General features: G+C 35.0%; 6 protein-coding genes and 1 pseudogene across 14 annotated transcripts; 3 read left to right on the plus strand and 4 right to left on the minus strand.

The window, feature by feature from the left end:
• The first annotated feature begins 318 nt into the window (after positions 1–318).
• Positions 319–25,433, plus strand: LOC121245909 (protein GLE1-like). 6 transcript variants are annotated; one of them, XM_041143818.1, is made up of 16 exons: positions 319–757; positions 6,290–6,485; positions 7,623–7,790; positions 7,923–8,075; positions 8,260–8,374; positions 12,629–12,777; positions 13,069–13,240; positions 19,655–19,874; positions 19,977–20,086; positions 20,764–20,834; positions 21,704–21,785; positions 22,395–22,469; positions 23,188–23,271; positions 24,699–24,830; positions 24,942–25,064; positions 25,145–25,433. In XM_041143818.1, coding segments are annotated over exons 2-16 (1,932 nt in total). In that variant the 5' UTR covers positions 319–757; positions 6,290–6,483; the 3' UTR covers positions 25,421–25,433. The 6 variants fall into 6 exon arrangements, 4 of the variants coding, with proteins under 4 accessions (XP_040999752.1, XP_040999753.1, XP_040999751.1 ...); XM_041143819.1 differs by lacking the exon at positions 6,290–6,485; XR_005937019.1 differs by lacking the exon at positions 319–757 and having other exon boundaries at positions 6,172–6,485; positions 24,925–25,064; positions 25,145–25,171.
• An 8,008-nt stretch (positions 25,434–33,441) lies between these two features.
• On the minus strand, positions 33,442–35,572 carry LOC121247681. The gene is made up of 3 exons (XM_041146086.1): positions 35,204–35,572; positions 34,299–34,427; positions 33,442–33,750 (listed from the first exon to the last, which is right to left on the minus strand). The coding sequence occupies exons 1-3, from the start codon at positions 35,522–35,524 to the stop codon at positions 33,574–33,576; spliced, it is 627 nt and encodes a 208-aa protein (XP_041002020.1). The 5' UTR covers positions 35,525–35,572; the 3' UTR covers positions 33,442–33,573.
• A 12,432-nt stretch (positions 35,573–48,004) lies between these two features.
• LOC121247176 (ATP-dependent helicase BRM-like) lies at positions 48,005–67,255 on the plus strand. Its single transcript, XM_041145522.1, is given in 16 exon segments — positions 48,005–48,582; positions 49,720–51,054; positions 51,188–52,519; positions 52,754–52,866; positions 53,067–53,154; positions 53,254–53,340; positions 53,590–53,682; positions 53,762–53,845; positions 53,937–54,140; positions 60,772–61,014; positions 61,093–62,292; positions 62,295–62,669; positions 62,761–63,306; positions 64,309–64,560; positions 66,329–66,359; positions 66,362–67,255. Coding segments are annotated over 16 exon segments (6,771 nt in total). The 5' UTR covers positions 48,005–48,420; the 3' UTR covers positions 66,988–67,255.
• A 3,462-nt stretch (positions 67,256–70,717) lies between these two features.
• On the plus strand, positions 70,718–72,244 carry LOC121246177 (annotated as a pseudogene).
• Positions 72,245–73,537: 1,293 nt separating this feature from the next.
• Positions 73,538–78,586, minus strand: LOC121246178 (ubiquitin-conjugating enzyme E2-23 kDa-like). The gene is made up of 6 exons (XM_041144224.1): positions 78,335–78,586; positions 78,141–78,220; positions 77,488–77,602; positions 77,322–77,374; positions 77,088–77,216; positions 73,538–74,002 (listed from the first exon to the last, which is right to left on the minus strand). The coding sequence occupies exons 1-6, from the start codon at positions 78,376–78,378 to the stop codon at positions 73,872–73,874; spliced, it is 552 nt and encodes a 183-aa protein (XP_041000158.1). The 5' UTR covers positions 78,379–78,586; the 3' UTR covers positions 73,538–73,871.
• A 4,885-nt stretch (positions 78,587–83,471) lies between these two features.
• On the minus strand, positions 83,472–102,660 carry LOC121246176 (AT-rich interactive domain-containing protein 1). 3 transcript variants are annotated; one of them, XM_041144223.1, is made up of 3 exons: positions 102,530–102,660; positions 100,905–102,037; positions 83,472–84,811 (listed from the first exon to the last, which is right to left on the minus strand). In XM_041144223.1, exons 2-3 carry the CDS (start codon positions 102,027–102,029, stop codon positions 83,936–83,938), a joined length of 2,001 nt encoding a protein of 666 aa, XP_041000157.1. In that variant the 5' UTR covers positions 102,030–102,037; positions 102,530–102,660; the 3' UTR covers positions 83,472–83,935. The 3 variants fall into 3 exon arrangements, with proteins under 3 accessions (XP_041000157.1, XP_041000156.1, XP_041000155.1); XM_041144222.1 differs by having other exon boundaries at positions 100,905–102,062; positions 102,530–102,650; XM_041144221.1 differs by lacking the exon at positions 102,530–102,660 and adding an exon at positions 102,217–102,516.
• Positions 102,661–126,554: 23,894 nt separating this feature from the next.
• LOC121246985 (G-type lectin S-receptor-like serine/threonine-protein kinase SD2-2) lies at positions 126,555–135,675 on the minus strand. Of its 2 annotated transcripts, none has more exons than XM_041145319.1 (5): positions 135,390–135,675; positions 135,131–135,222; positions 127,555–130,116; positions 127,194–127,213; positions 126,555–127,071 (listed from the first exon to the last, which is right to left on the minus strand). In XM_041145319.1, exons 2-5 carry the CDS (start codon positions 135,158–135,160, stop codon positions 127,014–127,016), a joined length of 2,670 nt encoding a protein of 889 aa, XP_041001253.1. In that variant the 5' UTR covers positions 135,161–135,222; positions 135,390–135,675; the 3' UTR covers positions 126,555–127,013. The 2 variants fall into 2 exon arrangements, with proteins under 2 accessions (XP_041001253.1, XP_041001252.1); XM_041145318.1 differs by having other exon boundaries at positions 135,131–135,232.
• Positions 135,676–144,179: the final 8,504 nt, after the last annotated feature.

Consider the following 144,179-nt stretch of genomic DNA (forward strand, 5'->3'; position numbering starts at 1 on the left):
TAAGCCCAACAAGTTTATTTGAAACTAGGCCCAGTACCACTTAAAGAAAACACTAGCGGATTGGGCTTAAGGCCTAAAGAAATAGAGGCTCAGGAGGTTACGCAATCAAAGGTTAAAAGGGCATATAAGTAATTTTGGAATTAGCAGAGGGCTTTTTGGGAAGGGCTAAAAACAAAAGACATAAAAGGAAACACATCTTACGACAAGACTTGGTATAGGGTATTTGTGTAAAACTAATAGTAATGCATGGGTATTTTAAACAAGGCTGAAATAGAAGAAACAAAATTGGGAAGGCATGCTTACGGCCTACGGGAGAGTGTAAGAGAGTCGTACAGCAACTCATCGAGAGAGGGGCTGAGCACGACGGCGACTCTAGGTGGCTTGGAGTGATTGGCGACGCAACTGGTGTCTCTGGGCAGTGGTACGACACAAGAGAGAGGAAAGGTTGAGAGAGTTAGAGAGAGGTTCTGTCCAGTCGAGAATTGAAAATCACGAGGAGAGAGAGAGATCCCATCGAGGACTTACCGGAAGGAAGTGGGTTCACCTAGGTTGGGTTGGTCGGTAATTTCTGGCTCCGAGAGTGGTACTTCGAAGTCTCTTGAGGTGGTTGGCGATGACAGCACAAGCACATGGCCAAATAGTCATTATCGATAAAGAGGGAGAGAGAAATCGACGAGTTGGGCTCAAACAGCGATGGCGTACTTCGAGGTGGGGGAAAAGCTCACCGTCGACGGCTTCTGTGGTGGATTCCGTCGAGGTAAATGTCTCAGTTGGATGTGAGAGTGGTTTTCTTGGTTTGCAGAAGCTGCTATGGTGGCTGTGTATAAGGTTTCTTGTGTTAATTTCTGGAGGTCTCGGGTGGTTTTATAGGCAAGGAAAATGGGTATCGTGGATCATAAGGACATTGGATAGAGTCTGGAGTTGGGAGTTAGTTTCAAACTAGGAACCTATTCTAATCTAGGAGACCAAACAGAAAATAAAAGAGACGTATAGTTGAACAGTAGAGAAATCATATTCAAAACAAATTACTATCTCAAAACATATCTAATAAAATAGTAAATATAATAATAATAAAAATTATAACATCACACTTTTGGGGTCTAGATGTTACACTTTATCACTAGCCATACCTCTGATTACTTTGCATAATTCCTCTTCTGCAAACGGCCTTTCTAACCACCATGCACTTTGTTGATCTATTGCAGAAAAAGTTAAACTATCCACTTTCAATGCCAGTTGTGCTCTTCGGATAAGAGTTGTTGATAATAATGCTCGATATGGTTCTTGATTACCATCTTATATGAAGAAATTGCCCCATCTACCATTAGCATATCAATAGCATTATTCCTCCTATAAGAATTAGCCACATTATGGAAGAATTTCGTATATTTATCTCCCTACTTGAGCTAGAGTGCCCTCGATTTTTGTCTCCATGAAATCTCCTCCATCAATGTTACTTTTTCAACTTCAGCGACTACCTAATTCTTGCGAATTTTCTCAGATTCAAGGAGTGTTTTGGCCTCCTCCTCGACCTCTAGACCTTGCAACTCCTCCAAAAGAAAGCGTCTGTGCTGAAGCACATTGCCAAAAATTTGTTCATTCCATTTGAGATGAACCCGTGAGAATAGAATCCCTTGAACCTACAATCAATTTGAAAACTCACCAAGAAAACCAAAATCCTTGGTGTCCATCACCATGCTTCAAATCCTGTCTCAACACTTTCAACTTTTTTGCCATTATGAAACTTGGAGAGTCTTGGAAATTGTAAGAAGCCCACCATTGTCTAACCTTGTCTACAAAACCGTCAATTTTAAGCCACATATTCTCAAATTTAAAATATCTTCTACCTCTATTGGATGCCTTCATAGTCTAAAATGATGGGAAAATGATTTGAGCATAAACGAGGTAATCTTATTTGCGCTACATTCGGGACATGTAACTCTCATTCTAGAGTTAACAAAAATCAATTAATCCTCAACCAAGATGGAAATTCTCGGTTGTTAGACCAAGTAAACGTGCATTCTGTTAATGGAATGTCTATAAGCTCATATTCTGAAATGAAATCGGAAAAATTCCTTATGGCAGGAGTGATGTTGGATATACTCGACCTTTCACTTGAAAAGCGAGTTATGTTAAAGTCACCCCCAATGCAACTTGGTAACTCCCACCAATTAAGAAGTCCCGCCAATTCTTCCCACATTTACCTTTTATTCGAATCAATATTTGGGCAATAAACTCCAGCAAATGCCCATTTGACGCAGTCTTCTAGATTCACAAAAGAGCACGCTACAATAAAGTCACCCACACATTCCTCTACCCTTTCCACCACACATTTATCAAACATAATTAGGATTCTCCCGGATGATCCTTTAGATTGCAAGTAAGACGACCCAACAAGTTGCCTTCTCCATAAGTTGCAGACTAGTTATCTTGTAATAGCTTCCAACTTGGTCTCCTGTAAACAAATAATATCCCATTTCCATTGGCGAAGTAAGTTTCTAACTTGGAGCCACTTATTAAGTTTATGCATCCCTCTCACGTTCCATGATATTATTTTTGGCGTTATAGAGCAACCATCTTACCCATCCCCTTGCAACGCTCCCGGTTAGAGCTCTTCTCTCCACCATCATCTTTCATTGCACACGTAAGCCTCTTAAATTATCTTTCCCTCTTTTTAACCAAATTAATGGATAGATTGGATTTGGATTGTGCATTACCGGCCTTTATGGCTGTAAGTAAGGCCATACATTCAACTTCAAAACCCTCACAAGTAATCCCTACACAATGTTTAAATTCCATCGCTTTCTAGATAACCCAATTTGACACGTTGGGATCAAAAGAGTTTAGAGGAATAGGTTCTTCCTCCCCATCCTTATTAGCCTCAAGCAAAACCAATGTACCGACCAATTCAGCTTCCCCATTTCACCAACTATCCATTAACCACAAATAGCTGTTTCTTGGCTGACATGTTTTTTTTGGGGTATCGGAACAGTAGACAGCACAGAACGGTGGTTGGAAACTAGCTCAAAAGGTTCTGTTAATGGTTTATGTGGTTTCTCGCAGTGTTCCAAGACTCTCATCACCTATGTCATCTATTTGTATGCAAAACTCGGTGTTGTAGCCTTCTCCGACGTCAGGACCACAATCTTTGCCGCCATGGTTATAGGAGGCAACCCAGATAGTGCCAACGCTAGAGTCTATGCCACCACGAGATCTGATGGCCCACCCATGTGCTCCGTAGGCACCACCATGCAAATTTGTAACATCTCTATTGGTACTGATAGAGATTGGCCAGCGTAGGTGCTGTCGGAATCGGAGACAAGAGTTATCGGTGCAAAGGTGGGTGTCTCCTCAAGTCGGTGTATCGGAAGTGGGTCCATGGGCCCAGGGACAGACTGTGATATTGGCCCAAACGCAAAAGTGGGTGTCTCCTTAGGCCTCCCACAAGGTTATGATACGGGCCTAGACGTTGAGCCATTTTCAAAACAGGACCCAGCCTATTTTACCCTCCATTTCATACCAGGAATTTGATTTGGGCCTTTCCAGCCCAACCCAATCTTAGCCTTTTCTTTGACAGGCTTGAGTGGCTTTCGCCCATCAAGTATTTTAGTATTTAGAAACTGATGGCCTTGGCTCAAGCTCAAGCCCTTGTCTACTTTGGAGATCAGCTTTTCTATCTCATTCCTTAGTGATTCCATTTCCTCCTTTACACCGATAACTTTCTCTTTCAAACTAAACAGAGCCCTCCGCACCTTACCTTCCTCTGAACAGACATATGACAGAGTCCCACTCCCCATTTCGGGTACATCATGTTTGTCGTATTTCTCTGCATTATCGCCTGTACGTTCTCCTACCATGCACTCCTTTTTTTGTTTTTTCCACCTTGCTATAACGCCAAGGGGCTGGCTTGTACCTCCATGCACTTCCGTCCTTTTCCCTACACCACCCAACGTCGCCTCTGCATATGACTTGGTCTACTTCTTCGTCTCCTTCCCTTTGTCCTCATCTTTATCCAGTCGTGGGGTCAAAACTAAAGCCTTCTTAGCCGAAGCATGCCTTGACAGAACATTCTTTAACTCCATAGACAAAATTTTCCAGCCCTTTCCTTCTATCCCTTTCGGGATCGCTAAAAGAGCTTGAACCCTGTTGCCACCACCATATTCTGTTACTTCCAAGAAACGCCCATAAGCATTAGAACGCCTATAAGCAAACATAGCTTTGGTTCCATCCCGATAAGTATTGTAAAAAGCTTTCCTTCCCCTCGAAAAAAAAAAAAATAGTCTTCTACTGTGTTCACCAGCCAACAAGCATTGGCATGGTTGAGCATCATCTCCTTGGTTACCTTCCTACCCTTCTTCGTGATACGACAATAGTTTCCACCCTCCATAGATAAAAAGAATACTTTTGTTTCTATTAAGATGTTTAAGGAAGCCCATGTCTGTCACAAGACTGTAAAATGAATGTAAAGACAAGAGGGTTGATTTCGATGAGGAGTCACTAGAACAAACTTCCCATCGTAGATGTGTACTGAGAGAAAAGTAAGATATTGTACGGAGAGAAACAATGTCTATTACAAAGCTAGACTTTTTGTTACCTTCAGGGTGAGCAACTACTGTAGAATTCTAGTCAAATCTTGTTTTCATAGTCATTGTGTACTGGTTTTTACTTGTTGGTAATGATTTTGATATTAGCCAAAATTTGACTTTACATTTTGCTAATCCAATGAATATGCTCTAATGTATTCATATTTTTGTGTGATCATTGTACAAAAGCAAAAATAAATGCAACCTTTTACAAATTCAAAAAAACTTCTTAAACTGTTCAAAAAAAAAAAAAATCTTCTTAAAAAATTATATTTCAACTCGACATATCTATTTCTCATAATAGAAAACTTATTTTTTGGGAAAAAAAAAGTTTATTCAAATTTTTGTCTTTCATTTTCCAAACCTAATAAACAATATATCTAAAAAATATTCTTAGTAATCTCAAGATTTTTAATAACCAAACAAACTCTTAGTATAATACGTTAAATTTATTTTATAATAAAAATAATTTTACAATATAATAAATCTCGTTAAACAACGACATTTGTAAACTTTTCTTAAATTTGTGTAAACTAAATATTTTTCTTAGAGAAATGCAACAACTAAAAAGATTTTATAAAAGCAAACTCACAAATTGATATAGTTTTATGTGATATATTAGATTTACTTTACAATAAAAATAAATTTACAATCTGACAGATCACATCAAACTATATCAGTTTACAAGTTTACTTTTATAAAATTCATTTATAGTTAAAGCTTTTTTTTTTTTTAAGATTGCCTCTTCGTCCCTTTGAGAAGGAAAAACCTATATGTGGTTGAAATCTGACCCTTGATTGTAAGATGCAAACGCAGCATCCTCCCATTCATAGTTTTAAATTCAATTCCGTTCCGTTTCGGTCAAATTTTCCATTTTGGTGTAATATTTAGTACACTATACCTCATTGTTTCATTTCGCTTCAAATTTCGGCCATTTCGATCAAATTCTAGCCATTTCGGAATTGACATTCCGATCCCTATTCCGTTTTAGCCTGATTTTGTAATTTTCTTATACTTGAATGACATTTTTGTACATTTTAAATCGAAATAGTATTTAATTAATTATAGAATATAAAATATATTTATATAATTTTAATTTTTTTGTAACTGTAAATATGTCTCATTAGTCTTTCTTTTTTAAATATCATTATTTTTATAATCTCTCTATTCTCTTTTTTTTTTCTTTGTTTTTGTATCTCAACTTAAGTTTGTGATTTTTTTAACGTATATTGATTTTATAAATCTTCAATTCTTCCATATATATATATATATATATATACACACACATATTCATGATAAATATATTTATTCTATTAGTTGTTAATTTATATATACATTTAAATATTTATATGTAATATATAATTAGAATAATGATATACTTACAATATTTTGTATAATATATTATATAACAATGTATTAAATAAGGGATATTTTTATAAAATATCTTATAAAAATAACATAATTTTATAAAAATATTATTTATTTAATATATTATTATATAATGTATTGTATAAAATATCGTCAGTAAATCATTTTGCATATAATTAATACGAAAAGGGTACAAAATATTCAATTTCAATACTTAAACCGAAATGATACTAACATTACTTCCATTCCTTGCACAGAAAAGATTGCCCCAATTCCTTTCGTCTCGCTCGTCTTTGCCTTCTATGTGTGTTCTGTAAAAAAAAAAAAAAAAAAACAAGAAGAAGAAGAAGAAGAAGAAAGCGGAAAATGCAACGGCCCCTCCGTTCAAAAACCTAATTCCAGGGCACCAGAAGTGAAGAGCATAATCAGAAACCTTGAAGGCCAATTGTCAGCCTCTCTCCTAGATCCATATCAGTCTTCCATTTTCGAAGCATTCTCAGCGAAAGGCTCCTCTCCTTGGAGCTTTTAGACAATGTGAGCTCACCATCTATCTCCTATTTTATTGTTTAGAATACTAACAACGTTGAATGTGTAGAATTTGGCAGCTGAAACAAGTCCAACTCAGTTAGAGATTATGATTTAGATGATTCTCTATTTTCCAAATTTCCTAAATTAAAGCAACAGAAAGTATGAAACATTCCTCCTTTTCTGTTCGAGTTCTGCTACACAGTAGCCTGATATTTTGACATAGCCGCACACCTGTGGAGGTCATGAGTTGCTTAAAGAAAGAGAAAAATAATGAAAGGCAAACACAGCCTTAAAAAGTAAAAGGGGGACGAACTTGTTTTAAACAGAAACAGAAACAGAAACGTCTGCTCAGCTATTCAACCCCCAACATTTTGCCTTCATCGAATCCCCCAATCTTTAGAACCCTGCTGCACATTGCTACCTGCCTCTAACGACGTCATCAATGCCAACTTCTGAAGGCCTCGCCACTGCCCGCAATACCAGAGCTTCCGCCACTTCATCTGCCCACAGTATTTGAGCTTTCGAGCGACTGCTTCTGCATACCCCGGATTTTCTTTACATCTCTCATGGTTTCTACATTTATGTTGAAATAGCTCCGCATACCCTGGATTTTCTTTACAAAATTTCTCTCTTAGTATGTATATTTTCTAAATTTATGTCTTTACCTGCGATAGGAGGTTTTGACGCAAGAAACTATGATAGGGAAAATGCTCGTTTTTATCCTGGTTATAGATGAAGACTATTACAACTAAAAATTCCCTGTATTTATATCATGAAAGAAAATTTAGCATTTAAGACTTCTGTTGGGAGATTTCGGATTTACATCTAACCCTGTTAATATGGCTTGCCGGAATGGACACCGCCATTGAGACCCAAAGTGGCGTTAAACTGAAGGAGAAAAATTATTGAAACCCTAACTGGTGTTTTCCACTGAAGGAGAAAAGGGGGTCAGCGAGGGAGACTTTGAAACAACAAAAGAATCTGTTTGAAACCATAAGGGCAAAAATGAGAATTTGCTCATTGCCAACATGGAGGGTGCGCGGGTGTGGGGCTTCTGTGTAGAATTATTGTTTCAGTTTAAAATTTGTTGCTTTTTTTTTTTTCTGTATGCTCTTTCAATTGATGGTGATTCTTTATATATAGGGGAGCTATGAAGTTGGAACTTCGTTGTCCCCAAAGTGTTGATGGAATCGCCCTGGACCCAGAGCCAGATTGGAGCTTTGATGCTTTATTAGCAGAGCTTAATTCATTGGAAATGAAGCTCAATAACTCTGCAATTGTTCCTGCACATTTCACCAAATCAAGACTGCGGTATCAGATTTCTTGTCTATGCCATTTTGTCAATGCTCTCAATGGTGTAGTTTGAATTTTTTTATTTTTATATATATAACTAGTGATTATTATTGCTAGTCTGAGCCTTTTTCCATCTGCAACTTTGTTTAGAGACTTATCAAATGAGAAGAGTGATGATAAATGTCCTAGGCCTTTTGTAATGCGTGTGTTCGAGGATGAGATGATGGATTCTGAAAGTCATGGTGAGGACAATCGAAGATTAGTGCCTGTGAAATGGTTCAACTGTGAAAAACATTATTTGAGGTGCCAACTTCTCTTCCGTTTCATGTGGGCAACTTTATTTGAAAATGGAAATGTTCTTGGGGGCATTACTTGTTTCGCAATCATGTTTTAATTGCCCATGTCCAGGCATTGTAATGTAGGATATCTATGTTTTGCAAGATATTCAATGATGGCGTTTGCACTTACTTTTACGTTTCAATAACAGTGATGATTCTGATGATGAGTTGGCTCTTGAGTTCCAGTCCTACTTGATGGATGAAGTGGGATTAGTAGAAAGTGCTTTATGTGAACTAACATATGAACATCAAGTTGATACTAAGGTATGTAGTATTGTAGATCTCGATGTAGTTTGCTACATTTCCACTTGTTGTACTCTGTCTACTACTAGTAAATTAGATTTAGACAATAAATATTTTTTTAGATATATTTTTTTTATCAGTAAATAAGAGCTTTATTGAAAAATAGGCATAACCAAGTACACAGGACATATACAAGAGCAACACCTATGCAAATTTTTATAGATATATAACCTGATGATTTTTTATAGTTAATAAGAGAATTTATTCCAAGTAAATAGGCATAGCCCAAGTACACAGGATGTATACAAGTAAGTAAACCTAAATACAAGCTAAAGCAAAAACAGTACTAAGTAAAAAGAGTACTAAAATAAAACATGACAAATCTTCACCCAAAAGATTGTTGCCACCTCCCAGTGAAGAAAAAGATTGTTAATAGATTTATGATCCTTCTTATACATAAAACACCAATCAACCACAAAAACCTCTTTTCCTCAAATTATCCGTGGTTAATATTTTCCCAAGAGATATTTTCCCAAGAGATACTTATTAAAAAAAAAAATTCCCAAGAGACACCAACCAACAGAAAGAAGCAACCTTTCTAGGCACCTTTGCCCTCCAAATACATTTCCAAGGATAGTCTTTAACTCCCTGACTAATTAATGCCTGATAAAAAGATTTTACAGTAAATCTGGAATTATTTGTTTGCAACCACAGCAGGTTGTTCTCTCTATTCTGATCAATTTTCATATCATATAATCTTTCAAAAAAATCAGAAATCTCACCCACTTCCCAATCCTGCACATCTTTGTTGAAATCCACATTCCACTGAAGCATGTTATTAGAAATCTTTATAAGACACAGCCACTGCAGCCCCTTTATCTCTAGCAATCCTAAATAAATTAGGATAAATGTACTTAAGAGCTGAATCCCTGCACCAAGTATCATTCCAAAAGTAAATAGTTGCCCCATCCCCCACTTTAAAATTTAAGTTTTTAACAAAGTCCCCCCATACTAACCTGATGGACTTCCACAAACCCACCACATACACCCCTTTATCTTCATTTGTGCACCAGCTCCCCCACATTCTCCCATATTTAAAATCCACAATTTGTCTCCATAATGCATTACTCTCAAAATGGCACCTCCAAAGCCATTTTCCAAGTAGAGCTTTACTGAAAAGCTTTAAATTTCGCACACCCAAACCTCCACATGAAACCGGTTGGCAAACCTTATTCCAACTCACCAAATTAAAATTTCTTTCCTCCCCATAACCATCCCACAAGAAATTCTGAAAAATCCTCTCTATTTTTTTGCAACCCCTGCGGGTGAAGGAAAGAGAGAGAGGAATTATGTGGGGAGATTAGACAAAGTACTCTTAATCAAAGTAACTCTTCCCCCTTTTGACAAATAGAGTTTTTTCCAACCAGCTAGCCGCCTCCCAATTTTCTCAATAACCCCATCCCATATAGAAAGTGATTTGTGAGGAGCACCCAAAGGTAACCCAAGATATTTCAAAGGTAAAGAAGCTACCTTACGTCCCAAGATGTTAGCCAAATAAAAAATATTGCTGACCGTACCCACGGGAACAATTTCAGAGTTAGATAAGTTAATTATAAGTCCTGAAACAGCTTCAAAGCATAGCAATAAGGCTCTCAAAGCACGGAGATGATCTTGAATTGAATCACTAAGTAATAAGTATCGTCTGCAAAAAGTAAATGTGAAACAGTAATGCTGCCCCGTAAGTCATCTCCCACCATAAATCCCGACAAAAAATTCCTCTTCACAGCCGCTTCGATCATACAACTCAAAGCATCCATAACTAATACAAAAAGATAAGGAGGTAAGGGGTCTCCTTGCCTTAGTCCACGGGAGCTATTAAAAAAACCCACCGGAGTGCTATTCACCAATAAAGAAAATATGGCAGTCAAAATACAATGTTTTATCCACGAACACCACTTCTCTTCAAAACCAAATCTCCCAAGTAAATAAAGAAGAAAGTCCCAATTGACATGGTCAAAAGCCTTTTTTTTTTTTTGATAAGTATCAAAAGCCTTTTCCATGTCCAATTTAACTAAGATTCCAGATTTACCCATTCTAATTCTGCTTTCCAATTGATTTAACAACTGTACGTTCTCACTTATCAAAAAATTCTGTTTTCCAAACGTTCATTAGCAAGTAAAACCGAATCCAGGATTTGTCTTCCCCTCACAAATGCATTCTGAGACTTCAAAATAATCTTGTCCATGACCACACTCATGCAGTTAGCTAGCACCTTAGAAATGACCTTAAACATCCCATTCACCAAGCTAATAGGGCGAAAATCACTCGTATCTACAGCGCCCGCCTTTTTAGGAATAAGGGCAATGAATGTAGTATGAAAACTCCTCAAATTTTAAGAAAGAATAAAATTCTCCAAAAACTTTCATAATGTCGACCTTCACATTGAAAAAATGCCATAGAAAAGCCATCTGGACCCGGTGCCTTATCTTTGTACATACCTTTAACAACATCAAGAACTTCCTCTTCCTCAAAATTCCTCTCCAACCAATCTGCACTAACCTGATCAATGGACTTGAAAGACAGCCCATCTAACTTAGGTCTCCAAAAATATTCTTCCCGAAAAAGCTTCTCATAATAATTCACAAAAAGATCTCCAATCTCCCCATTATCGGTAATAACATTATCACCTACATGGAGAACCTCAATAGCATTATGTCTACGGTGTGAATTAGCCATTACGTGAAAGAATTTCGTACATTTGTCACCTTCCTTCAGCCAAAGAATTCTTGATTTTGCCTCCACGAAATCTCTTCCATAAGGGTGAGCTTTTCAATTTCTGTCATTACCCCTATCTTCTTCTCCTTTTCCTCATAGGATATTTCACCTTTCATCTCCTTTTCCTCCAAAATATGCAGCTGCTCCATAAGCTGTTTTCTTTTATTATTAACATTGCCAAGAACCTCCACATTCCATCTTTTCAAATCCTGTTTTAACGCCTTAAGCTTACCAGCCAAAACAAAGTTTGGAGTACGAGAAAACTGATATGAAACCCACCACCTCCTTACCCTTTCAATAAAACCCTCATCCTCCAACACATATTTTCAAATTTAAAATATCTCTTTCCACTAACAATGCCCCCTCAATCCAACAAGATAGGATAATGGTCTGAAACAATTCGCTGCAGTCTTTTCTGTCTTAATTCCGGAAAGAGTGCTTCGCAAGAAGCCGAAACCAAGATTCTGTCCAGCCGGGACCATGCTCTTCCATTTGACCACGTATAGTCCCCTCCCACCATTGGTAAATCAACCAGCTGCAGCTCAGAAATGAGATCAGAAAACTCGGACATAGCTCTATAAATCATAGAATCCCCTACTCGCTCACAAGGATAATGAGTAATATTAAAGTCCCCTCCTGTACACCATGGAATCTCCCACCAGCTGCAGATTCCCGCGATTTCATCCCACAAAATACTTCTAGCCCATATAAACCAGCAAAAGCCCATTCTACGTCATCATCCACATTCTTAAAGTGACATGCAACCAAAAACTCACCCACGTAATAGTCTACTAATTCCACAGCCCTCCTATCCCACGTTACAATAATACCTCCTGAAGCCATTTGAAACTAATTCAACCCATCCCACACATTGGCAGCTCCATAAACTATTAATCAATGATTTATTGACTATCTTCAATAAATTGTTGATTAATAGTACTTATAAAAAAAAAATTTGTTGATTAATAGTAATCTTTTTGTCCTGTACGTGAATTGCACCTTTTGTGCTTATTAATAAAGTTTTGATACTCATAAAAAAGAAATCTTTTTGTCTCTACTAATGTATGATTGTGTCGAAAATCTACACCTACTACTGCCATTTCTGCTCCTCATATATGGGTTTATTTTTGCGTAGAATTATCTGTTAAACTGGATGCTGAAAATTGTCTTCTTTTTGTCTCTATGTACATATAAAATGCATAAAATCTAGTTCTACTGTTGCCATTGCTGCTCATACTATTATTACCACTTTACGGAGGTAAGGTGTATAGGTTTTTCCTTTTATTCATTCATTCATTTTTTCCATTGAATTATTTGTTAAACGGGGATGCATAAAAATTTACCACTTTATCTCAAGCTCTTCTTGACCTCTCGTCTTGTGCTCTCCTTGACTTCTCGGTTGTTGTATGTAGAGAAACCCATTCTTTGATTGGTCTTGTTGTATATGTCTCAGTAATCTTCCTGCTTGGTGCATAAACTGGTGTTTGGATTGACTAATAGGAGAAGATTAGGAGCAAAATTTCTGCACTGGAGGCAGATTTGATGGGTGAAACTGAAAAGTCTGCTTCTGCACTCACTCGAGTTGAGAAATATAGAGAAGCAAGATGGGAAATCGATAGGAAACTTGATACTCAATATCAGCGCAAGATGTAAGACCATTTGTTCTTTGTTACAATGATTTTCTTTTTTCCTGACCGAAGACATGGTTGAGTTTTTGGAATATCCTAGTCTCTGCTGTCATGAATTTTTGCTTCCTTTGCCTGTTATATCTAAATTCCTACTATTATTTTCTATAGACCTACAAAGTGAACTTAAAGGCATAATAAAATATTTTTAGTTACTGTTGATTCACCCCATTATTTTCCTTTTGTACTCTTCCTTTTTTTGGGGTCTTAACTATGGGTCATATCAATTATTGTATTTTCTTGCACTCATTGTAGCGCAGAAGCACTTGATAATCATTTGACTGCTGTTCAGCGGGACCATGAATTGAGATCACAAATAGAAGAAAGAAAAATAAGAAGTGATGCAGCTTATGAAGAGGCCAAAAGAAAGGAAAAGGCTCTCCAAGAAGAAAAAATACGCCAAGAAAAAGCTAGAGCAGAATCTGAGGTTTGTTGACTTGATTGCTTCTGTAGATATCTTTTGGTACCATGTTATCTTGTCAGTTCTTGGAATATGCGCAAACAGGAACTCCATTAGATTATGTAACACTTTTTTTTTTGGGAGGGGTGGGGAGGGTTTCATTTGTATTTTTACGCTAACGGTACTCTGTTTAACTGATACAATATCATCACATTCTCCAACCCAACATGCTTAAATGTGCATGCCATTCTAGTTTTTTTTTTTTTTTTTTGGTCTCATCACAACATTGTCTTATGTTTGGGTAATGAGATGTGAATTCTGTAAATAGTAGTGAAATGATTTGTAAATAGTAGTGAAATTGTTTGAGTTAAGTTGTTTTGTTGGATTTTGGGAAAGGAGAGAGAAAAAGTTGAATAAAAATATAGTAAAGTTTAATTTTTTTGTAATATTATTTTTGTTTTGAAATTTGAAAAAGTTGTATTTTTTTTTGTATTTTGTTTGGAAATTTGAGAAAGTTGTAATGATTAGAGGTGTCAAGGGATGGTGATTGCTTGATTGTGCGAGTTTGCTCGTATGGGTAGGAAAATGGGTCTTTCGAAAGCTGTTGTTATAGAATTAAAGTCATTTGAGGTGTCAAGGGATGGCCGATGGGTGCTCCTTACTGAAAGAGGGTGAAAGTTTGTGAAAAATATGAGCTTGGAGTTAGCTACGACATGCTGGTTCACTAAAGCTTTGGAGGATTGCTTGAAGGTTGGGAGAAAGGAGTTTTATACAGGCCATCGGGAAGGTGATAGGGGCTTTATAGCACAGAGGTGCTCAAACTCCCAAGGTGTGTTCATGCACTGGTAGAGTACCGAGGGGGTGGTTGCCGAAGACAGAGAGAGAATGGGATGGCAGAAACTGGTGGAGGTTTTGAGGGAGGTTGGTCGAGAAGGTTGCTTCGTTGGGTCGGCACTGCCAGCGACGACGGTAGCCCTGCTTCAACTTTCTACCCGGTTGTACATGGAGGTTCTCCAACACTTGAGATTTTTGGACTTGTCTCGTCAACCTGTCAAGCGGGATGCTGGTTCTAACACTTCGGCTCGATTGAGTGGGGCCACACTATTGCAACGGTCAAGAAGTGCTGCCGCTTCTGTAGGAGCACAGAGACTTGAGGATGGTGTTAGGGGAGTTGTCAGTCTACAAAAAGAAATGGTCCTTCGGGCTATGTCTGAGATGCAGAGTTCGCTAGGTGATTTGCAGCTTAATTTAAGTTGGCTAATACAATGCATTGAGGAGGATAAAGGGGAGGGGTGGGGTGGGGTGGGCTTGGGACTGGGTGATGGGTCAATTGAAGGCAACTTGGGGGAGCCTCTTCATCGACTACAGAAAGGGCCCAGGGGATGTCTAATGGGCTGTCTAACAAAGAAAAGGAACCCATGGGCATAAATTTGACCCAACAACTAAAGGGGCCGTTTAAGGGACCAGGTGTTGGGCCTCAACCCATGGGCAAGCCTAGGCCCATCGACGTGTTTGGAGGAGACGCAACCCAACGGGTCCAGGCAAGTAGACCTAATGGCCCTGTTTGGAGAATACATAGCCCGAATGCCATAGGCACCGTCGGAGGCTGTGGGTATCAACCACCCTTGCCGGCAAAGAGCCAGGGGACCTCATCGAAGGTTGCGAAACCACCGACGGGGGCTATGCAATGGGAGTTTGCACTCGTAGAGCAACAAGGTGCAGGATTTTGTGCCCCTGCTTCCAACGTGCAGGGTCTAGCACAAAACAGCTTGAGGGAGGACGTCGATGCTTCGACTGTAACAACATCGTTGTTCAGATCACCGGCGGTCGTACTTCCAACAGAGGGGGCTCCAACAATCGAGGCCTCTCCCTCCCATCTTCTTGTTTGAAGAGTTGCACGTGATGGGTGGTCAACCAATGACCACATAGGCCGCCACCATCGCACCAGAAAACTCGCGGGACAATGATTTAGTGGGCTCTCAGGGCAATCCAGTGGCGATGGAGATGATAGATAGTACAGTTTTGATCAATGAACGACTTAAGTTGGCTATTTGTGACAATGAGTGCTCTATTGGGGGGGGGGGGTGCTGAACCAACTATGCACACTTCCCCCTAGTCCTAACCCATAAATGTTTGTCTTGGAGTGGGTGTTCTAGAAGGTAGAGGAGATGCAAGCATGCATTGGGGTTTGTTGTGTAGGCTTTGAAGAACAGTTTATGGCCTCCTTGTAGCCATTGAAGATGGTTGTTCGAAGTCAGCCACAAAGCAAGATAGGGAACTCAAAAGGCTCACATGTACTATTAATTATGAAGCGAAGGAGGGGAGTGGCGGAAAGGATAGATTGAAAGGGAGGGGCACTCTTTGTACTTTTGAAGGTTAAGATTCTTCTTGGAATGTGCGAGGGCTTAACGATCGCAATAACGCCTTTGCATAAAATCCTTATTGCGGTCGTGGAAGGTTGATGTGTGTTTTCAAGAAACAAAATTGCAGGTCATCAATAGAAGAATCATCCGTAGTTTGTAGGGGTGTTCGTATGTGGGTTGGTCCTACTTGGCCTCTTTGGTAGCTTCAGGCAGCATTCTTTTAATGTGGGATAAAAGAGTGGTGGAGACGGTAGAGGAGTGTGTTGGAAATTTTTTGGTCGCTAGTTTATTTAAAAATAATGTAGATGGATGGGAGTGGGCTTTTGTAGGCACATATGGGCCAAACATGGATAGAGATAGGAGAAGACTATGTGAGGAGTTAGCGGGTTTATATTATTTATGGGAGGTGCCGTGGTGTGTGGGTGGGGATTTCAATATTACTTGCTTTCCCAGTGAGCGATCGGGGAATTATCGCAATTCCTTAGCCATGGAGGAGTTCTCTGAGTTCATATTTGATTTTGACCTCATGGATCTTCCCCTTCTCAGGGGCGAGTTCACTTGGTCAAATTGCTGGGGTTGGTTGAGATTGGATAGGTTCCTCATTTCTCCTTTGTGGAGACCCAATTTCCGTAGCTGTCTCAGAAGCGGTTGTCCTGAGTTTGCTCGGATCATTTCCCTATTTTGTTAGATTGTGGAGGTATTCATGGGAGACGCCGGTATTTCAAGTTTAAAAATATGTGGTTAACGGCTGATGGTTTTGTAGAGAAGGTGAGTTCTTGGTGGTCTTCTCATTAGTTCACAGGCACTCTCAATTTCATTCTTGCAGGTAAGGTTAAGGCTTTGAAGCAAGATCTAAAGAAGTGGAACTTGGAAGTTTTTGGTAGCGTTGACAATCAGAAGACTACCCTTATGCAGGAGTTACAGGATTTAGAGGGGAGGGAATTGATGGGAGACACGAGGAGGTATTATTGAGGAAGAGTTCGGTTGTGACTGAACTGGAGAGGCTGTTATTGATGGAGGAGACTTCATGGAGACAAAAATCCAGAGCCCTTTGGTTAAAAGAAAGTGATAAATGTACGAAGTTTTTCATAAAGTGGCTAATTCGCATAGGTGCAACAATGCTTTTGACACTTAACTCAGGTACTCAAGTGCTTTCTTCCCCCTTTGAGTTAGAAAATCATATTGTGCATTATTATGAGAACCTCCTCACGAAATCGGCCTGTTGGAGGCTGAAGCTTGATGATTTGTTGTTTGAGCCTATTGATTTGCAGAGTGCGAGTTGGTTGGAAAGACCTTTTGACGAAGACGAGATTTATAAGGTCATTCGGGGTATGGCTAAGGACAAAGCGTGGGGTCCGGATGGCTTTTCAATGTGATTCTTTCAAGTTTGTCGCAATATTGTGAAATGTGATGTTATGTAGGTTTTCCTTGAATTCCACTCTTACAAGAAGTTTGAGAAATGCCTCAATGCGACGTTCATTGCTCTTATACCAAAGAAATATGGGGTTACGGCAGTTGAGGATTTCCGCCTCATAAGCCTTGTGAGTGGAGTATACAAGATCATTTTGAAGGTTCTTGCTGCTCGGCTTAGCCCGGTTTTGGAACAAATTATTTCTAAGCCTCAAAATGCATTTGTTCGGGAGAGACAAATCCTTGATTTAGTTCTCATTGCCAATGAGTTTTTGGATCATAGGTTGCGGGAGGGAGTTCCTGGTATTCTTTGTAAGCTCGATATGGAAAAAGCATATGACCATGTGAATTGGGAATTTCTTTTATACTTGCTCAGGAGGTGTGACTTTGGTGATAGGTGGATTTCTTGGATTCGACATTGTGTCTCTACCGCTCACTTTTCGGTGCTAGTTAATGGCACCCCTGCTGGATTTTTTAACAGTTCACGTGGATTGAGGCAAGGGGATCCATTGTCTCCTCTTCTTTTTGTTATAGTTATGGAGGCACTTGGCCGAATGGTGAAGGTTGTTGTTGTAGGAGGGTTTCTATCCGTATTTTCGGTGGGTAATGGCACTAACGGCTCTATCATAATCTCACATCTCTTATTCGCAGATGATACTCTCCTTTTTTGTGAAGCGGATCATAGCCAGATTCAAACTTTGTGAGCACTTTTGTTATGTTTTAAAGTCGTGTCGGGGCTTAAGCTGAACCTTGGCAAGTCTGAGATGGTTGCGGTGGGCGTGGTGCCTAGTATCAACAGCCTGGCGAGTCTCCTGGATTGTAAAGTGTCTTCTTTGCCTATGAAATATTTGGGACTCCCATTGGGGCGACTTTTAAGGCTAGAGCTATTTGGGAAAAAGTAGAGAAAAGGCTTGCTGGTTGGAAACGATTGTATTTATCGAAAGGGGGTTGACTCACATTAATTAAGAGCACTTTAACTTACCTCTCCACCTATTTTTTTATCTTTATTTCTTTTGCCTACAGGGGTGGCGAATAGGATTGAGAAAATATTTCGGGCTTTTTTGTTGGGGGGAGTGAGGGAGGAAACGAAATTCTTGTTAATTAGAATAAAGTTTGTTCTCCAATTTCGAATGGTGGCTTGGGAGTGTGCAACTTGAGGACTTTCAATAAAGCTTTGTTGGGGAAATGGTTATGGAGGTGCCACTTGGAGGGGGAATCGCTATGGAAGGAAATTATTGACTCTAGACACGAAAGTGCTTTGGGGGTTAGTGCTCCAATGACGTGAGGGAGAGGTATGGCATGAGCTTATGGAAATTTATTAGGAGAGAATGGCAGAGTTTCGAAAATCATATCCGGTTTGTGGCTGGAGAGGGTTCTAGAATAAGGTTTAAGCATGATGTTTGGTGTGGAGATCGCGCTCTTGATAGGGCCTTTCCAGCTCTCTATCGTATTGCAGTTAACAAGGAGGCTTCTGTGACGGATTTACAGGTATTTTCTCATGGTTCTTACTAGTAGAATGTCCTTTTTAATAGGGATATTCATGACTGGGAATTGCACACCGTTTCAAAATTTTTCTAGTTGATATACTCCATGGGAAACATTACGACACAGGAGGATAAGATGCAGTGGAGGTCCAATGGCAGTAAGAAATGTACAGTTAGGGTGTATTACAAAATATTGGCATCACAAGGTAATGTTCATTTCTCTTGGAAGAAGATTTGGAGGTCTCGTGTACCTTCTAAAGTAGCTTTCTTTGTACGGATTGATGCTCTTGGGAAGATTTTGACCACGGACAACTTGAGCAAGAGGGGGCTCATTGTGATGGGTTGGTGTTATTTGTGTAAAAAGCACGGAGAATCTGTGGATCACTTATTATTGCACTGTGAGGTGACAAGGGGGTTGTGGAATGAGATCTTTAGAAGAGTTGGTATCACTTGGGTAATGCCATTGAGGGTGGTTTTTTTATTGGTTTGTTGGAAGAAGATTCAAGGCTGTCCTCAAGTGGCGGTAGTATGAAAGATGATTCCGCTGTGCATCATGTGGTGTACTTGGTTGGAAAGGAATGAGCGGTGCTTTGAAGATTGGGAGCGCACTATGGTGAAGCTTCAGAATTTTTTTATACACACATTATTGCTTTGGTTCTCAACCATTGTACTTGATGGAAACAATGCTCATGACTTCTTGTCCCTAATCTGGAATGTATTTAGGTGTTCTTTTGTATGCATCCTGTGTACATGGGCTATGTCTATTTCATTCATATCAATGCAATTTACATCTTAAAAAAAAAAGATTAGATGAAAAAGTTGAAGATTTAAAATTGAAGTATTTTGGGTTTGAATGATGTTTAAGAAAGAAATTATGAGAAGTTTTGAGATGAGAACGTTCTCAACTCATCTCACTTCCCAAATATGGCCTTAGAATTCTATATTTCTGCAAGGAAAACGTTCTTCACTTTTGGTTGTAATTTGTTCTTTATTTGAAATGAATATCCATTTCTTCACCAGATGCATTCCCTTTTTTCGCTACCTCCAACTGGCTTTCTGGTCACATACCCCCTTTTTGTGGTAAATCTGAAAGTGTCAAATTACTTCTGATATACCTACTAGAGTCACAGGGAATGCATAAAAATACTTAATTAGTGAGTGATATAAGCATTTTGTAAATGCAGGCAAGACTTAGAGCTGAGGAAGCAAAAAGAGTTGCTTTAGAAGTTGAGAGAAGAGAGGCAAAACAAGCTGCTGAAAGGGAAGCTAATGAAACAGCAGCAAAGGTTGCTGCTGGGGTGGCACAAGAAGCGGCTGCAGGACGCCAACTGGATGCCAATTCAGGAATGTCAAATGAATCCAAAGGATTTCCATCTGATGAATCAAAAAACCCACAATCAGAGGGTATTCCTTATTTTTAACATGCTCTGTGTGTTATGTTTAGTGACTTGTTTCTGTTAAGGTTTTTTCCCTCATCAGAGGTATTAATTGGCAATGTGATGGCAGGTAACGTTCTCAGGGCTGCTGAAAGTGCTCTTCTTTTAGAACAGGGGAGACTACAAAAACTTCAGCAGATAGAGGAAAGTAACCAGGCTTTGATGTTAACTCACAATAAGGTATTGCTAGATCTACAGAGATTAAGATTTGAAATATTGGAGTGAGTTTTCATAATTTTCTTTAGACCGTTATACTTAAAAAGAAAAAATTATTTAGACCTTTTATGGAGAAGGATAAACTACTTAGAAAAAAATAAGAAAAAGATAAGGTAATTATTCATGCTTTGATACTGTTGGTCGTAGATTAGGCCATATCTGGCTTCTCCATTTTTGAGAAAATTGAGAGAATTTGTGAGAAAAGTTTTAGATGTAGTGTTTGTTGGGTTTTGTGCAAGGTTGAGAAAATTTTGAATAATCTTTTTTGATGTGTTTTGTATTGGGGTTTGTTTGATTTTATTGTTTGGATGATGATTGGGTAATGATTAGAAGAAAAGTTGAAATAGTGTATTTTTTTAGAGTTAAAGATGTTTGGTTTGATTTTAAATCTTTTTGAGAAATTTTTTAAAAATGGCCTAACAAAACAAGGTCTTAGAGTTTGCGTCATGTTTCTGTTGTCATGGCTGTAAGCTACTGAATTCTGAGCATGCAATATATAGGATCTCGATCCTTTTTGTTGTCATGGCTGTAAGCTACTGAATTCTGAGCATGCAATATATAGGATCTCGATCCTTTTTTTTAAGATATATTGACTTGCATCTTTTATATCATTTGAGTGACATGGTCTAATTTTTTGTTAGGATTTCAGCAGCTATGAAAGACATATTGCTAGGTTGATAAGACAAATAAGTGGGACAAAAGAGATCGTCAGGTGAGGTGATTTTAGTTTTCATTGTAATCTAGCCTAATATTTTGTGATTAGACTTTTTTGGTCAACCTTTATTATCTATACTCTTGTACATAAATATATTTTCTTTTTATTTTATTTTTTTTTCTTGTGTTTGTGTTCTTGAACCCAACTCACCCTGCATCCCATTTTTTTGCCGTTCACCAGCCAATCAGATTTGTGTGGTGGTTCACCCTGACAGTGATATCGACTTCTTTGTTGTTTGTCTTAGAGTGGACTTTTGCCCTGGACTGTATTGGATAAGATTGCCTGGTTGGACCAGTAAATTAAGTGCAAGCCCCTTGGTATATTTGGTTTTTCAACTGTATCGTTCAAAGCAGTGAACTAATAGAATCATGGTGACCGATCAAGCTGGTTGAGGTTGTGATGCGTCATCCATTCATGGAGTATGGAGATTGTACACCACCTCAATTTTCCACTTGTGCCATGTAGCGATCATGGGCATTAGCACATGTCTTAGCAATAAAGCTTTAACATCCAGTGAAGTAGCGTAAAATTACTTCTTCTTGCCTGTCGAACAGTCCTCCAACATTTTAGTGAACCAGTCCACCATGTACATCCCCATAATCATCTCTTTCGTGACCTTCCAACTCCTCTCAGTTATATGTATGGAACTGCCTTCTGTGTTAATGCAGAAACTTTAGATTCAATCAGTGGTTGTTTTGAAACTAATCATGGACCATATGTGCAGAACTCAGACAATTGTTAGAAAAAAACAAGGCCAATTATTAAAGAATTCAAATTCCAGTTTCATTCATTGTTTTCATTTTGGACAGAATTCGTTGCAATAACGCAATAAGCATTTTTTGGCTTTATTAATTTACAACTTGCAGAGAAAAGTCACGTGAAATTGTAAAGATTTTTAATGATCCTCTTTGCCCTCGGTCAATCAGCATTGCAGCATTTGCAAAGAAGGTAATTTCAAGTATTTGGTCACAGACATGCATTTGATTTTTTTTTTTGCTTGTTCGTTCAGAGAATGTAGAGGATAGAGGGAAAATTTGGGATCATGCATGTTGAACATGCTTTAAGTTGGAAAATATGGGATTTCTGCTATTATATGGAAACTGCATTGAAAAACAGCATCGATCTTTCATCACCTACATAACAAAACAATGGAGGATGTAGAACTTTGAAATTAGATTTAACCATTGTAGTGTAAAATTTCAGACAGAATAAAAGCAAATCTGGTGTATGTTTATACAACAAACTGCAAGTGCAACTGCCCCTTATATTACTATGTAATGTGTTAAAAATATGAGATTTTCTGACAGTAGGATTTCAATATTCACTTCCTCTTATTGAAGGAAATTAGTAACTGATAACAAAATACTGATAAAAAATTAAAAGAAAGTAATTGATGGCAGTCTTGCGAAGCTCTTCGTCTCAGAATATTTTCCCATCATATGATTATGATCTTAGAATTTATACTTCAGGATATTGACAATAGAAGTTCTTTTGTTTGCATTTTTATATGTAAGAAGTGAGCTTAAGAATACAACATATTTACCAATTTTGATGCAGGTAGTCTCTCGTTGTGAAAGCCCAAATAATGATGCTTTTGCATGTGGCTATGTCATTGTTCTTGTTATATCACAGGTATGATGTGTTTAATTGATTGGCAAGGATGTACATTGATTATAGAGATCCTTCATGTGTTAATTACTGTTTCCTATGTTTTAGTTTCTTCTACACATTAGGATGCTACTCAAAAGTTGGAATAATTAAAGGATTCATTTTTTGAACTTCAAAATATGGCAACATTAAGGACTACCTTGACTTGTTTTGCATGTGAAAAAAAATTGTATGCTCATATGTCGAGTTGGTTCGGATAGTAGCAGGTAATTTGGTTATAATTAAGTTTGCATGTGACAATCTAGGCAGATCTTAATGAAACAACTTCTATAGGTCTTTCGTGGAATTTTTTATTTCTGTATGAAATTGGAAGAAAGGTGTTAGAGTTCATGAATTTGGAAATACACAGATACGGACACTGATATGACTAGTATAGAGTACAAGCCCTCACATGATTCATTCTTGTCACAGCACCACTAATCTCAAGGAAACCTGCATACATTTTTTTTTCAAAAAAAAAAAATGTATGTGCATATGCTTTGCAGCTATGATTGTAGGAGGTTATTGCATGATCCTTTCCTTTCCTTGAATTTATTTAAAAATAGACTTCCGCCATCTTGGTCTCCATACTGCAGTCATTTCCGGGTCAGGAGTCAGTCAGGTGGGAAGAGGACTTAATCAAATCTGCAGCTATTGTACATATTATATTTAGTTGCTTATATTTCGATGATATGTGAATCAGGTTCCACATGCAATGGATCTCCTTCTAGCCGAGTTCCACAGAGCCTGCACTTACACTGTTCCAAAGCACATAATTTACTCAAAGGTGATGTTTATCAACTTGAACTTTGTTTACCATCAATCTATGGTTATTTTATGTTTGGCTTTGACGATTAATCCATCATTGTTTGAGGACAATTTCTCATGTCATGTCAGTTAGTATACATTTCCAATAAAAAAATAAAAAATCATTTTTTTCCAAAGGAACTTGTTTCCCCAATACTCTCATCCTTTTGTCTTGGCCTTCTGCACTCATCACCCACCGTTATAGGTTAAACCAGTTATCCTTACCTTTCTCCTCATCCCACATGTAAACATCACCTGTTACAGCAACTGTAGCATATTAATACTTTCCTGCAGACTGCAGTCACAAAATCAGAACAAATGAAAGCACATGCATTTGATAATTAACATAAATATGGAAATCACGTGTCTCCATATATTCTGATGTTGTAAAACCAGTATGTGACTACCACTATATGGATGTATACAAAAAACGTGACACATTAACAATTGTTGTTTGCGTAGTGACAGGAAGGTAGGGTAGGGTAGCATTGATGCATTTGTCAATACTTTTAAGGATTGTACATATGGTTGATCGACTTAAGAGTTCCATATGATGTGGATGTTCCTGCTTTAAATAGACGGGATGAGGCTTGACTGACCTATCAAATCTAGATAGATTTAGGGCTGGTTTGGATACTAAGACTCAGAATATCTGTGAAAATAGTGAAAGAGTTTGTGAATAGTAGTGAAATAATTTTGAGTTAAGACGTTTTATTGGGTTTTGGGAAAGGAGAGAGAAAAAGTTGAATAAAAATATTATAAAATTAAAATATTGTTTGAATATAATTTTTATTTGGAAGTTTGGGCGAAGTTGTATAGGGTTTTGTGTTTTGTTTGGGAGTTTAGAAAAATTGTAATGATTAGATGAAAAAGTTGAAGATTTGAAATTGAAAAGTGTTTTGTGTTTGAGTGATATTTGGAAAGGAAATATCTAAGAATACTTGAGAATAGTTCTGTTCCCAAACGGGCCATAGGCAAACCAAATAGAGATCGCGATACCTGTATTGAGCATTGATTGTTATTGTGGAATTTTGTATAGTTATATGAGCATGAGGGTAACCTTCCAATTCCTTTGTTTCTTTCCTCGTTCTTTGTCTTGTACTCTTTCTTTCAATTGAAGATTTTCAGTTGGATGACATATTTGAGCTTTTGAGACAAATTACAATGGTGATTATTATTTAATTATTTTCCCAAAACCAACTATTTGAAAATAGTCAAGTTATGGCTAGCTTATGAGATTTTGAAATCTCACTTAATTATATGGATATACGTTCAAGTGGTTAACCCAATCCAATAAAATAACAAAGTCGGAAGTTTAAATTTCTTGGCCCTACCACTTGTTACTGCTATTATTATTTTGGATTCCGCTGCTATGGTATGGATTTAAATTATTTTTCTCAACTTCAGTCGGCATTTGAATCCAAAGAAGCTTATTACAAGGCCATTGGATACCGAGAAACAGAAGGAAAGATTGAGAGCATTGAGGACCATTTGAGACGGTTAGAGTCCTACATGAAACTGTATGGGGCCGTCATTCAGGTTTGTACCTATGCTTTTGTGGTTTGGACTTTTGAGGTGATGGAAACTTTATTTTTAGTTATTGGGAAGTTCACGAAAAGCAGCTATTACCAAGAATCATTTTTTTGGCAGACAGAAGTGCAAGGTGTCCAGAACATACATGGCCTGAAAGAAGGTTGGGCATGGATTGCACGGTTCTTAAACACCATGCCTGCCAATAGATATACTGCCGTTGCACTGAATGCATTCCTGCAAGTATGTTAATATACAAACATTAAGCTCTTTTGCATAAATATTTGCATAAACTTCATTTCAAAATCTTATTGTTTTTACAGACGGCAGGGTTTGCTCTCTTCAGAAAATACAAATCTCAGTTCATGAAGGTGCTGAGCATCATCTCTAACAACTTTCTGGAAGCACTGAAAGCACGTGAAGAGTCGGGGTTAAGAGCGACCATTGCTGAGATTCAAGCTTACATCGAAGATAAGGAGTTCCTCAAGGAGCCAGAGGGAAGGGCCCTGCAGGGTTCATTGCTATCAAGTGTTATGGTGCCGGAGCCAGATTACCACAACTCGTATTCTCGCCCGCAGCCAAATAAATATTTCTACTGATTAAATATCATTCATAAGCTAGCATAAAAAGCATGCCTTTTGATTTTTGTTATAATTATAATGAGTTATACATTATGCAATGTATTTAAGCACAACTTGTAAAATCATTATCCCCTTTTTATGTAGGCTTATCTCAAATATTTTTAAATATAATGTAAGCACTTATAGTTTGGAACACATGGAATTATCACAATAACAATAATTTTAGAGAGCAATTTCAGACAGAAAAGAGAAATTTCAGATGGCTAGGGTTTTGGTGGTGGTGATGATGAAAACTGATTCCATTGCAAATCTGATAGAAAGGAACCAAATAAGAACAATGCATCACTTTTTGAATAATAATCAGGATACCTGATTATCATAAAGAAAACTTGACGATGGAGCTGCGCCAATTGCCGCACCATTTCCTCTACTGGTTGCTGCACCATCTCTTCTTGACTGCCGCAACATATCCAGCATAAGGATCATCATATCCACTATAAGGAGGTTTCAAGAGAATACGTAAAAATAACAAAAATAAATTAAAAAGAGAGAACTCGATATTGAGACATATTGTGATGGACACTTTCTTTAGAGTAGATTCTGCCGCCTCTAAATCTAAACATACACTAGGTGTCTTGATAGTCTACTTTTAAGATACAACGTCGGTTCTCGTTAATCTCATTTTCAGTTCACACAAAAGAATATCTTTAAACCCGATATAAAATAGTCAAAACCCAAAGAAAGAAAAAAAAAATGATGAAGTGTTTCTCTAATTTTTATAAAGAATTTGGAGTAAATATGTAGATGAGATTCTCTATTTATAAAGAATGAAAATGCAGTTTTGAAAAATTATAACTAAAATGAAAGAGCAATTGTGAGAAGTCACAACTTTTCAAATTGTAGATAACACATTGAAAATGTTTCTAATTCACCAAAGGGCAAAACCTATCATTTGATGGCCAAGCAATTAAGGCTCTTATCTCCAAGAGGCATGTATTGGTTCAAGTCACCATGACACATTTTCATTTAAATCTTGACAACTGACAACCAAATCGATATATTGAACAATGACAATGGTTCACATTATTTTTTACTTAATAGTAAATAAGGTTAATTATACTTTGCCCCCTCGAACTTTCACTCAATTCACAATGTGCCTTTGAAACTAATAATTGCGTCAAAGTGGACCCTCGAGCTTTCAAAACTTCTCAATCTCTCATTCCGTCTACCAGCAGCGTCAAATCTAATGGAAATTCATTGCAAAGATGTGATTTTCATCTAATTTATTATCATTGACCATATAAAATATAAAATAATATATGCTATCAATTAATAATAAATCATTAATCATTAACCATACATAAAATTATTTTATATCTAAATTGCAAGCAAGTATGAATAATCTATGTACACAATGAAATTATTTGATATCCATTAACCATATATAAATTAATAAAAAAAAATAATTTAATGATTTATAACTTATTATTAATTGATAGCATATATTATTTTATATTTTATATTGTCAATAATAAGAAATTTGATAAAAATTACATCTTTGTAGTGAATGTTATGCACAGGAGCAGCATGTGTTGTGAGTTTCCGTTAGATTTAACGCTGCTGGTAGACGAAATGGGGGATCGAGAAGTTTTGGAAGTTTGAGGGTCCACTTTGATGCAATTATTAATTTTGAAGGCACATTGTGAATTGAGTGAAATTCTGAGGGGGCAAAGTGTAATTAACCCTAGTAAATATTTTAATCACAGTTTACTTAGAATATCTCTAAGTCAGCTGCTCCACCAAGAGTGAAAATATATACATGCGTTCCCTAACAATATGATGTGTCATTTATCCAACTAGCATCGTTGTATGCTTCTAATATAGTGGGATTCCTAGAATAATGGATACCATGTTTTTTTTATTCCTCTCAAATATTTAAGAATTATGTCCAATACCTTCCAATGAGAATCATCAAGCCTACTAATATATCTGCTAAGTCTACTCACACGATATGAAATATCAAGTCTATTAGAATTAGCAATATACAACAGCGTACCAATAATCTAGAAATATCTCAATTGTGACTCAGGATCTCCAAGATTTTTACTTAAATGCAAACAATAATTTTTTCAATATAATGAGATTGATTTATGCTAATACCATCACAAGATTTCATTAACTTAATACCAATAATTATATGTACCTCTCCCATGTCTTTCATGTCAAAGTTCTTTGATAGAAAATTTTTAGCATCAAGAACAATATCTATATTAGTACCATAGATGAGAATATCATCAATGTAATGACAGCATTACACATGCACCATCAACTATCTTAGTATATAAACACTTATCATACTCATTTATCAAACTTTTGGTGTTATTGTTTAGGGGTTTGTTTTAAACCATAAAGAGATTTAATAAGTCTACAAGTTTTTCTTTCCTATCCTGGAACCACAAAACCCTCTAATTGATCCATGTATGTCTCTTCTTTTATATCACCATTAAGAAAGGCAGTCTTTACGTCCATTTGGATCTCAAGTTTATGGATCGCAGCTAGAGCAATTAAAACACGAATTGTGGTTATTCTAGCACATGAGAATATGTATCAAAATAATCGATACCCTCTCTTTGCATAAAATCCTTTGCAACCAACCTAGCTTCAAATTTATCAATAGTATCATCATATCTCAATTTCTTTTTAAAAAGCTACTTACATCAAGGAAGAAGATCACATAAGTTCCAAGTACACTTTGTCTTAAGAGATTCCATCTCATTATTTACCGCTTCTTTCCAAAAAGTAGAATCAATGGAAAACATGACATCCTTTAAAGTCAAAGGGTTTTCCTCCAACATAATAAGTATAAAAATTATATCTAAAGTCTTTTTCCTTTCTCACTAGTTTTTCCCTTTCAAGTTCATTTTCTAATCTAGATGAACTCTCTCAATATTAGATAAAATGATAGATTGACTACTGGTAGAAGGAAAACTTAATGTAAGTAAAGATCTTTCTACTTTATTTTTGAATGGGAATAGATTTTCAAAGAATGTTGCATCCTTAAACTCTGTGATAGTGTTAGGATCAATACCTTGGATTTCTAATTTGATAATTAAAAACTTATATGCAGAACTATGTCTAGCATACCCAATTAATATTGCATCTACTGTGTTGAGACTTAGTTTCATTTTCTTAATTTTTGGGACATTAAGTTTCGCAAGACAACCTCAAACTCTAAAGAAATTAATATTTGGCATTCTATTTTTTCAGAGGTCAAACGGAGTCTTGTCAGATTCCTTAAATAGTAATGTATTCAAGATTTAAGTATTGCTTCACCCCCACCATTGCTCAGGTAAGTCGGAACTAGAGAGCATGCATTTGAGCATATATACGAAGGTTTCATTTTTTCTTTCAACAACACCATTGGATTGAGGAGAATATGGAGCGGTTTCCTCATATATAATATCATTCTCCTCACAATATTGAACCAATTTATTAAAGAAATATTCACCTCCTCTACAGACCTTATAATTTTAATTTTTCTCTCCAATTAATTTTCAACTTCATATTTATAGATGCAAATTTATTAACAAATTCATCTTTTGCTTTCATGAAGTAAACATAATAAAATTTGGACATATCATCTATAAAAGTAATGAACTATTTATTACGACCTTTTGAAGAGACATCATTTAAATAGCAACCATCACTCTGAATTAATTCAATTAGTGATGAATTTCTTACAATTATATTTAAATTGTTTTCTCGGTTGTTTAGATTGAACACATATTAAACATTTTTATCCAAATCAACAGGAACTTTAGAAATAATCTCTAAATTCATCATTCTTTTAACATTATGATAATTAACATGGCCAAATCTAGCATACCATATTGAAGAGGAACTTATAGAAAAAGCAAATTTATTATTAGAATTAAATTTGTCTACTACATTGTTTTGAACATTTATTACAAACAAATCATCGTGCACATAACATTTCCCCACAAATAACCCATATTTAGTTGAGTAATGCTACTCATCATCCCAACTTCCATCATCCTTTGATGTGGCATTATGTGATTGGAAATTATTTATTACATTTCATTTATAAACCTATCATCTAATGCTACATTATGGATGATGGGAGGATGATGAGAGTTGAGATAATAAATAGATTTTTTCTATTTAGTTACAATAACTTTATTAGATTGAAATAACAATGTGTAGCCTGCCCCACTAAGTAAAGATTCACTAATTAGGTTCTACCTCGCCTTGACACATAAAATATTTCTTCTTATGGAAGAGTGTTTTCAAACGTTAGTTTGAGTTTAAATTTTCCTACTCCAAATACTTGTGCAGAAGTTGAGTTACCCATTGTCACTTTTATGCCGGTTGTATCCGTTCACCGATTTCAACGAAATCGATTCCGGAAAGCACCATATGAGCTTACGTGCATAAATCCATATGCAATATCAGAAAAATAGTGACATGCCAGGTGAATGATGTCATGCCTAATGATTTGCTTGGAAATGATCATAGGAGGAATATAAACAAAATAAAAAATGAATACATACTATAATGAACCATCATGTATCTACTGTGAGGCTGATAATGTGCAGAATAAATCTTGATTCAAGCTCGTGTGCGTTCATTGAGATGGATATAAGCATTTTTCTCTTGTAATTAACACACTCACGTTACTTATAAAAAGAAATCTTGATTCAAGCTTTAAAAACATTCTCTTTTTAAGGTTTCAAGCCAATAAAGTTTGCTTCCTAATTTCTTTAGAGGTTTCAAGGTGTTTGCTTTTGATGTTTGTTATGGAAAACCAAACTGTTGTTTACGTGCTTTCTAGTTTCTATTGTACTGTGTATCTGCTTTTGTGAGTTTTGAAATGAGTTTGTTTCTGGTTTTTTCATGTATATTGATATTGATTGGCATCATTAATTCTCTTGGTTGGGCAGATTGATGAGCATGTACAGAGGGAGATGGTGAATCACAGGTCCTTGAGGCATCCAAATATAATATCTTAAGGAGGTATATTATATATTACTGTTGACATTCTTTATGGAATACTATATATTCATTTCACAATACCTGATTGCATCCGACTAGGCTAACTCGGGCAGACTTCAGGCCCGAATTTGAAATTTGGGTTCCGATTTGGATATACCCAAGTTCTCGGTCTAGAACTCGAATAAACAGTGGTAGTTCCAACCACTACAGATTGAACCGATTAGATACAAATAATTAATTAGATCTCGTTTGGTTACACAAATAAGATGAGAAATATATAAATAGTAGTGAAATTGTTTGAGTTAAGATTTTTATGGAGTTTTGATATATGAGAAAAAAAAAGTTGAATAAAAATATTATAAAGTTCAAATATTTTTAAAATATAATTTTTAAATATAAATTTTATTTTGAAATTTAAAAAAATTGAATTATTTTTTATGTTTTATTTGAAAGTTTGAAAAAGTTGTAATGATTAGATAAAAAAGTTGAAAACTTAAAATTTAAAAGTATTTGTATTTGAATAGTGTTTGAATGTTGAGATGAGATTAGATGGTCTGTGAAACCAAACGGGACTTTAAGCTCAACTCTTAATTCTATTTTCTTATAATATAATTTCGAATTTAGATAATTCATATAACTTAGAGAAGTGTTACAACCATAAAGAGATCTCACAAAAGTAATCCTACAGACTGACGTGTTTTGATGTACTACGTTAGATTATAAATCTATTTTTATTATAAAGTAGATCTAGCGTATCACATCAAGTCATATCAGTTTATAAATTTAATTTCTTTGTGGTTAAAATATATTTTTTTAATTTATTATTACCGTTGTTGGTAGTTGTTGAGTTGTCGAAGGAAGAGCGGATGAGGAATATGCAAGTTGTTTAAAAGATAGTGATGATGGCATTTGTAGCATGGAAAATGCTATTTTTATTTATAATTTTTATTCATATAACTATATGGACTGACGTGTCAATTATGATACATTAGAAAATATTAAATTTGAAATTTAAAAATTAAATTTAAAAAAATATGATAAAATAAATTTTATACTTAAAATTATAAATATATGTAGCGGTATTCTTATAGCATTGACACATAAATCTAGACTGGACAGGAAAGTTTGGAACTGACACACGTGACCTCGTAGAGTAATAAGAGGATTATTTATCCCAAGAAGGGGAATACCTCAACATTAAATAAAGAAGTATGATCTCAACAAACATTTAGATAGAGAGTTGAGATGAGATGAATTGAGATAAAATTTAAATATTGAATAAAATCTTGTTAGAATATTATTTATTAATATTATTATTGTTTTAAGATTTAAAAAAGTTTAATTATTTATTATATTTTGTATAGAAATTTGAAAATGTTATAATGATTAAATGAGATGAATTGAGAGACTTTTTGTACCCAAACCGGGCCTAAAAGCTTAGAAATTGATTCAAATTCATTTGCTCGTATTTGCTTAGCTCATTTATATTCCGACTTAAACTTCGGAGGCATTTTCCAAACTTGTGACTTAAACCTCTCGTATTATTTGTTAACATGATGTTTTAATAAAACAATTTATCTTGTATTACCCGTTATCTAAAATGGATCATGTCAAGTTTATGGGATTCACCTATCTAATTAAATTGGTCGAATTCATATTAAACTATATGATCGCACATCCACAATTTGACACTGCATAAACCCGATTCACAGACACCAAGTGTCATTCCGAGCTTTCTTCAGGTGATGTCATTTCAAATGAAGATCTCAAGAAACTCCCATAATCACAAAGATTTACTTATATTAAAAGTTGATATGAGATAAAATGTGATAAAAGTTAAACGTTGAATAAAATCTTATTAGAATATTATATTTTAATATTATTTTTATTTTGAATTTGAAAATATTATATTTTGTATGGAAGTTTAAAAAAATTATAATGATTAGATAAGATAAGATGAAATAAAATGAGTTGAAACACTTCTTAACAACCTCTAAGATGACTATTTTGGTTATGTGAGCTTGCTTAGCTCACAAGTTACAGCATCGCATTTGTAATGCGATGTTCATCGGTTCGATTCCAATAGCAGGATGAAAAAAAAGATATACAAGCAATAATCTAAATGCTAATATAAAGAACACAACAAATGAGTGACGTCCTCACTTAATTAATAAAATGGTTGAAATATAAAAGAAACAATATATTCATCATTCATTTTCTCATTATCCTCTTATTATCTCATGATGTGACATCAGATGATAGATTCACAAGTGAAATATAATAAATAGTCCTAAATCATCTAATGTCACATCATAGAATGATGAGAGGATAATGACATTACTCAATACAAAAACATGTATACAGAATGCCTACCTCAATCTTGCGCGAGTTAATCATCCTCGGACGGGTGACGAGGATTGAAGAAATTTTCAAAATTGTTATAATTATAAATTTTGATCTTCTTGTTCTTCAAAAGAGGATTAAGGAAAGTTGAAAATGGTTATTTTTACAAAACTGGAAGCATATGTATTATAATCTCGAGAAAGAGTCCATTTATTAGGATTTTTATGAACGAAGTCTATAGATTCATGTCAGCTTTTGGGTTGAACTCTCATCTTTTTGTTGTCTATAATTGATTCAACACCCACTGTCTATAATAACTGGTACACAGACAAGCACAGCCCAGCATATGCTTGCAAACATGTAACAGTGGATTGACTCTACAGATCCATTTGGAGCTTCAGAATATTTGCATATTTTGAACCAATTAATCATTAATTCTCCGGATGCATCTCTCCATATTACATCCCCAGGATTCTTTAATGTTCTTGAAGAGTCTTTTCTTGAAATACCAGTTATTATTTACAAATGTTAATAGTTGCAAGAGTCATTTATGCCCAATACAGTAACATAATCTGATACATAAAATCTAAAATCCCATTGAAAGAAGATGAAATTTCCTGTATGGACCAAACGATGATGCTTAACAGTGGAACCAAGAAGCAGATCGAAGAATATAACCGGTATCTTGAACAGGGTTATGGGTAAGTGAGATGCAAGAAACAAAGAAGGAGACGAAGGTGCTGCAATTAGAAACTACAAACTTACTAAAAAGAGCATTAATCAACTAAGATTTCCATACCAGGATTATCATTCAACTACAACTCTTCTTTCAAATTGTCATTCTCAGTGGGACTTGTATTATCCACCTTGTTTTTCTCATTTTGAAGATTTGCAAGAACTTCCTCTAATGGAGGATCTCCAGGCCTTCGAAAAACTTGATCTCCAATCTTGATCTCATACGCCTCTGGTTGGCTCAACACAAAATCCTTCATCTGGGAAATTAGAAAAGAAGCATCAAGAACGCAAGTATCAGAAACCAAATATAGAAAATTATTATTATCAAACAAAAAGGATATACTATGAAATTTTAAGAAAAGCAAGTCAATATTCTAGCTAAAAACACCTATGCAACAGTCAAGGCTGGATTTATGTGTAGTTCCTAAACTCTGCAATCTTTTAATCATGGTCAATACAAGGAAAATTTTCCATGTTAATGATACCGATCACTTGTTGATTGATGATTTACAGAAACACAGAGAAAAATCTTATTTTAGATTGACATTCACCATCCAGAGTTTATAGGAGAGACGATTATGCTTCTTGTAAGAGCAAAAAGAATTGCTGTCTTCCTCAAGCACATCTAATGATGACCAAGCTCTTCAGCAGATATAGTTGCAAAAATCTCAGCAGTAAATGGATCTTAACCACTTTGGACTTGGTACATCTAAAACTTATGAGCCAGCTTTTCAGCAGATTTAGTTATAAAACCCCAGAAGTAAATGGATTTTAACCTCCTTCGACTTGGAGATCTAATGCATACCTCAGCTGTATCTTGGCCTCTTTCTAAGGTGAACATGATTGTGGTCAGATCAACACCCATGAACTTTGCCTCGATAGCTCCAGTTCTCAGGACTTTCGTCCATTTCATAGCAGTTTCAGCCACCATATCCTGGAGAAAACAAAAGCAGAACACCATTAAATAAATTCACATTCAGTTGAATCCATACCAAAAGTCTACCTCTATTATAGCATGGCAAACAAAACGATTTCAAATTAAAAATTAAACATTCTTTTTGTTCCTTTTTCTGCAAACTAAAAAGCCATCACTTCAGTACAAGATGGCATCTTAAACAAAGATCAGCATACAAGAACAGGAAAACATATGAAGATAGCAATAAGGGGACCAAAATTAGACTTCTGCAGGTTTCCAATTTGGGCAGCATGAAGCTTTCAAAACTTTTTCTAATTAGTCTCGCAACCGGCAAAATGTTCAGGATAGATAAGGAATGGTAACACATCAACCTTTTCATCCTTTTAGGAAATAAAACAATTTCCCACTTCAAATTTAATAACTCGAACAGTAAACCCCTCCCAATAACAAAAATCCAAACTTTATTTTCGAGGTAATCCCAAATCCAGACCCTGTATCTATTACCCTATAAATTCCCGCATGATTAATAGAACAACAAATATAAATCCGATTCCATGCTCAAAAACTGAGTTTACTAATTAGCTCAAACGATAAAATTGCGCGGGCCATACATTCGAACACTCATTCTTTCAATAGTCACTTAAAATCTCTGCTCCTTTATATTATCAAACAATATTGATATAATCCTCGTCACAGAAACCAAAAGTCAAAACCCAGAAATAATTATTCATGAAATGAGGAACCCAGTTCACACTTAAGCATCAATTCGATCAAGAACCAAGAAGTTTCATTACCCGAGACCGGCGAACGCCGAGTCGGAGTTTAACAAACCCCATAGTAGGTCCGGACTGCCGCTTCATCATCTCAGCCTGGATCTCCGTCACCGACATCTCCGACAAATCGGACGGCCGGATACCGGACTCTTGAGGGGGCGTGGATTTCTTGCCCCATTGCTTCCAGGCGTCGTCCTCCTCATCATCGACGACGTCGTCGAGTTCGTCCGGGATGTGGACCGTTCGCTTCGCAGCATCGGTAACGCGGACGAATTCGGTATTTCGGGAAATAATGTAGGGTACAATAAGGAGGGCGAGAAGAATGGTTTCGTGGTTTCGCATGGCTTTTTCGGTTTTTGCAAAGGGACTGAATTTTTGAGACGTGAAGGGGGTAGTTTGGGCAATATAAATAGGTTATGAAGTGGGGGTGGAGTGTTTAAACTGCGCACTAGAGGTTCATGTTAGAACCTACCACGTATGACATGTGATTTTCCTAATCATGTGAAATTTCATGTGCCTTCTTTGCGTGGGCATCTTGACTTTATTGATATAAGATTTTATTTCCATATTTTAATAATAATAAAAAAATAACGAGTATGTGAACCAACTTGCACGACCGTGGAGTTTGGATATTTTATACCAAAATAAATACTCTCACTAAAATAAAAAAATTTTCTTATCAGTTACTATTTATTATCTCACACTCAATATGTTATAAAAAAAATATAAGTATAAAGTGTGAAAATAAATATTATAGTGACTGGTGTATAAAATTCCTCTATTAAAATATTAATTTCGAAAACGAATTTCTCAAAACTTCTAAAAATAATTCCTTCCAAAAGTTTTTTAGGTAAATTTATTTTGATCCAAATCTATTTTTATTATCTTGCATTACTATTTTTCATTTATTGCTAAAAAATAAATGAAGTGTTATTTATTAGTTTTTAATATAGACAGGATATGAGTAGTTATAAGAAATTGGCTTTGTCCATGGAAGATGAACAAATATGGGTTGGAAGCATTATTTCTTAGTACTGTAATGAAGCAAAAATACTATTACGATCGATTATGAAAATGAATTTATTTGTTGTAATTGAGAAAAATCTGAAAAATGGTCATTTATTAGATTGTGAGGCCATTAAGTAACTTCATAAAGGCCTTTTAAGTTTGAGAGAATCCATAGTAAAAATCAATAATTAGGATTAATTCGATAGGTCATAAGGGATAAAACCCAGAAGGTTTCACTCATATAAAGTCTTGGGTTTGGGTGGATTTAGGCTTCGTTTGGAACTTTAACTTATCTTAATTCATCTTAACTCATCATTATAACTTTTTCAAATTTCAATACAAAATATAATAAACAATTCAACTTTTTTAAATTCTAAAATAATATTAATATTAAAAAATAATATTCTAATAATATTTTATCATCTTAATTCAACTCAGTTCAGCATCTAAACGCACTCTTAGTGTCTACTTTTTCAAACAACTAAAATACGAGAGGAGAGTGTGTTTGGATGTTGAAGTGAATTGAGTTGAGTTGAGTTGAGATGATAAAATATTATTAGAATATTATTTTTTAATATTATTATTATTTTGAGATTTGAAAAAATTGAATTGTTTATTATATTTTGTGTTGAAATTTAAAAAAATTATAATAATGAGTTGAGATAAGTTAAAAGTAGTTGAAGATCCAATCAAAGCCTTAATATTATATGTGAAAGAACCCGCGTGCCAATCACATTTCTTAATGGATCCGGTTTCTTGAGTTTTTAACAAACCATTTTTTCTTCAAGTTTTTTTAAAGTATTGTTAAGAATTTTATATATGATTAATATTTAAAATGTAAAAACTACAGTTTTATTCCTTTTAATTCAAATAAAAGTTTTCCAACTTTATGAATAAATATTTTCTATCGGAAATAATTGACATACCAAACATAGTTTTTTTTTTTTTTTTTTTTTTAAGAAAGGCAGGCAAAACGTTTTTGAACGGTTAAGAATACTTAAGAAGTGTTGATAATGTTTGTGAATAGTAGTGAAAAAATAATAAAAAATTAATAATAGAATATTGAATAGTAATAAAAAGTAGGTGAAAAGTAATAAATAGTAGAAAAAGTAGGTAAAAGTAATAAATGGTTTCGTTTGCTTCCTAAATTCATCTCAATTCATCTCAACTCATCATTACAACTTTTTCAAATTCCAATACAAAATATAATAAACAATTTAACTTTTTCAAATCTCAAAATAATAATAATATTAAAAAATAATATTCTAACAATATTTTATCATCTAAACTCAACTCAGTTCAACATCCAAACGCAAAAAAATAATAATGAGGGTGCGTTTGGTTACCAAACTTACCTCAACTCATCATTACAACTTTTTCAAATTTCAACACAAAATATAATAAACAATTCAATTTTTTCAAATTTTAAAATGATAATAATATTAAAAAATAATATTCTAGCAATATTTTATCATCACAACTCAACTCAACTCAACTCACTTTAACAGAGAGTGTTTGAGAGTAGTTGAGATACTTTTGGTTGCCAAAAAAGGCATTGAGTAAGAATTCTAAATTTATTAATTACTTGAAAGTATTAAAACGTTTTCTATTTTATTTTATTTTATTTTTATCTAAATTAGAAGATTCCACTCAATAAAATACTTACATGTGTGGTTTATATGTAGCGGTAAATATTATGGGACCCATATATTTAGCTCTTTTTATTTTGAATTATCCAATTAAAATAGATAATTAAAGAGTATCTCAATTTTATATTAAGCATATCCTAATCTTGTTCAAGAAAAGTGAAGAACCATCACAACATGATCAAGGAATTCTTGGAAAAAACTTCATTTCCTCCTTATTCCTCCATATTCATATCCTAATAACTCCAGACAATTAAATATATATATATATATATATATATATATGTAGAAATATATAAAGGAGTAGACAAAAATGAAGTAAGATACAAAATCTACCAGTGAAACAATTTACTAATCTCATGTTTCAGTTTGGCGTTATCTTAGTAACTAGGGAAGCATTATAATGTCCTCATTAAATAGTTATTCCCTCTAAAAAACTCAAGTAGTGGTTTTATTGTTAATTTTTTTAAGAGAAGTACTGTTACAGTCACAAACAGATTACAGAAAAGTAAATTCATAGACTGATATGGTTGTATATGATATATTGGATTTACTTTATAATAAAAGTAGTTTTACAATTTAACTTACCACATCAAACTACGTCAATTTTTAAATTTACTTTTGTGGAAAATAGGAAGTATACAAGAGAAAATAGCCAAATATAAACTAGAAACTAGTAGAAGCTAAAAGAAAATCATGAAAATTGTCCTCATTCAAAATAAGAATATTTGCCCAAAGAAAAAGTATGAAAAAAAAAAAAAAACTCTCTAATTCCTCCTAGCAATGTTCTCTATCTTTAAAGTACCGCTCATTTCTTTTCACCCATAAACATTATATTATATATAAATGAATCATATTTCAAATAGCAGCAATATCCAACAAGCCAAAAAATTCATCACCTTGTTAGGCATTTACCCAAGCAATATATGTCCTACAAAAAATCTCATCCCAAATCGTCTTTAGTCACCTCACAATTAAGAAATAAATAGTTAACAGATTCATCATATTTCTTACACATGAGATACCATTATACAAAAATAAGACCACGCTTTATCAAATTATCCGCTGTCAAGATTTTTCCAAGAGATGCCAACCAATTGAAAATACAAAAGCAACCTTGCTTGGCACCCTGGATTTCCAAATGCACTTCCAAAGAAATTAACTAACACGATGGCAAGTCAGCGTCTTACAGAATGAACTAACAGAGAATCTAAAATTTCTAGTATGATTCCATAATAAACTATTGATACTCAACAAATAATGCTTCCAAATATAAAAGCAGGTTTAAAAGCAAATGGAGTTTCCAAGATCATCTCCACATAAACAACTTTGTTAACACAATCAATTAAGCAAAAGACCAAATGGAAAGCAATAGAAAAAGGAATTTATATAGACATAGTTTTCTTGTTGAATGAGTTTAGAGTTGTTTATTGCAATAATAGGATGGATTATGTGCATTGAATTTATACAAAATATAGGATGAATTTGTGATTTGTCATTAGAAGTGAGGGACTATAATAACTCTAGAAACATTATTTCCAATTATCATGAAAACAATATTTACAATTTTTAGTCCTTGGAAAATGGGTTGATGAACAAAAGCAATTAGCACTAAAAAAATAGTTTTAAAACTTGAGAACCGAAGATATAATTGTTAAGAAAATAAACACTAGGGATAGAGGGTTAGGGTTTCCTCAACCATCGAGTTGTTGGTCGCGGGGTGCATCTGCTTGTGTCAAACCAATCAAGATATTAACACTTAAACTCAAACAAATATTCATTCTCAGATTATAGCACCAGTAAGAAAAATAAATCCTTCACTATATTTATCATCCTTTTCATTTCAAGACTCTTAGGCTAAGAGATCATTGATTATTTCAAGGTCCTATTGTGCTGTGAGTCTACAACAGGTCAAGAATAAGAGATCCTTTCAAAACCAATAGTAAATCATGAATGAAAATATAGAGACAGATTCTTACTAAACATCACAGCAGCCAACAACATTCAAAAATGGTGAAGAAAACCCCATTCCTTGTAACCCTAGTTGCAGAAATTAGCCTTGAATCATCCTGTAAAAGATGATTCCAAGACTATAAAAATCCTAACAGAGCAATTTTGTAACAAAAACAAAAAGAAATGAATAACACTAAAAATAATGCAAAACGATCCCACTCATCCTCACCCCTCGACTCCTTTTATCCCCTCTTCCCTTCATCATCTCTCTTTCTCTCTCTTCTAACCGTCATTTTTCCCTTTCTCCATTCCATCATCTGGAAGAGCACATTTTTCTCAAGATTTCCCTAATAACCCTTCGGCTTCTTCCCTTCGATAAGTGCAAAAAGTGGTAGAAGGTTCTCGTGCAATGAGGCTTGGCTGGGAGTTAGGCTTCTCGATGGAATTGGGCTTCAAATGTAAAGTTGGGCTTTCAACACCTACGTATTTAAACCATTTGTTAGCCCATGAAGAAAAGTAAACAAATATTGAAATATAACTCATAAACTAACTCATAAACTTATAGCCCATGAGACAAGGTCTATTTTCTCAGAGTATAACTCTCATTCACCGTTGCTTCAATCATTCTACTCAATGCATCCATGATAAGAACAAAAATAAAAGGGTACAAAGGACTCTGCTATCTCAAACCATGAGAACTAATGAAAAAAACCAGCTAGGAACCATTCACCAAAATTGAAAACCTAACCATCAAAGTGCAATACCTAATCCACAAACAGCACTTCTCTCCATATCCAAAATATCCCAAGTAAATACAAAAGAAACTCGTAGTTTTCATGATCATATACATTTTTTGTGTTCGGTTTGACAAGAATAACAGTTACCCGCTCTAATTATACTTACAAATATTCATTGACAATTAAAATTGAGTCGAGAGTTTGTGTCCCCCCGATAAATGCATTATGAGATTTCAAGATAATATTTTCCATCACCACACTCATACGGTTAACAATAACTTTCAAAATAATCTTGTAAACCCATTAACCAAACTGATTGAGCAAAAATCATTCATCTCCACAGTCGTCACCTTTTCAGGGATAAGAGCAATAAATGTATTATTAAGACTTTTTTCAAATTTCATAAACAAAAATGTCATTGAAAAACCATTTAGACCTAAAGTTTTATCTATCACAATTCCTCTACACAACATCAATCTTCTTCAAAAACTCTCTCCAACCACTCCACACTAGGTTGATCAATAGACTTAAGATCCAATCCATCCAGTTTTGGTCTCCATGACTATTCTTCCAAAAAAATCTTTTCGAAAGAATTCACAATATGTTACTTAGTAGCCGAATGATCCAAAAGAATACTATCATATGCGTGTAAAACCTCAATAGCATTGTTTTTCAATGAGCATTACTCATTCAATGGAAAACTTTATACACTTATCACCTTACTTCAACCAAAGAGCCAGAGATTTTTGGCTCCAAGAAATTTATTCAAAAGAATGATCTTTTCTAATTCAGCAATCACATCACCTTTTCTCTCCATATCCTCCTCCTAAAGTTCCCCCAACCCTTCATTTTCTTCATAAATTACAGTTGTTGTGTGAGAAGCTTCCTCTGATTGTCCACATTCCCAATACCTCCACGTTCCATTTTTTTGAGTCATTTTTTAAGGCTTTAAGTTTTCCAGCCAAAACCAAACTAGGTGTACCAGGAAATTGATATGAAGACCTCCAAATTCTCACCCTATCCACAAAACTCCAACTACATATTCTCAAATTTAAAGTGTCTAAGCCCTCCATTAATACCCCCATAGTCCAAAATAATGAAAAAATGATCTAAACGTAATGTTGGAAGTATTTTCTAACATAAATCAGGAAAATAAACTTCCCAAGAAGAAGAAACCAAAAATCTATCCAGCTTAGTCCATGCCCTCCCATTGGACCACATGAAAATCACCTATAGCCAAAGGTAAATCAATAAGATCCAAGATAAGGTTTGAAAATTCATCCATTGCAGAAGATAAATGAGATTCTCCCAAATGATTGCTTGGGAATCGAGTAATGTTGAAATCCCCACTGAGCACTAAGGAAAATCCCACCAACAATAAAGACCTAACATTTCATCCCACATAAATCTCCTACTACTATCCAAATTGGAGCCGTACACAACCGCAAATGCCCACCCAAACCTATCATCCACATTCTTGAAATGACAAGTCACCAAAAATTTTCCCACATATTCTTCTACTAATTCCATAACCCTCATATCCTACATAACAATGTTTACACCCAACACCCCCATTAGAAACAATTGTATCCCATCCCACATAGGGGCAACTCCACAATCTATTAATGATTATTTTATCAAAGAACTTCAATTTGGCTTTTTAGAAACAAATAGCATCAAACTTCCATTTTCGGATTAAATCCTTCCCCCATAGTTGCTTTTGGAAATCATTCAGCCCTTAAACATTCCATGAAGTAATTTTTGGTTTCATAAATAACTATCGGTTGCCTTCTTCTTGCCTTTATCTTTGTACACACTCCCTTCCCTTACATTATAATTAATTAAACATGATAATCTCTTCAATTCCCTATCATTTTTAGAGGATGATCTAGTCAAAGATGGTTGACCCTCCTTAATGGCAATGAGAAAAGATTTAAATTATTTTTCAAATCTATCACAGGAAATTCCCACACAATTTTTAATTTCATCATTCTTTCTCATCAGCAACCTCTATCACTACAACTTCCTTTCACCACAAAGAATTTGCTGAGACGAGGAGGGAGAAGGAACCGACCCCTCCCTATGTTTCTTGTACCGATAATCATCATCCGGAGAGAAATAGGGTCCCACACCTCTTTTGAAGAAATCTCATTCACAAGAGAAGAAACAATCTAAATTAAGCCCATTGGATAAAAAAAATTGTTCAAATTAATTAATAAAAACTGTCTGTCAATTCATAAACTACTACATGGAAAATATTATATCTTTTTATTTAAACATTTAATGTAAATAAAAAATAAAAAAACATATGACTAGTACTGAACAACCTACAAAGGTATCCTTATATCTAACACTTCTAATAAATATTTACTAAATTAGGAAAATTTGATCTTGTAACTCATTGTGTTTTATCCTGATTGACACTTTTGTTTTTGATAAATAACCCATCATGATAGAACAATTTGAATTAAGCCCATCGGATAAATCTCTATTCAAATTAATTAATATGACCAGTACTGAACAGACTACAAAGCTACCATTTATGCTAATTAATATAATATGAAATTCTAATCTTATTATTTAAGTCTATGAATCTTATAACATAAAATTAATATAACATAAAATTAATTTTATAATTTTTAATATAACATATAAATTTTAGTCTTATAATATAAAATTAATATAACATAAAATTTTAACCTTAACATAAACATTAATATTAAGTTATTAATATAAACTTACTTTTGATATATATTCTTTTTGTAAATATATTTTTAGACATTTGATCATATATACTCATATAAAATGTTTAGAACTGAAATCAATGTTTTGAATACCGTACCGGACGCCGTACCGGTCAAGGCACTGGAACGAAATATTTCGGTACCGGTACCGTTTCAGAATAGCGTTTCGAGATAGTCGATATATAAATAAATTATATATATAAATTATATTCCAAAATAATAGTCTATATATAAATAAATTATATATAAATACATATATATAAATTATAAATAGTCTAGCCTGAATTGGAGGTTAAAAAATATGCTTGTAGTTTGAAAAAATGAAAAAAAAAAAAAACACAGGCCAAAGGCCTGTACCGGCCGTTATGAAACGGGTATAGTACCTGTACCGGCCGGACGGCCAGTACGGTACGAAATTTAAAACACTGACTGAAGTAGAATATAGTTAAATTCAATACCATACTAGTATATATTAATTATTGTAAAATAATGTACTTATACTATAATATAAATGACTAATAGTTTAGTATATGTAAATATTATATTATTACTAATATAGATAATCGGAAAAATCAGACTGGACCGAAATTGGAAGTTCCGGTTTCGGTAGCGAATTAGTTCGGTATCGGTTTTTAAATTTTCAAAACCAGTGTATACTAGTTCAGTTCTAAAAAATGTATAAAATGGGACCAAATAGGATCAATTACATCCCTAGCATAATTCAAATTATTATATTATGACAGATTATTTCTCAAAAACAAAAACGTCAATTAGGATAAAATACAATAAGTTACAAGATCATATTTTCCTAATTAAGTTACAGATTTCCTAATTTTTTTACATCCTAAATTAAGCTCATTGGATAAAAACTCTATTCAAATTAATTAATGAAAAGTGTGGCAGTTCATAAACTGCTATATGAAAAATATTATATCTTTTTATTTAAACATTTAATGTAAATCAAAAATAAAAACATATGACCAGTACTAAACAACCTATAAAGCTACCCTTATATCTAAAACTTCTAATAAATATTTATTAAATCAGGAAATTTGATCTTGTAACTCCTTATGTTTTATCCTCATTGACACTTTTGGTTTTGAGAAATAAACCCAGGACATACCAATTTGAGTTAAGCCCATTAGATAAATCTCTATTCAAATTAATTAATGAAAAGTGTGTGTCAATTCATAAACTACTGCATGGAAAATATTTCTCATAAATATTTACTAAATTAAAAAAATTTTATCTTTTAACTCATTGTGTTTTATCTTGATTGACACTTTTGTTTTTGTGAAATAACCTCTCATGACATAACAATTTGAATTAAGCCCATTGGTTAAATTAATGAAAAGTGTGTGGCAGTCCATAAACTCATACATAAAAAATATTATATCTTTTTATTAAAATTTTAGCGTAAATAAAAAATAAAAACATATGACCAATACCGAAAAGACTACAAAGCTACCTTTATATCCAACACTTCTCATAAATAATTACGAAATTAGGAAAATATGATCTTGTAACTCCTTGTATTTTATCTGATTGACACTTTTGTTTTGAGAAATAACTCGTCATGACATAACAATTTGAATTAAACTAAGGGTTTAACCGGTCTGATTCTATCTGTTTTGTATATTTTTTAGAATTGAATCGGTATAAACCCGTTTTGAAAATTTAAGAACCAATATTGGACTGACTCACTACAGAAACTGAAATTTCAGGTTTTTCCAATTTCGTTTCGATCTGATCCGATCCAGTTTTTTCGATTTTAAGAATGATCTACATTAGTAAGAATATGATGTATACATATACTAAACTATTAGTCTATTTATATTATAGTATAAAAAGATTATTATATAAGAATTATCATATATTAGTATAGTATTAAATTTAATTATGATCTATATAAGTTCTAGATATTTTATATGAGTATATATGATCGAATGTCTAAAAACATATTTACAAAAAACATATATATAAAATTAAGTTTATATTAATAACTTAATATTAATGTTTATGTTAAGATTAAAATTTTATGTTATATTAATTTTATATTATAAGATTAAAATTTATATGTTATATTAAAAATTATAATATTAATTTTATGTTGTAATATTAATAGATTTGAATGATAAGATTGAAATTTCATATTATATTAATTAACAATTTAACATATAATGTATATAATATAAAAAATTATAAATATATATACCAGTCTGTTACGGTTTAAATTGATTTTTAAAATATAAAAATCAATACCGCACAAGTTCAAGACCTGTTTCAATTTTTAAGATTCAGTATTATATCAGACCATTTACAAACCAGATTGAACCCACCGATTCAATTTATTTTTTTAATTTTTTTTACACACCTAAATTAAGCTAATTGAATAAAAATTCTATTCAAATTAATTAATAAAAAGTGTGTGGCAGTTCCTAAACTGTTATATAGAAAATATTATATTGTTTTATTTAAATTTTAATGTAAATAAAAAAAAGCATATGACCAATACTAAATAGCCTATAAAGCTACCCTTATATCTAACACTTCTAATAAATATTTACTAAATTGGAAAATTTTGATCTTGTAACTCTTTATGTTTTATCCTGATTGATACTTTTGTTTTTAAGAAATAAACCCTCATAACATAACAATTTGAGTTAAATCCAATGGATAAATCTCTATTCAAATCAATTAATGAAAAGTGTGTGTTAGTTTATAAACTACTATATGGAAAATATTACATCTTTTTATTTAAACATTTAGTGTAAACCCATATGACCATTATTGAACAGACTACAAAGCTACCCTTATAGCTAACACTTCTCATAAATATTTACTAAATTAAAAAAATTTGATCTTTTATCTTGATTAACACTTTTGTTTTTGTAAAATAACCTCTCATGACATAACAATTTGAATTAAACCCAGTGGATAAATTAATGAAAAGTGTGTGGCAGTCTTAAACTGATACATGAAAAATATTTTATCTTTTTATTTAAAAATTTAGTGTAAATAAAAAATAAAAATATATGACCAGTATTGAATAGACTACAAAGCTACCCTTATATATAACACTTTTCATAATATTTAATCTTTACCAAATTAGGAAAATCTAATCTTGTAATTCCTTGTGTTTTATCTTGATTGATACTTTTGTTTTTAAGAAATAACATGTCATGACATAATTATTTGAATTAAGTTAGGGGTTTAATTAGTCTGGTTCTGTTTATTTATTTATTTATTTTTATATTTTTAGAACTGAATCGGTATACACCGGTTTTAAAAATTTAAGAACCGATATTGGACTGATTCACTACCAAAATCGAGATTTCAGGTTTTTTCGATTTCGGTTTGGTTTGGTCCGGTCTGATTTTACGGATTATCTATATTAGTAGTAATATAATATTTACATTTACTAAACTATTAGTCTATTTATATTATAGTATAAGTATATTATTTTATAATAATTAGCATATATTTGTATAGTATCGAATTTAACTATGATTTATATAGGTGGTAGACTTTTTATATGATTATATATAATCAAATGTGTCAAAATGTATTTACGAAAAGAATATATATATATGTGTGTTATAATTTATTATGACAAAAAATGTATTTATCATTGATATATGTATATATCAAAGTAAGTTTATATGAATAATTTAATATTAATGTTTATGTTTAAGATTAAAATTTTATGTTATATTAATGTTATATTATAAGATGAAAATTTATATGTTATATCAAATGTTATATTAAAAATTATAAGATTAAGTAAGATTAATAAATTTGAATAATAAGATTAAACTTCATATTATATTAATTAGCAATTTAGCATATAATATATATAATATAAAAAATTATATATATATATATATATCGGTCTAATACGATTTAAACTGGTTTTCAAAATATTAAAATCAGTACCGCACCAAATTAGGATTGATTTCGATTTTTAAAAACCGATACCGTATCAGACCGCTTACAAAACAGACCAAACCCACTCTAATTGTTTCAACCGGCTTTCCTTTCCTTTTTTTTTTTTTTTTACACCCCTAAATTAAGCCTATTGGATAAAAATTCTATTCAAATTAATTAATGAAAAGTGTGTGAGAGTTCATAATCTGTTACATGAAAAATAATATATCTCTTTATTTAAACATTTAATGCAAATAAAAAATAAAAACATATGGCAGCCTATAAAGCTTATCTAACACTTCTAATAAATATTTACTAAATGAAGAAAAGTTGATCTTGTCACTCCTTATGTTTTATCTTGATTGTCACTTTTGTTTTTGAGAAATAACCCCTCATGAAATAACAATTGGAGTTAAGCCTATTGGATAAATCTCTGTTCAAATTAATTAATGAAAAGTGTGTCAGTTTATAAATTGCTATATGAAAAATATTATATCTTTTTATTTAAACATTTAATGTAAATAAAAAAAATAAAAATATATGACTAGTGCTAAACAGACTACAAAATTACCCTTATATTTAATATTTCTCATAAATATTTACCAAATTAAAAAAATTTGATCTTACAAAATATATTAAATTTCTTTTTGGGTAGAAAAACTTAACATTAGGGAATTTGAGGGGCTCTTTCGGAATTATGAGGATTTTAAAGGGTCAATAGTTCATGCATGGCTCCTATGGGTAAAGTTCTAACCGTAGGTACCGGACCCTACAGAGCACATACTATAGAAGAGCGTAAAAGAAAAAGCCATGATCAAGTCGAGACAAGAAAAATTAAAAATAGTAAAAGAAAAAGAAAGCCCATTAGGGCTTGACTGGAGCGTTGGTAGGGGAATCGGGTGCAATACCCCCGAGTGAGAGTGTGAGAGAGATAGAGACAGAGATAGTCAGAATCAGCAATTCCGTTAAGTTCGCGGTCTCTCCGTCGCGGAGATCCATCTTCGATTTCCTCCTAAAATCCCGCTTTTGAGGGAGCTAGAGAGAGAGAGAGAGAGAGAGAAATTCAGGGTTTTTTTTTTTGAACGTTGGGATCGGAGGGCTCAAAATGGTTTTTTATTAAAAATTGGAGGGATTTTGGGTTTCGCGGGTTCTTTTTTTCCCAACTCTGAATTTTCTTAAAAAAAAAAAAGATTCTTTTTGTGGTGGATTTGGTTTGATTTTGCATGCAATCCGGTGGTGGAGGTGGCGGTGGGCCCAGCCGGATGGGCCCGGCAGGGCGGGCGGCATCAACTTCATCTGCTGCGTCACCGTCCTCGTCCTCTTCGGCCGTGTCCACACCGCACTTGGGGTTCGATTCGATGCAGCAGCAGATAGGGTCCAGGCAGGTGAGATTTTTTTTTTTTGGTCTAGTTGAAGTATTTTGTGAGAACTTGGTTGAATTCGGATGTGCATTTCGACATGGGATTTTACTTGCAAAAGGTTAGGCTTCGATTTTGGCAAAACAATTTAGAATTGGGATGCGTGCTTTTGGAGCTGGGAGTGTCGTAGATGGGTAAGAGTTTAATTTATGGAACATTGATTGAATTGGGATTCGTTTTTGGAAAACCGATGGGAATGGATTGTGTCATTAATTGGGTTGATTGTTGCGTTGTGATGTGTGTTTTGGAAGTGTTTTTGGCAATGTATGGGATTTTATTTTGTAATTAATACACCTTGTAGGGGTGTAGTAGGTATTCAAAGGGACAAAGTTGGCACGTCTTATTTGGAAGAAAATGACAACTAATGGTTGCATTGAACATTTAGCTGCTTAACTGTAGCCAGGCATCAACGTGGGTCTGCTTTCAAATTTTGTTTGACATTTAGCATTCATAATCTAGGACCATACGTGTTCTAGAATTATGGGGATCATGTCCATTTTCTTATTTTTTTTAAACTTTACTGTCTATATTTTATGATTTTTAGTTGTGCCTTTTTTTTCATTATATGGAATATGTTGAGAGGTATATGGAGAAAAAATTGTCACTGTCATATGGTTCATGTGAATATGGATTTTGAGTTCATTTATTAAATCCTATAGAAGTTGATATACGCCAGAGAAGATGGTTCAATATCATAACTTACTAATAACTGATAAAAAATATCATAACTTACGAATAATGATTTTAGGAAAGAAAATTAACATGATGCAATGAGCTGCAATATTGTATTTCCAATCAATGATCTCTAGTTGTCTCGCCGGCTTAAAGTATGTGTCTGTACTCGTTCATTTCTCTTTTTTTTGCCTCCTTGACTATGTCATTCATGATTAACCTGTGGCGCTTTTGCATGTGTGTTCTGATTTTCAATTGCTGGTACTTGCATTTCCTACATTGTTACCTTGAAAGCGATTTGGAATCATTACCATGAAAATGAAATTTGGGGATGATTTTCTGTCTGTATAATTTGTCATCAGGTCTTAGTGAATTGGGATTCATACCTAATGCTAACTATGTTTGATTATCCATAATTTGTCATCCTTGCAGTCATTACAACAACAGTTGCATAGAAAAACTGAAGGCAATGAAGCCCTTCTAGCATATCGAGCTAGTCTCCAAGGAGTTATGGCAGGGAACAATTTCAATTCATCTCCTGGTTCTATGCAGCTGCCTCAACAGTCTAGGAAACTCATTGAGTTGACTCAACAGCATGGTTCCTCTCATGAGGGCCCACATAGGGGTCAAGCTGTTGAGCCACAAGTGCCAAATCCAGTCCATCAAGCTTATCTTCAGTATGCTTTCCAGGCTGCTCAACAAAAGTCGGCGCTGGCCTTGCAGTCACAGCAGCATGCTAAGATGGGAATATTGGGCCCTCCATCTGGGAAGGACCAGGGCATGCGAATGGGGAATCCTAAAATGCAGGATCTCATTTCCATGCAGGCGCATACTCAGGCTCAGGTGTCGACATCAAAAAACTCATCTGAACAATTTGGTCGTGGTGAAAAGCAGATGGATCAAGGACAACAATCAGCCTCTGAGCAGGGGACTGAGCCAAAGCCTTCAACCCAGGCAACAGGTACTGGGCATTTAATACCCGGAAATATGGTGAGGCCTTTGCAAGCATCACAAGCTCAGCAGAATATCCAAAACATGGCAAACAACCAGCTCGCGATGTCTGCCCAGTTGCAGGCAATGCATTCATGGGCACTTGAGCGTAATATTGATCTCTCACTGCCTGCAAATGCCAACTTGATGGCGCAGCTCATTCCAATGATACAATCTAGGATGGTTACACAGCAAAAACCAAATGAAAGTAACATGGGTGCACAGTCAACATCTGTTCTGGTGTCAAAACAGCAGGTCACCTCTCCACTAGTTGCCAATGAGAGTTCTCCCCATGCTAATTCATCAAGTGATTTATCTGGTCAGTCTGGATCTGCAAAGGCTAGGCAGACTGCTTCTCCCAGCCCTTTTGGTTCAACGTCAAATGCTGGCATTGTCAAACATGCTAACAACACTGCATTGCAGCAGTTTTCTACTCATGGCAGAGAGAATCAGGTCCCTTCTAGACAGCCTGCTGTGATTGGTAATGGAATGCCTCCAATGCATCCCCCCCAGTCATCTCCCAACATGAGCCAGGGCGTTGATCATTCTAGTGTGAAAAATTCAATAAGTAGCCCTGAAGCACTCCAGATGCAGTACCTCAGGCAATCAAATCAAACTTCTCCACAAGCTGTAGTTCCTACTAATGATGGGGCCTCTAACAACAATATCGTTTCACAAGGTGGATCGACTATTCAGACACCTCAGCAGCGCTTTGGATTCACCAAGCAGCAATTGCATGTTCTTAAAGCACAAATCCTAGCATTTAGACGGCTAAAGGTCTGCAATCTCTCTCTCTCTCTCTGTGCCTGTGTGTATGTCTCTTACTGACTTTCTTTCACTCTTGAGTACTCTTTGATCTCCATCACTATTGCTGAGTGGAGGGTGTCATCTATTTCCTGTTGTATGACAGAAAGGAGACCCTGGTCTCCCCCAAGAACTTCTTCGGGCGATTGCTCCACCACCCCTTGATCTTCAGCTGCAGCAGAAACTGCCCCCCATGGGAGGAAATAATCAGGATAAATCTGATGGGAATATTGTGGCTGACTATCCGAGGCATATGGAGTCCAATGAGAAAACTGCACATGCTGTCGTGTCAATTAATGGACAAAGTTTCCTAACAGAGGAAGCTTTTGCGGGAGAAGAGAAAGCAACCGTCACCACAGCTCATATGCAAGGTGTGCCAGTTGTAATGAAGGATCCTCCACCAGTAGTGTCTGCTGGAAAAGATGAGCAGCAATCCACTGTACAGTCTGTTAAGTCAGACCAGGATGTTGAACATGGTATTCATAGGCCTCCAGTTAGAAGTGATTTTCCAGCAGATAGGGGAAAGTCTATTGCACCACAGGGAGCTGTATCTGATGCAGCGCAAGTTAAGAAACCTGCACAACCGAGCACTGCTCCTCAACCAAAAGACATTGGATCCACCAGAAAGTATCATGGACCCCTATTTGATTTCCCCTTTTTCACCAGGAAACATGACTCCTTTGGATCGGCCATGATGGTTAATAACAATAATCATCTAACATTGGCATATGATGTCAAAGACCTTCTCTTTGAGGAAGGCATGGAAGTGCTTACCAAGAAAAGATCCGAAAATTTAAGAAAGATTGGTGGTCTACTGGCAGTAAACTTAGAGAGGAAAAGGATTAGGCCGGATCTTGTCTTGAGGTTGCAAATTGAAGAGAAAAAGCTTCGACTTTTAGATCTACAGGCCCGGTTAAGGGATGAAATTGATCAACAGCAACAGGAGATAATGGCAATGCCCGACAGGCCATATAGGAAGTTTGTCCGACTGTGTGAGCGTCAGCGTATGGAACTCACCAGACAAGTACAGGCCTCTCAGAAAGCTGTGAGAGAGAAGCAACTGAAATCCACCTTCCAGTGGCGTAAGAAGCTTCTTGAGACTCACTGGGCCATCCGTGATGCACGGACTGCACGTAATAGGGGAGTTGCCAAATATCACGAGAGAATGTTGAGGGAGTTTTCAAAAAGAAAGGATGATGATAGGAATAAGAGGATGGAGGCATTGAAGAATAATGACGTCGAAAGATATAGGGAGATGTTGCTGGAGCAGCAGACAAGCATCCCAGGTGAGGCCGCAGAGAGATATGCTGTTCTCTCATCGTTCTTGACTCAGACAGAAGAATATCTACATAAACTGGGAAATAAAATAACTGCTGCCAAAAATCAACAGGAGGTGGAGGAGGCAGCAAATGCTGCTGCAGTAGCTGCACGATTGCAGGCATGCTTTGTTCTCTCTCCCATTATCTCTATCTGTGTGTCTCCCTCCCTCCCTCCCTCCCTCTCTCCCTAAGCATTATTTTTATCAGTATACTTTTGTTTTTTCCATTTCATATCTTTTGGAATGATGCCACTTGTTTGTAAATTAAAAAAGTATTTCTTTTGGGCTCATCACGGAGGCAATTTTGGCTGGTTTCTTTCTTTTTTTACCTAGCCTTTTTCTTTTTGACAAAAGGGTCTCTCCGAAGAAGAGGTTAGGGCAGCTGCAGCATGTGCTGGGGAGGAAGTAATGATAAGAAATCAGTTCATGGAAATGAATGCACCTAAGGATAGTTCATCTGTTAGCAAGTAAAGTTCTCTAATCTTGTGCTTCATATTATAAATTACTGATGGGATTATATCGAGAAATTATGTAGCCATGCAACAATTGTTTATTGTATTTCTTAGTTTGACAACAGTCGTACTTATTATTTTCTATAATTTAATAATTTTCTTGATCCTGTACTAGACTTCCATAATTAATTGGTCCTCCTCATGACTGTCACCAGGTACTATACTCTTGCCCATGCTGTGAATGAAAGGGTCGTGAGGCAACCCTCAATGCTTCGTACTGGAACCTTAAGAGACTATCAACTTGTATGGTGCTATGTTTTAGGGTTTTATTTTTATTCTTTTAGTACTCAGTTCTAATGTAGCAAGCCAGTTTATTAAGCTAGTTTTTGTATGAATCTGCAGGTTGGGTTGCAATGGATGCTATCTTTATATAACAATAAATTAAATGGAATCTTGGCAGATGAGATGGGTCTTGGGAAGACTGTACAGGTGAATTTTTATTACATTTAATGCTCCAGTCTTGCTCCCCCTGGAGTAAAAAGATCATTGATCATGTTTCTAGTTGTGAGCAACTCCATGGGTTCAGACATGACTGTCCATTATTTTATGTTTGCGAGGTTTATTTGGGGCTTTAGTTAATTTGAAGCTGTTGGAATGTACCCTGGAAAATATAAAATAACATACCATATGCTTTTTCATACTCTTGTCCAATTTTTAATCAGATCTTCCCCTGTATAGGTAATGGCATTGATAGCTTACTTGATGGAGTTCAAAGGGAACTATGGCCCACATCTCATAATAGTTCCAAATGCTGTTCTGGTAAACTGGAAGGTGAGTTTATTTTAGTTTCCATCTTAATGACTCGTGCTTTCCATTGGTAGCTAACGTGGCTAGCCGAGTTCACTTGCAGAGCGAGCTCCATAGTTGGCTGCCATCTGTGTCATGCATTTATTATGTTGGTGGGAAGGATCAACGATCAAAATTATTTTCTCAAGTAAGAAGCATGTATTTACTTATTTACTCGATCTTTGAGTTTTTCATATATTGATTAACACTTTGTATTTTGTTGCTTTTTTTTCTCATAGGAGGTTTCTGCTCTGAAATTTAATATCCTTGTGACAACATATGAGTTCATAATGTATGATCGTTCAAAACTTTCAAAAATTGACTGGAAGTATATCATAATTGATGAAGCACAACGAATGAAGGATAGGGAGTCGGTTTTAGCACGTGATCTTGATAGATATCGCTGCCAGAGGCGCCTGCTACTGACTGGGACACCGTTACAGGTCTGTTATGACAGCTATTGAATTCATGACAACTGAGGTTGTGATGCATTTATATTTATATGCATATGTATTTCTCAAAAAATTAGTATATGTGTATACTTATAAAAAAAAAAAAAAAATAGTATATATGTGTGTATCTATGACTTTGTCACTTTGACTAAGCCTAACAAAATTGTCGTGGGTTAGCAACATTGATCGAGTTTCAATTTTCATGGTAACTATATTAGAGCAATGCTAGATATAGTCCTAAAGTGTCTAAGTCATGTTCAGTTCCTTTGAAAAAAGTGGAGCGCACCATAAGAAAGTGGATTTTTTCATGTGGCTGCCATGTATGCCCCCACTTTTTTTCATAGGTACTGAGTGGGGCTTGAATGCCCTAGGAGTACAAATTATCTTCCACTATATTAGTATCGCATTTTTTCTATAATATCCTCCTATCTAGGGCTGTTAAAAAAATCAGGGAACCGGTCTAGTTTGGTACCCGTTCTTATTTAGCAAAACTGGTTGAAAACTAGTCCGGTTCCCGTTTTGGCTTTTAGAACACCGGTTCGAACCGGACCGGTATATGTATATTATTTTAAATTTTTTATATTAAGAAAAGTTCTACTTATCATCCCCTACACCACACACCATGTGATTTGCTATTTTTTTCCTTTTATTTAAACACATATTGATTAGGCCTGTGCAAAATAAAGTCTGTAACCCGTCCATCCGTAAGAACCAATTCGCCCACCCTAATAAAGTCAGGTTGAAATTAACTACGGGTTCGACATCTTCCAACCCGACATTTATAGGGCGAAACCGTAGCCCCGAGAGAATGACGCCTTCCTCCTCGTTCTTTCTCGTTGTTTTGCTAAACTTTCTGCTCTGCTAGGAAAGCGAAAGAGAAAAATACGGACATGGGAATAGAACCATAATCTGGAGGAGGGGCAGGTGCAGGACCAGGAAAATTTGAGCCGCCATTGCCACCCTTATCTTTTGGATGCTTATGAGGTTTGGTTCTTACTGTGATGCTTTCTTTCATAAATTGAAACAATATCGGAGGACGTGATGAAGAGGATGGATAGCAAGAGTACTAGCGAAACAATAGATAGATTCTTGTTTCTCTTCATTTCCTGCACCTTGTTCTTCACTGTTGCCGTCGATGATGTGGGCCTGTGGCTTGTCGAATTGTCGGACCAAGGATTAGAGGGTCGAGACAGGAGCGTTGATGGTTTGGACGATGTGGAGACTTGCGGGTTTAGACCCTCGGTGCGCTTTACACGGTGTTTCAAGGGAGTGGTTTGGGACGTGTACTGCCAGTGGCTTGGCCTTGGGTTGTGGGGGAAGAAACTGTGAAGGTTGTGTGCGCGGTGGCCGTGCGGTGATGCTCTGTGGAGAGATGTCGGGGTTGGTCCGTAGCTTGGTGCGACTTGCTGTTCTGTGTGATAGGGGGGTTGGAGGGGAGGTGGTTGCTGCGATGGTGGAGAGAAACTATAGGGCTGCGGCAAGGCAATGGCTGAGCCGCGTTCTGAGGAGTTTGGTGTGGCAACCCTAGCCCTAGGTTGAAGATGGCAATCACCGTGTAGAACGTAAATCTCTCTCTCTCTCTCCCTTTCCCTATATAGTGTGTAGTGTGTGACTTGTGATTGAATAAAGCAAAATACGATTCAAACTCCAACTTTGCAGTGCGTGTTGATTTGGGAGTGGGTTGACTTGGAGCAGCACTGGTTGGACTCAATGAAGAAGAAAGAGTTCAGCATTTTCAGGTTTTTTTTTTTTCTGTTTCTTTTCTCCCACCAGGTCGGGTCATACGAGTTCGACCTTATTTTATTTTTATGGATCGGTTCGGATCGGGTTGTTGCCTCATTATGAAGATGGTCGGGTCGAATACAAATCCGGTTTCATCAGCTCGGGTTGCTGGCCTAATATTGATGTGTAAATATGTGTTTAAATAGGACAAAACTGTCAAATCACATATTGGTGTGGTGTGAGGATGATAAGTAACATTTCTCTATATATAAAAAATATTTATATGATTTTTTATATTCTATATAATTTTTTATATTATATTATATATATTATATGCTAAATTGTTAATTAATATAACATGAAATTTTAAAATCTTATTATTCATGTTTATTAATCTTATAACATAAATAAATATAATATTTGATATAATATAAAAATTAATCTTATAAATCTTAATATAACATTTGATTATGACATATTATAAATTAATTTTATAATTTTTAATATAACATTTGAATTTTGATATAACATATAAATTATATAACATTAATATAACATAAAATTAGGGATATGGGTCATCACTTGCGAAAGTTTTGTTGGAGTATGATTTTGTTTATTCGGAAAACCGGAAAAACCGGACAGGACCAAAACCGGAAAAACCGGAATGGTGTTGAATCTTTCCGGTATTGGTTCATAAATTTTCAAAAACGGTGTATACCAGTTCGCTTCTTAAAAATGTCTAAAACCGGACCGAACCGGACTTGCTACACCCTAACTCCTATCTAATATGCATACACGCATTGTGCAACTCCTACTCATTTGTGGGTGGCTAACTGTCATTGGCAGAATGGCTTTGGCTTGCTTAACTGAAGCTGAAGCATTGATTAAAGGTTTCCGGAGTGTAGCTAAACTGAATCCTAGTTCTTGGCCAATTGTGAAGCCTAGCTAAAGTGAATTTTATATCTGTTTCTTTTTGAAAATTTTAAGCATGGATGAAGTATCAATTTACTATTCAAAAGATAATTGCATAACACTTCCATTTCGAAAAAGAAATGTAGTCCAAAACATAAATCAACCCTATCAATTGAAAAGGACAATTATCATTAGTCTCTGGATCCCTCTCTCTAATGGCTACCTTTGGCGATTCTAATTGGAGATAATCTCTTCACCCTCTCTTTCTTATCTTCACCTTCTCTTCCTTATTGTTAGTCTCTTCTCATCAGTATTTGAATTTTGTTTGATAACTCATTTCAAAACCAAGCCTTCGGTGTAGAATGTGGTCCAGTAAGCTTCTTAACCCGTCAGTTGGTGTGTCGGGCTTAGATATGGCAGATGGGTAGTAGCGTATGAAGCCTAGGGCTAAAGTCTCTAATCAGATAGACCGCTCCAATAGGCCTCAAGTAGTGGGTTAGGATAAGGGGAAGGCTAAAATAGGGTCGGGTTTTGCTGATATAACCTGACCCGTGTTGGGTCAGAGGAGGACATGGGAGTATAGCAGGGCCGTCTACCCTTGGGGACCAGCCAACCATGCTGGAGATTATTCCGACTGACTTGCGACAAGCCAATGAACCATCATTGGTGGTCCAAATGGAGAAGGTAGTAGAGGTAGAGTTGGCAGCAGAGCTTGTAACGGATACAAAAGTAGGTCAATCTGAAAACTCACCGTCTTGTGTTGGATCTTTAGCCCAAAATGGACAAAAAGCTATGATGGACTGCAGGGAAGCTCTTCCACTGGAGTCCTAGGGGGCATCATCTGTGGCAAAGGAGTTTTAGAAGGGTGAAGATTACGAGAGCTTTGTACTGAGATCGGGGGAGAGGTCTCAGCCTCATATCTTGAAGGTAATGAAGTGGGTGCCTTACGGATGCTGGTAGCTACTAATGAGGATCAAGATTGGGAGTGTAGGTCTCTCTTTTCTGAGGTAGAGATGGGGGAGTTGATGGAATTGCAGTGGGAAACAAGGGAAGGTATTGAGATGGCAGATGAAGCCATTCCTCTAAATTCTTTGCTGCAATGTTAGCCTAGTTCAGTTTCCTTTGACTGGGTTTTACACAAGTGAGAGATCGGGAGAGAGTATGCTTCAGTCTGCAATGATAGAGTTCTCAGAATTTATATTTGATTTGGGTTTGGTGGATATGTTCCTCTTATGGGTGGAGCATACACATGGTCAAACAATCAAACATGGTCTAGATTGGACAAATTTTGTCTCCTTGGATTGGGAGACTCATTATCCGGAGTTATATCATAAAAGAGTACCTCACCTTTGTTCGGATCGTTTTCCTATTTTGTTGGATTGTGGAGGTATTCGAGGAGGGTGTAGGTACTTTAAGTTCGAGAATATGTGGGGCTAAAAACCGAAGGTTTTGTGGAAAGGGTTAGGCAATGGTGGTCTTCATATCAGATCCATGGCACTCCAAGTTTCAATTTTGCAAGTAAATTGAAAGGTTTAAAAAATATTTATATATATGGAATGTACAATCTTTCAGAGATATAGGCTGCGTTTGGATGTTGGACTGAGTTGAGTTGAGTTGAGATGAAAGTTGAAAGTTGAATAAAATATTGTTAGAATATTATTTTTTAATATTATTATTATTATTTTGGGATTTGAAAAAGTTGAATTGTTTATTATATTTTGTGTTGAAATTTGAAAAAATTGTAATAATTAGATAGGATGAGTTGGGATGAGTTTGGGATCCAAACTGGCCCATAGGTGGTCGGAAGAAGTCTCTGCTGGAGGAGTTACATAGAAAGGGTAGAGGACGGTCTGGCACTATCTATGGAAGAACTCTCTTGGAAGATAGACTCAGTTTTGAAACTTGACAGGGTTACCTTATTGGAGGATATTTCATGGTGTCAAAAATCTCGAGCACTATGGTTGAAAGAGGGAGATCGAAGTACGAAATTTTTCCATGAGAGTGGTCAACTCACATAGACTAATACCATTGAGATGCTGAACATCGATGGAGCTGTTTTCACGGAGTTTCCCATGATTAAGGAGCATGTTGCTGTTTTTTTTTTGAACAATTGCTTACCGAGCAGGTGGCCTGGAGGCCAAAGCTCGATGGGTTAGCTTTTGAAACCATTGAGTAGCATAGCGTTCTTGACTGGAGAGGCCCTTCGATGAGATAGAGGTTCATGGAGTGGTGAGGATGGTCAAAGACAAAGCACTTGGTCCAGACGGTTTTTCTATGGGTTGATGACGGTCTTCCAGGAATTTTCCTCGTTTGGGAAGTTTGAGAAAAGCCTCAATGCCATTTTTATTGCGCTTATTCCCAAGAAGGTTGGGGCTTATAAGATTATCTCCAAGGTGGAGGTGGTCTTGGGGAGGATTATTTCGAGAGCTTAAAACGCATTTGGAAGGAGAAGAAAAATATTAGATCCTGCACTAATAGCCAATGCAAGTTTAGATAGAAGATTAAAATTTGGTGATCCAGGTATTTTATGCAAGCTAGATATGGAAAGTTTATGATCATGTTAAATGGACTTCCTACTATTCTTACTTGGAGGTGTGGATTTGGGGAGAGACGGTGCTTTTGGATTAGGTATTTCATCTCTATAGCAAGGTTCTCAGTTTTGATGAATGGTAGTCCAGTTGGCTTCTTTAACAGTTCTCGCAGTCTAAGGCAGGGGGACCTTTTGCCCCCGCTTCTTCTTTTTGTCATTGTTATGAAGGCAGTTAGTAGAATGATGTCTGCTATGGTTGAAAGTGGCTTTTTCCCTGGATTTTCGGGTGCTAACACCAATCGGGTACTCTTAACATTTCTCATTTGTTGTTTGCAAATGATACTTTAATATTTTGAGGCAGAGCAAAATCGGATTCGTTCTCTAAGGCGTCCTGGAGGAAAGCTTTTTTGAATGGATAACATCCTTAGGGAAGCTTTTCACCATGGATAACCTAAAGAAAGGTCATATCATTGTGATAGATTGGTGCTGTTTGTGCATGAAGAGTGGGGAACAGTAGACCTTCTTTTACTCCATTGCGAGACTGCCAGTGCCTTATGGAATGACTCCCTTGGCTGAGTTGGGTTTTTGGGTTATGCTCAAAAGGATAGTAGACATCTTTGCCAATTAGAGAGGGATTTATGGTAACTTACAAATTTTAGCAGTATGGAAGATTTCCCTTATATGTCTGCACCAGGAGGGTAAGGAATGGAAGAAAACTTGAGGATTGCAAGTGCATGATGGAAGAACCCTTTTTTTTTTTTTTTTTTCTTGAAGACTACTCCTTTGGACAGCCTCTATTGATTTTAATGGGGCACAACCTTCATGACATTTTTGTATATTTTCCTATTCCTAGTTAGGTGTTCCTCTTGTGTACTCAGGCTATGCCTTTTTTGAGTTTTTTTAATAAAATCTTTGATTACTTAGGAAAAACAAAAAGAAATGTAATCCTACACAATGTTATGGTTAATTTGGCTTACTCTCCCATCATCATGTTTTCAAGTGAAAACTCAGACCCGCATATAGCATTCCTTTCCTGCCTTGTTTGGGCCAGTTGTTTTGTAGCCTCTTGCATCGCTCTTTGGCTGCTTTGTATTGCATTATTGCTAACATTTCAATTTCTCTGTTTAAATGAGGCCAATTCTCAATTGTTCATATTTCTGATTTTCAGTAAATTGGACGTATAATTGGTAAAGTTTGTTGCTGATGCTCTAATGAGAAACAGTTCTGTACCATTTATACAATCTGGGATTTTTGTCAGGAATAGAAAGATTTCTCCCATATTCTTGAGTGAAGAATAGACATTAAATTCATCCCTTTATTTGTTTATATGTTGCAATAAATGTAGAGCTTTTAAAGAAAGCAACAAAGAATTCAATGATCTACTTGATTATCTATTTCCTTATATTTTTACTTGACTGATTGAGTTTGGTTGAACATGGATTGATCTTTCTGTTGCAGAATGATTTGAAGGAACTCTGGTCACTCTTGAATCTACTTCTTCCAGAAGTCTTTGATAATCGGAAAGCATTTCATGATTGGTTCTCAAAACCCTTTCAGAAGGAAGGTCCTACGCAGAATGCAGAGGATGACTGGCTGGAGACTGAAAAAAAGGTTATCATCATCCACCGACTTCATCAAATTCTAGAGCCCTTTATGCTTAGGCGTCGTGTTGAAGATGTGGAAGGCTCACTTCCGCCTAAGGTATGATTGTGGTGGTACTAGTTTGTCATATCCTTTTTTTTTTTTTGCCTGATTTCTGACGACAATGCTGGATTGTAGGTTTCCATAGTTTTAAGATGCAGGATGTCAGCTATTCAGAGTGCCATTTATGATTGGATCAAATCCACTGGTACTCTTCACGTTGATCCTGAAGATGAAAAGCGCAGGGTTCAAAAAAACCCAAATTACCAGGCTAAGGTGTATAGAACTCTAAATAACAGATGTATGGAGCTTCGTAAAGCCTGCAATCATCCTTTGCTCAATTACCCATATTTCAATGACTTCTCTAAGGATTTTCTTGTAAGATCATGTGGAAAATTGTGGATCATGGATCGGATTCTTATTAAACTTCAGAGAACAGGGCATCGAGTACTGCTCTTTAGTACCATGACAAAACTCCTTGATATATTGGAGGAATACTTGCAATGGCGACGGCTTATCTATAGACGAATTGATGGAACAACTAGTTTAGAAGATCGTGAATCTGCGATTGTGGACTTTAATAGCCCAGACTCTGACTGCTTCATTTTCCTGCTTAGTATTCGTGCAGCTGGTAGAGGTCTTAATCTTCAATCTGCTGACACAGTTATCATATATGATCCCGATCCAAACCCTAAAAATGAGGAACAGGCAGTTGCTAGAGCCCACCGTATTGGACAGACTAGAGAAGTCAAAGTGATTTATATGGAAGCAGTTGTTGACAAAATCTCTAGCCATCAGAAGGAAGACGAACTAAGAAATGGAGGTACTGTTGATATGGAGGATGACCTTGCTGGTAAGGATCGTTATATGGGGTCTATTGAGAGCCTGATAAGAAACAACATTCAACAATATAAAATTGATATGGCTGATGAGGTTATCAATGCTGGGCGCTTTGACCAGAGAACAACACATGAAGAGAGACGCCTGACGCTCGAGACATTATTGCATGATGAGGAGAGGTATCAAGAAACTCTCCATGATGTTCCCTCACTGCAAGAGGTCAATCGCATGATTGCCAGGAGCAAAGAGGAAGTTGAATTGTTTGATCAAATGGATGAGGAACTAGATTGGGCTGAAGACATGACACGGTATGACGAGGTACCTAAGTGGCTTCGAGCAAGTACTCGAGAAGTAAATTCCACTGTTGCAGCTCTTTCAAAAAGGCCATCAAAAAACACTTTATTGGCTAGTAATGTTGGCATGGAATCTAGTGAAGTGGGTTCTGATTCATCTCCAAAAACTGAGAGGAAAAGGGACGGCCCAAAGGAAGAAAGAATCCTAATTACAAGGAATTGGATGATGAAAATGGGGAATACTCTGAAGCAAGTTCAGATGAGAGAAATGGATACTCTATACATGAAGAAGAGGGAGAAATTGGAGAGTTTGAAGAGGATGAATTTGGTGGTGCTGTTGAGGGACCACTAATTAATAAAGACCAATCGGAAGAGGAGGGCCCAGTTTGTGGTGGTGAGTTTGAGTATCCCCAGGCTTCAGAAAGCACAAAAAACAACCCTATGCTGGAAGAAGCAGGTTCCTTGGGATCATCGTCAGACAGTCAAAGATTGACACAAATGGTATCACCTTCCGTTTCTTCCCAGAAATTTGGTTCCCTGTCTGCTTTAGATGCTAGGCCAGGTTCTCTCTCAAAAAGGCTGGTAAGAATCTTTTCTTCTGTGTTGATACATTTTTATCGGAGTGGCTATTTTTTGCAATTTGCTCAAGTTTATCCTCTTAAATCTTTGCCAGCCAGATGAACTAGAGGAAGGGGAAATTGCAGTGTCTGGAGATTCTCACATGGATCACCAACAATCTGGAAGCTGGATTCATGACCGTGATGACGGTGAGGAAGAGCAGGTTTTGCAGCCCAAAATAAAACGAAAACGCAGTCTTCGGGTCCGTCCTCGTCATACAATGGAAAGGCCAGAGGAGAAGTCTGGCAATGAAATACAATCTTTCGAGCATGGAGATTCATCTCTGTTGCCATTGCAAGCGGAAAATAAGTATCAAGCGCTGTTAAGAACTGACCCTGGAACAAAACCGTATGGAGAGTCCAGTGCTTCTAAGCATGATCAAAATGACTCATCCTCAAAAATTAGGCGAAATTTGCCATCAAGGAGAATCGCTAATGCATCAAAATTGCATGCTTCGCCAAAATCTAGCAGATTAAATTGTATGTCTGCTCCTGCAGAAGATGCTGCCGAACAGTCAAGAGAGAGTTGGGATGCTAAAGTTACGGATTCAAGGGGGACAAAAACATTTGGCACTAAGATGCCTGACAGCATCCAGAGAAGGGTATGGCCGTTAGATTGACCTTATATCTGTAAATGTTTTAAAATCTTGGTGTGATGGATAATGTCTGATAGTACTTGTTTGTTTTTCCTAAATATTTTCTTTTGAGTAAGTTGTCTGCAGCTGGGAGTGGGAAATCATGAGTGGTGGTTTGAAATTCAGCATTTACAATTTTTCTTTTTACTACTTGTCAGTTGGCTTTTGTTTTGTTCTTGATTATCTTCGATGAAGCTTACGTCCTTTATCTGCATGGTAGGTTTCTTCTCACAGCCATCACATGTTAGCTTGTTTGTTTGTTTTTTGTCTGTGTCCTATAGCCCTTGTATGTGTGTTTTTTTCCCTATTTACACTGCCTTTGTAGTAACAGCACTCCCAACTTAAACATAAACACAGACACATTGGGAACTAACTATAAAATTTGATTTAGACCAACCATAGGCAAAATCAAGACTTGAACATGTGAAGAGTCAGCTGTCATGACCAATGCTAATTTTAGACTCTTGCCATCAGCATATGAATAACTATGGAGTTTGGCTTGATCCAAACCATGGATGACAAAAATCGAAGATTTGAATGTGTTAAGAGCAACTGTTGTGACCTATGCTAATTTTACATTCATTCCATCAGCATCTCTCTCTCTCTCTCTCTCTCTGGGTTTTAATCATATCTAGTATTGTGTCTTGCTATTTATGTGAAAATTGTGCACGGAATTGGAGCTTCTGATTATACAAGGTGATACAAGCATTATATTTGTCTTAACTGGTGCCCGCTGAGAAAGTTGCTTGGTTGGCACATCCTTCTCACAGGATTTGTTATAAGGGCTTTTCTAATATATTATTCTTGAAATCATCAATTCTACTATAAATATGATAAAACTTTATAAGTTGGAAATCTTTACATAGGATAATTTGTGTTGAATTGTAATCTTTCCATGTTTTCATTTCATTGTCCAAGTCTGGTTACACAATAAAGTGTTGGACTTGACCAGAAGTTTTCTACATGCAGTGCAAGAGTGTAATTAGCAAGCTCCAAAGGAAAATCGGTAAGGAAGGTCCTCAAATTATACCTTTGCTAACTGATTTGTGGAAGAGGATTGAGAATGCTGGGTACATGGGTGGATCGGGAAATAATATTTTGGATTTACGAAAGATCGATCAGCGTATTGACAGATTGGAGTATAGTGGAGTGATGGAGCTTGTGTTGGATGTGCAGTTCATGTTGAAAAGTGCAATGCATTTTTATGGCTTCTCACATGAGGTATGATTACTCTTTGCTCATGTACAAGATTGCTTCCTTGTGCGTTGCATTTAGTATCTTCCTTTAAATATGGTCATGATGGTGTGTACTGAAAGCAACTATATGGAAGCATGCTTTTTTATACTAGTATTTTTTTTGTTTTTTGTTTTTCGTTTTTAATAGGTAAACAAGAATGTTTTTGATGAGGCATAGCCTCCAAGTACACGGAACATATACAAGAGTGAAACCTAAGTATGAGTGTCTAGTGATACAAGGAAATCAAGGAGATTCAAGCCATTAAAATTTATTACAATTGACAAATGGAATAATAAGGTATTAAAACAAAGAACTCTAAGCTTGTCTATTGACCGCTTGCAATCCTTGAAGCTTCTTTCACTAAAAAGTATGGAAGCATGTTAGTATTTTTAAGTGCTTCTACTTTTCAGAAATTGTTTTTAAAGTTCTTTAAACCTTTATTAAAAACTATAGCATGCTAATTTATATGTAATGTGAGGAAAACTTTTTTTTTTTTTTTATAAGTAAGACTTTATTAATATAAAAAGGCATAGCCCAACGACACATGAAGTACACACAGAATACGCCTAATAACCACTAAGCACTGATGATGGATACAAGCAAATTATGATGTGAGGTAAACTCTGAGCTATTTATGAGAACAAATACTTTGCTTCTTATTTACTAGCAAGAACCCTTCGTGATATGTGAGGCCTTTCATATCTTAACAATTTATTCGAGGGAGAGGAAGAGGGGTAAGTGATGTGGGTCCCCACTATTGACATCTATCAAATCATTTTCTTAAAGGGAGGGTGAATCCTGCAGTTTAATGTTAAACAAATAATAAATAAAAAATGAGAAGTAATCAATAAGAGAGCAACAATACCATTCTTGGCGTGTGTGTGTGTCAAGCCAAAACTCCAGAATGTTCCCATGAGTTGTCATGCTACTGTCCTTGTGTTGTCAAGATTTTGATTTCAATACTTGGTTATTGACTCAGCACTGCGCTGGATTAAGAGTGACAGTATTTTTTTCAGAGGAGTGAGAGTATTTGATATCAATTATTTACTACTTTTAAATCTAGTAAATCCCTAGGTCATGTTAACAATGGAGTTACTTTTTTTCCCTGATGATTAGGATTCATTAGAAAGTTTCAGGAAATTTTGGTATGGGATTGGACTATGGATTTTCTGGATTTCCTAGGTGAAATTTCATTCTGTGCTGTTTGCTGACCAAAGTAATTTGAGAAAATAAGAAAATAGCAGGCGTGTGAGAATTAAGGTCCTTTTTTTTTAAATCTTGCTTCCTTTGCTTTTGGGTTGAAGAAAGGTCAAATTTTAAGATCCAATTGCTTGATTCCAAATTCTCATATTTAGTTTGGGCAGTATTTTTGCAACAAATCGATGATCAAAGAAATTAATCATCAGAAATATAAAATTTAATAGGTATTGGCTAAACTCAAGTAATGGCAAGGTTTGAAGCAGAGCTTTTCCGAAGTTGCTGCCAAACACAAATCAGTTTTCCTGATTTTACGATGCCTGATTTAGAATTGCTTCTGATTGTGAAATCTCAAGAACTTCCACCTGCATTGCTTTGAATTATGTTCCATTTGGTTTATTAGGCTAGGGGTAATTCTAATCCCCAAATATCACGAGTGAAATTACTTGGAAAAAAAATCACGAATGAATTCATATTCCTTTTGCTTAAAAAAAGAAGAAAAGAAGAAGAAGAAAGAATGGGATTCATATTCTCACTCTGTAACTTTGATGCACAGGTGAGATCTGAAGCAAGGAAAGTGCATGATCTCTTTTTGATATCTTGAAGATTGCATTTCCCGACACAGATTTTCGAGAAGCCAGAAATGCGCTCTCCTTTTCGGGTACATTTTCTACAACTTCTGCTGCTTCCCCAAGACAAGCAACTGTTGGCCCAAGCAAGAGACAGAAGTTGGTAAATGAGGTGGAACCTGACACGTGCCTTCCACAGAAGGTACTGCAACGTGGGAAAATATCCAGCGGGGAAGACTCAAGAATCAGAAGCCATATTCCCCAGAAGGATTCAAGGCTTGGGGCTGGAATTGGCAGTAGTCGGGAGCAATGTCAGCAGGATGATCCTCCACTTCTTACTCATCCAGGAGAGCTGGTAATCTGTAAGAAGAAGAGAAAAGACCGGGAGAAATCAGTGGTGAAGCCTAGAACTGGATCAGTTGGCCCTGTTTCACCACCTAGCATGGGTCGCGGTATGAGAAGTCCAGGTCCAAGTTCAGTGCCCAAGGACACGAGACAGACCCAACAAACCACCCATCCGCAAGGATGGACCAATCAGCCTGGTACTGCTCAACCGACGAATGGGGATGGAGGGACTGTTGGTTGGGCAAATCCTGTAAAGCGGTTGAGGACAGATTCTGGGAAAAGAAGGCCGAGCCATGTATGACTTAATTTTAGATGAGGTAATGCAAAAATTTATTCCTAGTTAGTTCAGGTGCTTGGTAGAGGCCCTCCCATCTTTGCCTGTACTTGAGCAATTGGCTACTGTTAATAATAGAATAGGTCTTTGTTCCTCCATTGTATCTCGCAGGCCCTCGCCATGCTTCAAAATCAAATAGTTTTTTTTTTTTTTGTATCTGCTCCTTGCAGATATTATGGATGGCCCCTGATGGCTGAAACCTTTTGTAAAGTATAGATTTTGTTGTTTCATACAAGTTTTCAGGCGCATCATCATGCATGCATCTTTCATCTGAGCTCTCTCTCACACACCTTGGTTCCATTTTTGGGAAGAGAGCTTGAATAGGCTGGCTGACTTTATTAGCTGCTTCTTTTTTAAGGTGATTATCTTTGCTTTTCGGGTAGTGTAAACCAGTTTTCGAGATCAGTTGTTGAAAACAGATTTGGTCAATATCGTACTGTGCAACAAGTGCACGAATCAATGCATCTCAAGTTGATGGATGTGCTAAATTAAGTGTAAAAGCTTTGGTTTTATCCAGCAGAATATCAAAACACTCTGGGTTGCCGTTGCCTTAGATGACATTCAGAAACATCCCTGGCTGAAGAAAACTATCTGAACAATTAAGTTTGAAGAGACTATATATGGTGTCGGATTATCCCGGCTCACGTGGCCATATGGGTAAAAGAACTGAGCACACGCTTCTTTCACCCATCTACAATACTTTGGAGGAGAAATATTATTATTTTATCTTCATTTTGTAAGTTTGTTATTCTTAGTCACACATGATGTAGTAGTATGTTTTAAGAGAAGTACTACAGTTATAAAGAGATTTTATAAAAGTAAGCTTACAAACTGACGTGGTTTCATGTCATTTGTTAAATCTACTTTTTAATAAAAATAATTTTATAATATGATATATCTCATCAAGCAATGTCAATTTGCAAATTTACTCTTGTGGAATTTTTTCGTGGTTAAAACATTTAAGTATTTTTTTTTATTCAAGTGATTGACTATATGAAGCCATTTGAAATACTTGACATAAGTTAGTATGACTTATAATGCTCCACGAATCCAGGATGAAAAAACGATATTGCACTTTTAAAAGACAAGATTAGAGTATAGGCCATACAAATTTTATAAGAATCTATTTGGTCTCATTTGTTTTCACAATTATTTTCATCTCATCCCATCTCATTTAATCTAATCATTACAATTTTATTAAATTTTTACACAAAAGTAAAATAAGCAATTCAATTTTTTCAAATTTTAAAATAAAAATAATATTAAAAAAATATATTGTAACAATATTTTATTTAATTTTTAACTTTTAATTCATCTCATCTCATCTACAAAAATAAACGAGGTATAATGCATATGGAGAGTGACTAATTAGAGTTAAATACAAAAAAAAAAAAAAAATATTGGTTCATGCGGTGTGTTGTTAATTGAATATTTTTCTCCAATTGGTCCCTAAGTCAGAATTCAATTGGTCTTGCCATATTGGTACTAATGCAAATTATGCAATTACGACGTCACATGCTATTTAATAGGTAATGACAAATTAAAAGGAGAAGAATAAAAAAATAAGAAATAAGAGACTTCTAAAAAGAAAATAGCTTTTTATGTTTATTATTTTTAGATTCTAAGGATTTCATATTTTTTCTTTTGAAGTTTTTTTATGAGCTTAATTTATTTATGTCTTATTTATTTTTATATGTATCTTATTCTTTATCTTTATCTTTTGTGTTTTAAATTTTCTAAAATCTCGGCCTTTTAATTTTTTACTCTTAAAGATATTTCTTTGGTTTTCTATGATATTTTAAGTTTTATTTATTTTTATATATGTCGCTTGTCAAATGAGGAAACATGACCAATTTGATCTTTCTTACAATCAAGACTAGGGGATGTTTGGGTAATAAGATGAGACGAAAATTTTGTAAATAATAATGAAACGGTTTGTAAATAGTAGTGAAATAGTTTAAGTTAAAATATTTTAGGGTCTGTTTTGGAACATAATTATTCTTAGACTATTTTACTACTATTCACAAATTATTCACAACTATTCACAGATGATCTGAGCCTATTGGGTTTTGGGAATGGACAGAAAAAAAAGTTGAATAAAAATATTATAAAGTTAAAACATTATTAGAATATCATTTTTTAATATTATTATTTTTTGAAATTTGAAAAAGTTGTAAAGTTTTCTATTTGAAAAATGATAGACTTACTACTATATAACAACTTGTTTACAATTATGTAATAAAATAATATTATTTAAATTTTATTTTGACTTTTATTTTTTATTTGATGGGTTTAAATTTAATAAAAAATATTATTATAATTAAAGTTGTCTATAAATTGTGAATAAGTTGTATGCCTATCATTACTCTTTGTGTTTTGTTTGAAAGTTTGAGAAAGTTGTAATGATTAGATAAAAATTTTAAAAATTAAGTGTATGTGTTTGCGCGATGTTTGAAAAAAGAAATTATGAAAAATTTTAAGATAGGATAGGTTCAATATCTCACTTTACAAACAAGCCCTAAGGTTGAATTAAAGAAGGGAAAATTAGTTTTTTGGTCCATGCGGTTTTCACTTTTTCAAAATTGGTACCTATGGTTTAAAAAGTTTGGAATAAGCCTATGTTAATATGGTCAAGTTTCAAATTGGTCCCTCCATTTGTCTCTTGGTGAAAAATTTGAAGTGTCAGTCGACCGTCATGTCTTGATTAATAAGAAGATGCCACGTGGCATATTATGTATAGTTATTTAAAAATTTCTAAAAATGCACAATTACATGACACATAAACAGTAAAAAAAATAAAAGATTATAAAAAAATCAGAGAAATAGAAAAAAGTTTTAAAAACAAAATAATGTAATAAACTTGTAAAATAATCGGCGCTATGGCCTCGCCAGCTCTCGTTTGGATGGTCTAATCTGGGCCACTCGATGTGCTGCCAGTGTTGTCCACCCTTTTTGGTGGCCCGGCCACCCACGTATGCCTCAGGAGTAACGGAGAAATGATGTTTACCGTCCTGGCCCATATGCAGTTCCTTCGTATTTCATTTGAAAAAAAATTGATAAATTTGAAAAAAATTTATCTTTTTAATAATAGTCTTCATTTTTTTTTTTTAAATTTAGTACGTGGAAATTAAATACTTTAAAATTATATATAGCAACTCGGGTAGCCACATAGATCATCTATATAGTAAATTTTTCACTAAAAATTAACCTTGATGAGATTTAGGCTGGTTTGTTTTTACAGATGAGTTGATATGAGTTAAGATTAAAATTAAAAAGTTGAATAAAATATTGTCAGAATATATTTTTTAATATTATTTTTGTTTTTAGATTTAAAAAAATTAAATTATTTATTTTATTTTATATTAAAAATTAAAAAAATTATAATAATAAAATAAAATGAGACGAAACGTTTTCTCAGAAACCTTAAGTTTGAGAAAGGCCACAAAGAACTAGATTACATGTTTGAGAAGCTTCTGACAGAGTTTTTGAATCAAGGTAGAGGAAGAGAAATAAAAAAAAAATAAAAAAATTGCATGAACCGAAAGCCACGTACGTAAGAGCAAACCCTAGCTAGTTTCTTTGTGAAACACACGTTGGTGTCACCTTCAAGCAATATATATGTATAAAGACCTCGGATCTAAGCCCCTACGCCTCCCCAAGTCCCGACGACCTTCCGAGCCAGCCAGAGTTTGAGAAGATGATTAAGAAGAAGAGAGTGTCAGCGGCTTCAAGAGGAGGAGCAAGAATGGGCAAGAGATTTTCTCGGGACCCCTTTTTCATCACTGAGTCGTCGAAGAAACGGCGGAAGATTAACAAGGAGAGTGACGTGATAGAGAGCGACTTCTCGGACGAGGACTATCGGTTTCTAAGTTCCAAAGGGGAAGATCATGGGGATAAGGAGGAAAGCGTGGGCGAGAAGAGGAAGCGCTTGGCTATGGCGCACTTGGACAAGGTTCGGGGAATTGCAGCAAAAGAAGAGGAGGAGGACGATGACGAGGAAGGGAGCGGTAGGGAAGGTGATCAGAAGGAGGGCGAGTACTGGGACTCCCGCGTGTCGAGGATTTTGCAGCAGGAGCAGCTCGAGCTGACCGGCCGTTTTCGCCGAGCCCTTGCGTCTAGGGTTCAAAAGCTTGATGCTACTGGTGATGAATTCCGAGTCCTGGTGAAACACCGGCAATCCGTCACTGCCGTATCTCTATGTGAGGATGACTCCAAGGGTTTTTCAGCTTCCAAGGATGGCACCATTTTGCATTGGGACTTGGACAGTGGGAAACGGGAAAAATACCAGTGGCCTACGCACGAGACATTGAGGGCACACGGGGCCAAAGAGCCAAGTGGTCCAGCTACAAGGCACAGTAGACATGTTTTAGCACTGGATGTTAGCTCCGACGGTCGATATTTGGCGAGTGGAGGCTTAGATCGCCATATTCATTTGTGGGATACCCGTACACGAGCGCATATTCAGGCTTTTTCAGCACACGAAGGACCTGTATCGTGTTTATCTTTTAGGCAAGGAACTTCAGAACTTTTCTCTGGTTCATTCGATCTTGAAGTCATGAAATGGGATGTTGAAATGAGAGAGAAAATAGAACCCGATTTATGTGGGCAGAAAGGGGAAATAATATATATGGATTGCCATTGCAGGAAAGAACGGGTATTGACTGTTGGACGAGATCGAAAAATGCTGTTGTTTAAGGTTGATGAGAATAGAGAGTACTCAGAATTCAAAGGCCCCTCAAAATCTTATCTGGAATGTTGTTGTTTCATTAGTGACGATGAGTACTTGTCTGGCTCTGATGATGGAAGTATCTAGCGCCGGAGCATATTGCAAAAGAAGCCCATTTACATTTATAAGAATGCTCATACTTCCTGGACTGCAGATTACAAGAATCTTGAACAAAAGGATAATGAAAGGATCATCTCCAGTTGTAATTTTCAATTGGCAAATTCCTTGGTCAATTCCTTAGCTGTGTGTAGAAGCAGCGACCTTGCTGCATCGGGAGCTGGGAATGGTTCTGTTCGATTATGGGCTATTGAAAGTGAGACCAGAGGCATTCGGCCATTGTTTGACCTTCCGTTGGTTGGGTTTGTGAATTCTTTGGCCTTTGCTAGATCTGGAAAGTTCCTAGTTGCTGGAGTTGGGCAGGAGCCTCGTTTGGGAAGGTGGGGACGTATCCAGTCGGCTCAAAATGGAATTGCAGTTCATTCCCTTCAGCTCTCTTAAGATTGGAAAAGTGATTTTTCTACCAAGTCTTATTATTTATTTATTAAAGTATTACCTTTTTTTTTTTTTTTTTAATCTTAGATTTTGTTATTCTGATCAATTGCACATTTTAAGTTTGATGTTTTAGAAATGGTTAATATATAAAAACCACTTAAAATGAGCTGCGATCAATAAGCACTAGTGTGATTAAGATGAATTTGATTCATACGGGTTTTATGGTTTGGTATGAATTTAATATTACCTTTGATTTTAGCACTTAGTTTGGTTATATTGTCTCTGAAGGTCAATGGCTAGCGCTGCTTGTTTGTAATGTTTGATCATCTCACGTAGAGTGGCTCTTCTAGAAATAGACTGCATATATTTATAGAGATATGTTATATATCAGTTATTATTCATCTCACACCCCACACTTGATGTAGTGTTTTTATTTTTTAATGTCAGACCCACACAGACCTCTCTCTCTCTTCGTCCTGATCTCTCTCTCTCATCAAGCTCTCTCTCTCCTCAAGGGAGGGAAAAAATGCAAAACCGGTTCACACATAGAGTACTGTGGGGTGTGGAATTTGGCACAGTGATGAGAATATTTATTCATATTTATATAATAGCAGGAGCACAGTTATGCAATCTCTTTTCTTTTTTTTTTATTGGCAATATGTGCCTAGAAACGAAGTCCCGACTAATTTGACGAGTACATAGACCTTGGACAAGAAAAAGATTGGAATTAAGTGATATTATTTATATTAATTTAGTTCTCGAAGAAAATGAAAAAAAGAAAAAGAAAAAGAAAAAGAAAAAAGAGCTGGAATCAAGCTTTGAGTAGAACTGATCTGTAGAGTTACCCCTTCATCATCTCGCTCAACAGCCCATTAATTGAAAAGCCTCTTAGAATTGTTTATTTCTGCTATGTTGCTTATTAAGTAGTGCGATGTATTTTGTGTATCAATTTCTGTCTTGCAAATAAATACTTTCCTGCCCCTCATTTGTTGCTTTGGACTTTGGAGTGCTTTCTTGCTCAATAGACGTTTATAATCTTGTCCAGAGGGGGAAGAAAAATTGATACTATGAACATTGAAATGCTCTTTCATTACTTAAATTCGTTGTGTTCTAGGTTTCTCATCAAATGGCTGAGTTTTACATCTAACACCATCGATTCTTGCATCAATGGTTCAAGTGCAAGACCAGTTCTCGTAAAACTTGAGGGATATCTTCTTTCAATTACCCAATGAGATTGCACTGTACCATGCCCTTATGGAAACCACGACAACAACAAAGCAAATGGAAAATTACAACATTAATGGAAAGTTCAATTATTTACAATGACAGAAAACTAATAGAGGCTGTAAACTCCACACCTATGAACAATGAGAAATGATAGTTGCAATATGCATGCGCCATGCAATCACTTTGAAAAAAGTGAATAACACGAGATCCACATAAAAAAATAATGATTTTTTAATAATAGATTCCACTCTTTTTTAAAGTGACTGCATAACGCTTGCGCATCTTACGACTGCATGTATAGAACATGAACAATTCTATATTCATTGGAGCTAGGTTTATGAATTAACAAAAAGCTAAAACACCATTTACAACTAGAGATTAAGTTTAAAGGACATCCCCTGAACACCTATGGATCTGCTTTGCCTGCTACTTGCTCATCACTGGAATCAGATTCATTGTCACTCAGTTCCTCATCACTAGATTTTTCTTCTGGGACAGCTCCAATGTCTTCTGGCTTGGCATACTTCTCACAATATTCTGAATCGAGAGAGAATACAAGCAACATGAAGCTATGTACCCCTAAAGTTATGGGAAATGCAAAGCAAAAGCTACACAGCTCGTCATGATCTAGAGAATGTTTAGGTCCAAAAAGTTACAAGTCATGCCATGTACAATGGAGTCTGCCAAAATCGACAACAAATAGAGGGCAATTCTTTTTACAAGTAAAATAACAAATGGAGAGCAATTTCATTGAAATAACTTTTGTCTTCTGGTTGTTTGTCTACACTAACGAGATGAGCAACATGCCCCGATCCCTATGGGAGGGTAGTGATTTCCATTAGGCCAGTGACCTATTTTGACCGAATGCCTCCTACATGTCAGGGAAAATGAGTCCACCATAGAAGAAAAGTGACTAAACAGTAACAACAGCCAAAGAGCTCTCAAATTGAGCTTTGCTCAGTAAAGAGCACAACATCTAGATTGCAGTAATATCGCTTCACTTCCTTTTTAAGGGTGGGCTAGGACAACCTGCTAGCATTAAGTTGCTACTACCTTAGGAATGTTCCTTCACCAATCCAATATGGCCGAATACACGTCATTCATCAATATAGTTTTAAAAGCATGACCTAAATTTGGGCATTACAGAGCAAACCCAAATCCAACTCGCTTAGAGCGGGGTTTGAGTTGGCTGACTTGGTACTATTTATTTGCAATGCATCCTACTTGAAAAGATCTTCCAAGCAGGGTCACTGATCTACAACACTACCACTGATGCATTTTCATGGATTAAACCTTGAAAATACTGTTCTTGCTTCAGAAAGCAATATAAAAAAGATTAAAAAAAAAAAGGCAATAAAGACATGTTTAGCCACGCACTATCTATATATCAAGGTACTTGTTAACATTTAAAACTGCATTTTGAATTGCAAGAATAAAATTCTTACAGCCTATGCTTCTTTCAGAGAATATTCTGTTCTTCTAACATACCATTACTATCACATCATTCATATATTGCCAATGACATCATCAAATCCACATATCAACAGCCACTTTTACATCACTGCCTCCACCATCATCAACACAAAAAGCAGCTGCCTTCAACCATCGACACGATCTTTTCCACCAGATCAATGTCACATTTCATTTATGCCTTCAGTTTTCAGTGGGTATGCGCATGGTAATTTACAAAACAGGACTTTTATTTTTCTGTTAGAATCTTTTCAACCTTCCCTAATGACACTACTTTACTATCTGTCACCAGATAGGTCTATAGCCCTTAGGAGTCAAAGACACAAGCACAAGATTTCACATAGAGCGCCTTTGGGCTCCATTTTGCGCTAAACAGGAAAATAATATTTTTATATATGAATTACTTAAGGGTATTGATATACACACAACAAATTATACAACACATTGTACAACAATGTTATAAAAGGGGGGTATTTTTGTAAAATTATGTTACTTTTATAAGATGTTTTACAAAAATACCCCTCATTTAACACATTGTTGTACAATATATTGTACAAAATGTTGTGTGGAGATCATTTTCCATTACTTAATATTTACACGGAAACAATAATTTTACCATGTGGAAAAAAGGCAAGGATAGTTCAGTGATATTGGTGGGGGTTTGCATTGATGGTAGTGGTAGCAGAGCCTATGGAAGCAGAGTAGGAATGGCAATAAAAAGGGTCAGGAAAGGGTGGTCTCAACATGGTTGTAAATGAAGACTAGCGAAATGGGGCATGCAGGTTGGCAATTTTGTTAACAATAGCATAATAGGAAGCACCAAAGCAGTAATGGTGTTGGTGTATATAGCAGTGCCAATGTAGGTGATGGTTCTACTACCAGAACAACAAGAGTTCAGTTAACAATGTTTATCTATATCTTTTCTGCTCCTTTTTCGGTTTTCAGAGTAATAAAAGTCCTCACATGCCATTCAAATGACGCTATGACTTAAAAAAAAAAAAAAAAAAAAAAAAGAGCTATGACTTGCCGCCATGAATGAAGAATTCAATGTGGGGTGCCATGCCAGGAAGCTTCAAAACTCTAGACATGATGTCGTGTAAATATGTACATCTTTATTTTTATTTAAATTTATTGTTAACTTTTATTAGTAAAGTATTGATAACAATTTATAATACTAGGTGTACGTAATATGTCCAAGTGTTGGTTTGCATGATGAAGAGTCATTAGAAATGAAAACTAACAAGAACAATAATGATAATGATAAAAGAAGTATTTACCAACACAATGCACAATTGTAAGGTACATGAAGGTAAATTCTTTCAGATGTCAAGTTTTCAAGTGTCAAAACACCAATTTTAAGGTTGAACAGGCCAAAAAAATACCTTGAAATCTTGCCTATATGTATTCTTTGCTTAGAACTTAGAAGAGTTTTCTTATAAATAATGTAGAAAAAAAGATAGGTTTACCATTTACAATAACACAAACAAAACAAGACTTTGCCATTTTACTTGTATACCGGTCAGAACTCCATAGCATTGGGAGAAACTATTTTGATACCCAAATACAGATAATTCAACCTCAGCCATTTGATTTGAAGGTTCCTTATCACTGTCCAACCCTTAGCTGCGTTGATTGTTCGCAAAAAAGCATGGTCGCAACTAGCACTTGCAAGATAATTTAGGTTTATTGGTATAAGCTCACATCTTACATCTCAGAGATAACAATGACATGTGTGCACATATTTGTATGCATGTTAATAAGATTATTAATGTTGAAGAATGTAAACTGAATTCTCAACAATTATACAGTGTGAAGTTCCCGAAATACTGAAGTAGTCATTCAAGGAGTACAGCAAGGACTTTTTACTCCGCGACCCACTTGTAATCCACAAGAAACATATGTAGTTATGTACTATGCTCTTGAAAAACATAATGATTGAAAAAAGCCATCCCTCAAGTACTGCAGCTCTAGCTCTAAACTATGAATGTCATAAGTTAAATACCTCAAAAGAAATGAAAAGTACTCTGTAGAAGAATTTGAAAACCAGGGGTAAATATTGTAGAAACATGAAGCAAGTTTGCAAATTTTCATCCCAGTATATTAACAATATAAGGCATAACCAGGTAACAAAAACTTTAAAAAGGATCACTACCTTTAACTCTTTGTTCATAAGCAGCTCGGTCACGCATCATCAAAGCTGCAGCCTCTCCGTTCAAAGGGTCTGATGGGTTGGGGTACAGGAGAAGCTGTGGTAGGAATACTTCAAACACATTTACAAGATCTGCAAAACACGGATGTCAACATATGAGACCAGCAGCTCCAACCACCTAAACTGTAAGGGAAAAAGTACTGTGATTTCAATGAAAGGCTCAATTAGTTTAATTACCAAACATGGGGCTCCAAGTCTGATTAATAACATCTAAACAAACTGAACCTGACCTGAAAATAAAATCAGATAATATGATCACGCATGCACACAATTCCTATTAAAATTAACGAATTTGGTCAACTAATGAATACAAAACATACAGGTCCTTAACGTGTATACTCACATTTCATCAACATTTGGATGGTAGATCTTATTAATAAAGCCTATAGATGGAGATTTATAAGGATAAGCATCCGGTAGCTCAACTCTTATCCTCCACACACTTCCATGATAAGGGCCTGCCAGAATCCATCATATGAATGGAGGAAAAACACCAGTTCTCAAAACTGTACAGCCCCATTCCCAATCTAGTATAACAACTTCTGAGACCATTGAGAAATAGCAACCAACAAACCCACTGATGTTATAAAGAAGTCCTTAGCTAATCTCTACCGGGTAAAATGGTTCTAGATTTCAACCATAAGGCCCCGGTATATGCAATATAGAAAGAAATCAAATACAACTCACTAAAACCCGAAAAAGCAGACTGGTACGTAAAACCCAAAAATTGCACAAAGTCGTGGGATCAAAGAACTAAAAAGCAATTCTGAAATATAAGTTGAGAGAGTTGATAATGTTTGCATCTTTCTATCATCACCTGTCTATGAATCTAGAGCTTACAAACATCACCATATGGTCGAGGTAGCTAAAATGAGAAAGATTGAACAAAAATAACAAAGACCCATTACAACAACCATCGGTAAAGCTTAAAAATTCATGCAAAAGCACCCATAAAATGAAGAAAACAACACACAAATAGCGGTATTGAAGATTTACTATCGCTGGGTCCATGGAAATCAACATAGAACTCTTGCATGCCATCATTGATCATCTCTACCTTGTAGTCACTCATCATCCTAGTAAAAATCAAAAATAGAAATACGAAAAAAAGGGTCAAAATTCACTGTAAAAACTTTTGGACCCAAAAAAGATTCTAGATAAACAGAGAGATTATTGATTAGAGGATTAACAGTTTCATCAAATCCATCTCTCGGCGTTTGCTTGGAGAAGACATGGTTTTTCTTCGTAATTGTAGCTATGTTTCTCTTCCCAGCGGCCTTTGAAGGAGGTGTCAACTGAGCTTCTTGTACAGCTTAGAGAAAAAGGTAAAGACAATTCAGTAATCAGTACTTGAAACTTATAGGAGATGATAATGGGGAGGGAGATTTTCCAACTAGGACCCGGAAAAGTTACATATTCCTCCCTTGCCACACTTTTCCATTTGACGGCCATTAATGTTAGCCTATTCCATTCTATTCTTTTGAGAAAAGATTTTCTTTTCCTCTTACTTTTCTTTCTTTTCTTCCCTTCAATTTTTTTTTTCTTTGTTTACAGATTTTAAAAATCATAAGTTTTCGAAGCGATTTCAAAATGGGGTAATGTTATATTCTATATTTTTATTTTGTTTTAATCATATTAAATAGTATGTAATATATTCATTACTATTAAATAATAAAAAAGTAAGTAATAAATAATTATTTAATAATAATAAATATATCATTTCATATTTAATAGAATGAAAATAAGATAGTAGAATAGTGTATAGAATTAATTTTACATTTATGTGAAAAGGGTCCAAACTACTCATGAATGCTCTCAATCCCTCCATCGAAACACTCCATAGTATTGATTTTGCATTTCTGTAGCTGGAAACATCTAATGCTACCTATAATTGGAATAAAAAAGGGCACCTAAAAACAAAGATAAAGGCAGAAAAAATGTCTAGATTTGGTAGTTTTAAGCTTTAAACACAAGGCAAACTGTATGCTGATATCCAAAAAAAAAAAAAAAACAAATATTATGCAGAAACTATTCTAAAGTGTCGTTTGGATTCGAAGATGAGTTGAGATGAGTTGTAAATAATAGTGAGATTTGTGAGTTAAAGTTGATGAATAGTAATGAATAGTAGTGAGATGAGTTGAGATGAATTACGAATACAAACCTCTCCTAAATCTTTTTAATGATTTAAAGGTGCAAATACCATGGAAAAAAAACATAGGAAGATTAAAAATAATGTTGCATATTTTTATCTGCCGGCCAACATCTTTTTGGCAACTTGATCTTTGACCAGCACCCTTTTTTAAGTGTTTGCCTCTGAATATAAAGGTATAGCTTGATGAGTGGGTGAAGCATATATATATATATATATAGGATTCTTTTCTGTTCAACTTGGTTAGACAAAATTTATTATTATTATTATTATTATTATTTAAAAAAAAAGATATTCATCATCTTTTAATATGACATTAATTGATAAATAAATAAAATTAATAAATAATTTTTTTAAATATTTGATTACAAGGGAATGATAATTAAAACAATAAATAATATTTCTCTCTTTACTCTCCCGAAAGTGATATTCATTCACTAGAGAGAGATAACATCGACTTCTAAATAAGGGAATTTTCAGGTATAATTGTTTGCATATATCATTGCAGCTAACCATGTTCATGGTACTCCAAGTCCAAGTTACACCCTTAGACTAAAACCATGTGTCAATTGTTTGTGCCTTCCTAATCATCACATAAATCTAGATAGACATTTATATTAAAGTTTCATGTATGTGAAGTGTGAGCCATTCAGACCCTGCAATTTGGCTAAGGATTTATAGTAATCATATTTATTTTGGGGTTTGTATATTAATCACATAATGTCAGAAAATTAAGTTTTGAGCTCCTAAATTAACCCATTCCTACCCCTAATTTTCAAAAATATTATTGTTGGCTGATATGATCCCCTTGTTATCGGTTGAAAAGTTTAGGTGAGAGATAATTTAACTGTCTAAGATTTATTTGTGCACCAACACAATATAATGTTGGGTTTGTGGAGCCTGGCTCAGTTCACTCGAGTCTTGCTTGACAGATGACTTGAGCGAAAACCAGACAGAGAGTTCGCTCGTTAGTCGCTCGACAGATGGCTCGAGCAAAGGCCAGACAGAGAGTTTACTTGATGCGCGCTCAAGCAAAGGCCAGACAAAGAGTTCACTCGATGTGCGCTCGACACACTACTCAAACGAATATCGCAAGAAATTAAGATTTCCGTCGTGTAACCCTATAAATATGTTTTTTGAACATTGTGGCCATATATGTTGCATAGTAAAATTGGCCCAAACAGTGTACCTTGTGATTCATCAATATAATAAAATCCTATGCAACTCCGTAAACATAGGCACGTTGCGGAACTACATAAATTCGTGTTATGTGATTGATTGCTTGATTATTTCTCGCTTGTATTTGCTTTATTGTCATCATTTTTTACAACATATAGTTCTTACAAAATGGTTGTGTATGAGGATGAAAATGTACCATGAGAAATGATATTTATAGTTTTTGGGTGTGTAAGTTTCTCACTCTCTTTAAAAAAGTAAGTAAATCTAGAATCTACAAGAATTTTTTTTTTTTTTTTAATAATGGACCACATTGGCTTTTTCAAAGAGAGTGCAGCGCACTAAGGCCACCTTAGGACTGTATCTAACATTAGTAAGTGTATCATGCCTGCTTTAACAGTATTTTTTTTTTTTTTTTTTGTTTGATGAGGCTTTAACCATCTCTTTAGACAGTCTTCTACTACAATTAATGTTAGGATTCACAGTGACTAAGGATTGTAAGATGTACAAATTGTATCTATCTTTCTCTAAATTTAAAAATATTTGTATAAAAAAATTACAGAAAATCTCAATTTTGTTAAGCTAAATTGGCAAGGTAATTGAAAAAAAAGAAAAGGGGGTCTGAAACCAAAACTAAGAAAGACGATATAATCTTCTGTTATGTTTGGGCCCTCAGTATCTGTGTTATTAAATGGAACCCACCTAATTAGGAAAAGAATATTAGGTGCCACCTAATTAGGCAAAGAATATTGACAAATTCTTTTGACCAAAGAGTCCGGCAAAAATTTACTACCTTAACATTCATTGTATTAGCACCTTATCTATGTTTAGGTTATGTTTGTCTGTTAAAATCATTTTAACTCATCTCAAACTAATTATTAACAGAATTTATTATTTTTTTAATTTTTTAAAAAAATATTAAATTCATCTCAATATATTTCATATATTTAAACACATATCTAAATCTATTTACATTCAATTATCTCTCAATAAAATTCATAAAATATTATTATTTATAGATCAATTTATTTAATTTGAAATCATCTCGACATTCAATCGCACACTAATCATGCTAAACACAAGGTCCCACCCTATTTTCCATGGATGTCATGTCATAAATGCGGGATAATCTATTTGCTATGTTGTCTTTAGGGTTCACACGAAAAACGCATCTTTCGTAACGAATTGATTGTAAACAATCTCTTCTCTTTTAACGTCTTCTTAATTTTTCTCTACTAATGAAGTTTAGATTTTTGGTTCATCTTTGTTTGTTTGTTTGGTTTTTTTTTTTTTACAATGATACATAGAATGAGGGGGGAAATGACCTAAACAAGTTTGTAGACAGTGGAGCATGATACTGTGGAATTCGAGTACATTTTGCTTACTCTAGAGGCGGCATGCGGCATGCGGCTTGTGACATGGATAATTAAAAATGCTGGCTTTGCCGAATATGCAAATGTGTCTGCCACTGATTTCAACATTCATTTCCTTTTGTGCTACTTTTAAAAGCAATAGTCGAAACAATACGCTTTTATGGATAAACGATCACCATTATGAATTACAAGCACTGTCTTTTAGCTGTGCTCTGCTTGGTGCGACACGAGCACTCTAAGCTCGCTTGGGGGCAAGCATTTTGCCTTTCTACGATGTTTACCTTGTGACAAGTGGTTTGTTTTTTCATGCACTTTGCCTTCTGGGGTGCTCATCAAGGTAACAAGCACTTGATATTATGCCAAAAAAAAAAAAAATATTACAACATTTTTTGATACCAAATTTCCAACAGAGGCACAAGAGACATACATGATGCTATGACTACGACAAGTACAACATATTTGATTTTCACTTTTAGAATTCAAAAGATTCCAAATCTATCAATGAATAAATTAGAAGATAGGAAGGAATACGTCACTCCATCTACCAATAATGCAACTGATGCATGCCTCCTCAGTCAAGTGTGCAATTCAATCGATGATTCATCAGTTATGACCGACCTTTTAAAATTATTCATGAATAAAACTATAGATCAAGGACTATCAATATATATATATATATATTTTAGCTAATTAATTATAACTACAATTGTTGATTAATGAAAATTGAATCATTGATGGGTCTCAAAGGTGTGACAACATGTTCCATGCCCAATCATCCCAATTATAGGTGAATTTCATCATTTGAGTCAAATTTATAAAACAGTCTGATCCCCCCTTCACAACTACACTTATATCGAAAACTAAGAATAAAGAATATATAAGAATTTATTTTGAAGCACACATCTACAAATCTTGAGTGCAAAATAGTTCTTTTGCTTGAAAGTCAGTGTGCAAAATACACCCTTCATTTTATTGACATGACAACACTTGATTAATACGAGATTTTAATTTTAAATTTCTCTAACATAAACAAATCAAGTCTTGCAATATTAATAAAATAGAAGGTGTGATTTACACAGACTTCCAAATAGAATTCTTCTATATCATGTCCCCCAACTTTATGTCCCCTCTTAACTTTTTATATTTACTCAATTTCTTATCATTCTCAGGCCTCTTCTTTCTCCCTTCTATTCTAGTGGACTTTAGCTTCGTTTGAGTAGTAAAAATATTTCATCTCATATCATTTTATCATTATAACTTTTTCAAATCTCAAAATAATAATAATATTAAAAAATAATATTCTAATAATATTTTATTCAATTTTTAACTTTCATCTACAATCATCTCATCATCCAAACGAGACCTTAATCGGCCTTTGATGAGCTTTAACACTTTCACCCATTTATAATCTTGATGTTTGTTGAGATATAAGAATTATCTTTCCTTAAGATTATAAGAATATTCTTGCATTTTAGACTTTCTGTGACAAATTTTAATTGATCGTCGTGTAATTATTTCTGCACATTACACGGGTCGACGACTAGTATTGTAGATGACTGCCTAAAAGAAAAGAAGGAAAGAAAAACCGGAAGTACAAACAGGTAGGTGATAGATTAACCTACTGAAAGTCTGAAACCAAAATGAAATTGCAAGAGAAGAAAATACCCTTTGTAGAAAGTAACAGCAGGTGCATTTACTCTGAGGGATGAGAGACTACAGTCTGGATTCCAGCACACCAAGTTTCTAACCTTTTCCCCTATATCCCCAAGGCTTCTGTTTAAGCCTAGTAAAAAAGACTGCTGAAAAAAGATATAGAAGTATACAAGGTACCTGTAGTTTTTGTCAGTAATCATGATGAATACACAAAAAAAATATCTCAAAAAGTATATGTCCTTAACTATTCTTCAAAATTTCTCCTCAATATGACTTTTTTAACCCTTCAAATTCACTTCTAGAAGGTAATGATGATTCTGCATTGATACACCAGGCAAAAGAACATTGAAAACCTCCACAGGAGAACAAAAACTGCCATACACATTCTCACTGAAGCACTTGATTGCTTAAAAGTATATTGTGTTGGCAGCTTATCAGAGTTATCTAAGATTTGTATGTGGCTTCTTTGGGGAATAAAATATGGAGCTCGGTGACTTCTCGGCTTCCTGCCCTGTACCATTAGTCACTAATACAGATTCTAATTCATCTTCATCACTGTCAATGCTATTTGGGGTAAACCTATTCTGGTATCCTCTGCGCTCCATAAGAAAGACATTGAAGTAATAACTCACCAAATCTTCCCTGCTCTTGGTAGGAAAAAACTTTTGATCCCAGAAGAACGTCTGAAGAGATGCAGGATTTGACTTCAGTATAGCCTTAAATTTCTGTTCTTCTTCCTTTGTCCAAGAAAGTTTGACTTCCTCCCCCATCTTATCAAATTTCCATTGATAAAAAGCTGAGCCCAGTTCCCGTTTCACTCTCAATTTTTTCTCACCACTGTGAAACTTGATACATTCAATAGAACCAGGCACTTCACAGCCACATGAATCTTGTCTTCCTTTACCAATAGGATCCCTTTCAACGAGATATCTCTGCTCCACTTTTTCCAATGGCCAAACCCGGGTCCCCAACCACTTAGAGTCACTTTCAGAAGTCATACCAGTCCATTCCTGCACTTCAGCTTTTGAACGTGGCCTCCAAGAGATGCCCTTTGGGACATATTTGTCAAGTGCTGAGTTTTCTGTGAATAAATCAGTATTTCCAAGCAACTGATTGTCGACTTTATCTTCCATAACTTCAGCACAAGGACTTTTGTCCGAGCCACTTTGAGTGGCTGAGAGTGATTCAGAACAAGCTTGTGCCTGAGACGTTGTTTTCTCAGAATTGAGCTTCTTGCCATGTCTTAATCTCTCTCTAAAATTGTAACTTGAGCCAAGTTGATCATCATACAAGCATGGATGCATCTTCTGAGCTTTCTACAATGTAAACACATGAGACAGTCACATTTTGCTGCAAATTTGAACAACATATGAATGAGATAAAGGCATTTTTTTTATTGGCACTGGGTGTACAAGAATAGTGTCCCGACTAATCTCGGGGGTGCATAGGCTCTCCTCGGCAAGGAATTTTCCGCAAGTGCACTTCAAGTAATTCAAGGGAAAAATCCTCTAGTCCGATGGCCCTTAAAGATTGTTTACACCCAAGAGAATTTGAACCTTAGAACTCGGAGGAGGATACCCCCAAGCCCAAGACCCTTACCACTTGAGCCAACTCCTATGGGTTTGAATGAGATAAAGGCACTTGCATTGAAAAGTTGGAAGTATTAACATATTGGGACAAAGCTTAGGCAGAAAGCTTGAACAACGGATAAACATGTATACACAGGTAGCCATCATCCCTAAAAGTTTAGGGTATATCCTCATTTTAGTGAACTCGAAAATCGGTGATGATGGAACATTTATAGAGGAAGTGGCATTAGAAATCCTGAACTCATTGTTTGTTGAGGTACATTTATTACATACACCCACCAAGTATTGCCAAGTGCTCAGCAAGATATATTGTGATATCCCATTCTGATAAGTGATAAGTGTGGGTAGTGTATGAGATCCCACATTGCTTGGAAATGAGAAGTTTTTGCTCTTTATAATGTTCCAATAGAGCTCTAATTGTATTAATGACTAATTATTTTGATATATAGGTCATGTGGCCCTATTAGGGCGTTACAAATAATATCAAGGTCTACCCAACCAAAAATGTGGAACTTGAGCCATACCACCTATAAAGAATTGGCCCGAGAAGGATGTTGAGAATATAAGAGAGTAGATTGTGATACCCTATTCTGATAAGTGATAAGGATAAATGGTGTATAGAATCCCACATTGCTTGGGAAAGAGAAGTTTTTGTTCATTATAATGTTCCAACAGAATTCCAATTATATCATTGACTAATCATTTTAGAGTATAAGTCGTATAGCTTGAGCCTTCTATTGGAGCATTACGTATATAAGGAAAATAACACAATGCAAGGCTTCAGATAATCTTTGAAAGATGAAAGCCATAAACATGATATTGCATATCCTCTCATAAGAAATGGCACTGAGGTATCAATTACTAAGGGAACCTTTTGTAATAATGCAAAACTATTTTGGCATGTTAGGCATGCATATCGAACTCAATTACTAAAAGCCACTCAAATGTGAAAAGGAGAAGGGAGAAATCCAACATTGACATGATCAGAGTGCAATCCAACCTATTAGGACAAAACACAAGGCATGCCTAACTACCCCATTTCAATAGCTTTTTCCAAAGCAATTCAGATTCACTAAAGATTAAGAAGGCCTCATTTGATTACATAGATGAGATGAGATAAAAGTTAAAAGTTGAATAAAATATAATTAGAATATAATTTTTTAATATAATTTTTATTTTGAGACTTGAAAAAATTAAATTGTTTATTATATTTTGTGTGGAAATTTGGGGAATTTGTAACGATTATATGACATATAATCTCATCTCATCTACCGAACCAAACAAGGCCTAAGAAAAAGAAACGGCGTTCGCAATCTTCCATTACTTATTTGGTTTGCACATATATAAAACAACGCATCGAGAACAAAAAAAAAAAGTTGTACTTTCAGAGCTCCCAAAAGTTCAGAATGGGCCAAGCAAAGAGCCAATGGCTAGAAAAAAAATCAGGTTCAAACAAGAAAGGTCAATTATAAATTGTCAAAATGTGTTGCACCATTAAAGCCAATAACACCATAACATGAAATGACAATAATAGTGTAGTAATGGATGAACAAGTCATAAAAATTACACCCACAACCACACCTATTGTGGGGCATAGTCATTGACCCAATGTTGGAGAAAGTGCGAGGTGCTCTCAAGTGCAAATGGTGTCTAGAGCAGCCTAGGCCTAAAGCGCAAATATACGCATCTAGGATATTTAATAGCCATACTCAAATTAAACGACATGGTTGAATCCAAATACGTCAAAACCAAAAAAGCTCATGAATTGTAGGTATTGACTTCTTTTCTAGCATAAGCAATCAAATATCAATCCATCTAGAAAGCTAACATGGACTATTATATCTAGTTCAAAGCATATACATCACATATAAAAACATGTGGCACCATAGAATGTAAATGATCTTATAAATCAACTAAATACTTGAGAATTTTATCTTATCTTACATCATTTTCTGGGCCTTCAACTGACATTTTATATTTTTCAAAAAAACAATCACATTCAAGTGGCATGAGAGGATTCCCTCGCCAATGAAAGTTACGAGTCATAATGCAGCAAACCAAGGTCACGATCAAAATCGTTTGACCAATGATGTTCCCATTGATGGACGTTTCCACAGGAAAGTGATGTGCCAAGCTCAAGGGAGGTTCTGTGGCCATAGAGGGTGATGAACATTGGCCAACAAGCCAATTTTTTTGTGCCTTTGATGACATGCCCTATAGGTCATCAACTCCACCAACCATGTGAAGGACTTTGCAGCAATGAAATCAACGACAACTGTAGTTGGAGATGGGCAGCCAAATGGTGTGGTGTGGAGGTGTGTAAGAGTGTTTTGAGAAGGGAGAGAGGGGTATAAGGATAGGCCACTTTTAGTCTTAAAGAGAGCATAATAATTGACTTTGGCTTCCAAGAGGAGAAAAATATTTATGACATTTGGTTTTGAAGAAAACACTATCTTTAACAGCAGTTGCATGGCATGGGGTCCAATCAACCCCTTTTCCATTAGTGAAATGGAATGATAGAACTTGATCAAAAAAGTTGGATATTCTTAGGCCTAGCTTAGATATCGAGATGAGATTAGATGAAAAATTTATAAATAGTAGTTTTGAAAAATGAGAGAAAAAAAGTAGAATTAAAATATTATTTTTTAATATTATTTTTGTTTCTGGATTTAAAAAAATTGAATTGCTTTTTGTGTTTTATTTGAAAGATTGGAAAAATTGTAATGATTAGATGAAAAAATCAAATATTTAAAATTGAAAAATATTTGTGTTTCAGTAATGTTTGAATGTTGAGATAACAATTTTTTTTTTTTATATAAAAGATAAATATTATTGATATGAATGAATAGGCATAGCCTGTGTACACATGAAGTATACAAAAGAACACCTAAGTACATTCTAAGAATGATAAATTAAAGACAAAAAGTCATGAACATTGTTTCCATTTAACACAATGGCTGAAAACCAAAGCAGTAAGGTGTGAATAAAAAGATTCCTCAATTCCATCATTGTGTGCTCCTTATCTTCAAAACATTGAGCATTCCTTTCCAACCAAATACACCACATGATTGCAGAACAGGATCATCTTCCACACTGCTGCCACTTGAGAACAACCTTGCATTTTCCTCAAACAAATCCGTCACCCTCAAAGGCATGACCCAAGCAACATCGACCATTTGAAAAATCTCGTCCCACAACACCCTTGTTAGCTCACAATGCAATAAGAGATGGTCCACAAATGCTCCATTCTTTTTGCACATATAGCACCACTCAATCATTACACATCCCCTCTTTCTCAAATTATCTGTAGTCAAAATCTACCCAAGAGTTACATTCCATACAAAAAAAGCTACTTGAGAAGGCACACGAGACCTCCAAATTTTCTTCCAAGGGAAATGAGCAAAATTGTTACCAAAATTTTAAAGTACTCCTTAACAGTACATTTCTTATGATTATTGGACCTTCACTTCAATCTATCTCAGTGTGCAATAGGGGTCCCCATGGAGTATATTAGTCTAAAAAAATCTGCTACAATGGATAATTCCCAATCATGAAGATCTCTATTAAAAAGAATGTTCCACCGGTGAGAACCATGAGAAAATATTCGCGTATCCGCCACTGAAGCCTCCCTATTAATTGCAATGCGATAGAGAGCTGGAAAGGCCCTATCCAGCGCGTGTTGTCCACACCACACATCCCGCCAAAAACTGATTTTGTTGCCCTCACCAACTACAAAGCATGGTCATCCCCCCCTAATAAACTTCCATAAGCCCACACCATACACCCCTTCACCTCGTTAGAGCACCAACCCCCCAAGCAACTCTATATCTAGCGTTAATAACCTCCTTCCTCAATGACCCCCTCCAAGTGATATAGCTATCAAAGTTTTGAATACCGTACCAGACGCCGTACCGGTCAAGACACTATAAAGAAATATTTCGATACCGATACCGTTTCGTATACCGTTTTGAGATAGTCGATATATGAATAAATTATATATATAAATATATATAAATTATATTAAAAAATAATAGTCTATATACGAATAAATTGTATATAAATACATATATATAAATTATTTTTTATAAGTGTACCGTTTACATTGTATATAAATACAATGACGCATATAAATACATAGATGCATACAATGTAGATGTATAAAAAAAACCAGCAGGTATATCGTTTACTATAACCGAAAACCGAATGGTGAAAATACAATGACGCATCCAAGAGATCCACCTATCCCCAAAACCACACCTCCCTAGCAAGTAAAAAAGGAATTCTCAATTCACGTGATCATAAGCCTTTTCCATGTCAAGCTTGCAAAATGCCAAATTCTCAACATGAAAAAAACTTATAATGTGGAAATTCGCTTTCGCTTCCTGTTATTTATGAATGTTCTCAGTTGTCTCTACCTTGGACGCTAAGTCTGATTTCTTTATACTATAGCCCCAGCTATGAGAGGTTCCGGACCACGGAACATACAGCTGGAGAAAGGCATTTAATAGAGGTGCTCTATTAAATTGGGATTTCCTAAGGAGAACATCATTTCATAGAGGTTGTGGTCTCTGTTAAATTGGTATTTCCTAATGTGCCAACCCAATATAAAGAAAGTACTTAGTATCCCTCTAGCATACTAACTAGAGAACGACATCGGTTTAACTCTAAAGGGTGACCTAAAGTGTGGAGTACTTTTTTACCTAAACCTCCCTCCCACAATCAATGATCCAAGCATTCATTTGCAATAAGAACCGAGTCAAGGATTTGTCTCCCACGAATAAATGCATTCTAAGGCTTGAAAATAATATGTTCTAGCATAGGGCTTAACCGGTTGGCTAGAACCTTCACAATAATCTTGTACACGCCACTAGCCAGGCTTATAGGACGGAAGTCTTCAATGATCAAAGCCCCTTGTTTCTTGGGAATGAGAGCAATGAACGTCGCATTAAGGGATTTTTCAAACTTTTGAAAAAAATAGAATTCACTAAATACCTGCATAACATCACCTTTTACGATGTCCCAACAAGTTTGAAAGAAACCCATCGAAAAGCCATTTGGGCCCCGCGCTTTGTCCTTAGCCATACCAAAAATGAACTTATAGATCTCATCTTCCTCAAAAGGTCTCTCCAAAACACTCACACTCTGCAAATCAATTGCCTCAAAAGACAAGTCATCAAACTTTGGCCTCCAGTAGGCCGATTCTGTGAGAATGCTCTCATAATAATGCACAACATGGTTTTCTAATTCAAAGGTAGAATAGAGCACCCGAGTACCTGAATGTAGTGACTCAATAGCAAACTCTCTCCCAATTAGCCACAACTGTACCCTTCCTCAGTAACACCTCCTCCAATGTGTCTCCCAATAATTCTCTTTCCTCTAACTCTTGCAATTCCTCCAAAAGGGTAGAGTTATGATTGTCAATGTGACCAAAAACTTCCAAGTTCCACTTCTTTAAATCTTGCTTCAACACCTTTAGCTTACCTGCAAGAATGAAACCTAGAGTGCCAATAAACTGATACGATGACCACCAAGCACACACCATCTCTACAAATCCATCCACTGTTAACCACATATTTTCAAATTTAAAATACCGGCGGCCCCTATGAATACCCCCACAATCTAGCAAAATAGGAAAATGATCTGAGTCAACTCGAGCTAGCCGTTTCTAAGATAACTCTAGATAGTGGGCTTCCCATGAAGGAGAGACGAGGAATTTATCCAACTTCGACCAAACCCGACCATTTGACCAAGTGAACTCGCCCTCAATCAGGAGGAGATCCATAAAGTCCAGATCAAAGATGAACTCTGAAAACTCCTCCATGGTCACAAGATTCCAATAGTGCCCCGATCGCTCACTAGAGAAACAAGTAATGTTAAAATCACCCCTCATGCACCACAACACTTCCCATAAGGAGTAGAGACCCGCCAACTCCTCCCAAAGCCTTCTCCTATTCCTGTTCATGTTTGGTCCATAAGTACCAGCAAAAGCCCATTCCCACCTGCCTACAACGTTTTTGAAGCGAGTAGCTACCAAGAAATCTCCAATACACTCTTCAACGGCCTCAACTACTCTTTTATCCCACATTAATAGCACTCCACTTGAGGCTCTCAAAGAGGCCAAGTAAGACCAACCCACATACGAACATCCCCATAAACTCCGCATAATTCTTCTATCGAACACCCGCATCTTTGTTTCTTGGAGACACACCACATCTACCTTCCACATCTGCATTAACGATTTAATACGGAGGCGTTTATTGCGATCATTAAGCCCCCACACATTCCAAGATAAAATCTTAGACTTCATGGAAACATAGAATGCCCCTCCCTTCCTTCGCATCATAATTGATAGAACAAGTGAGTCGTTTAAGTTCCCTAACTTGTTTTGTGGCTGACTTCAAACAACCATCTTCTATCGCTACGAGAAGGGCTTTAAATTGTTCTTCATAGCCATCATAAGAGACCCCGATAATAGATTGTAGCTCCTCCACCTTCTTGAAAACTCAATCTGAAGAACAATCCCCATTGATAGGATTGGGAGGGATTGTACACAAAGGTGTTAAAACAACCTCCTCCCCACCAAAACAACTCCCATTATCATAAAGGGCCAATTGTAAATTCGAAACTGAATCTGAGACAAGCTAACTCAGATCTATCATTGGATACCACGACAGGGTTGGGAAGCCTCATTTTTTAGTGGGGTGCAACCCACCTGAGTGTTCCCGTCACTTCCACCCCTCTCTAGCGTCTTCTCCAAGGTTGGAATGTCAATCAAGTTGTGTGGAACTCTCTCCGGCGTTGTTGACGGCACAGATGAGCCAACAGGGCCTCCGGCCACCTCATACGACCATTTATGTGCAATCACCGACGTCAAACTGTTGTTCCCATCATGTCGCTTGCTCTTCTCTGTTTCTCGGGGCTCTGCCGATGTACATTCCAGCAGCCCAGATGTCGACGATGGAGTTTCAACTCTTGATGGCCGACATCTCCAAATTGTCCCCACGACCTGCTGCTTGACAGGCTGGGCCTATTAAGCACGCAGAAGGCCTGTTAGGCCTGCAAGTTAAGCCGTTGGGCATTCACGGGCCCATCAACAGAAGGCCCTTTCCCTTTAGAACTAATCCCTTCTACCTGATCCAAGCCCAACTCCCTCCACCCCCCCTCCTCAATGCTGCGTTTAACTATCTCCATATTACTCTGCAGAGTAGAAATTTGAGCCTGTATTTCTGACGAGACGAACGATGCTTTCCTTGTTGAGGCCAGCACGTTCCCTGCCATCCTCCCCACTCCTCTGCACCCCAACCAAACCAACATCCCTCCCACGAATGTCAAAGCTAGAACCCAGTCTAACAGTACCTCGAGCAATGTCCAGAAAGCTCGATTTCTGTAAAGCTACCAGCATGTCGTTGACGCTGGAGTGTTGAGGCAGCACTGTCGTCGATGCTGGCAATGCCGATCCAACAACATGCCCTACTTTACTAGCCTCCCTCAAAACCTCCGCCAACCTCCTCCATCCCGCTCTCTCTCGATCCTCAGGAATAAAAATACACTTCCAACAACCCCCCTGTTTATATTCCGCCAAGGCCATGAATGCTCCTTGAGGATTGGAACATCTTTGAGCTATAAAGCCCATATCTCCTTCCTGATGAGTTGTGCAGAACGCTCTTTTCCCCAACTTCAAGCAATCATCCAGTGCCTTGATGAACCAACTTGTTGCAATTGATCCCAAGTATAGTTTTTTTACAAACTTCCAACCATGTTCAGTGATAAGCACCCCATAACCATCTCTCGCCCCACAAAAGACTTAAATTCAGTGTTAACAACATTCAGAGCTACCATTTTACCATCCATGCACTCACAGATCACTCAGTCAATCTCCCACAGACATCAACACAGTTCAAACTAACAAACAGAGGAAAAATGTACGGAGAGAAAAAAATTTCTCTCCTCGAATTCAAATCCTAAGTTTGTTGAGATAAGATGAGATGAGATCAAACGAACCCTTAAGGTCGACACAAAATAGAAAAACAAGAATGCCTATATTGGGTAAACAACAAGTAATGAACAACATAACTTAGCTATTCAAGTTTAAATATGCTGGAGAAGGTTATATTTGGGACAAAGACTGTGTTCATCAAGGGGCGTCAAACTTTAGGTTTAGTTTTTAGTGCAATGGACTAGAGTCGTAGGAGTAAGCAAGGTAAGAAAGTATTGATGATCTTCTACTTCACTTTGATATGGCTAAAGATCTTTGGCCATTGATATTTCATTCCCCAAGGATCAAGTGGATCATGACCCAATGGGCGGTGGACTGGATGGGTTATTCGCTAAGTTAATAGCCATAGCAATCTAGGGGTTTGAAGGGTGTCTCTTTTGAGTTTAATGTGGTGCATTTGGCAAGAGTCAAAAACTGTGAGAACACTACTAGAAATTGGCCTCATTTGATTACATAGATTAAATGAGAAATATGTGAATAATAATGAGATAGTTTGTGAATAAAAATGAAATAGTTTGAATTAAGATGTTTGAATAGTAAAGGAGAGTTATAAACCAAGAAATGTGGAATGAATTGGTGCCAAAAAAAAATTCTTTTTGTTGCTGGAGGGCTAAAAGAAAAGTTTTATCAGTAGATGAGACTATTATGAAGTTGGGTATTCCGATGGTGTCCAGATGTTGTTGCTGTGAAGTGCCCAAGATAGAAACATTAGATCCTGTTTTTTGTGAGGGGAAAGGGTAGAAAAAAATCTGAGATCATTGTGCCATAATTTGCGAGATTCGGTTGGCAAGGGTGCTGTGACTTGGGCTGGCATGATGGCATTATGGTGGAGGCATGCAACGGTTTCTTGGCAGGTTGGTTGGACCCGGGGTGTGTTGCCTATTATTATTTCTTGGGCTATTTGAAGGGCTAGATGTGCTTCTCGAATGGAGGGGACTAATTTTGATTGGAAAGGAATTGTAATAGTAAAAATGAACTTCAAAGATATTTCCAATGGGTTGAGAAAATTTAAAATGAGGGGAGCCAATGATTTTCTAGTTTTACAAGAATTGAATTGTGCTATGGTCCCAATTCGTCGAAAGGTACCGAGATAAATAGCTTGGAACCACCGGATAAAGGTTGGATTAAACTTAATGTTGATTGTGGATCTTGTGGAAATCCAGGGAGGTCCGGTGGTGGGGGACTACTTCGAGATTCAAGAGGGAAGGTGATAGTGGATTTTGCACATTTTTATGGGCATGCGACGAACACGAGTGTCGTGCTCTCCTTGATGGTCTTCGTTTGTGTCAATCTCTTGGATTGAGAGATTTATTAGTGGAATTTGATTCAAGTGTGGTGATGGGTTGGCTAGCTTCCAGGATATGCTAAAATTGGTTTCTTTGAGATTTTTGGGAGGAGATTAAAACATTAGTAGCTTTGCTTAAAATTCGTTTTCGACATAATTTTAGAGAAGCCAACATGGCTGCTGATTTTTTGGCTAAAGAGGGAGCAAAAGGTAGATCTTTTCATTTTACAGGTGAAGATTTGGTGCATGGAAGGCTACGGGGAATAGTTCGTTTAGATTGATTGGGTATTCCTTATATTCGTTATTAGATGAATTGTTGTAATCATGGTTTCCTCCACTTTAGTAAGGTTTTAATAATAAGAGGCTTGACCTCAAATTTTTTTATAAAAAAAAGAAAAGAAAAAAAAAAAAAAAGCTGTTTTATAGAGTTTTGAGAAATGAAAGAAAAAAGTTGAATAAGGGTTGATATGGTTTCATAAACCTTTAAAATCATATCATCTCATCTCAGCATCCAAACACTATTTAAATACAAACATTTTTTATTTTCAAATTTTCAAATTTTTAATTAATCATTACCTAATCATTACAACTTTTCCAAACTTTCAAACAAAACACAAAACAATTCAATTTTTCAAATTTTAAAACAAAAATTATATTAAAAAATTATATTCTAACTTTCTTTTAACTTTATAATTTTTTTTATTCAACTTTTTCTCTCCTTTTCCAAAACTCCATAAAAACCTTAAATCAAATAATTTCACTATTATTCACAAATTATCTCACTACTATTGACAGATTTTTCATCTCATGTTATATGTGTAATCAAATAAGACCTAAAAATATTATAAAATTAAAATATTGTTAGAATATAATTTATTATTATTACTTTTGTTTCGAGATTTGAAAAAATTAAATTATTTTTTGTATTTTGTTTGGAAGTTTGGAAAATTTATAATAATTAGATGAAAAAGTTAAAAATTTGAATTCTTTTTCTTTTTCATTTTTTTTCTATGTCAGGAAACCTCTCCAAGGCAAAAAAATTGAAATTGAAAAATGTTTGTGTTTGAATAATATTTGGATGTTGAGATGATATGGAATGAGAAGAGTTGAGACCATCTGTGAAACCAAACAGGGCCTAAGAGCCATTATGCGCAGCTCACTTTTCTGTTTGGATGGCAGCGCACAATAGCTTCTGGTCCCCTAGTTTTCTATACTTAGTGCAATTATGTTGTTGTTCTTCACCCCTCTAGCTAGGTATATCCTATTCTAAACTTTCAGCATAACCGTGTAATTGGGTTGGCATCCATCTGTGCCTTGAATAAAATTAAGGGTGTGTTACATTGCTACATCTTTTATTAACAAAATTTCCTCCAATCATCGCCACATGTGGACATGGTTCTTTGTATCAAACCATAAAAATATTATATATCATGTCCGATTGTTCAAATTTGTTTTTCTCTTCTCTAATAGTGTTCCATCCAAATCATATTTTTTTCACAAAATGAACAAAATTGATATACCAAATAGTACGACTTTACTTTGATAAAACAGCAAGAAACAATTAAAATCAACAATAAAATTATGTGATCATACAGATAGAACTATAATAAAGCCGTGTATGAATATTCAAGCTGTGTTCATTTTATTTTTTTTGAAGATTAATCCAGCTTGAGCTTATCGGCAAGCTACATATTTTGTTCAAGTTCATCTTTATTTTTCGAACAAGTTCAATCTTGTACACAAGCTATTTAATTAAACTAATAGTTTTTGCATAAAATAATTTTTCTTTATTAAAACTATGCATTTTCATAATTTCATAAGTAATCACATAACTGCTGTTAAGTTAAATGTTAAACCACATGGACTTTTTTTCTGCGAAATAGCCTATACCGAGTTTTGCTCGTTCAATAAATTAACCCAAACTTTTGCTCAACCTTGGCTCATTTAACAAATCAACCAAACTCAAGTTAAGTTTATAAGATAATACGAGTCAAGCTCGAGCATACCACGAAGGGTCAATTTATTTGTAACCCTAACCATACACAATAAAAATAGCTTAGAAAAAAGTCAACAATAATAAAGATCAACCAAACAAGTAGTTACCAATGAATACAAAGGCTATCCAAAGGAACAAAGTTCTTTTTAATTAATATTGTTCAATTCTTATACACGTAAAAAAAAAAAAAAATACTCTTCCTTTTTTCCCGGTAAAAGGTAGTTTACATTTGGTCATTGAGTGGGATTATCAAGAGTGCAAGAAAGCACAAAATGAAATCAAGCAAATTTAGGGGATGTCAATTTAATAAAACCATGCCTATTTCATTCGTATGAATAAAAGAAGTGCTTTAAGCTCACTTGTGTGACCAAATTATGTAAACAAATATTCTTAAGTATTTAGGTAATATTGAACATCATTTACATAACATGGTGCTACGTGTTGTCATATTTGATGTATATGCTTTAAACCCAATACGATAGTCCAAGTTGGTTTTCTAGATGGGTCGACAATTGATTGCTTATGTTAGGGGTGAATAGGAACCGGCCGAACCGACCGTCGCCGGCGGGGACCAGTTGTTAGAATCAGGAATCGGCCGAAACCGATGGAAAACCGGTTGGCTGACGGTAGAAAATGAGTAGAACCAACGTTTCGGTCCCAGTTCGAACCAAGTTTGAACTGTCGAACCGACCAATATAATATATATGTTTTTTTATATATTTTTGGAAAAAAAATTGAAGGAAATGACACGTTGTTTCTGGGTTAGGGTTAAGGATCGCATTTGAAACGGCTTTCTTCTTCTTCAGACTTTTGTCGTTTCACACTTTCACATTTGATCTCCCTCTCCTCTCAGACTCTTTCCTCTCTCAGCCTCTCAGAAATCCATCCCGACAAATCCCCATGCCCCACGGCAGCTGTGTCACAGCCAACGCCTCTCAGCCCTCTCTACTCTCGCAGACTCCCAATTCTCCCGTCTTCGTCTCTTACTCTCATCTCTTTCCCTCTCCCCGCGTCTGACTTCATGCAACACCGGTTCCTGAATCCCCACTGTGAGTGTTCTTTGTATTTTATCACTATATTTTTGTTATTTGTTAATTTTTTACAGCCTCTTCACTGTATTTTATCATGCATTTTTGTTATTTTTTTTTCATTCTAATTTACAATTTATCATATTTCACTATGTATAGACATTGTAATTTACAATTTATCATTTTGTTTAAATTATTTATTTGTGTATGCATAGACATTATTTATTCTTTTAAGTATTTTGGCCCAATTTGGATTGAATGAAGCACTACTGAGGGGATTACTATCAATGTCATTTGTGGTTAATCGATAATGACAAATGATATCTGATCAAAAAATTAGTATCAGGTCCAGCTTAATCAGTATGATCTCTTAGAACTTTTAGGATATTTTTGAAGTATTTTGGCCCAATTTGGATTGAATGAAACACAGGGGGACTAATGTCATTTGTGGTTAATCAATTAATCACTATGGTTAATCCGAGAGCTATTCCCGAATCCCCACTATGAGTGTTCTTAATACGTTCAATTTAATATTTATTTTAGCATTTGCATGAAAAAAATTATTATTGTTAATTTATGATATTCTAATTGTGTTGTAAAAATAGTTTGACATAAATTGAGAAAAGATGAGTGAACTATACCTAGATTAGAATCTTAGACTTGTAATGTTTGTCATGTTGAAAACTAGCTGCTGTGCAATTATAATTTGTGTTATGCACTATGTAAATGTACATGTAACATTTATATCTTGTTTTATAAATTAGATGGATTCTTCGTCGACTCCAATTAATGTTTGATTCAAATGAACCGACCTTTAATTTGGGAGATGATTTGAGGGAGACCCAAACATCAAAACCTCCTAGTGCCCCTACTAGTAGTACTTATCCATTACCTAAGAAACTGAACATTTTACGATGGTGGAGGTTGTCTTGTAGATGATCTGAAGGCTAAATTTAATTATTGTGGCAAGGCGTATGTTTGCCACTCAAAGAGGAACAGAACTTCAACAATGCAAAATCATTTGCCTTCATGTCCTAAAAATTCTCATAAACATGGGTCTTTGGATAGGTACCAAAAAATATTGACAGGTGAGGCAACACCTAAAGAGGGGCTGGAGAGAGTGATGGTAGTACATTAAGCTAGGTTTGCGTAGTGAAAATACCTGAGAAGTGTTGATAATATTTGTGAATAGTAGTGAAAAAATAATGAAAAAGTAATAATAAAATATTAAATAGTAGTAAAAAGTAGGTGAAAAATAATAATAAAATAAAGAATAATAGTGAGTGTTTTGAGAGTACTTGAGGTACTCTTGGTTGCCAAACAAGGAAAGAGTCTCTTGTAACCCACAAATGCAGTGAAGAAGCTATGAAGTTGGCGATTGCAGAGATGGTAATTATCGATGAGATATCATTTAAAGTTGTTGAAGGATAGGGATTAAGGAAAGTGTGTTGGTTTCTTAAGCCTTGGTTTAAATGTCATGTTGTGTCACAATTGCAAGAGATTGTATGAAATTGCATGAATTAGAAAAGAGGAAACTTAAAAAAGTGTTTAAAGATGGTGGCATGAGGATTTTGTTGACGACCGATATATGGACATAGATACAAAATTTGAATTGTGTGTCTAACAACACACTTCATTGATAATAATTGAAAATTGCAGAAAAAAAAATCATTCATTTTTGTTTAATCCCTAATCATCGAGAGGATACTATTGGGAGATATGTTGAGTCATGCTTGATTAGGGCATTGATGGAATATTTACTCTAATTGTTGATAATACAAGTTCAAATGATATTACAATTTTATATTTGAAACAGTTTTGGGCTGGAAATCTGTTGGGGGGTAAGTATATGCACGAGATGTTGTGCTCATATATTGAATCTTATTGTGAATGAGAATTTGAAAGAGTGCAATGACGCCATCACAATGGTTAAAAATGCAGTTAGATATGTGCGTTCATCACTGCAAGATTAGACAAGTTTAAGAGATGTGCAGATATTTATCAGATGGTTGTGAGGCACTTAACACATCGTTTGACTTGTTAACTTGGTGAAAAATTAATGAGCATAACTATCCTATACTCACAAGGATTGCACGAGAGTTATTGGTCATGTCTGTTTCCACGATTGCGTCCGAGTCAGCATTTAGTACAATTGAGGTACTTATTTGTACTCAAAATTAGTTAAGGTATCCGTCAACAACCATTGGTATCTGGGAGGCTATGAATAATGTGGAGAGCTTCATAATAGAATCGGGTAATATTTTCTTTGTTTTCATTGTAATTTAATTTTAGTATTTTTTATAATCTAAATTCACTAACATTTGATATTTTATTCTTATTATTAATATTTATTAATGTTTGTATATAGAGTTGGGCACACAATCAAACTTGACAACTATTGAAGATTGAAGATTGAAGCAACAAATATGAATATCACTCCCAATTTGTTGTCATTTATCTATGTTATTTTTTTTTTTATTTATTTATTTTTTTTTTTTTTGCATCGTTGATATGTTTAAGACAATTTGTTTTGATTTATTTATGTTATATTTTTTAGTTGCGTTTCACTATGTTTAAGGCAATGTCTTTTTTTGTAATATGTACTATGTAATACTAAACATCTAATAAAGTTATTTTTATTTTTTTTAATTATGTAGTAAGTAGTAAGTAATATAGTTAGTAATAGTAGAAATTTACAAATGACATTAAAATTAAGGTGAAATTGACTATTTAAAATGGGTTTTAAAAATTTAGCAAATTTGAATTTGAAATCAACTCAAAAAAAACTCAAAAAGATCTTGGATAATGAATTGAGAAAAAAAAAAAAAACCTACGTTGAATTGGGCAAGAACAAAGGCCTAAGAAGATGGGCCCAAACCAGCCAAACCGCCGGAACTGGTGAAACTAGTCGATTTCGGCCGGTTTTTAGGAATAAAAGTAATTGGTCGGTCGGTCGGTCTCGGTTTTGGACCAAAACCAAACCGACTGGTTCGGTTTTCAAACCTAGCTTATGTTAGTACAAAAGTCAATACCTCCATTTTATGAGCTTTTCTGGTCATGGAATTTTTGGTAAGTTTTGAGTTAACAGAGAAATTTAATTTGATTATGGATATCAAACAACATATATGTATGCAAGTAAAACACGAGAATTATATAAAATGCTATGTTTAAATTTTATGTAATAGATAATTACTTGATTGTCATGTTGGATAATACGCCAATAAATTGAGTTAATAGGCCAAACATATTACCATCTTGCTTTTTCAACTTTTTTTATTGTATTTTATGGATTTTTCTATAGTATACATCATTTTTTTAAAAAGGTGCACTTTACTTTGATTAGGCGCACACTTGCGCTTGTGTACCTAAGCTCTAGATGTGATTACTCTTAAGAGCACCTAGCACTTTCACCAACGCTGAATAAAACATCAATTCAGAATCATGAAAATTACAAGACTAGAATATGCTTGTATTCAACTTACTATTCATAGCACACAAGGTGTTCTAGCATATACCTGCCATTGGTCAGCACTTGAATCAACTTGTCTTTTCAGAAAGATGGCCTCCCGAGCCAACAAAACCTGCTTCCACATCTCCTCCTTCCCATGAGACTTCCACTTGGACCATTCTGGTAATGAACCAACAGCACGATCAGAAGGATTCTTTGCCACACCTGTTATCCAGCTGAGCATTCCACATAGAGACTCCCGCTTCCTCTTAACACAAAATCTGCCGGGGTCCAAGATCACTACATCATCGTCATCAATATCGCATCTCTTGCCCCCATCCTGCTCAGCTACCAAACTATTTACCTCAGTGTCACACAGGTTTCCACCATCCTGCACATTCGCAAAACTCTCACTCGAATCCAAGCACACCTGTTTCTCCTCAATGATTACATCATTCTCGTCCCCATCCAACAGTATCTCCTCTCTTTCTCCTTCATTGCATAATTTCTTACTATCACCAATTTTTCCCACCAAATCCAAACCCGACAATCCCTCAACACCAGCACACTTTTCGCCCCCATTCGACTCCACCTCCTCAGATAATAATTCCAGATGCGGATACTCCTCGTCCTCGTTCTGCTTCTCACCCGGAGCCTTTGTTAAAGAAGCTCTAAGATCAGCATGCGCCTCCATCAAAAACCCACTGAAACTTACACAGCTGTTATTCAAACCGCATTCCAAGCCCTTATTCTCGACAGCCCTCTTCGACCATCTCTCAAGGGTATCCAAATACTTTATGTAAACCAACTTCACCGGCGAAGCAAGATTCGCACCGAACAAACCAGACTCCTTAGCCACCAAATGCCACAACCCATTTTCCGAAACCGCATCGCACCCACCCTTCTCTCGCACAACCAAGAAAAGCTTAAGCAAATCCACGTGTTGCCCATCTCCAAGCATTGGAGGTAGAGGGAGAAAAGTGTTTTGGGTGCAGATCTCCTCGCCGGAACCTCGAAGAAACCCTTCGAACTCGCATCGGAGCTTGTCAGGTTCTCGTTCGCTTTCGACGCAAGCTTCCGAGGACTTATTGGACACTTTCCAAGCCGGTTCAAGGTCGACGCAGAAGCTCGGCTTGAGCTTCTTACTTGGGGATTTGTCGCAATCTACAGCCGATCCGTCATCAGCTAGCATCGACCACCCTGCCATTTATTCCGAATTCAGACCCTAAAAACCAAATCACTCTCTCTTTAATCTTAGTAGTCTTATACAATAAAATCATCCAAGCAAAAGAAAAAAAGAAAAAAAAAAAAACAGCACACATAACCAACCAAAAAAAAAAAAGATGAAAACCGCATATAATCGATAAAGGAGAACGGACGTGAAAGACGAAGAACTTTGAGCCGATGAACTACAAAAATGAACGAAAAAGGGACCCGATCATCCATCTGGGTCATGCTCGTAAATCGTGTTTTGGGCGGGAAAATATCGACTCTAGCGCTTTGAAGCTACTAGCCACTTTGGAACCCATGACCACGCACTTTCTCTCTCTTGATTGCAGATATTTGTGGGTGCGTGCGAGAGAAAGAGAGGGAGGGCTAAAATTCAAGTTTTGAACAGATACAGACCCTCTTCTTCAAAATCCCCAAAAAAAAAGGAAAATTGTCATTGGAGTAAATGGGAAAAAAACGTACCAGTACTATTTTTCTTCGAGAGAGAAAGAAAGAGAGGCTTTGAGGACTGTTGTGGGGTTTCCTATTCAGCTTTGGCCTCTCTCTTTCCCTACAAAATTACCAACAAATAAAAAAAAAAATAGGCATACGAGTGTTTTATAAAAGAAGCCACGACACCCTATTTATAAGGATATGGTTATGTTACCTTGGTTAGTAATTAACTACATGCTTGAGTTAAGGGCATATTGTTTACCCTTGTTGTGGGAAGGGTTTGGTTAACCATGGTTATTCTTGCACCAATGGGAAGGAACTAGGAAGCTCAATGGACCCCACGAGTGTCTCAAGATCAATCATAGACCATCAAATATCATTTTGTGGATTCCACTCTTGAATCAACCCGGAGATTTATATGGTTGATCAATCAGGTTTGGATGATTAAGAATTGAAAATATAAAAGAATTATTTGCAAGTTTTATAACAACATTAATCCAGGACTTCAAAAACTAGATTCACGTTTAAAATTGGTCTAAAATCAGTTTGAATCAGTCTGAATCAATCAATTGAAATGATTCAGATCGATTCAGTGAATGATTTAAAAATACACTAAAAGTTATTCGATTTCTTACCGATTAATGTTGAGTCGGCTAAATTGGTCTGAACTGAACCATTATTTCGAGCCTTGCATTATATGCATTCATTATATGTAAGGCCCAGGCCCAAACAGCCTCAGGTATAAACTCCAAAAAAACGACGTTGCTTCTACTGGTAAGTTTCTCTTTGAATTTCCCTTCATCCCTGATGCATTTCTTCCACCTCTCTGCAATTTACTTCCAATTATTTCTCCCCTCCACGCATGTTCAAATGGTTTCTATTTTTCTCCAAGAATTTTGCTTCACTCAATTTCTATTCTCCCGTCCATTGAACCACTTTGGTCTTATTTCCTGCAAATTCATTCTCCATCTCTCGGGTTTTCTTCCTCTTTCGCACGGTGCTCATCTTCCACAGGTATCTCTCTCTCTCTCTCTCTCTCTCTCTCTCTCTCTCTCTCTCTCTCTCTCTACCATCTAACTTCAAACCCCACGGCCTTCACAGTAGACTCTCTCTCTCTCTCCATTGTAGATTTCTTGTGGGTTTGGTGCTATGCGTGTATGTGTTCGTTCTTAGAGTTCTGAGTTGCCAAACGGTAGTAAGGCTCTTCTCCTTCCCTGCTTCTTACAAACACTTCTACATTCACTTCAAGTTAATTTCCACTCTCATGAAATTTCTATAAAATGAATTTCAATTGTGCAGTTCGTGGGTTTTGGGAATTTTTCCTGCGTTTTGTGTGATTTTCGGTTGCTGCTGAGAATCTCTCACAGTGGTAAGCCCCCTCCCATTTCTCCTACGTTCACACAACACTCACTTCAGTTTTTCACTCACAAATTCACTCATCACAGATTGTAACTGCTCTCTATTTTGCTCAGCACACTGTGCACTTCCAAATTCAAGAAATCGCAAACTCAGTTCACACTGGTAAAACTCTCACTCAGTTTATATTCTTTTTCTCATTAATTAGTCATTGTGTTGTGTACGGTATTACTTAATTAATAATATTCACACTGACTCTATTGAGTTGTGGGCTTGTAATTTCTTGGTTGGATGGAAACGTGGATAGTGTGTGGTTGATGTGGTGGTTGCGTGGAATTTTTATAATCAAACACCTTGTGTTGCATTGGTCTTGAGTTTTGGTTTGGACATGCAGTGTATTAAATGGATACTCGAGGTTTGAGTAATGGCTATTTTTGTATTGTTTGGGTCTTATACCGACCATTGGAGTGGAGGTTAAACTATTTAGAAGTATTTTATTGTTGTTTTGGTTGAATTGTTGGTGGTTGTTTTGAATTATGGACTGCTAAAGTGAGGTAAATATATTAATTATTTGAGTTTGACGTTGGTTTTGGTGGATGTATAGGTCAATATTGAAATTGGTATATGATATTCTGGGTTGAAGTGTGGGCGGTCCGGGTTATTATGTGGTTGCTTGGGTTGCATTAATTTGATTAAATATGGTTTGAAATTATGGGTTTTAATTATTTAAATCGAAGTTGTGTTATTGGTCATTAACACTTAGTGTATATTATTTTTATGAATAGGTGACGAGACTAATAGAGATCGAATTCAAGGCATAGATAATATGCTGCAGGAGTCAGGTAAACGAGGTTCCTATGCTATATGTTTTGCATTCACTCATGAAATATGTGTGAAAGAGAAAAGAAATGCTTTTGATATGAATAGTGTAGACATGAGTAATATTTAATATGTTTCTGAAATGTACAAAAGAGCGAATATGATATCTATGAATTTTTGTACATATGATATTAAAATGATTTGGATCTACTTTTTATCATACGGAAATCATATGAATATGTTCAGCACGTGGTTTGATATGATATGCATATGAAAAACCTTTGGCATGACTTATCTATTTTTAGTCTGATTCTATTCTGGTTCTGATATGAAGATACTAGTTCACGTGACATGGTTGGTACCAACATGATATGATATGATATGAGTGCACCCACTTTGAAAACAAAATGGTCTTTTATGTGTTATTTCCTGTGTGCACACTCAGGACTCTAAAAATGAATAAAGGAAAGTTTCACAATATGATGCTGCATGGTTTGACCACCGAGGATAGTACAACCCTATCACGGAGGTTAGACATAGTATATGATATGATAAGATGAAAATATTCAGTTATGTTATACCAAATTATTTTTTCTAATATGAACAATTGTTTTTTTTTTAATACGAAAATATTGAGATTGTTGAAGCAAAGGTAGTTGGATGGATTACTTTGCCAAGAGTTGTAAACCGATTGGTAATATCAAGAGGTGAAGCAGGTTCATTCTTAATAAGGAGCTTATCAGGAATGGGTGGTGGAACAATTTTTTGTTTTCCATTTTTCTTGCTCATAATTGGGGGTTTGCAAGAATTTACGAGTAAGAAAATTAAGAATATAATTATTGGATCCTTTAATATATTCAATATCGAAATAAAAAATGCTTAAAATGGCTTGCCATCGGACAAAAATATATTTTGATACAATGTTTTCAACATCTTTTTCTAAAACATATTTGGCACTCTTGCAATCAATATGTACTAAGAATTTCTTATTAAGCAGATCACTTTGAAATTTAAAAATACATAGTACTATAGTTAAAATTTCATATTTAATAGTATTATAATTACTATGTGCAGAGTTCCAGACTCCGAAATAGAAGCGAACAATTTGTTCAGATGAGCTTAATGAAACAATTTGTTTCAAAATGCCACCATAACCGATGTTAGAGGCATTTGTTTCAACAATTTTAAATGAATCAGGGTAGAAATACTAAGATACGGAAGAGTTTTGACATGTGTCTTGATTTTTCTAATTAGAGCAGTATGGATTCATGTCCATGGGGGAGGATTGGTTTGTAAGACTACATTGTTTCCTCGTGTCTTGGTAGAAATCAGCAATATAATTAAGGGAACTAAGAAAAAGTTGTAACTGCTTTTTGTCAAGAATAATATCTGAGAATTTATCAGTAAATTTAATGGCCCGACTAATGGGTCTGATTTTGCTTACTAAAATATCATAACTAAGGAATCTAATCTTGGTTTGAAACAGTTTCATTTTTTTGGCTGAAACAACAAGATCATTCTGTCTAATGATATCTACAAACGAATTCAAATATTTTCAGTATTCATCAATAGACTTGGAAAAAATAAGAACATAATCAATATAGACAATGGTGAAATGGGTAAATGAGTTGAAAATATCATTCTTGATGTTTTGGAATTCACTAGATGCATTTTTAAGACCAAAGGACATCACATTTCACTCGTAGTGTCCAAAAGGGGTATTAAAAGCAATCTTATACCTATATGACTCCTCTATCTGGATTTGCCAAAATCCTGACTTTAGGTCAAATTTGGAGAAAACAACAGCATTACTCAACCTATGAATCAAGTCATTCTTATTGGGGATATAGTACCTAATCCACTCTAAAACTTTGTTCAAGGGTTTGTAATTGATGACTAATCGGGGGGTCCCTCTTTCAAGCTCAGCATTTTTTTGGACATAGAAAGCAGCACAAGCTCAAGGGGATTTACTATGTTTGATTATTCTCTTTTTGAGTAAATCAGCGATTTCTTTTTTGTAAAATTTCAAAGTTTCACTATTCATTTGAATAGGTCGAGTTTTGAATAGAATATTCTTTTCATTGAAATTTTTTATATAAGAAAGAGTAATAACATGTTTCTTTCTATACCAAAAATGATTTGGTAAATCAGAACAATATCAGAAATCAAATGTTGGTTAAAATCATCAATTTTGGATTGGAGTAAAACACTAGACAATTGTTCTAAAATCTTTTTATATTTGATTTCCTGTTGGAGGAAATTCAAATGTTTGGTTTTTGCCGAAAGTAAAGACTTCAGACTTTTGTCAGTATCGATTTCAAACCTGGAAACAAATTTAAACTTGACTTTTTGACCAAAAGGATCAGTAGTAATACCATCTTTTTCAGTTATAAAAGGATATAAAGAGGAAATAAAAGGGATTTCAAGTATAACTTTGTCAGACATATTTCTAACCAAAAGAGAAGAAATTTTAAAACAAACATTATCTTGACAAACATGAGCAGTATTTAGCTCATAATTTATCTTCATCTGAGATCCGTTTGTCGAAAACAGTCGTTCAGTAGATTTTTCAAAATATTTATTAGGTATTAATCCTTTTTTGATACAATTCATATCCGATCTGGAATCAATTATAGCAACAACTGAAAATTGAAATTCACGGCAAACAACAATAGTAACTCTTGAAAACTATTTGGGAGGAATAGTATGATAGATCAAACATATCTGATTATCAACATCCTTCTCTTGTTTGCTTAAATCAGATTCATTCATTTGGTCATTATCAGAAGGAATATCCTGATCAAGTTGTTTGTAAATTTTACAACATCATTTTCAGATTTAAGATTATTGATCTTAGTTTTGAGTTCAATGATCTCTTTTTTAATAAAATTAATTTCATATTGTAAATCATTGGTAGAGATATCTTTGAATTTTTTCTTTTGAAATCTTTTCAAAGTGTCTTGAAAATTAATCATTTGTTTAAAAGTTTTTGGTTCTTGGTGAACCATAATCTTTCTTAGTTTATGAAGATATTCTTCTTTGAGCTCAGGATTAGTGATTTATAAAATCAGGATTAGCAAAAAGTTTTCTTATTTTTCAGCTTTGGTTAAAACATTAATTGTTTTACTCAAATATTTGCAACAAGATTTATCACAGTTGCAACCAAGCTTTATATCAAGAGAATCAGGAGACTCAATTTTTAAGTGATATTCTGAATCACTAGAGAACTAAACTCATGAGCGTTAGTTGATGAGGAATGTGTTTCTAGGAGTCAAAACAATTCTTCTTGATCATTGACATTAATATTCAACTGATTAAGCTTTTTTTTAGAATTTATTGGGTTTCTGAAAACACTTATTAGCAAAATACCCAGATTTGCCACAATTATAACATTTTCCTTTTGAAAAATTCTTTTTCTTAGAAAAAGATTTAAAAAAAGGTTTCTTAGAAGATTTTTTTGTAAAAATCATCATGGAGTTTTCTCCTTATTTCACTATAAGGTTTAGAAAACTTAGTAAAATGCTTATGCTTTCTTCTAGATTGAGCAATATGGAGAAAACCAAATTGTTTACAAAAAAATTTCATTTCATATTTGGCTTTCTTGCTATTCTTCATCTGTTCTCGAAACATTTTTTGATCATTACACTTACTAATACCAAGTTCCTTAATTACACTGAAAATATCACCATATGTGTAATTTTCGTAATTAAGATATCCCAAGATATTAGTAAGTTCTTCTTTGACTTTATGAGCAAATAATCGGGGTAGACCATCAATGAACTTTTCCTTCCAATAAGACTTATGACTATCGTCTCTAAGCATTACTCTGGAGATAAAAACATCTTGATGCCATCTATAATTAGACATGGCATCGTAAATTATTCAACTGATCACTAATACGATTAGTAATGTTGGAAGGGGTTCCAACAAAATGTTTAAGAATAGTGTAAATCAAAGTGTTAACACCATCAGGATGTGACATCCCTATGATTTCATCAAAAATAGGTAATCTTTCATCATTACACTTGACAACATTCTGAATGGTCGTTCTATTATCATCAGTGAGGTGCTTATCCCACCAATGACGAAGTACACCAGAAAAACCTTGAGTTAAAATAATAACAATATCAGGTTGTCTGATATTATTGTTAATATAAGCATTTGCAACTAGAGACATTTTACTCATGGTATTGAGGATTTCTTGTTCAGATAATCCATCGATATTCCATTCGTAAATTTTGTCAGCAGAGTAAGAAGATTGGGTTTGCAAAACTTTTTCTTCAAATTATAAATCAGGAGTAGGCCTGGAATACCAGTTCTTCATGAGACTCATTGGTTGGAGTCCTTTTGAAGAAAATCTGGCAATTTCAGGTTTTAAATCAAGATCTTGAGAATTCTTTTCAATTAAATCAATATTTTGAATAGTATAAGAATCACTGTCAGATGACTCATATGTGGTTTCAACAAGAATGTCTTCTTTCTAATTGCTGATTAAAGCACTAGTAGAAGGCATTTCTTTCTTAAGATTAGCAAGCATTTGATTGATTTTGTCCAAAGTCTTGGCTTGTGTATTTTGAAAATCAATTTTAGGCCAATCCGATGGTAAAATGATCAACGGTTTTTCAATAGTTTTTGAAGTAGTTTTTTGCTGATCTTTTGGGAAAAAAAAAATAAAGGATTTTCAATAGTTTTTTAAATAGAGACTGAAACAAAAATAGGTTTTTCTGTCTTTTTTTCAATCCTATCTAACTATTGTCCAATGGTATGAAGAGCAAGATTTACAAAATTATTCTGATGAATAATCTTCTTTGTTTCTTTCAAAATCTTGTCTTCTTTTGGATCCTTGGATCCAGATTTAGGGATCTTGAAAGGAGTTGCAGTAGCTTCAAATCCTTTATGAAAAACAAAGACTGCCTCCAAAAGCGGGTGACTTGATTGGATCACCATTTTGCATTCTTCCTTAACAAAATCATTTTTAACAACATTTAAACTATTCTTAGAAACATAATAGTTTTCAACAAAATCAAAGAAAAGTTTATACCTTTACAGGTCATTCATCTTTTATTTCTATTTTCGTTTAACATGAAATTTTTCGAAAGCAGAAAAAGTAGTATGATAAACTTTTCTCTTGTCACGGTTTTCTTTAGAACTATATTCATTAACAAGAGAAACTAAATCAAATTCAAAAGGCCTATTAGACTGTGATGAATAGGTGCAACAGGAGCAGCCATATCTGAAACTGTAGGTGATAAAGATGAAGCATCTTTTTCTTTATCAACTTCTTTCTTTACAGACTTATCCTTAGATGTCTCAGTATCCTTGGTAGAATAATAAATAGAAGTAACTTGAGAGGATGTAGAAAGTCCTTTCAATTTAAAATCAGGATTAACAGGCTGAGCTGTTTTGACTGAATTTTCTAGAAATTGTTTGAGATTTTGGTCTCTTCTTGCTGGATTATCAAAAATAGAACCAACAAAAGAAGATCTAGATCTAGTAAAAGAATTTCTTCTTAGGCTAGGAGTGCTAGTTTGATCAAAATTAATTTTAACAGTACCATCCAAATATTGTCGGATGTAATCTATATTGAAATCATCAGGAACAAATTTAATAGGGGGAACTTCATGCTTCAAAGTCCATTATTTGGGAAGAGAAATATCTTTCTAATAGACCATATTTGGAATCTGAATGTTCGCATCTGGGGTAGAACTCTGAATTAAGAGAGTTTTTCCCACAGTTGGTTTTGAAATAGCTTTTAGATTTAAATTCAATTTTAAAAAACGATAGTAAATCTGATAAACTAGAGCAAGGGATTTGCTTCCTTCTAGCATATCATAGCCAGAAGTTAAAATATTCAAAGTTAAAGTTTTGATAATATTTTTATCATCCAAAGCAAGAGTTAAATCATGAAAACAATCAAAATGAACTAGACCTCCAGATAAAGAGGACTGAATCGTGCTAAGAATACTAGTTTCAAACTTATTGAATCTAGCATCTCTTAAACAAAGTAGAACAGCTGCATTGATGCCTTTCCTCGTTAAAGGTTTGACAGCAATCTGAATAGAACCAATATACAAGTATTTGTATCATTTTACCAAAAAATCTTGGATCATTTTTTTAGTAAACAGATAACATTTTTCTTGAGATTTTGAAATAGCATAGGTTTGTCCAATCGTTTTAACATTAAAAGCAGGGTTGAAAGCAGATTGAACCCAAGAGGTTCGATAAATAGAGTTTGAACTAATTTTTGGAATATTTCATTGGTTGAAATCACTTAAAGCATTTTCTTCAAAGGAATAATCTTTTTCATTAACTATGTCAGGTGGTATAGACGACCTGGAACTAATAGTTGAATTAGATCTAAACATTCTACTCATTTGGTTTTCAGACAACACAAACTTTCACACTTTAGTACCTATTACTATCATCTCTGACTCACCCTATACCTAATTGCCCAAACGCTCTCCTGGCTAACGAGTCTTACAATGTTCTGGGTCTCTTGACAAAAAAGGATAACAGAGGTAAAGTAAGAATTCAGAGTATGGGTTTTAAGATAACAAAACAAATGAAATGAAGAGAAGTAATTACGAACTATCAGCAACCAAATGGCTCTGATACCAAATGTTGTTTCTTTTCATAAATGTAGTTTCCTATATGTATATATGTATATAGGAAACTACATTTATGAAAAGGTGGTATACCAGTTTTTCGTCAGACTCATCCCACGTTCTACTCCTGACAGAATTTATGAATGGAATGTTGACGAATTATTTGAACAAGAGATTCTCAATGCCATAAGTAAAATGTCTATGGTTGCAAATGCTTATATTAACAAAGATCCTTCTCATTTTCTCACCATGAGGTTTGATAAATTTATTAGAATATTTTTGTTTTTGCCTAGATGGAGCAATAGGAGGAAGACCAAATTGTTTATAGAAATTTCTCATTTTATATTTGGTTTTCTTACTATTCTTCATTTGTTGACGAATCATTCTTTGATCGTTGCACATACTAATACCAACCTTCTTAATTGCACTGAAGATATCACCATAGGTATAATCATCATACTTATGGAGTCCCAAGATATCAGTAAGTTCGTATTCTCAACAGTAGTGGTTGCTTGGGCCAGTGGGTATCCAGGCGATATTGATTGATGAACAATAACAGGGAATTCATCAGTATTTTTTAGATCTGGAATAGTTTGGGGCAAATCTCTAGTAATGTGATCAATAATGTCTTGTGTATGGGGATATCTATTCCACCATTTGACAAAGCAGTATTGAACCACCAGGTCCCCATTTTTCTCACAACTCCATTTTAGAATCCAAGGAACCTTGTACCTTTTACAGAAATAGTGGAAGTGGAAAAATTTGGTATCATGGCGATCCAATTTTGAAACAGTTGCATTAGCAAAACTTTAAATAGATTTCTGAAGTTGTTCAAGAAAAACTTCAAGAATGAGGTCAAACTGTTTCCACCATTTTAAGATCCAAAGTGGAAGTTTGCCTTTGAATTTCTTATCAAAATTAAAAAACCATGAATGACTCATGCCTGCAGTTTAAAATAATATGAATTTGGACCAGGCATCAATGTAATCATAATAGCAATAAACAATTTCAGAATTGGAATGTCTTTTTGAAGTAAATGGGTGAGTATCACAGTCTTTTTCGGTAATGATGTTCAGAATGTAAGCACTGTGATAAATCAATTTTGATTTATCAGTTTTATCATAAATGGGTTTAATAACAATGGATTCTGTTTGGAGCAAAATACTAGAATAATACTTGAGGTTTTTAGCCGGATTTTCAGGAATCCAGTGAAGGAGAGGGTGTCTTTCTTAACATAAAGTTACTAATAGGATTGCTACTAGCCGATGTGGGACAACCCCTTCCTCCCCTCGGGAGTCCCTTGTCATGGACCCATACCCACCTTGGGGGACCCTTGCCAGGAGGACTAACATATTCGTCGACACATCGTTTGGCTCTAATTCCAATCAAGATAAAACTCATCTTACAAAAGCGCTTGTGAGGGAGAGTATGCATTTCTTAATATAAAGCTACTAGCAGTTTCGCTACTAGTTGATGTGGGAGAATCCCACATACATATATACATATATATATATATATATATATATATATGACTCCAAAAGTCTAAATGCGTTTCTTACCTGCCATTTTTCAAAATACTTTTTATGGAGGTTTTTTCAATTGAAACGTGATAGTCAACTAATAGGACTTATAATTATATATAATAATTTTTTTTTTATTTTTTTTATTTGCTTTTTGCCCTTTTGTATTATTTTGAATGTCTTTATACTCAATTTTGTAGAAAGTTTTATAGTTTATTGTCATTGTAATGTGTACATATTTGCTTTTACCTTTATGTGAGAGTTTTCACAATTCAAAAGGTATCTTTTTGTCTTTTATAGAATATTTTTCTCAAAGGCTTGAAGAATGAGCACACTTAAGAAATAGGCAACTTACATGGAAGTGCATTAAAAAGAAATAGGCGTACTTACATGGAAGTACATTAACATTGGGGCTGTTAAAGAAAAGTTTAAGGAATGAGATGAGATGATAAATCTATAAATAGTAGAGAAATAATTTGAGTTATAATATTTTATGGGGTTTTAGAAATGAGAGAAAAAAAATTGAATAAAAATATTATAAAGTTAAAATATTATTAGAATATAATTTTTAAATATAATTTTTATTTTGGTATTTGAAAAAGAAGAATTATTTTTTGTGTTTTATTTGGAAGTTTGGAAAAGTTATAATGATTAGATGAAAAATTTTAAAATTTTAAATTGGAAGTGTATGTTTGAGTAGTATTTGAATGTTAAGATGTAATGAGATGAGATGGAATGAGATTAACTATCTCAACATCCAAGCAACCCCTAAGAGTCCAACTCCCGTAAATCACCCACAACGAGAAGATTGGATGGAAGCATTGTGATGAACCTTAGACTCTCATAGAAGATAATGATCGTTAGAGATCTTGCATTAGTAGTCTTTTCGAATTAGTTAGACTTTTAAATAATTATGATTTTTATTTTTGAAAGAAAACATAGTAATCTTTATTGAAATAATAAGCATACTAATTCTAACCTAACCTAACCTCATTTTTATTAAAATAATAAACATAGTATTGACTTTCCTCCAATCTAACCTCATCCTCCTCGCTCTCTAAAGCATACTTAGCCAACACATGTGCTGCCATATTGACATTTCTTCTCACATGAACTGCCAAATTGACATTCCAGTAATCAAATTGAGAGAGAACAAACTTATAATCCCATAAGAGAACCCCCGAGATATGGAACTGTGAAGTGTTATGTGAATTACTTGCAATACATTCCCTTCCAAGATTATCCTCCTCAATCCTATGTCTTTTGCAAAAATGATGGCCTGTAGTGCTCCTTGAGACTCGGTTGTACAAGAATTAGTAAGCATATACCTTTGCATGCTTCTGGAAGCCACTACCCTTCCCTCGAAATCCCTTATAACGATACCTATACCTACTCTACCAACCTCATGTTTGACTGCAACATCTCAATTCACCTTATAAGTGCCTAAAGGAGGAGGTTCCCAACTAGTATGATTGCTTTCTGATGCACCTCTGGAAACTACCGTTGAAACTTGGCCATCTTGATATTCTGCTAGTAGTTGTTTTGCTTGCTGCATTATCAAGTTTGGATGAATAAAATTGTCTTGAAAAATGAAGGAGTTTCTCCTCTGCCAAATTTTATTTGTTGCCATGATAAATTCCTCCAAGGATTCCTGCTTTAACAAGTTAATCATATTAGCTAACAAATGCATAAAACCTGATGCAGACAAACCACTTTTCTGGACTTTCTTAGAACAAATGCTCTATACATCCTTAGCTGCAAGGCAATCCCATATTGCATGAATGATTGTTTCTACTTCACTCAAACAAATAGGGCAATCTGGAGACTCAACAACTGTCTTCTTAAAAAGGTTAGCCTTTGTAGGTAAAGACTCTATAAGCAAGTTCTCCATGTAAATATCTTTGCTGCATTAGGGATATTCAGCTTCCATAGCTTCAGCCAGACCTCTTTTTGAGAATTAGAACTTGACCCTTGTCCTTTAACCCTCTATACCATCTCCTTATGCAAGCAGTATGCACTATTTACAGAGAATATACCATTTTTTGAACATCTCCATATGATCCTATCTGGACAATTATAAGCACTAATAGGAATTTTCTTAACAATTTTAGCTTCTATACTTGAAAATATGGAATTAATCAAAGGGGTACTCCAGTACTTCTGATCTGGGTCACTGAGTGCAGAAACATATTCATCACTATCTAACTCATGCACAGGACTTTGAATTCAAAAAGATGATGGTTGAGGAATCCATCTATCTTTCCAAATTCTCACTTGTTGTCCATTGTCAATCCTCCATAAAGATCCTTCATCTACCAAGTGCTTTGTTGCATGTATACTCCACCAAATATAGGAAGTGAATGACCCAATTTTAGCTTCAAAAAATGAGGAATGGGGGAAGTATTTCAGCTTCAGAATCTTACTTGGAAGAGTATCAAATTTTAAGAGTAATCTATAGCCTTGTTTTGCAAGTAAAGCCATGTTGAGACTTTCCAAATCTCTAAATCCCAAGCCACCTGCAAGCTTTGTCTTTCCCATTTGACTCCATGAGACCCAATGAATTTTTCCTTCACTATGCTGTTGATTCCACCAGAAATGCTTCATAATTCTATTTATCTCTCTTAACAATGAGAAATGAAGCTTAAAAACTCCCATACAATAAGTTGGAAGAGATTGTACCACAGCTTTAATAAGATCTCCTTACCAGCCTGTGAGAAGAATTTAGTTTTCTAGTTATTGACTCTACTCCTCACCCTGTCTAAAATGATACAGAAAGACTTTACTTTTGATCTACCTATAAGAGTAGGTAGACCAAGATATGTTTCATATGAATTGAAGCCCTGACCCCTGCTATTCTCAGGATGAATCTCTTGGTCTCCTCCTTTGTGTTTTTGCTAAAATGAATGGATGTTTTATCTTTGTTAAGCCTTTGTCTAGATTCTTGTTCATAAAGACTTGGAATCTCTAGCAATCGACTCCATTCCAAGGCATTTGATGTACAGAACAACAAGCTGTCATCTGCAAAAAATAAATGGTTAATAAGATTTTACCATTGGCAATTGGAATAACAGTGATAACTTTATTTTCCTTAGCTTGGTTAAGAAGAGCACTCAAGGCCTCTGAGCAAAGGATAAATAAGTAAGGTGATAAAGGGTTACCTTGCCTAATATCCCTTGTGGCTTGGAAAGTAGTTTGAGGTGAACCATTAATAAGAATGGAGTAAGAGGCTGAGTTTATGCATCTTATAATTAGACTGATCCATTTTGAGTGAAAGCCCATCTTGGTCATCACAGCATGTAGGAACTCTCACTCCATCCTATCATAAGTTTTACTCATATCAAGCTTTAAAGCAATAAAACCAGATCTTCCTTTAAGCTTCTTATCCATTGAGTGCATGGCTTCATATGAAACAATTACATTATCCATTATTAATCTCTCAGGGACAAAAGCACTCTGCCCCTATATTACCTCTTGCAGGGACAATGAATACAATAAAGCAGTCAAATAAACTTGCTAATAAATTATTTCCAAAAGTCTTATCTAGCCTCTCTTTTGTGAACATTTGTCCTATTCTATTATTGCACCAAGTGAACTTGCTTCCTTTGAAATCCAAATCACTCAACCCACATTCCTCCACTGTTATTCTGAAATTTTCCATAATTTTGATAAGGCCTTAAAACTGCTCCATGCTTTTAATGTTGGCGAAGGATTTCATTTCTCACACAGATCCAAGCGAAATCCACATTAGGTTTGATTAGTTTAAGCAATTTCCAACTCTCCTATCTAAGGGCAATGTTTGGATTTTCATAGAATCCTGTGAGCAAAATTTGCTTTCCTACTTCTTCTATTGAAATTGTAATGGCAATGTGATTTTGAGAATATGAGTTTAGACTAACATTGCTTGTGCTGTGCCAAAATAAAGCTAACCCTCCACTGAAACCCCTACTATCCACCACAATACTACAATCATAACCCAACTTATTCCTCACATACTCCACCTTATAATTGAAAGTCACAATATAATTATATCATAAATAATAGACTTTCCTTAGCTTTACTATGTGAGTTTATATTATTTAGCTGTAACTAGGGGTGGGCAAAAACTCCATCGGCCCCTATTCTGACTCCTTTAGAGTCGGAAAAAAATTAGAATTCAGAGTCAAAGTCAGAGTTATTGTGAAAAAATTTGATGGAGTCGAAGTCGGAATCAGAGTCGATATCCGCTCTGATTGTCGAACTCCAAACTCTAACTAAAAATAAAATATATGCTGCGATTTCCTTTTCCTTCTTCGAACAAACAAAGAAAGTCTACCTTTTCTATTTGTCTCAGTCTGTATATCTGCCTGTCATCAATTTTAACAGTCTTTCAATTTCTGTCTCAATTTGTATTTATGTCTATCAGTTGTTTTCAGCAGTCTGTCTCAATCTGTATATCTCTCTATCACTATTTTCAACAGTATGTCACCCTCGTTTTACATGCTTTTCTTTGGGTTCAAAATTTAAATCGCTATCGAGCTTTGAGTTTTTTTTTTTTTTTGGTTAGGGCCCCATGAATGTTATTATGTTAGCTTCGAGGTAGGTCCAATATTCATCTCCTCTCTTCACCACCACCTACTCTTCTCTTTCTTCAGTTTTCATTTTCTGTTTTTGTCGCCTCTTGCAGATGCCAGACAGACTAATAAAAAGTGGCTTTAGCAGCATTGAGGATGCGACCACCATCTGACGAAATATGCCGACTGATCTCTCTCTCTCTCTCTCTCTCTCTCTCTCTCTTCGTGGCTTCAACCCTCCAACTCCGACTTCGGTAACTCCAGTCGAAGTCAAACTCCCACTCCCATCGAAGTCGAAGTCTGAAATTAATAGGAGTCGGAGGTCAGAGGTGGGCTTTCCGACTCCATCGGAGTCGGAGCCCACCCCTAGCTACAACTAAATATAATAAATCACGTAATAAAACTAAGTTTATATATACCATTTACAATTCTTACTGTGAGTTTCATTATATTTATAAAAAGTTAAAATAGAAATACTTTTATGCTAATTAATCTTGGGTAGATTTCTTTATCAATAGTATGCTTGATGTGTCAGTAAGCAGGATTACATGAAATACATCTATTTTTCAACATGAATTATTTATTCATATACATGCCAAAATAAGAATAGAACACAGACTAATATTGAGATTTTCTACAGATTTAATTGGTTTGTAAGCCATATTACTAACACCATGCTAGTATTAGTTGGATAATCATACGCCTACGAATATTTTCTAATTATTTATTAATCATTTTTTAATCAACTAGTTTAATTATATCTGTGACATCTGCAACTCCGATGGGGATTAGATGGAGCTTGAAGTGTCGGGACATGTAACACAAGGTTACATAACCTCATTCATGACAGTTAAAGATGCAGTCCACCTAACATATATCTAACAATATGTAATATTTGTAGTAGATAATTTTTTCTTTGAACAATACACAATCTACCAGAAGTACTATATCCCAAAAATATAAACATACTTAACAAATTACATAATAAACAAATATCCAAATGGGTTACAACATTTGTCTAACATATTTGTAACAAAATAAGTATTGGAGACAGCGCTCCATAATTATAGACTTGAATTAAAACTATTGTACTAAAGTGCTAAGTCTCTCATGTAGCTCAGCTATGATATCTAAAATCACATTCAAAAAGTGGATAACTAAAACAATTAGTTGTTCGTCGTCGCATTGTGGACTATTTGACCTTGTCCAGGCTGCCATGTGTGGGTTTTCCAAATACTGACACATCATCTATCATTTTAGAGGAAATGGTAGCTAGGACTACCAAGTGAGATTTGTTTATAAATCCTAACAAGTAAACTACTAAAATACCAACAATATACATATACATGCATGATTGTAAAATGACATGGATATGAACATGCGTGATATGACTTGGCAAATAACATAACATGTGCTTGACTTGAAAAATAATGTGACTGCACACAGGCATAACATGACTTGATTGAACTAAACATGACATAACTTGAGATGAACGTGACATGGACATAGGACCTTATTCAACATATAGATTGTTGATTAAATGTGAAATTGCGGATGCTACATGGATCCCTTTGAGCCGTGTGCTCTTGCCAATACTACATTACATTACATACATCTATGCTAATTGTGAATACGTCATGATAAATGAACTGGTTTAAAACTGATAAACATGTAGTTGGCACCACCGGCGTTGGATGCTTAACTTCGCTCTGGTAACCAGTTACTTACGTCTCATTCGAAGCCTGTTGATGGTACTTTGTCAACCCAATGAATTACAAAACTAATTTAAACACTTCAAAGTGGATAAATGAGTTCCACTAGGATAACACATCATCCTAACACTTGGGGTCATCATAAAAATAAAAGACTTCAATTGACTAGAAAATATTTCATGACAAACTCAATGCATGTGATATGACATGTCATGTAACAAAATGAACTTGTGATAGATGACGTGGCATATCATGTTATGTAACATATAAACCTAAACACTAATCAATGACATGACACATCATGTTATGAAAATTTATAATAATCATAAGTGATAAGAATATAACAGTAACAGTTTTACCGCCATACATACATAAATAGTCTGAAAGTAAGTTAGAGGCTAACTTACAATGATTTAGAGTAAAAGTCATGAACTGAAATGAGATATTTAAGGTTAGAATAACTCACTTATTTCTTAGAAACATAAAAAATACTAACTTGTGGCTAAAATCGTAAAGTTACCCCTCTACTTGTGAAAAATTACAATTTTACCTCTAAAATAATGTTTACTAACTCCAAATCTTACCAAAATTTATATTACTCATGTAATTTGTGTACTAAATCCAAATATCAAATAAAAAAAATTTAAAACAAAATACAATTATGAGAATTACTCCTTCACCGATTCATGTTATAGGCAAATATATTATTTTTGTTACAATTTGACCAACCATCAGCCTAACATACTTAAACCGATTTTTAGAACACTCAAAAATCACATCATAGGTCGTAAAATCATGTTAGGTCAAATATAACTAACCCTTGATATTCATGGTCTAACACTTTTTAAATCAACTTGAAGGACTCCAAAAGTCCGTAAATACTCTCCTAACATATTTATTATTCAAATCTAGGTGCTATCATGCTTAACTAACCAAAAACAGATCACAAAACATTTCATAAGCCAATCGGCTTGTACTAAAATACCAAAACTGAGTATAGAATGCTTTGGATTTGAAACAAAACCACTAGATCCTTGATTTTCATGCAATAAATCTTCAAGAACTATAACATATACCTCACATTCAAGTTCAAACTTGATCTAAGTACTAAATCTAGCATGATTTAGCAAAAAGTTTCTTCCAATAATAGCTCATACCCGAGAACCTCTAGATTGAGTTTTAAACAAAATCTTGTATGTATAACAACATTCCATTAAAGATCTAAACCAATATTCTCAAAAAATAAACCCTTAAACATATAAATCAAAGTCTCAAGAGCAAACTATATGAAGACCAAAGCCATTAGATCAAGTTTCTAGAACCAAAAATCACAACTTCACCGAAACATAAACTGTTTTGAGTCATCCAGTCTCTAACGCTTCAAAATCATGCAAAACTCTTTTACAAAAATATTATCATGCTATGAATCCAAACCTAACTTGCATATAAACATGTTAAAAATTCATCATCGCAAGATCTACCCAAGATTTCATCAAAAACTTCACAAAACTTTCAAAATTGCACATACACATCCAAATTGTCTCCACCGAGACCTTTACATCAACATATTTGACTTTCACCAATCAAAAGTCCATGAAAGTTTTTGCAATATTTACCCACGTAAACTCGACTAAAAAGGAAATAAAATATATGAAGATTTAGTCATAGAAATCAACTTAAAAGGATCTAGAAATGCAAGGGCCAAAACTGCCGCAAGAACTCTCTTGATTTCTCTCTAGAAAAGTGAAGCAAAAAGTGTTAAGTGAAATAATGTGAGAGGTATGTGATATAAGGGAGGGGATAACATGAGGGTAGCCGAGTGACCCTTGGATGGGAGGGTTGAAGCCCAAAAGAGGGGGGCAAAAGGGCTGCACAACTGCTGTTTCCAATTGTAGTTTGACCGACTGTATGAGTTGGAGTTGTGTAGCTTTTTATTGCCATCAAGTTACTATTTGAAGCTAGAAAATGAGTGGCATGTAAGCCATGGCCTTGGCCCTAGGAGGAGGAAGAAGATTGGATTGGTGGTGGTTTTCGGTGGGCCAAAGATGGGCCTAACCGAGATTTGGGGTATAGATAAGGTTTCATTTAGTGTTTCGGTTGGATTGAGTCCAAATCAAAATTTTCTTGATCCAATGTAATTACCAAAATGTAAGAAAGTGCTTAAGGGTGTATAAGTATATAATTGAGTTTTTAATAGCATGTAAAAGTGATTTAATCTAGTGATTAAATACTTAATTGAAACTAGCCACTTTAGGGTTAGCAAACCAAGTTTAAGGTTTCAGCCAATACATGGGGTATAGGCTTTCAAATGGTTTCCAATGGTTTAGGATTTCACTAGGGTCGAAACCTTAATTGGTTGATCAAATAGTGTTTGGTTGAAAGGAATAGCGGTTCGCATAGGTGTTATGGTCACATGACTTGATCTACCTATCATTCCATCACACTTCAATCTCCATGTGACAATTGTCCTATTACTATTCCCATGAATGGGTAGGATTATGCCATCTATCCAACCAAAAGTAATCCTAGTGATTCTAAGTGGAATTGGACATTTTATAAGGTGATTTGACAATTGTTCAAACCGGTTGTCACGTGGTGCTATCTCGAGTGTTACTATTCATAAAAAAAATTGCGAAATTTTTCATTGCACTATAAGGTCTTAAATAATCATATGAGTCTAGTGGTGCTATTTGTTTCACGAAATCTGACTCCTAGAGGCACTCTTGTTCAATATTCATCTAAAAAGTTAGAAACGTATTTTTGTACCGTAAGATCCTAAATATTCATCTGTGGCTAATGCTGCAAGTCATTTCACCAACTTGTATTTCTAAGTACCTTAAATAAATAGAAAGGCAACTTTGTAACCATATTGGATCGAAATCCGACTATGCTAACAGATTAAAACTTAATCGATCGCTCGATTCGTGAATTTTTTTTTGAATTTCATGACGTTTTCTAAGGTCTAAAGAAATTTGGGTCGTTAAAATATCATTTCATTAAAAATAATTTGAATTTTACATAACTACCATTCATTTAAAATATAGTTGTGAAAATATGTAAATTTGTTATTTTTCATATGGAATCAAGCTACAACGAAACTAATGACACTAGATTGAAAGGGTGTATACTTCAAAATTATCATTGCTCCTATCTATTTTGACATTGTTTGTGAGCAGGTATGAGTTATAAGCATGTTTCCATTGATTCACATAGTTTGAGAGGCCTTAATGAAGTAAATGAGCTTATACAAATTACTATTATTCTTATCATTATCATGCCAGATTGAAAGGGTGCCATGTTCCATAACAAGATATTCTAGGTGTCCATTGAGAATAGTTATCTTTATAAAATACTAAGGTCTGGTTTGTTTTCACAAACCATCTCATCTCATCTAATCTAATCATTAATTATAATTTTTTCAAACTCTTAAACAAAATACAAAATACAAAATACAATTCAACTTTTTCAAATTTCAAAACAAAAATTATATTAAAAAATTATATTATAACAATATTTTATTCAACTTTTAACTTTCATCTCATCTCATCTGTGTAACCAAATGAGACCTTAATTTGTAAAACCATGGGCTTAGCCGTGGGTTTTTATGATCCAAGACCACGATCACGCTTTGCGGATATGTAAGTTAAAGACCAACAATAGCAACCATGGGTCTTTGAGTTTTATGACCCAGGGTCACGACATGGCCCGTCATTCTGTGCATAGATATTTAGATCAATAATTTTGTTGGATTTGTACTATTTTTTATGTAGATGCAATTTTGTTGGATTTTCTTTGTGAAAAATGTGTTGTCGGACGAGGTGGCCGGACGATGGTGGTGTCAATCTGCCCGCAGGTAGATGCAAATAGTCACCTTGCCCAAGCGGGGACGGGTTACAAGGGTAGATTTAGTCACCCTGCCTAAGTGGGGACGAGATGTGAGAGTAAATTTAGTAGTCACCTACCTAGGCAGGAACGGGGTGCGGGATGGGTGGCTGGCCCGTATAGGTCGGGTAGCACCCGACATACTTTATATTATTTAAATATTCTTTACTTATTAGTTTATAAGATTTTCACTAACTTCTGTTAAATATACATATTCTTATATCTTCCAATATTTTCAATGTTTCCGCGTATGTTAATGTGATTGCAATGTCTCTCCATTGCCAAAATGATAAAAATAGCTCAATAAAAATGAAAAATTGTTTGTCCTATTTTATGAACTTTTGACCCTTTTCATTGTTTTACAAATTTTTTATCGTGAGTTATTTTATTTTATTAAAATATAATATTATAATAATATTATCTTTTTCATGTTTTATAAATAAAAGTGTAAATGCAAGAAATATAAAGCAAGAGAGGGAAAATGAAAGAAACAATAAAAAATGTTTACACCTTAAATAGATAAGTAGTACACGTCAAATGTAGAAAAACACTTTAACTCATATACATTTCGAATTGACTTTGAATAATTCAATGAAAACCTTATTTTGACATGCTGTTAGCTATTTTGCATATAAATGCAAGATGACTAAACAATAATAAATGAGAGAAAGAGATGAAAATGAAAGAAATAAGAACAAATGTTTACACTTTTCATAGATAAATAGTGCATGCATGTTATATATAGAGATCAAACAATATAGCTAATATGCATTTTGCATTAACTTTGTATAATCCAATAGATCAGACGTTATTTTGAACTGTTGTTAGCCATTTTTGCAAAAAAATATTCTATTCACAACGTGATTACATAAAAATAATCTTACAAACTAATATAATTTGATGTGATTTGTTAAATTATAAAATTATTTTTATTGTAAAATAGATCTAATGAATTAGATGAAACTACATCAATTTATAAGATTTTTTTGTATAATTTTTTTATAGATGTAATAGTGTTCTTTTTACATATAAATATTACAAAATGATTATACCATTGTATTTCACTAAGAATAAAATTGGAATAAATGGATAATTAAACATACAAGAGTGGTGCTACAATGCATTGGATGCGTCGCATTGCAGCACTAATTTGCAGTTAGCATTGCCTCCAGTTGCATGCCCTAGGCTAGGAGGTCAACATCAACGTGACAACCCTCTTCTGTCCACCCATCCTTTCACCAACCAACAACATACCGTCTGACTCAGAACAATGCCCACGCCGAGAAGCAAGATCACCAGCATGAGTAGCCCCACAAGTTCACAACTCCATTAAACTGGCTCCATGCCTGCAGAAAATTCATGTACTTATATGTAAGAAAGTTGATGGCAAGAGAAAAACATTTGAACGAGTGGTTTGAAATTTGAAATAAGTTGAGTAGATTTGTAAATAGTAAAATAAAAATTAAATTATTTATTATATTTTATATAAAATTTAAAAAAATTGTAATGATGAGATGAGGTGAATTGAGATGAATTAATGTGAATTTTAGATACAAACGAGGCATGCTAAGAAGCAGTTCCATCATTTGAACATTACAATGATTTTGTACTAAGTATAATCAATAAAAGAGAAATGTACAAGCATATATACAACAAAAGAAGCCGAAGATCTGTATATTTTTTGGGAGAAGCCATAAGATTAGAAGTCTGCAACGACAGATCATGTAGATTTCTGAGATAATTGCACAAAATGTAGAATGCAATAGAGCCTGCAATTGCTCATATATAAATCTGAAGCCTCTAAAAAATATACATATTTTTCGTCTTCAAAATGTTGTACAAGATGCCAAAGGCCTATGACCTAATTAACATAATCCCAGCCTCCAAAAAGAATGTCTGGAATTCAAAATTCTCCTCCCCACTCAAAAAAAAAGAAAAACGTTTTACAGGATGATAATCGTTTACATTTCTCAATTAATTAGTGTGTTCCAAAAAAGTTTCTTAGGTTAAGTACTAGAGGTCCATCATCCAATTCAGGGGATAGTGAAATTTTGTTGTAAGGAATTTGGAAGAATTATTTTTACATAGGATACTCCATTAGTCATAATCAAATATAGTTTGGACTTAGGAGGAAGATCTTTCCTATCTTTAGAGATACACTTGGCCCGTTTGGATAATGAGATGAAGATTTTAGATGAAAGTTGAATAAAAATATTATTAGAATATTATTTTTTAATATTATTATTATTTTGAAATTTGAAAAAGTTGAATTATTTATTATATTTTATATGAAAATTTAAAAAAATTATAATAATAAAATGAGATGAAATGAAATCGTTTCTGTATCCAAACAGAACCCTAATAATAATACAAGATTGATAAGTCAAAATAAAATATTTGATGTTTATAAAAAAGAAAACAAAATCTTAAACCCTTTTCGTAATAATGAAATAATGTTTTTTTTATTTTAGACTTTGTCATTCTGAAATTAAATTAAAGAAAAAAAGCTACAAGATAATTCGTTCCTTTGATTAAAACTTCGAAATTCTAGTTTTACCCAACTTTCTTGAAAGACAGAAAACAAAGGAATCACCTATCTAAACTACCAAAAAATTACAATTTATCCCAAATTGTTTTTTTTTTCCCTTCTCAAAAGGGTATGAAAGGGCAGCTGGAAATGGCTTTTCTATCTAGTATTGACTATAATAGCATTCTACACCATATGAATCAAACAAAAGGGACCTAGACAATAGAAAGTCACAAGTATTTCCACAATTCGAGTTTGAATAATAACTTAGACTTCGACTTCACTAGGAAATTCAATAAATTCTTATCCAGTAGTCAGACTCTTTTGGATACTAAGAATATATCAGAATATTTGTGAATAATAGTAAAATAATTTGTAAATAATAATAAAATAATAAAATAATAGTGAATAGTTTGTAAATATTGATAAAATAATTTGAAAATATTTGAGAACAGTTATGTTCTCAAATAGGCCATAAAATGAATTCCCATTTAGATTCAAATTCAATACATAATACACAAAACTATTTGGGAATAACTCAAAAACATTAAATCATCACAATTAATGGTAATTTGAAATAATTATATTGTATGTTATAACTACAATCTATGTATGAAGTTTAAGTAATGTTATTTATCATTTTCTCATTATCTCATGATGTGATATTAAATTATTAAAAATTATTTATAATATTTTATTTATATATTTATTATTTCATATTACATTAAAAGATGTTGAGAAAATGATGGAAAGGATATAAACAAATTTTTCCATAAAGTTTAAACCCGCCGATTTGACACTAGAAAAGGAAGCATAGTGATAGGCTTTTACTATCTATCTACTATCTAAGTGTATTTTAAGTTTTTTTTTATTTTTTTATCATTTTTTTTAAGTATTTTTTTAACATTTTTAATCGTTAAGAAAAAATTAAAATATATATATAATTTTATTAATAATCACTTTCTTAATTATTAAGTAAAATTAAAAAAATAATAACAATAAATAAATAGTAGTAAGAGGTTCTAACAATTATCATTATTCGAAAAGGAAACCCTTGATCCTTCACGTTGACAGCACACCGCAGTAGGTTGAAGTGGACCATGCTCATTATATTTCATGATTGAAATTGAAAAGCGAAAAAAGCTAAATGCAGCTGTAGTTCTGACCTGAGATAACAAACAGGGCATGTCCCTCTGCATTCTACCGACATGGAATGTCAAATTTGTGATCATGATTATACCAAAAACTTTCCTACCCCACCATTAAAATCAAAGATAGTAGATAGACCGAGGGTTATCCAAAGTCATAAACCCAACTTCATTTTAGACTTTAATCATGTTTGGTAAGGACTCTCTCAACCTAGTCCTATCTATTATGGGCTTCAAAATCTCTCTCTCTCTGTGTATATATATATATATATATATATATATATAATTATATATACAGAGAAATCTGCAGACTGCAGTAGTTGAATCTACTGAAACGGCACGTGTCGTCCAAAGGTTGTACACATGCATAGCATCATGTGATCCTTACGCACAGATTAGGTGGCACATGAGGTTGTTTTGCCACGCTTCTTAGCAAGATTGACCTCCGAGGAATTGCGCCCAAAAGGCACTAGAAGGAAAAAAAAATACATGAATAACTTAATTGAAAAAATGGAAAGGAGGGGAACAAAAAATAAAAAGGGTGATCAAGATCGTTGCTTTTATAGGACCAACAAAGACTAGCATCGAGCGATGTCTGGATGTTCAAAATAAAACTCGTAAGATTCTGATTCTCCCATTGAAGTGTTCTCTGACTAAAGGGATCCATCAATTTAAGAAAAAAAAAGGAGAAGGGAGAGGCATTAGTGTATCATTTGAATAAAGAGATGACTAGGCCTTAGAATCTTGTGAACTCCAATACCAAAAGCGAAACTTTCCCGACAGCAAAATCAAGCTTTACATAAAAAAAACATCTACAGCAGATCGCTTCTGGTACTTCAATTTCAAATGAAAAAGAAACTCAACAAGCATTACTTGCTTGTATGCAATTAGGCACAATCAGTCAACCTCATCAAACTTAGGTAGTTAAGCACTCACATTCTCATTTGTTGCAGATGAGGCATCCCCAAGAGATGATTCTGAAGCACCGCCCGACACAACTGCCATATTCTCGCCATAAAAGCCACCAACAGCGGATACCCCATTGCCTGAAGAGGCCTTAGCACCGCTAAAAGACTCTCCAGAAACCAGTGCTTGTAACAATTTCGGCACTGGAGGAATGGTCACTTCCACCACACCTTCCAGCATTTTTACCACCATTCCCATGCTAGGCCTCACTGTCTCATTATCCTGTATGCACCACACTGCCACAAGTGCAGATCGCTTAGCTTCCTCAATATCATATGCGTCACCAAGTCTACTATCAACTACTGCCCCCAGATTGCCCTCAATTATCTGTTGTGACGCCCATGGAGGAAAGAACCACTTACCCACAACTCCACCAGCACTGCCCTCTCTGTCTGCTGACTGGGGTGCTTCCACATTCCTCCTACCCCCAATCAATTCCAGCAATGTCATGCCGTAGCTATAGACATCGGCTTTGGTGGTAATTTCGATCCCAGAAATCCACTCCGGTGCAACGTAGCCCCATGTGCCCCTCATTGTGGCCAAGACCCTGCTGAAATCTCTACCAATTAACTTAGCCAGCCCGAAATCAGATACCTTGGCAGTGTACTCACTATCAAGCAAAATATTTTCGGGTTTAATATCGCAATGTATGATACAATCCCTGCATTCCTCGTGTAAATATGCAATGCCTCTGGCAGTATTAAGTGCCACCCGAAATCTAACATCCCAGCTTAAATTAGGCCCCTCTAGGCGTAGATACGCACTCAGAGGACCATTAGGCATGTAATCGTAGACCAAGAGTCTATGAGAATTTTCGGAGCAGAACCCTCTTAGTCTCACAAGATTGAGGTGTTGGATGTTCCCAATGGTGCGCACCTCCGCACGGAACTCTCTCTCTCCGCCGCCCGGCCTCTCCAGACGTTTCACGGCTACTAGAGTGGAGGAATCCGGTAAAACACCTTGAAAGACCGTTCCAAACCCGCCATGCCCGAGTTTCTCCGAGAAACCCCGAGTTGCCGAATGAAGCTCTTTGTAAGAAAACACCTTCAAATTCATTGCCGGAAAACCACCATCTTCGTCCATTCCTTTCCTCTTCTTTCCCCTTTTTATAATAAAGACAAACCCCACCACCCCTACACATCCCAAAACCAAAATCGACCCAACAATGCCGACAGTCAAACCCTCAAGATTCAACCTTTTCCTCTTCTCCTTCGTTCTCTTCACATACAGTACTTGTTCTTCAGCACCACCTATACCATCACTCATATTCTGGAGATTCAAAAGCGACCCATAAATGTTCTTGCACAAACTACTCCTCCCGTCGTAATATAGTCCAACGCAAGCGCAATCATTCAAGCACGCCCTTTCGCATGCCTTCCGATCACCCGAAAACGACCGCGTCACGGCCCCATCGAAACGTACGGCTCCGAGCCTCTCAAACTCGTCATTCCCATCACACGAACTCTCGTTCTCCCGGCGACACCCACCGGAATAGTCTCCAGACTCCCATGCCCCGTCGTCTACAGGTTTGAATCCCGGGACAGGTAGACATTCGCAGGGCCTCGATCCCATGATACCACAGAGACCGAGACTCCCGCACAGTCCATACACTCGGCACACGCTCTCCGGCCGCGCCCAGAAACTGTTCCAGCTCTCCGACCGTTGCCACCACGAGTACTGCTGCAATCGGCCCATACAGTCAATCTTGAAGCCGGTCAACGGCGGGCCCGACCCGTTGTCCAGCGACCTCAAGGTGAACCCGAACGACGCCTTCGGGGTGAAGGGGTCCACGAAACTGAAGTTATAAATGTACGGTACAGTCATCTCCGGCACATTAGCAAATGCCTCACCGGTCCAGTTCCCAGTGATCCAGTAAACCTTAGTGGCATTATAAACGAGCTCGAACTCGCCATAGTTCGATGTCTTCAGCCGCAAAGAATACAATCCAGGGGAGGGATTTGACGAGCTCTGCCAGGAGGTTAGGAACTGATCGCTCGTGAGGTTCATGCCGGGAAGCCACGTGTCCGTCGGGTGATCGAAGCTTTGCCAGGAGACCATACCCTCCGGGGTGAGCAGAACCAGATTCCCATTGTCCAGGAGCTTCACGACCGTCGAGAACTCGACGTTTGAGCTTTGCCAGACCGTTAGGTTTTCGGACTCTTTCACCGCTAACCGACCGGACCGGTCGACTTCGAAAGTCGACGTTTCGAGTTTTCTGGTTGGGTTTTCGCGGTTGGCGACCCAGACATAGGTCCGGGATGGGATGGAGGAGTACCAAATGCCCAAGTACCACTTGGACTCGCCGTTGGCGTTGAAGAATCCCATCTGGAACGTTCCGTTTTCGCTTAGGAGTGTGGTGGAGCTTCCTATGACGACAATGGTGCCATTCGTTGCTGAGGCAAAGGCGAGGAGGGAGAGAAAGAGAGCAGTACAAGTCGGGAGGAGAGTGGGTGATGGTGGTGACATTTCAGTAAGATTCCTCAACACTGTTTGGTACGCAAGAAAGCATTTCCCTGGAAAATGAAATGGAATCTGCAAAGACGAGAGAGAGAGAGATGAATTACACAGGCCTCTTTCTTCATAGCTATCAAACAGCTAAAAAGTTGCCCATTCCCGGATTCAAGTATCTAATGAGAAACCTTATACCTTATGAATTTACAAAAACACCCTCGTACTCCTTCCTCCTTCTAGAAATACTAGTTTTTTTAATATTATAATATCATATAATAAGATTAATGTTTGTACTCCAATACTACTTATTAATTTTTATAGAAAATGTAATTCATGCATAAGATCACAAAAAACATACCTACATGATAATTGGAGTTATTAAGACTTTGTAAAATAGTATTTAGCAAATTGTTTTTATTATTAAAAGTAAGTGATTTTTAAGGAAGATATTAGATATCTTTAGGCAACTTTTAATCCAAAAAGGTAAATATATACTTTTTTTTCTTTTTTTTTCTTTAATATTCTACTAAAAATATGCAACAAAATAATCCAAGTGATTAAAAATGATAAAAAAAATATATAATAATATAATTCTTTTGGTATTGGCATGATAATATATGTTTTATGTTTTAAACGAAAAAGGTAATTAAAATGGAAGGATAATTGTTCAGTATTTGGCTCTGCAACAAAAATTAAGACATCACCAATATAGCTTGGACTCATCAAGTAAGAAATTATTTATGTTCCAAGTATACAGTGAAAAGGTCAATTTCATGTCTGTTTTGTACATGTGTCAATCACTTCTTAAGTAGTTCTTTATGGCTTTTATGCGAAGCTTGATTAAGTAATTAATCCTACAAATAAAATCAGGACAATGACAGTCTTGAACGGCTGATATAGTTTAATGACACAGATTAGGTCCATTAAAACCTTACAAGAAGTGTTATATAAAAATAAATTTATAAATTAATGTGATTTTATGGAATTCGTTAGATATACTTTATAATAAAAGCAACTTTATAATCTAACGTACCATATCAAGGTATATCAATTTCTAGATTTATTTTTGTGTAATTCTTTTGTGTCTAAAGTATTTTTCAAACCTTATTAGTTCTTGCTGAGTAATTTTATTTATAATTTTATAAAATTTTATCATTGTATAACCTAGTACTTAAAAAAAAATGGCACCCAACTTTCGGGAGGCCAAATATATCGCCAATCAAATGCCATAATATTATTCCTAAAAAATATATCAACTCAATTTTGTTTATTTTTAATTGTAATAGAGGCATGAGATATCATTTGGACATTTGTAAACATAAAAGTAATGGTCCTAATGGAGACTTATCCAAAAAAGAAAAAAAAAAGAAAAAAAAAAATATATATATATATATATATATATATATATATATATATAAAGGGGAACCAATGTTTTCATAAACTATGAATTTGTCAAAATATTCAAGCAGTTGGAGTTATAGAAATTAAGGAAAAATAAATGTCGGAAAAAATTCTTTCGAATAGTATATGAGATTGTCACATTCTGAAAAATGATAAAACATATAATTTTTCATAACATTTTATATAATTATATTTTAAAATGAAGAATGTTTTGTAAAATACCTTGTAAAAATAAAAATATCCTAATTTTAAAACATGTGAAATGTATTATAAAATATATTATGTAGGTAATATCATTGAGCTTTGCTACTTATTATTTACGTACATCATGAATCACTTAAAAAAAAATTATTTTATTTTTTTAAATTAATTGATTTATTTTATTCATTATCTATATACTACATATTTGATAAGAGAAAAAAAATTATTATGTATGGTATGCGGTAATTATAAATTAAAAAGTTCCTTACTGTATATACAGAAATTTTTAAGGGAATAACTGTTGTGTCGAGGCTATTCTGGTCAAATCCAAACAGGTCAAGGAAAGTGACCTGCGAGTGCTAGCGGACAATATTCTGAAGTCCACTCACGAGGTGCCCATCTTTTCAACGAATAGAATCTGAATAACCAAACAGGGATTTTAACTATTATTTTTTAATAAGTTTCTTTTGGTTAATTGAAAAAGAGCATGGCAATAGAGTCATTGTCAAATTCAAGTCTAAATTTTAGATTTTATAGGGCTAAAATTACTAGAGAATTATTCGTATCAGCCCAAGGTATGTTGCGGTTAAAAAAAAAATTGTATAGTGTGCTGCGGTTACAGGCTGATGTATAGCTTTGCTCAAAATCACTATATAGAATTAGCCAAAATCATATTTTTCTAACTTTCAACTATAGTGAATTCACCTCCCTCGTCATTGTTGGCGAGCGACTGTTGAAAGATCAAATGTTTATTTTATTATTTCGTCCAACCGCCCCTCTCTCTTTCCCTCATATTTTCCTTTTTTCAGAAACTCTTCTCTCTCTCTTCTCTCCATTTTCTCTCTTCCTCGATCTATTGTCTATCCATTCCTGGGTCGATCTTTCACGATTATGCGATTTCCTCTCTCTCTCTCTCTCGACTTGGCTCAAGAACACAACACTCTCCCTCAGTTTGGGTTTTTCCACTACTGAAGTTTTATTTGGGTAATCTTTGTATTGAGTATTTTGAGTATGAAATGGGTATGATTTTTAAGAATGCAACACTCTCAGTTTGGGTTCTTCAATTGGTGTTTGTGAATTTTCTTCTCGTTATTATCGTTTACTGGGATACAAAATAAAAACAGAGGGGCATTGAGAGATTGATTTGTGGCCTCTTTATTCTGCTAAGGTTACTGGATAACAACAAATTTTCCTGAGAAATTGGAGGAAAGTGGTCTATTTAGATGCGTAGAAAGTGGAGGAAAATAAGGATGAAATGGAAAGTTAAGAACTTTTAATTAGTGGAAACATCTCGGACTTTATCTTCTCAACTCTCTCCATCCAAGTTTTCTTGGCATTCCCATATATATATATTTTTTCTGTTTTTGGAGAAGACGGAGCAGTGGTGGCGATAACGACGAGGATAAGGAGTCCGGGCCTATATTGAAGTTTGAGGAGATGATGAAGGAGACGAAGGCTCGAGGGGTTGAGCTTCCTTCGAATATGTGGAGGCCACCAAGACGACTGGAATTCGGCAACGGCTTCTTGAGCAGTATTTGGATTTGCAGGTGCATGTGCGATTAAAGAAAGATTGGGATCTTGATGTGTTTTGAGGCTCTATGATAAAAATTTGTTGATTGAATGGAAGAAACAATATGTAGCTTGAATCCAGATCATTTACGCATTATAGTTTGTAAAATTGTAAATTGTAAACAATTGTAAAATTGTTTATAGTTTGTGAAATTGCTTACTCATTAACCCATATTAGGACATTAATCAGTCAGTTGGTGTGTCATCTCGAGCAATTCTGTGGTCTAATTCTGTTTTTGTGGCATGTGCATACCAGTGCTTGATTGGTGTTTAAGGATGTAAGCACTTCAGATTGAATGAGTGCATATTTTAGGGTCTTGGAGTTGTTTTCAAGTTTATGTAAATGTAATGAAAAAATTCTTATTGTTGATTTGGTGTTATGCAGATAGTCATAAATTCCTGTTGTGTAACATTTGCGGAGGTTTAGAAAAGAGGGAAGGATTCTTTGTCAGTGTTTGAGTTGTATGATGCAAATCTTTTAGTTGGTGTGGTTGTGGATATTGCTTTGGTTGGTTTGTTAGCACCTTATGTTCGATTTGGCAAGCCATCCACATCGAGAGGTTTATTTGGACGCATACAACATGCTTGTGATGCTCTTCCTAGCAGGTTTTATTGCATACTGGCATTGTGAAGTTTTCCATTTTATGAGATCCAGCTAAAGCTTAATTCTCTAGTATTATACTGGACCTGTATGTTAAAACTAGGAGATATTCTCCTTGCTCCTTACTGTTGTGGGCTAGATAAGTTTATATACTAGATGAGTGATCGTTTAGTAGATATAAAGTGCAACCAATTTAGTTCGATTTGGTTCATTTCTCCTAGTTTGATTGCCTTTGTTTGTGTTGGATAATGTTGTGTAGACACTACAATTATTTTTTTTGTACAGTGTTGGTAGAAACTACAACCATATGGTAGAAATTGTGTTGGTAGAAATTGCAATATAGCTGAAAAATAATAATTTTAAGTAAAAAATAAAGTATTAATTAATATATAGAGTGTATTTGTAAAATATTAAAAAAAATATAAAATATTATTAAAATATAAAATATTATATTATTATTTTGACTTTAAAATAACTAATCTAATGTAGATTCACCTAACCAAATGTTAATGCTATAACCAAAACTTGAATTTCTAATCAAAATTTGCACTTGGCCAATGCTCAACATGACTTTCAAATTTTTGAAGTCCGAGACTCCAATTTATAATATTTACTAAATTAATATCTAAATGTTTGAAATGAAGCCCTCGATGTCTAGATAGGATGAGATGAAATTAAAAATATGTAAATAATAATTAAATATTTTATAAAATTTTGAAAAAAATTAAAATATTATAAAATTAAAATATTATTAGAATATTATTTTTTAATATTATGCTTGTTTTAAAATTTAAAAAAATTAAATTAAATTTTATTTTATTTTTTTTAGATTTAGAAAAATTGTAATTATTAGATGAAAAAATTGAAAATTAAAAATTAAAAAATATTTTTTTACGATGCTTGGATATTGAAATAAGATGAAATGAAATTAGATGATACGAGATCATCTTGGAATTAAAAATTTGAAACTGAAGATTATTTGTTCGTATATTTGTAATGCTTGGATATTAGATAAAATAGAATGGAAATGGAACAAGGTGAGCCATATTTTAAAAAAATCTACATAACTTCCACACACCACATATTTTTTAATTTTTATTATTTTTTCTTTTATCAAATATTTAATATATAAATAATGAATAGAAAAATTAAATTAGTTTAAAAAGAATAAACTCAAAAAATATTAAAAAATTTAAAAAATTTAAAAAAATATAGTGTATAGAAATTGGAAACGTTGTGTAGCATTGCTCTTTCAAATTTACAAATTAATTATTGAAAATACAAACTCCGAAATGAATCGAAGAAACTAAGTTCGAAAATTACCCCCTGGTTCGAGATTGTGCAACGGTGCATTCGTATATGGCTGAAAGAAGTTGCCACGGAGAGATTTTGTATAGTTTCATCATCTGAGTAGCCTAAGAATCACTTCAATTATATGAGCAGAAGATCAGAGTCTTCAAATAGATAGATAGAGTTGAAGTAATTGAAGAACAAAGAGGCACAGCCATGTCGCAAACGAGATCAGACTAGGAAACAAAACACACACAAATTATGAAAACAGAGAAAATGAACAAGGACTCACAATTTTGAAAATGCACCTTCTCCTCGAGAAAAAAAAGGTTCGTAACTGTTTCAGTCACAGCTATGAGGCTATGAGCTGCTCTGGCTGATTTGAACGGACCTGAATGGCGGAAACAGTCGGAAATGCTCGGAATACTCTGAAACAGGTGGGAATCAAAAGCGAAACCGAGGAAAAGATCAAAGTCGTATTTGATCGGTACGGAGAATTTTGGACGTTCCCACCAGAATTCGAAACTCTACTTTGAAAAGCAGGCGGAAAGTGGGAATTAGGTCATCTGGGGAATGAAAGATAGGACCACGTGGCAGGGGTATGAAATGAAGGCCACAGAGTTTTGATATTTGTCCAAATTCATTTGGCCTGCAGCTTGCCAGCTGTTATTGTTTTATTCACAACGTTCTTCTCCTTCTTTGACCTTTGCTCTTCTATTATTCTCCATTAATAGAAAAATGTGATCACTGAAATCGTGATATGAAAATAAACATTTATTACTAACTTCGACAGTTACTAATTTCGTAATGGGATTTGGCACAACTAAATTAATATTATGAATTGAAGTAACTAAATAAATAAAAAATTGAAAAAGAGTAATGCTGCAAGTCTCAAATGTACACGTTTTTTATAAAAATATAAATTTCATTTTTTCACACTTTTTTTTATAATAGAATCCATTTTTTTTTAATAAAAAATTTATGTAAAATTTGTGCATTTGAGATTTATATATCATATATTTTTTCATCATCTCATGATGTGACATTAGATTATTAGAGACTATTTATTTTATCTAATGTCACGTCATAAAATGATAAGAAAATAAATAATGAATAGATTTTTTCTTTTATTAAAGTTAAAAACTAAATTACCTGGATTATAAAGTTATTTGAATTTACATGAGACAAGTCAAATTTTATAGTCGTATCATTTAATAATGAATTATAACATTGTATCACTGGACTATTCATTAATAAATGAATTGAGCTATTGGGTGTAAACAATCTCGTTATCTGCGTTTCACTCTAGGCTACTATTGAGTGTAACGCTTCGTTTGTTTTCACAATTTATGTCATCTCATTTAATTATTATAATTTTTTTAAAATTTTCACACAAAATAAAATATACAATTTAACATTTTCAAATCTCAACTCATCTCATCTGCGAAAACAAATGAAATAACATTTTGAAAACTATCGATAATTAATCACCTTCACCTAAGGATAATTACAATTTTTTGATTTTAGTATTTTTTTTTACAATTTAGAGACCAAAATTTTGAATCAAAGAAGATTGGATCCGTATTTGTGGTTTACCTCTTGAAATGATGATAGAGGAAAATGCTGACAAAATAGGAAGAGTAATGAGAAACCTTGTTGAAATAGACCAATCCTATTTACCGCACAACTGTGTGAGACCTTGCTTACGTATTAGGGTTGAAATAGATACAAGAAAACCTCTCTTTGAAGGCTTCTCGTTGCCCAGAATCAACAATAAACCTGCACAAATTTGCTTTAAGTACGAACGGCTTTCTGAGTTCTGTTATGGCTGTGGAAGATTGGGTCACCTTCATCAAGCCTGTCCTGTTTTTACCAACTCTGTTGAAGAACCAAGATTTGGTCAATGTATGAGAGTTGAATCTCTGGACTTACGCCGTTTTAACCCAACTCAGAAAAAAGTTGAAGAACAAACAAGGGGTCATGTTCAGCTGATTTCTTCTCTCGGGAATTTGTACCAAACTTCATCTAACTTACCCCCAGTCAGAATCAGAAAAACTTCTGAAAATTCCATGATTAGTCTCAACACAGTCTCGAAGGATAAATCCAAGGCCCCATATATGGGTAAGGGTAAAGCGGTCCTCATCAACACTAGCGAAGGAATCATAAAGGAGTTTTGCATTAAACAGTTATTTTCCGAGGCATCAACCACCAATTCTCCCATTGAAGAAGAAGATACTGTTCACTTTACTGAGCAACTCATTCAAGAAAAAATCTCTGAACCATGCATATTCCCTTTGTCTACACGTGGCATCAACCAATGTCATCACCTGCCTGATTCATTAAAAGAATGCAGCCCTCTTGTCCCTTTCAAAAACCTTGTCCCCTTAACCCAGACCAAACTGACAAAGGCCAACAGACCTCCTTCTATTGTCCCCTTTTCGGAGCCATCAGTACAAAATGTCTTCCCTTGGTCCCTATCAACTAAGGCCCTGGTATCTCAAGCTGAAAACATTGAAATAGCCAGCCCACTGCCAATCAAGCCCAAGGTCAGCCCATCTTTTCTTAACCAAATATTGTCTCAACTTCAAAATAAGGATGGACCAGACGCATTTCCCAAGCCCAACACAATCTTTCATTACTTGTTAGTCCCTCGGGTAAAGCATGCCTTGCTATCAACAATCTTCAGGTTAGTCTAGTCCAATCTCGAACTCAAGCCCACGTCGCTTCATATTCTTCTCTCCCTAATCAGTCTGAAGCTCCCCAGATTCACACCCTAACCGCAACAAACATATCCTCTGCCTTCTCAGCCTCATCCCTTAACCCAAATACCCCTAGAGACTACAAAAAAGAGGAAGGATCTCATCGTGGAGAAATCCACCCCATTATTTCCACACAAAAAATGTTTTCTTAGCTCAACAATTACAGTGGAGACAACAGATAATGACGAAGACGTTAATGGAGTTCAAAAGAACACCAATAAATCAAGCATCCCAGGAGCAACATCAACAAGAGCAAGGCCAAAACCAAGAGCAAAGAAGGAAAGAGTTCAGAGGAGGAACCTGAAGAAGTCATTTTCCATCTGCTATGCTCCTCAACAGAACCAGGAAGTCAAAAAATCGGGTAAAAATGTTCAAACCCAAACCATGAATCTCTTCCCTATAAATCCAAAGTCTGAGGTGGGAGGATCCTCACTGCCAGCAGTGAACCCATGAGGTTCATTGCATGGAATTGCCGAGGTATAGCCCGACCTCGAGCAATCAGATCTCTAAGGGCCATCATCAGAGCTCATAACCCTGAAGTTATCTTTCTTTCTGAAACTTTACTTTCTTCTAAAGACATTGTTTGTATTGTACATCTGTTGGATTTCTCATTTTTTGTGCACGCTCCCCAGACTGGTAAATGTGGGGGACTTTTGTTAATGTATCGACCTGGTTTCGATACTGAATTTGTGAATATTTCTAGTAATATTATCTCTATGTTGGTTTATTATAATCCTATTCACACACCATGGCTCTTAAACTTAGTTTACTGTCCCGCCCCTTATAGCAAAAAACAGATATTTTGGGACCAAATTAGTCTTTTAATTGAGTCATTCTCGAGTCCTTCACTAGCAGTGGGTGATTTAATTCAATCCTATCCCATTCAGAAAAACTAAGGGGGAAGCCTTTCGCTCAAGCCTCTAATTCAAAAGGTCTCCAATTATTCATGAATAGATTTGGTTTCATTGACCTTGGTTCCATTGGACCAAAATTTACCTGGTCCAATAATAGACAAGGGCATAATCTGATCAAGGAGAGACTTGACAGGGGAATAGCAAATCTCTCTTGGGTTGATCTTTTTCCCCAAGCAACCATCTCCACCCTTAATAGAATCTCCTCTATCCATGTCCCTATTCTCCTGGATACCTCTAATAGAAACCAATTCCCCAAGTCCTTCAAATTTGAGCAATTCTGGCTTCGCGATCCGTCTATTTTTAAGATCATAAAAGAAGCCTGGAACTCTCAATTTCCTGGAGCTCCTTCCTTCATCCTGTCAAAAAAACTCAAATCTACAAAAAAAGCTCTTCGATCTTGGAATCTCAAAAGTTTTGGCAATATTCAAACTCAAATTATTAATTTGTCGAAGGCTCTTTCTTCTATATAAGGGCAAAATTTTATCTCTTCCTCAAATCAACTGGAGTTTGATTTGCGAGAAAATCTGAATGAGATGCTTTTAAGGGAAGAGAGCTTATGGAGGCAAAAATCCAAAATTAATTGGCTCACTACCATGGATTTGACTACAAAATTCTTTCATGCCTCAACTTCCATCAGACATAAAAGAAATCACATAGAGTCACTCAAATTGGGAAGAAACCATTGGACTTCTGACCAATCGATTATTATTGAAAAAATCCAGAATCACTTCAAAAACACTTTCACCTCCTCAAATCTCATACCCCCGGTCGGTCTGGATCAATTATTTCCCAGGAAAGTCTCAGACACTGAAAATGAATTCTTATGCAAAATTCCCTCGGATGAAGAAATCACCCTCATTGTCAGAAAACTTCCTTCTACGAAAGCCCCTGGTCCTGATGGTTTTACTAGGTTATTCTACAAAAAGTTTATGGGAAATTATTAAAAAGGATCTAATTGCAGCTGTCAAGAGCTTCTTTATTCATGGAAAGCTCTTCAAAGAACTCAATCATATCAATCTGGTTCTGATTCCCAAAGTTGATAATCCCAATAAGGTCAGCCAACTTAGACCTATTAGCCTTTCTAATGTTTGCTACAAGACTATAGCAAAAATCCTTGCTAATAGGCTTAAATCCATTCTTCCATCCATCATTTCCCCATATCAATTTGCTTTTATCCCAGGATGAATCATTCAAGAAAACACAATTCTCTCCCAGGAAATTTTCCACCAAATGAAAAAAAGAAAAAGCAGAGCTGGTTCTATGGCCATAAAAAATGATATGGCTAAAGCCTTTGATTCCATGGAATGGTCTTTCCTTCTAGAGGTTTTCCATCAAGCTGGATTCAAAAAACAATGGGTCAATTGGATCAAAGAATGTATATCAACAGTCTCTTATTCAATCATCATTAATGGATCTCCCCATGGTTTCTTCCAACCGTCTAGGGGATTAAGACAAGAAGATCCTCGATCTCCATTCCTTTTCATCCTAGGGACTGAAGTGCTCTCTAGGCTCATTGCCAATAAAGAAAATCTCAATCTTTTAAAGGGAATCAAGATGTCAAGGAATGGTCCTTCTGTCTCTCATCTGATGTTTGCGGATGATTTATTTCTTTTTGGTTCAGCCTCAACCCATACAATTCAAGCTTTTGAAGACTGTATTCATACTTATAATTCTTGGTCTGGGCAAAGTAACAACCAGAAAAATCATCCCTCCATTTTAGTAGGAACATCTCTTTGGATTCAGTTAACATTGTCAAAAACTCCTTCAAATTTAGAGTCTCACCCCCCAATTCCAAATATTTGGGATTACCTCTCTTGAGTGGGGTTGAGAAAAAAAAATTTCTCAGAAATCTTTGAAAAGATTCAATCAAACCTCTAGGGATGGAAAACAAAAATTCTTTCTCAAGCTTCTAAAATTGTCCTAATAAGAGCTGTTGCTAGTTCGATTCCCTCCTATGTCATGTCCTCTATGTTGTTTCCAAAATTCATGGCAAAACGGATTGATACTCTTTTCAGAAGATTCCGGTGGGGTTTTGAGGACCTTCAAAAAAACAAATTCACTCCTAACTCATGGAAATCCATACGTCTTCTTAAATCCATGGGTGGTCTTGGTCTCAAACAAATCTATCTTTTCAATTCTCCTCTTATGTCTAAATTAGCCTGGTCTTTTCTTTATGACTTCAGTAGTCTTTGGAAAGAAGTTCTAACAAAGAAATATCTCAATAACATTTCTTTCCTTCAAGCTTCCCTAAGGCTAATGATTATGGATTTTGGAAAAGCATTTTGAAACAGAGAGATTTCATTCAAAACAATATATGTTTTCAGATTAATAATGGAGTCTCTACTAAAGTTTGGAGTGACCCTTGGATTTCAACCCTTCCATCCCATATCCCAATTCCAAATCCTAACTATTTCCCAATTGACCCTACAATATTGGTCTCTGAGCTTATTCTTGAAGAGCCTAGGAGCTGGAATGTTTTACTTCTAAATGCCATCTTTTTGGAACATACCTCAAGAGAAAAACAAAAAATTCCTCTGGCAAATCACAGATTTCATCATATCCCTGATAAGATTAAATGGATTCATCATTCCTCTGGTGTCTTCTCTGTAAAGTCAGTCTATGCAGCCTTTGTTAATGCAATTGGTCCAACAGAATCTATAAATCAGTTTACTACTTGGAAGAATCTCTGGAAACTACAAATCCAAGATAGACTCAAACTGTTTCTCTGGAAAATCTGTCACAATATCCTCCCAACGAAGGGTCTCATAAATTCAGTCATTCAACTGGCTGATGAACATGTCAGGTGTCCTTTGTGCAACACCAAACCCAAGAATATCCATCACCTCTTCTTCAGCTGCCTTTATTCCAGAGTAGTAAGGAGAAAGTCCAAATGGCCCATTGGCATATCTCTTTTTGCTTCTCAACCCATTTTCATCTGGATCAACAATATTCTCAAACCTTTGACTAATCTCAAGATTCCTGAGGAGGAACATTAAGATTTCCAACTCTTTGCCATCATTGCAATGGACAATCTCTGGTTCTTTAGAAACAAGGTGGTCCATAAGCAATCAACCCCCTCTATCCATGCATATGTCGAATCGGTTTTTACATCATATTCACAGCATTCAAGAGCTTGGGCAGCAAAGGATAATCTTATTGGTGAAAACGACTTGAGACACCCTGCTGTATATCACCTCATTACTTTTGATGTGACGATTCGAAAAGAAGGATCCATCATTGCTTCCATTTGCTGGAAAGATAATGGAAATGCAATTTTTGTCAAAACAGATCTCATTAATAATGTCAGCCCAAATCAAGGAGAAGCAAGTGCAGCTCTTATGGCTATTAAAGAAGCCGAAAGACTTAAGCTGGAAAATATAGTGCTACAAGGAGATTCAAAAGTGACAATCCAAACAATCTCAAATTCCTCTCCTGTCCAAGAATAGATTTTGAGTCCCATCATAAATGACATCAGACATCATTTAAATTCTTTCAAAGAATGGACAGTGAGGAAAATTTATCGATCAGCAAAATCGATGTGCGCATAATCTAGCGCAATGGATAGCGGCAACGCAAGCCTTTGGAAACATCCCACTAATACAAATTCTAGCATCTCTACTACAATTTCACAGCGGAAAGGATCCTCATGCATCTAGGTAGTTATTTGCATCAGACTTTTAGATTTCCTATGTTTGTATCAAACTCTTTACGTCTTAATATATATTTCTGAATCTTGCGAAAAAAAAAAATCAATTGAAGACATCAATTGTATTTTATTAAAAGTAATGTTAGATACAGTTTTAAATATGTAAGTCCTGCTACTCTATTTAAAAAAAAAGTAAGGTCTATCATTAAATAATAATTTTTAATATGGATATCAGATTTATCTACTATTTTAAAGAGAGTGAGCAGAATTTGCACAACTTAAGACTGCAAATATCATTTCTCTTTTTATTAATAGGGTCGATATATCCTTAAGAAGAAACAATGAGAGTATTTAGAAAATAATGATTGATTAAGGTCTCGTTTGGTTACATAAACCATCTTATCTTATCTAATTATTATAACTTTTCTAAATTTCTAAACAAAATGTAATAAGCAATTCAACTTTTTTAAATTTTAAAATAAAAATTATATTAAAAATTATATTCTAATAATATTTTTTTAACTTTCATCTGATGTAATTTATATAACTTATGTAACCAGAAAACGCCTAACTCTGAGCTAGCATAAGTGAAATTAATAGTTTATAATACTAAAATTCCATTCTCATTTTTCTTTCTTCCTACCAAAGTCGGTTGTATTTACAAACAATGTCGTCCACATGATTTATCAATTTTTTAAAATTATAAGAATATAAAATCCGTGATAATATTAATATTTTTTGAGATATTATTCATCCTAAGAATTAGATTAGAAAAATAATTAGGAATTGTTTGGATAATAAATTAAGATGAAAGTTAAAAGTTGAATAAAATATTATTAGAATATTATATTTTAATATTATTATTTAAAAATTTTAAAAAATTAAATTATTTATTATATTTTATATAAAAATTATAATAATAAAATAATATGCATGAGATAACTTTTATATCTAAAAGCACTAATAATGGACTCAATAAAGTAAAATTTTATTCAATAAATAGTTAAGGTGAAAAATAAAATATAACAATAGACTCAACAAATAAATAATAATTTTAACTACAGATTATATCACTGACTAAATATTATTTTTGGATTAAAAAATCATTTTCTTACTGCCTACTTCTCTCCAGCGCAAGAAGAAAAAGTGAAAAAAAAAACCCACGCACAGAACCCGCTGCCTGCCTGCCTACTTTTTTTTTTTTTTATTCCTCTCTTGGTTTTTGAATTTTGAGAGCTTGATTACGATGTGAATACATGGATTTTTTTTTTTTTTTTTTTCCAAATTGGTACACTTTAATTTTGATCTTTCTCTGCCTTTCTTTACCTCTCTCTGTCTAACGGGTTTTACTTCAATTTCGCCATCCACAATTTTTGTTGAGCCTGTTATTTAATATTATTAAAAAGTGAATAAATAAATTTATAAAAATAAATTTTTTAATGAAATTTTAGATAAAATTTATTAAGACCACTACTAATATTCTAAGCCAGACTTTAATAGATTTAGCTCTCCACAACAATAATGTCTCACGGTCACAGTAGAGAGCTACAGGCTTAAAATTTCTTCGAAATTTGGATAATGCTAGAGCCACAATTGGGTTCGTTCTGTGTTTTTTTTTTTTTTGTTCTATTTTTATATAGATTTTTTTAACGGTTTTAAAAAATAAAAAAAATCACAAAATCATTTAAAAATATTTCTTTAATAATGAATTGATTTTTAATGTGTTTTTTAATGATTAATATTTTTTTTATTAGCTCGAGTGA

Source organism: Juglans microcarpa x Juglans regia, chromosome 1S, assembly GCF_004785595.1.
Source record: "Juglans microcarpa x Juglans regia isolate MS1-56 chromosome 1S, Jm3101_v1.0, whole genome shotgun sequence".
In the NCBI taxonomy this organism is placed as follows: domain Eukaryota; kingdom Viridiplantae; phylum Streptophyta; class Magnoliopsida; order Fagales; family Juglandaceae; genus Juglans; species Juglans microcarpa x Juglans regia.

Bases quoted from the DNA above. Each gene is read 5' to 3' on its own strand.
- LOC121246985 (XM_041145319.1), bottom strand. From the start codon at position 135,160: ATGCACCGTTGCACAATCTCGAACCAGGGG. The intron at 130,117-135,130 runs GTAATTTTCGAA...TCGTCTTTGCAG, and splicing joins GCACAATCTCGAACCAGGGG to ATTCCATTTCATTTTCCAGG. The intron at 127,072-127,193 runs TTGTTGGTCCTA...TTTTGGGCGCAA, and splicing joins ACATCGCTCGATGCTAGTCT to TTCCTCGGAGGTCAATCTTG.
- LOC121246176 (XM_041144221.1), bottom strand. From the start codon at position 102,292: ATGACCCAGATGGATGATCGGGTCCCTTTTTCGTTCATTTTTGTAGTT. The intron at 102,038-102,216 runs GTCCGTTCTCCT...AATAAATGGCAG, and splicing joins CAAAGTTCTTCGTCTTTCAC to GGTGGTCGATGCTAGCTGAT. The intron at 84,812-100,904 runs GTATATGCTAGA...TTTACATTGTAG, and splicing joins CAAGTGCTGACCAATGGCAG to AAAGCTCAGAAGATGCATCC.
- LOC121245909 (XM_041143818.1), top strand. The intron at 12,778-13,068 runs GTAAGACCATTT...CACTCATTGTAG, and splicing joins ACTCAATATCAGCGCAAGAT to CGCAGAAGCACTTGATAATC. The intron at 22,470-23,187 runs GTATGATGTGTT...TATGTGAATCAG, and splicing joins TTGTTCTTGTTATATCACAG to GTTCCACATGCAATGGATCT.
- LOC121247681 (XM_041146086.1), bottom strand. From the start codon at position 35,524: ATGCGAAACCACGAAACCATTCTTCTCGCCCTCCTTATTGTACCCTAC. The intron at 34,428-35,203 runs GTAATGAAACTT...TGTTTTCTCCAG, and splicing joins TCGGCGTTCGCCGGTCTCGG to GATATGGTGGCTGAAACTGC. The intron at 33,751-34,298 runs GTATGCATTAGA...CTAATTTCCCAG, and splicing joins GAGGCCAAGATACAGCTGAG to ATGAAGGATTTTGTGTTGAG.
- LOC121246178 (XM_041144224.1), bottom strand. From the start codon at position 78,378: ATGTCTTCTCCAAGCAAACGCCGAGAGATGGATTTGATGAAACT. The intron at 78,221-78,334 runs GTTAATCCTCTA...GATTTTTACTAG, and splicing joins GAGATGGATTTGATGAAACT to GATGATGAGTGACTACAAGG. The intron at 77,217-77,321 runs GTAATTAAACTA...CGTGTTTTGCAG, and splicing joins GACTTGGAGCCCCATGTTTG to ATCTTGTAAATGTGTTTGAA.